This window comes from Poromitra crassiceps, assembly GCF_964638095.1.
Source record: "Poromitra crassiceps genome assembly, chromosome: 10".
In the NCBI taxonomy this organism is placed as follows: domain Eukaryota; kingdom Metazoa; phylum Chordata; class Actinopteri; order Beryciformes; family Melamphaidae; genus Poromitra; species Poromitra crassiceps.
The window spans coordinates 3339384-3483562 of record NC_139631.1 but is presented as its reverse complement, the minus strand read 5'-3'; the positions used below and the strand labels follow the sequence as shown (position 1 = coordinate 3483562).

At 43.5% G+C, this 144179-nt stretch overlaps 6 protein-coding genes and 2 pseudogenes across 9 annotated transcripts; 2 read left to right on the top strand and 6 right to left on the bottom strand.

The window, feature by feature from the left end:
* Positions 1-11766: 11766 nt before the first annotated feature.
* On the bottom strand, positions 11767-13843 carry LOC310783772 (uncharacterized protein; the record flags this gene model as incomplete). The annotated part of the gene is made up of 2 exons (XM_083644677.1): positions 11767-12992; positions 13675-13843. 2 exons carry the CDS (start codon positions 13841-13843, stop codon positions 11935-11937), a joined length of 1227 nt encoding a protein of 408 aa, XP_083500803.1. The 3' UTR covers positions 11767-11934.
* Positions 13844-18854: 5011 nt separating this feature from the next.
* Positions 18855-34312, bottom strand: LOC310783771 (uncharacterized protein). The gene is made up of 6 exons (XM_083644676.1): positions 34102-34312; positions 33446-33850; positions 30326-30499; positions 29221-29454; positions 24636-24797; positions 18855-20080 (listed from the first exon to the last, which is right to left on the bottom strand). Exons 1-6 carry the CDS (start codon positions 34268-34270, stop codon positions 19011-19013), a joined length of 2214 nt encoding a protein of 737 aa, XP_083500802.1. The 5' UTR covers positions 34271-34312; the 3' UTR covers positions 18855-19010.
* A 5779-nt stretch (positions 34313-40091) lies between these two features.
* LOC310783525 (uncharacterized protein) lies at positions 40092-41913 on the bottom strand. Its single transcript, XM_083644408.1, has 2 exons — positions 41682-41913; positions 40092-41465 (listed from the first exon to the last, which is right to left on the bottom strand). Exons 1-2 carry the CDS (start codon positions 41848-41850, stop codon positions 40648-40650), a joined length of 987 nt encoding a protein of 328 aa, XP_083500534.1. The 5' UTR covers positions 41851-41913; the 3' UTR covers positions 40092-40647.
* A 1724-nt stretch (positions 41914-43637) lies between these two features.
* LOC310783770 (ubiquitin-conjugating enzyme E2 L3 pseudogene) lies at positions 43638-44099 on the bottom strand (annotated as a pseudogene). The gene has a single exon. The product of its transcript is annotated as a ubiquitin-conjugating enzyme E2 L3 pseudogene (transcript).
* A 2160-nt stretch (positions 44100-46259) lies between these two features.
* LOC310783533 (E3 ubiquitin-protein ligase MARCHF8 pseudogene) lies at positions 46260-47057 on the top strand (annotated as a pseudogene). Its single transcript has one exon. The product of its transcript is annotated as an E3 ubiquitin-protein ligase MARCHF8 pseudogene (transcript).
* Positions 47058-54938: 7881 nt separating this feature from the next.
* On the top strand, positions 54939-77934 carry adam28 (ADAM metallopeptidase domain 28). Its single transcript, XM_083643835.1, has 22 exons — positions 54939-55063; positions 57426-57514; positions 57617-57693; positions 58064-58139; positions 58397-58473; positions 59149-59335; positions 60974-61036; positions 62049-62120; positions 63738-63907; positions 64291-64372; positions 65755-65888; positions 66596-66773; positions 72410-72499; positions 73675-73870; positions 74623-74728; positions 74919-75075; positions 75252-75332; positions 75606-75693; positions 76334-76439; positions 76540-76627; positions 76717-76812; positions 77064-77934. The coding sequence occupies exons 1-22, from the start codon at positions 54955-54957 to the stop codon at positions 77094-77096; spliced, it is 2355 nt and encodes a 784-aa protein (XP_083499961.1). The 5' UTR covers positions 54939-54954; the 3' UTR covers positions 77097-77934.
* Positions 77935-81375: 3441 nt separating this feature from the next.
* ppp3cca (protein phosphatase 3, catalytic subunit, gamma isozyme, a) lies at positions 81376-119246 on the bottom strand. Of its 2 annotated transcripts, XM_083643813.1 has the most exons (14): positions 119051-119246; positions 110195-110392; positions 106674-106798; positions 98542-98653; positions 93958-94103; positions 93342-93481; positions 91689-91766; positions 91501-91595; positions 91223-91348; positions 89535-89612; positions 88826-88910; positions 87491-87588; positions 83150-83176; positions 81376-81751 (listed from the first exon to the last, which is right to left on the bottom strand). In XM_083643813.1, the coding sequence occupies exons 1-14, from the start codon at positions 119106-119108 to the stop codon at positions 81591-81593; spliced, it is 1527 nt and encodes a 508-aa protein (XP_083499939.1). In that variant the 5' UTR covers positions 119109-119246; the 3' UTR covers positions 81376-81590. The 2 variants fall into 2 exon arrangements, with proteins under 2 accessions (XP_083499939.1, XP_083499940.1); XM_083643814.1 differs by lacking the exon at positions 83150-83176.
* A 3362-nt stretch (positions 119247-122608) lies between these two features.
* vps37ba (VPS37B subunit of ESCRT-I a) lies at positions 122609-140622 on the bottom strand. The gene is made up of 4 exons (XM_083644910.1): positions 140476-140622; positions 133688-133859; positions 126445-126527; positions 122609-125364 (listed from the first exon to the last, which is right to left on the bottom strand). The coding sequence occupies exons 1-4, from the start codon at positions 140578-140580 to the stop codon at positions 124858-124860; spliced, it is 867 nt and encodes a 288-aa protein (XP_083501036.1). The 5' UTR covers positions 140581-140622; the 3' UTR covers positions 122609-124857.
* Positions 140623-144179: the final 3557 nt, after the last annotated feature.

Here is a 144179-nt window from a genome sequence, read left to right as displayed (position 1 = left end):
TTGAGGCAAGATGGGCCGAAAAGGTGTAGGCTGAAGCCGCAGCTTATTTTGCCTACCCTATGTAAATAAAAGAAAATTACAAAAACAAAACATGTTAACGCAGTTTCAATTATGGTATTTAACTGAACTTTAGAAGAAAAAAAGAAAATTTGAAAGAAATTTACAAGTGATCGTGCTCATATATATACATACATATATAGATTTATTTTAACATATATATATACATATACTTCAATATACCATATTTACACCATGTTAGACAAGTCAATGCAGTTGTTTCAGGTTAGTAACAATTACATTGGTCCTTGTTTGTTTAATTTGGTTTTGGTTAATCATTGTACAATCTTATCTTTGGTTTTATTGGTGGTTGGATTGTTTTTCATAATGTTTTATATTTATTGAGTACCTGAGTTTTAAACATCTTTTTAAATTTGGTGACAGAAGTGCAAGTTTTTAATTCTTTGTCGAGGTTGTTCCATAAGTGTACTCCATTTACCGATGTGCACTTGCCTTTAGTGTTGGTCCTTGCCATGGATGTCTTAAAAATACAAGTTCCCCTGAGTGGATATGGCGAGTCTCTGACTGTGAACAGCTCCTGTATGCAAGGTGGAAGTAGGTTGTTATGTGCCTTGTAGATTATTACAGCAGTGTGTAGGTTGACCAGATCTTCTAGTTTAAGTGTATTTGAACTGATGAAGAGTGGATTGGATGGTGCAAGGTAATCACTTCGATTTACAATTCTGATGGCTTTCTTTTGCAGGATGTAGATTGGTTTGACGGTAGTTTTGTATGTGTTCCCCCATACTTCCACACAATATGTTATGTATGGAAGTATGAGGGAGCAGTACAAAAGATACAGCGAGTTATTGTTCACTATATATTTCATTTTGTGTAGTATTGCAATTGTTTTTGAAATTTTTGTTCTTATGTTCTCTATGTGTGGTTTCCAGCTGAGTCTATTGTCTATGATGGTTCCTAAGAATTTGTGTTCGTGGACTTGTTCTATTTCAACACCTAATATGGATAGTTTCTGACACTCTAGAGTGAATGGCTTTAAAAATGTATTAACATTTGGCGTTTTATTGCCAAACCACAAGCCAAAAAGTAAAACATTTTCTTTCCGCACAGGGTAAGGAAGCTCATTTACAATCCCTTGTAATGGTCAAATACCATACAGCGATGATTTGAAAACAGGCACTCCGTCACAGTTGAGTGTTAAGGAGTATCCATGAGGACAATCAAGGGGGCCTCCATTTTTGTTCAGATTATGGTACATTTTACCACTGCATACATCATCATACATTTCAGAATTACACGTGCCATCTCCTGGCTTGAGACAATGTGCAATATCTTCCCTTTGAAGAAGATGTTCTAACTGTGTTTGGATTGGCAAGTATATGAAGAAGTTTCCATTCTTCAGCGAGCTCTTTTTATCCCACGTTGTGTTGCATACAACACATTGCTCTTCACTATCCTGGTCACCGATGTAATACTCACAGTTTGGACAGTATATGTGACATTGTAGGTGACCTTGTACTGGCTTAAGCTCTTTTAAGAACAGATGCTTTGAGGTTGACAGTGTGTTTTCTGGACAGTGAATATTAATCAAATCTAGAAGATCAGAGAGGGCCATGCCTGTGAGTCTGTGTCTCAAAACAAATGAAAGTATAAGTAAAAAATTCTGAGCTTGGGTTAGTCGTGAACCAGTGTAAAGTGGGTCTTCATTTCCCAGAGCAAACTTTTCATGACCGACTTCTCCCAAATGTGATTCCTCATTTACTGACTCATCAGGACTGTCATATACAAGGGGAAGTTGTTCTCCACTGCCAATAATGGATTCAGAGTCAGAGTCCGTAAAAGACTGCCTTGGTTCTAACACACCGATGCCAACACTGTCATCAGGAACGAAGTTACCGGTATTTTGTGACTCTGATGCGGGGCTACAATTAGGTAGATCATTGAAGTGAAGTTCACTCTCTGTGGAAAGTTCATCCTCAAATATGAGTGGGGATGTTGGATATCTGGGTATAGAATCACCACAGTCAGCATCCAGGCTCTGTAATAGGGAGAAAATAAAAAGCAAATTCTGATCAGAAATATTATCATTATTATCATTAACCATCAAGTTGTTTTGTGAGAACAATGATCAACAAATTTTCAAATTAAGCAGTTTCACTTCATCGCACACATTCACACAAGAAAAGGCTTATAGGCTACTTTGTTTTTCATCTACACAAAATAAATACCAGCACATAGTCTACAAATCTGCATGTGACCAAATTTACCAAGATGCAACATTGTTGGTTCTTAAGACAAAACCTTAATAAACATAAAATGTACACTATACTTACAGCAACATGGGTGACATCAGGTCCGTCTTCAGAGCCATTGTCAGAGCCGTGGTGAGAGGAATTATGATTTAGGTTCTTATGTGTAAGAATAAAGTCTTGATTAAATTTTAAGTAGCTTGAGTGAAATAGTCACTGGAGCTGCAACCAGCAGACACAATCTGGACATGACAGTGTTGTACACAATTGAACATATTTATTTATTTAGTTAAACAACTATGAAGACACTTAAGGGGAAATGTAAAGTAAAAACATTTGAGTTTAAGGGCTTAGGCCAGTCAAGCAAAACAGTTAAAAGTTTAAAAGATAAACAAGTTGCATGAGTAAAACAGTTCAGTCAAGGTTAGGGTAACATAAAAAAATCACACCCAGTTGTTAAGTTTTGTGGACCGGTTCTCACCATTTATTTTGAATGATGAACATCCAATCTGAAAATGATCCATCCAATCTGAAAAACTGACAAGGAGGGAAGTCTATGTTACCCATATTGGTGAGAGAGAGGATAATTGTCTCTCTATAATTCTTCCAACCTTCTTATCCCGCCAGGCTTTAATGCCGCCATTTTTTTTTTTTTACTCCTAATGGCCTTAGCGGAGGGTGGGATGTCATAGAGGAGGTCTCCCTGAGCGCGTGCACATATGGTTTGTGGCGACATCTTGGACACGGGGGTGTCCACTGTTCAAAAGCTGTCCAGAAATGTCACCGTAGTGTGTTTGATGGGGTTTGATGGGCCGCCATATTTGTTTTTACTCCTAATGGCCTTAGCGGAGGGTGGGATGTCATAGAGGAGGTCTCCCTGAGCGCGTGCACATATGGTTTGTGGCGACATCTTGGACACGGGGGTGTCCACTGTGTCAAAAGCTGTCCAGAAATGTCACCGTAGTGTGTTTGGGTGGGTTTGATGGGCCGCCATATTTTTTTTTACTCATAATGGCCTTAGCGGAGAGTGGGATCTCATAGAGGAGGTCTTCCTGAGCACGTGCATATGTTTGGCAAGCTCCCACTCTGAACACAAACCTGTCCAGAGTCCAATTTGTAAAGGCTAGCACTCCAGTGAACAGGTTTTAGCCATTTACATACTGAGAAGAGCTTTCTCAATGTTATTAAAACAGTTGGTGTTAAACAGAAACATAATTTGTATTGTATACCTTCGTTTAGATGCTTTGTTTATTGTTTTAATCTGCAAACTAACCATTTTTCTATGCCTTATAAAAACATGAATTACGCCGCTTTTACTCTGAAGGTAACCGGAAGTCTTATATTTGCTAGCTTTGCAAACCGGAAGTAAAGCGGAAGTCTTATATTTGTTCATGGAACACAGCTCAGCTAGCTACAATTTCATTTCGACTTCCGGACAGGATTTTTCTAAATAAAAGCATTCATTCAAATTGAACTGATGTCACACATTGAATATAGGCTACATACCTACATACCATTGGAAAATGTTATATTGCATTTACATACATATCATTTGATATTGTAGTGCTGAAAATTTTACTCAAACTATATTATGCCTGCTCCCATCACTTAGAAATAAATAAGCCAATAAAAAAAGAAAATAAATCCAAACTTTATGCATTTGAGCAAACTCATAGCATTCATGTACACCAATACTTCATCTATCATGGTATCATGTTACTCTCTAACTCAGATATATGTAAAATTTATTGTTGCTGACATTTGCGGGGGGAAGTCCATATCCAAGCCTTCAGGCACACGCAGTCAGTCAGTCAGTCAGTCAGTCAGTCAGTCAGTGGCACTTGTGTTCTGCCAGCAGCTGTGTCTGTAGAAAAACTTTGTACAGATGGTACAGAGTATCTAATTGCATCTTGTTTCTGATTTGTATTATTATTATTAATAATACTAAGAATACTAAGAATACGAATAAGAATATGAATACGAATACGAATACGAATACGAATAATAATAATAGTTATTATAATTATTATGATTATTGTTATTATTATTATTGAGTCTTGTGGCTGTGTCGAAATTACGCTTTTATTCTGAAGAAAACGCACCGGAGGTTTGTCATGTTCCATGTTACTATTCGATCCGGTGGAACACAAGTATCTGACGGAACCCTCCGAGATCCGTTGTTGGTTCCATGTGGCTCCATCCGGAACACAGGTCGAGCGAGTAAGCAAGCTAAGCTATTTTGGTTGTCGTTAGCTGAATGAGTTTGTTTAGACTCAATCTGGGAACCCATCGGTTAAAAAAGTATAGATATATACATTTTTTTGCAAATCGAAAGTCTGTCTTGAGAGAGTTTAGACTTTGCCGCCTGCAAAGTTGAAAGTATATCTCGTCTACTTGAGTGGAAATGTCTACAGTCCAGAGTTTGAGGACGTTCGTCAACGAGCGACTAACTGCGGCTGCTGAGGAAATATTAGGAGTGTTTGTAAAAACTATAGTAGAGTACGAGGACGAGATCGACCGTCAGCGCAGGGTGCTGGATAGCGTTTTGAGGCCTGAGATAAAGCTACACAGAACAACAGGTTGGTAAAATCACTACGTTCTTAGTGAAAGAAAGGGGGGGGGGGGGTCACAAATTTTATTATCATACAAGGGTCCCATTAAAGTAGAAAACAATTGCACGTACTTTATGGGACAGGTGCTGGATCAAAAACTGTTTAACAGAGAGAAAACAAGACTAGGTGGAATCCAGCTGGATGGTTTGTTATTATATGATATACGTGTATAGAAGACGACCTACTGACTGGACAACAACAGAGTGTGTTCAGTCAGAGGCTCCGGCAGCTCCCCTGCACTAAAGAGCGTTACAGGAGCTCTTTTGTGCACACTGCAATTAGCATGTATAATAAGTCACGTACATGCAGGGAGAGCAGACTCCTCCTTTCACTCCCTCTCCCTCTCTCCTCCACAGCCCTCCCATAGATACGCTGGTGAACCCTAATTTCATCATTGCTATTGCACAATCTGTATGTCACTTTATAATGATGTTGCACAGTGTCCATTTTGGCCACATAGAACATGTGTGCTTACATGGTGTAAATTACAGGTGCAATTTCTTATCTTATTTTATTTAACGTTATTGTAGATAGGATAACTTAGACGCTGTGCTTTCTTGACATGTTTCTGACATGGGTTCTGCCTGACATATTTTTGACTAGACTCTTTCTCTTGTGTGTTTTTACTGAGATGTACTGACATTGGCCTCTGCTGTAACACAATAATTTCCCCCAGGGGATTAAAAAAGTAATTATCTATCTATCTATCTATCTATCTAGTTTTCTAACCACGTATGTTGCTCTGCACTGCACAGCATTATTATAAAAACTACTGGGGACTGGCCCACCAAAGGGTGCCCACTGCCCGGTAAGACCCTGATGGTCCAGGAATACTTCATTTGAAGTTGTATGTGGTTCTGAATAAGCAAATAATAAAGAATATGACCTCGCTGCAGTTTTCAGTACTTCCGCAATGCCCCCTTCTGTGAGTGATCTCATCTCTCAGTCCCCATGGTCACCAAATGGTGTCTTTTCTATACCCCCCCCCCCCAAAAAAACTATGAATGAGCATCATGGACTGATGAGCACTCTTAAACATCCCTATGCTATTTTCCTGCCTATTTTTTTTATGTAATGTGCACCAATTGGCTGAATTCACATAAAATAGCTTCATCTGTGTGTGTGAGATTAAAATGAAAGAAAATGTGAATTAATTAGCCTACTATGGCTTTAGATAAAAACAAACATAGTTTACATAGTAACACGGTGACCAACCAACATCTGTTATTGCCCCTTAAAGGAACACTCTGCCCATTTTCAACCAGCTTTGTATCATTAGAACATCAGTAGTATATCAGAAAAGTTTAAACTGTAAACTGTTTTGAAGTCTGTCATTTAATTTGACAGTTATTGAGTGTTAAAGTCCACACTAACTCAAATTAATAACTCATTAACTCAAATCAACTCTCAATAACTGTTAAACATTCTGTCATTCATCTAGTTTGACAGTTATTGAGAGTTGATTTGAGTTAATGAGTTATTCATTTGAGTTAGTGTGGACCAGTGATGTCCACACTTTAACACTCAATAACTGTCAAATTAAATGACAGACTTCAAAACAGTTTACAGTTTTCTGATATACTACTGATGTTCTAATGATACAAAGCTGGTTGAAAATGGCGGAGTGTTCCTTTAATCACCAAAGCAGTCTAACCTTGGGCCAGCTCCATTGGTGCTGAAAGCGCAGAGAGCGCTACATGTATATGCCTCCCAGGACTCACCTGAATACCTAAAATAAAGGTTTATAATTTATATATATATATTGTTATATTGATATATTTTCTCCTCCCTCTTCAGACCCCCCACAGCCATCTGCCATTAAGGAGGAGGTTCTCCTTGACCAGCAGCACTGTAACCAGCAGAGGAACTTCAGTCTGGGTCAAGAGGACCCAGAACCTCCACAGATTAAAGAGGAACAGGATGAACTCTTCACCAGTCAGGAGGGAGAGCAGCCTTTACTGTGGGAGGAGGCTGATATCTTTAAGTTGACTCCAGCTTATGATGGAAGTGACCACAGTGAACATCAGTCTCTGCATTCAGATCCTTACCAAACTCAGACTGTAGCAGAGAAAGAGCCTCTAGCCAACATCTCATCTGAATCTGACCGAGAGGGCTCTGCAGTATCAGAACCAGACAGTGACCGCCAGCTCCTCACTCACAACCTTCACATAGCTGAGAGCCAAGCTTACAACACGTCCAGCTGTGAGAACGCAGGATCAGCTAGGAGTACTGAGCCGACAGCAAACAAGAAACTGTACAAGTGTGGCATCTGTAGTAAAGAGTTTCCTTACATGTCACACTTAACAGCTCATATGAGATTCCACACTGGTGAAAAGCCTTTCAGATGTGACACTTGTGGCAAAACGTTCACCCAGAAGTCCAATTTAACTACACACAAGACAACCCACACAGGTGTCAAGCCGCACGCTTGCAACACCTGTGGGAAAAGATTCCGCCGTGGCGCAGACTTAAAAAGTCACATGAGACTTCACACGGGCGAGAAACCTTACAGCTGTGTCTACTGCGGCAAGGAGTTTGCAGACGGCTCATCTTTCACAGTGCATCTACGCGTGCACACAGGGGAGAAACCTCATAAATGCCTCTTTTGTGGGAAAAGATTTGCTGTCAAACCAGCGTTAACGAAGCACACCAGAATCCACACGGGGGAAAAGCCTTTTAAGTGCAGCATTTGCGGGAAAGCTTTCACCCAACAAACGTCCCTGAAAATGCACACCAGAACTCACACAGGGGAGAAGCCGCATCAGTGCAGCACTTGTGGGAAAGCGTTCATTCAAAAAGCAGACCTGACCGTACACATGAGGAGCCATACAGGGGAGAGGCCGTACAGATGCAGCGTCTGTGGAGAAGGGTTCACCAACAGCTCAAACAGGAGGAAGCACATGAATGTCCACACTAGAGTTCTACAGAGTACCAGTGCTGAAAAAGTCTCGCATTATTGAAATGCACATTTTTGTTCAAGTTTTAATATACTTATGACTGGTAATCAAAGTATCACAAGAATCCCACAGGGACTACTATGACTGAGCTTGGCCAAGCTGACATCTTGTTTTTGTTTGATGAGCAGCAACATTTCTTATCATATTGTGAGCAAAACCTTTTCTTGTCACCTAGCTTAGTGTTTTTTTTTCAATTCTGTGCCATTGTGACTGAAGAGTATGCATGTTTTCATTCCAGCCAAACTCTTCACCGGCTGATTCACCAGGTAGTTCCTCTCTCTGGTTGAAGTTGTGTTGCTTGGTGAAATCAGCTGCTGTACTGTTGAACCTCTTGGGGCTCGTTCGTCTTACGGTGCAAAGTGCAAACGCACTGGAAACGGAACCGTCGCGGAAGTGAGGCGAAGCATCTGGACGCGCAGGCAGTTTAATTTCAGCGTGGCCCTGCAGCGAGAGTTTCGTGTCTGGTCTATTTTGGACGCGAGTGGCGAGCGGCCGTGTGCAGCCAGGCATGAAGTCAGTACAAGTTGTGACCGGCGCAGAGCAAAACAAAGCGCTTCTGGTGTGAATGGTCAGGCTTCTGCTGCTCGAGCTGAATTTACGCGCGGCCCCGCTTGTGAATCCAGTGTGTTTACACCGTTAGAATTCATGTTTCCCTGCCTACCAACACAAGGGTTGCAGGTTCGCGCCCCCGTGTTTCCTCCGGCTTGGTCGGGCGTCCATACAGGCACGATTGGCTGTGTCTGCGAGTGGGAAGCCGGATTAGGGGTATGTGTCCTGGTCGCTGCACTAGCGTCTCCTCTGGTCGGTCGGGGCACCTGTTCGAGGCAGAAGGGAACTGGTGGGATTGGCGTGATCCTCCCACATGCTACCTCCTGCCAGTGAAGCTCACCACTGTCAGGTGAAAAGAAGCGGCTGGCATCTGCGCATGTCTCGGAGGAAGCATGGTGCTAGTCTACGGCTCTCCCCAGATCAGCAGAGGAAGGAGCAGCAGGGGGGAAATTGGCCAAGTACAAGTGGGGAGAAAATGGGGAAAAATCAGAAAGAAAATAAGAACAATGTTTTCCTCACTGTTAAGTGAAGTATACATAAAGTAGGATGCATTTTGCATTATTTTATTTTAATCTTAGTTGTGTCTCTGAAAAAAGGGAGTAATGTAAGAAAGAAAATTTATACTGTGGCTTTTTTATATTAATAATATACTCTGTTCTTGGTTTCCTTTGACCTGATGCTACCAGAGGGTTTGTTTTCACATAACCATCAGGGAACGGGTCGCTTAGGAAACCGTTTTAGATGCAGGCAGTTGATTGGATGAACCATCTATCATGGGCTCGCATCTCTTTGTCGTCACACCTAAATCCCACCCGTAGCTGACTCCGGACACTGATTGGTGCAAATAACTGGTGGTTCGGATTCAAACCAATAGATTGGAGCGTGCCAAGATGGATTTGTCGCGTGATCTCGATCTCATGATCTTGCGCGAATCCAGCTTCCTCGCAAATGTACCTACCCGTCTCTCTTAGCTGTGTATGTATCTGTCTGTCTTTACCTACCCGTCTCTCTTAGCTGTGTATTTATCTGTCTGTCTTTACCTACCCGTCTCTCTTAGCTGTGTATTTATCTGTGTTTTCCTGCTTGGATCTGTCAGTCAGTGGGTCACTCAGTCATTCTGGGCTCGCTGCAGTGGCCCGGTGTCATTTTGAAAGCATGTGACAGCTCAACACAAGTTTATGTATTTTTAAGCTGCTATCATGGTTTGTTTACTTTGACACGGTTTGTAATTGTATCAATTAAAATAAATGGTATTTTTGAATTTCCATCTATCTCAAAAGTTTATTTTCCATAGATTAAAGTTAGAGGAATTGTATGTATGCTGGGAAATGTAGACAGACTGTTTTTCTACAATTACCAGAAGTTACATCTTGGAAGGGATGTGGACAAAAACATTTTTGATAGGAGGTTTAAGAAAATGTGTCAAGCTTTCTGTCTTAAAGAGACAAATCAATGGTATGACAAACTGCTGGAACTTTGTGAACCAGTGGTGTATAGTTACATTAGTTGTAAATGAGAGACTAGGTTGTGTTCAGGAGAGGGCTCCACAGCGTTGGCTTGGCTGATATGAAAGGTGAAGGTTAGGACCTCCAGCATTGGTCAGTGGCATTACAAAGGAAAGTATTAGTCTAGAACAGGGGTTCCCAACCTTTTTTGTGCCAAGGACCGGTAGATAGATGGAAAAAAAAGTTGCGGACAGGTTGTCAATTTTAATAATAATATACCGTAGCCTATATATATATATATATATATACTGTATATATTTTAAATAAACATAGGCTATAATATTATAGGCTGTGTGGTAGTTAAAACATAGTTTCAAGTTGACGTTTATTTATGTTTGTAGTTTGTAAAAAAAAATGTTTGTAAAAAATATATATATATTTGGACCGGGCTCGCGGCCCGGTAACAAATGCGTTGCGGCCCGGTACCGGTCCGCGGCCCGGTGGTTGGGAACCACTGGTCTAGTAGAAGATCCATGTTCTAGACGCCTAGAACATGTGTCTAACCATGGAGGCCCAAGGCTATGCATGCACCTTTTCAGTCGGGCCATGTCAAACAGCAATATCAGGCTATCTTGGCTTGTTGTCTCTATGGCATCAAATAACATAATCATGATCCCATGGGCATCCAGATATTGAGTGAGGGGGGGCTCCTTTTTCCAAGCTTTGTCTGGGTGGAGGCCCACAGTTTCAGACTTTGAAAAGCCCTGGACTATAGAATGTTTCCTCATCAGTTAGCTGACAAGCTTTCTTACAATTGCAGCAGTAGGGTGAGGGTCTTGTAATGGGGAGAAAAAAGCCTAATAGTAATAATGCATTTTAACAATGACTTTATTTAAATGGCAATTTTCAAAAGAATAATAAAAGTGAAAATGTTACAAAGAAAACAAGGATAAAATGACAAATGATAACTTGAAACTGCATAGCAGAAAAATTATAGAAAAGTCAATCTAAAAAAAGTGGGTCTGTTTATTATTTCAATGTCCAGACACGCCGACAGGATCGCTCACAAACACCATTCATGTTGAGTTATGTTCTACACATCCAGAAGATCCACTGTTACACACACAGCACACCTAGCGGTAGAAGTGATAAGTGCATCTCCCCATTAAGAGAGATGCCAGACAAATAATCATTTATCTTATACTGTGCAAGAAAAGGGACTGTAGCATGCATAGTACATAAATAAGAAACTGTATTGCAGTTAAATGCACAGTTCACCATGGAAACAATTAATTACTGAAAGCAGTCTCTCAATCTTTAAGAAAACACTCACTCTGAAAACACGCATGCATGCAGGTGTGGGTCTATAAATCATAGAAAATAATTTGTTCGGGTGGGTGGCAGGTGGTTGAGTTATGCCGATCCGCGCATCTCTAATATACACTTAGCTAATCTGAGCTCTTCATCGCTAATATACATTTAGCTAATCTGAGCTCTTCATTGCTAATATACATTTAGCTAATCTGCATTCATTAGTTTTGAGGCCCTGACAGAAAATGCTTGATCCCCTCTTGAAATTAATTTAGATCCAGGAAGTAGGAGAGACTTTCCTGCAGACCTCAGGTGACAAACAGGCAAAAAATGAATTGAAAGATCTGAAATGTAGTATGGGGCCTGTCCAAAGGTCCTAAAGGACAAGCAGAACATTTTCACCTGTAGTTTAGCTAGTTAGTAAATTCAGCTTTGATTTTGCCTTTTTTTATGTTTAGGAGTGTTGCAGATTTGGTAGATGGGTGGCTTTCACTGCTACATATGCCGACAAACTCAATGTAGCTAAACAGGTTAATGTGAACTTGATGACCAGCCTAGCACTAGCTAGCATTTTCACTTCTACTGTTGTGCACTCACAAGTTCTCAATTTTCTGCCTCAATGTTGTTAACATCACAGATCTTTGTCACACTATACCAAGTTGTGCATTATAGCTTTATTATACAATATATATATTTTTTTTACTCCTAAAAGGTGTTGAAACACTACACAGGCATATCTGCTCTGGAAAGGCTCGAGTTAAATAGTTTCTCATATGAAGAACTGTGGCACTTTTTAAGCACTGGTACTCTGTGCAACTCTAGTATGGACAGTCATGTGCCTCTTCAGGTTTGAGCCATTGGCGAACCCTTGTTCACAGAAAATGCATCTGTATGGCCTCTCCCCTGTGTGGCTCCTTGTGTGTATTTTCAGGGATGCTTTTTCAATGAAGGCTTTCCCGCAAATGCCACACTTAAACGGCTTTTCCCCTGTATGAATTCTGGTGTGCTTTGTCAAAGCTGAGTTGACAGCAAATCTTTTTCCACAAAAGAGGCATTTATAAGGTTTCTCCCCTGTGTGCACGCGTAGATGCTTTGTGAAAGATGAGCCGTCTGCAAACTCCTTCCCGCAGTAGACACAGCTGTAAGGTTTCTCACCTGTGTGAACTCTCATGTGATTTTTTAATTGTGTGCGACGGCGGAATCTTTTCCCACAGCTGTTGCAAGCATGTGGCTTCTGGCCTGTGTGGATGATAAAATGCTGGTCATGTTTTGATTGACAGGTGAATCCTTTTGCGCAGATTCTGCATCTGAATGGCTTTTCCACAGTGTGGGTTCTCATGTGAGCTTTTAAATCCATTGAGTTAGGAAACTCTTCACTACAACTGTCACACGTGTACAGTTTCTCATTTGGTTTCGGCTCAGTACTCCTAGTTGGCCCTGCGTTTTCACAGCTGGATGTGTTGTAAGCTTGGCTCTCAGCTACATGAAGGTTGTGAGAGAGGAGCTGGTGGTCACTGTCTGGTTCTGATACTGCAGAGCCCTCTCTGTCAGATTCAGATGAGATGACTAGAGGCTCTTTCTCTGCTACACTCTGAGTTTGGTAAAGATCTGAATACAGAGACTGATGTTCACTGTGGTCACTTCCATCATAAGCAGGAGTCAACTTAAATATATCAGCCTCCTCCCACAGTAAAGGCTGCTCTCCCTCCTGACTGGTGCAGAGTTCCTCCTGTTCCTCTTTAATCTGTGGAGGCTCTGGGTCCTCTTGACACAGACTGAAGTTCCTCTGCTGGTTACAGTGCTGCTGGTCAAGGAGAACCTCCTCCTTAACGACAGATGTCTGTGGGGGGTCTGTAGGGGAAAGGACAAAGGTAATTACTTAACTACTACTACTAATAATTGAACTACTCTTTTTATAGTGGGTCAAGTGGGCGGGGCTGCATAAGGTGAATACAGATGTTTAACTTGACTACTTGAGATCTATGACCTTACTCAATTTCTGTGATTAACATATTTAGACATTGTTACTTTATTGCACAGCATTCACTGACACATTGACACAGGGAAAATGGGGATGACATGCCACAAACATGAGCGGGACTTCGACCTTCAACTGTGGCCTGTAGGCTACTTTAGGCCAGGTCCTTAGACCACTGAGCCACATAGTGACCTTTAACAATCTCCACTTGTAGGCTAAATAATTATGGTTATCTTAGAGTTAATTTTGTCATGTATAACATTTTACGTCACTACTTCTGTACATTTGTGAATGAGTGGTAGTTCACAGTCACACACGTGACATGATGTCATATCTAATGATGCTCAAAGGCTCGTATATTGTATTCGTAGATTCTGTCTTTAGGATGTACTACAAACTAATCACACGCAGTCTACTCTGCAAAGATGTTTGGTGATGGTGAGAGAAGACAAGTGAAGGGATATGAAAATCAGTTTGGTAAATAAAAAAAGACGAGAATAATATAACACTAAGAAGAACAACGTAGGAGAACATTGTAGTTCTGCTTTTGCAAACCTGTTATGTGTGGCTTTATCTCAGGCCTAAAGACATCCAGCAGTCTGCGCTGACGGTCGATCTCTTCCTCGTACACTACTATAGTTTTTACAAACACTCCTAATATTTCCTCAGCAGCCGCAGTTAGTCGCTCGTTGACGAACGTCCTCAAACTCTGAACTGTAGACATTTCCACGGAAGTAGACGAGACCCTCTGCAAGCATCCAGGAGACGACCAAATTCTTTCACCTAACAGAACGTTTTTAATCAATATTTTAGTGTTGTGGATTTATAGACAAATTTGCCTGGTTCCGGACCTTCGAATCCGCCAAATCCAAGGAGTTGAGTCTGGTTTGAGTGTAAAGAGCTGAGATCAAGAACTTTCGCTTTTATCCTGAAAATCGGACCGGAAGTATGTCATGTTGCATGTTACTATTCGATCCGGGGGGAAACAAATATCTTGCGGAACCATCCGAGATGCGCGGACGGTTCCGTTGGTTCTCTTGGAACAAACACAGGTCGAGCGGGCAAGCTAGTTCGGTTAGCTCGATGAGATTCTGCCTGCGCTACTTGGAAAGTTAAAATATCTCGTCTACTTCAGTAAAAATGTCTACAGTTCAGAGTTTGAGGACATTCGTCAACAAGCGACTAAGTGCGGCAGCTGAGGAAATATTAGGAGTGTTTGTGAAAACTATAGTAGAGTACGAGGAAGAGATCGACCGTCAACGCAGGCTGCTGGATGTCGTTTTGAAGCCTGAGATAAAGCTACACAGAGCAGGTTGGTAAAATTACAGTGCTCTTTGTTATCCTTAAAATAATGGTAACACTTTTCAATACAATACTGTAACGTTACACACAATCTTGAGTGGTTAATAGGGTACGAATGGGGATTAAACGTTAGCAGTAGTAGCCAATAGGGAACGAATGAGGATCAAACGTTAGCAGTAGTAGCCTACTCAAGTACATTACTCAGTTACACACACACACACACACACACACACACACACACACACACACACACACACACACACACACACACACACACACACACACACACACACACACACTCACACTCGCTGTGAATACCTAATTACCCTTTTTCCATTCTAATTTATTTGGGAAGGTGGTCCTCTGATTTTTATTTGACCAATCAGAAGTAGAAGAAATCTGAAAATAGGTATCTATTTGTTTCATCAAGTGTCTCCACTATAAAAAAGAGTAATTACTTTTGTCCTTCCCCCCACAGACCCCCCACAGCCATCTCTCATTAAGGAGGAGGTTCTCCTTGACCAGCAGCACTGTAACCAGCAGAGGAACTTCAGTCTGGGTCAAGAGGACCCAGAACCTCCACAGATTAAAGAGGAACAGGAGGAATTCTGCACCAGTCAGGAGGGAGAGCAGCCTTTACTGTGGGATATCTTTAAGTTGACTCCAGCTTATGATGGAAGTGACCACAGTGAACATCAGTCTCTGCATTCAGATCCTTACCAATCTCAGAGTGTAGCAGATGAGATGAGAGGTTGGTTAAAGCCTCTAGCATCTGAATTTGACGGAGAGAGCTCTGCAGTATCAGAACCAGACAGTGCCCGCCAGCTCCTCTCTCACAACTGTCATGTAGCTGAGAGCCAAGCTTACAACACATCCAGCTGTGAGAACGCAGGATCAACCAGGAGTACTGAGTCAAAACCAAACAGGAAACTGCACAAGTGTGGCAGTTGCGGTAAAGGTTTCCCTACCTCGGCATACTTAAAGATTCACATGAGATCCCACACTGGTGAAAAGCCATTTGGATGCGACACTTGTGGGAAAACCTTCACCCAGAAGGCCCATTTAACTACACACAAGACAACTCACACAGGTGTGAAGCCACATGCTTGCAACACCTGTGGGAAAAGATTCCACCGTGGTGCAGACTTACAAAAACATATAAGAGTTCACACAGGCGAGAAACCTTACAGCTGTGTCTACTGTGTGAAGAAGTTTGCAGACGGCTCATCTTTCATAAAGCATCTCCGCGTGCACACAGGGGAGAAACCTTATAAATGCCTCTTTTGTGCAAAAAGATTTGCTGTCAACTCAGCTTTGACAAAGCACACCAGAATCCACACAGGGGAAAAGCCGTTTACGTGCAGCATTTGCGGGAGTGCTTTCACTGAACGAACAACCTTGAAAATACACACAAGGAGACACACAGGGGAGAGGCCATTCACATGCATTTTCTGTGGACAAGGCTTCACCAATGGCTCAAACCTGAAGAGGCACATGACTGTCCATACTAGAGTTGAACAGAGTACCAGTGCTTAAAAAGTGTCACAGTTCTTCTTAAGAGAAAGTATTAAGTATTTAACTAGACTAGAGCCTTTCCAGAGTACGCATGTTTTCATTCCAGCCAACCTCTTCACCAGATAGTTCCTCTCTCTGGTTGAAGTTGTGTTGTGTTGTGTTGCTTGGTGAAATCAGCTGCTGTACCCCAGTGAGCATTTTTCAGTTGAAAAGACGTTTAAAAAAACCAAATTTAAAAATAACTAACTGAAATCAAACATGAACAATCGCCTCATTCAATATTATTGAACTTTAATTAAACTGGAACAAAGCGCTCTGTGCAGAGGCAAGTCACAGTGACACGAACAATGGGGAAAACATAAAAATAGAAATTAAAATACAAAATTCATTCATTTAAATCTTTCTCAAAGCCACCAACACCGGACCTCCCAGGAGCCTGCTTCAAATGGTCAGCCATGGCGATGTGGATTTCTGACTCTGTGGCGCTGGCGTAGGACCTCATGACCGCATCTGTAATAATAGGGGAATAGCATAATCTTTTAGATTTGATCATGAAATGAGAGGCTCTGAATGTACAACCACTCATTAAACATAGGTCATTTTGCACAACAAATATATTAAGCTTTAGCCACAGAGAACACAGCAGTTTCCTTGAAGTTTCCTTTTTTTCAGACCACCCCCCTTCATGTTGAACATGGCCATGATTTTGTTTGTGAAAAGTCTGTAAATGAGAAATTGTAATGTCAGTTAAGACGTTTCAAACTACTTCAATAATGCTTGCATTGTTCTATAATGAGATCATGTCATGTACTTTTTCTTAGAACTTGTTTATTTGACAACATTATGTGGGTATGATGTCCATACCAGTCCATGGTTTTATACGTGGTGTCCTTAACGTTCTTTCCACCAATGTTGGCCAGCTGCTGAACCTGTTTAAAAAAACAAGCCGCACAATGTCATGCTTTGTAGTAGTCCATTTATTTCAGAACACTAATTGTGTTGTTTTCAATTACTTATAAATGCATATATATGTGAAATTGCTTACAATAAAAAGATAAAAAATAATAACAAAAATGCTTTTGATTATTTTATTTTTAATCATACCAATGATGCCCTCTGTTCGGCATGAATCAGTCTGGCCTCCAGCTCGTCCAGCTCCTTGGGGGTCTTTATTTGGCTCCACCCCTCCCGATTTGTCCGATTTGTCTCTCTTCATTTGTCTGATCTCATCAGCGAGGTCCACAAACTTCCCGAAAGACCACTTTCTGGAATTCTTTCTGGAATTCTTAAAAAATAAAAGTCCTCATCTAACACCTGTTGGTGTGTGCATAATACTACATTGTTGTACAAACTCACCAACTGCAAGCACAATTGGGTCAAAGAAAGCAAAGGATGCAAGGCCAAATATTGGACAAATGAACAATAAGGGCAAGCAATCTTTCCTTGTTTTATGTTCACTCTGGGTCAGACCAACAACAACAGATGTGTTCCAGCAAGAGCCTTCCTCAGCGTTGTAAACGACATCGCTGTGTACACATTACAGACCAAACAGTACAAAAATTATTACTTACTTGCTCTGGACATCAGGAAGGCCCTTTTCGATCTTGAGGGACAAATGGATCATAAATGTATGATAGTGTGTGGAACCTGTCAGTCAAATAGTTGGCAATTGTTAAAAAGTGCAAGACTATTTTGCACTATTTTTTATGTTTTATTAGTGTGGGTTGGCTCCCTTTGAGCAACATCCTGTGGAGAAACTGCCAAATATTGCCCCAGTGGCAATTGTTAAAAAGATATCTGTCACTTCACTTAAAGCTCCGAAAGTCAAGCTATAACGCATTATTGGTGTTTATAAGATATTATTCCATTTCAGAACTGCTCATAAGTCCTCATAATTGTGTTATAGCATCATACAATTGCTAATAACCTTATACAGTTTTGTCACTTTTACTTAAAGCTCCTAAAGTCAAGCTATAACGCATTGTTGGTGTTTATAAGCTATTATTCCACTCCAGAAACTTAGAATTTATGTTCTGTTATGATACAGTATTGCAGTTCTCTGTGCGTCTTTATAACTGAATAAAGTTATGGTATTATAACGTGCTATGCAATGCAGGACTGAGATTCTCCTTTCAAACACTTGTGCTTGGAGATATAAAGCTTTACGAATGCTGAACTTATAAGACATTATATCCACCAATTATTATACTTTATAAACCTTGTTATAAGGTGTTATGCATGATTATAAACGGGCATGGTGACCCCCCCCCCGAGCAGAATTAATCTGAATTTATTGTAGTTTGAGGTATTCATGTGTAACCTGATGCTGCCAGATGGTTTGCTACACAGAAGCATCTGGGAACTTGCCTTTGGAAACTTTCAGAAAGGGCAGGCACGTTCATAAATTAGTGGCAGGTGATTGGATGAACCACCTGTCTATCAAAGGTATGCTTCTCGATATTGTCACACCTAAATCCCGCGTGTAGCTGCCTCTGTTTCATACTGACCCCTGGACCCCCCACGCAGCACAAAAATGACCGTTATTTCTCAAACCCTGGCTACGGCCATGTATAGTCTGGACAAACCAGTCTGGAACAAAGTTAGGAGAGATCAAATCACAGATGGAATCAGTCTGTATGGAGTCTAGAAAACAGAATGCAAACTGGCAATTGAGGGTCTAACTTTACTTAATTCAATTAATAATTCAGTCTAGTCAGCAGCCTCAGTTGGCAAGTGAACTTACGGGATCTTTATCCGTGCTCCATTGTTTTGGAATCATGCTTCAGACTTTAGTTTGATATTACATGATTGTACATTCCACTGTACAATAATATTTCTGTCTTTGGGGAACAAATATCCAGTGTTGGAACTTCAGTCCAGTCGCAAAATCACAGATCTTTGTCACTCGGTACCAGGTTGTGCAACATAGTTTTATTACAATAAGTAGTTTTGTTTTTTCAATGAAAAAAAAGGGTGTCCCCTTAAAAACGGTCAAAACAATACACAAGCGTACCAGCTCTGGAAAGGCTCTAGTTACATGTAATACTTTCTCATATGAGGAACTGTGACACTTTCTAAGCACTGGTACTCTGTGCAACTCTAGTATGGACAGTCATGTGCCTCTTCAGGTTTGAGCCACTGGCGAAGCCTTGTCCGCAGACACTGCATCTGTATGGCCTCTCCCCTGTGTGGCTCCTTGTGTGAACCTTCAAGGTTGTTTGTTCAGCGAAAGCTTTCCCGCAAAAGCCGCACTTAAACGGCTTTTCCCCCGTGTGGATTCTGATGTGCTTTGTCAAATCTGGTTTGACAGCAAATTGTTTCCCACAAAAGAGGCATTTAAAAGGTTTCTCCCCTGTGTGCACGCGTAGATGCTTTGTGAAAGATGAGCCGTCTGCAAACTTCTTCCCACAGTAGACACAGCTGTAAGGTTTCTCACCTGTGTGAACTCTCATGTGATTTTTTAATTCTGTGCCACGGCGGAATCTTTTCCCACAGCTGTTGCAAGCATGCGGCTTCTGGCCTGTGTGGATGATAAAATGCTGGTCATGATTTGACTGACAGGTGAATCCTTTTCCGCAAATTCTGCATTTTAAAGGCTTTTCCCCTGTGTGAGTTCTCATGTGAGCTGTTAAGAGTGACATGTAAGGAAACTCTTTACTACAAACGCCACACACGTACAGTTTCATGTGTGGTGTTGCCTCAGTACTCCTAGTTGATCCTGCGTTCTCACAGCTGGATGTGTTGTAAGCTTGGCTCTCAGCTACATGATAGTTGTGAGAGAGGTGCTTGCGGTCACTGTCTGGTTCTAATACTGCAGTTCTAATACTGTCAGATCCAGATGCTAGAGGCTCTAACCAACCTCTCATCTCATCTGCTACCCTCTGAGTTTGGTAAGGATCTGCATGCAGAGACTGATGTTGTTCACTGTGGTCACTTCCATCACAAGCAGGACCCAACTTAAAGATATCAGCCTCCTCCCACAGTAAAGGCTGCTCTCCCTCCTGACTGGTGCAGAGTTCCTCCTGTTCCTCTTTAATCTTTAGAGGCTCTGGTTCATCTGGACCCAGCCTGAAGTTCCTCTGCTGGTTACAGTGCTGCTGGTCCAGGAGAACCTCCTCCTGAATGACAGGTGGCTGTGGGGGGTCTGAAGGGGGAGGAGGAGACAGGAAGGGACACTTGATCAATACAACCTCTTGTGGCTCCTGCGATCAGAAATGGAATCAAAGCCCTCTTTGTTTGAGGGGGAGCTTGATCACAGTGATCATAGAAATCCTGCTGATTTGATATTAAGTATATATCTTTTTTATTTGTTCCATAGTTTTTTCTTTTTCTTGCCTCTATTTTCACATTTTCTGCAAAGCCAATTCTGGTCAGTTTCAGGGAAAAGGGGCCGATTTGTCAGTGAGAATATCACTTGTAATGGTTCAGTAACATTTAAGCTGTTGGACCGGGTTTATATTTACCAGTCGTAATTATGAGCCCTCAAAAACAGATTAAACTGACAAGAGGAACCACAGAGTGACTAGCAGTGGATTGTATTTTTTCTCCGACTTATTGCTGGTATCCGATTTGCATATTAGATATTCTCAATTCCGCACTATAGTTTTATATCGTTTTTCTCAAACACTCCTAATATTTCCTCAGCAGTTAATCACTCGTTGACGATTATATATACAATATACTTATATTACTATTTTATACAGAAGAGTTCGTAATATCGTGGTTATTTTATTGTTAACGTTATGCACATGAGGGATGTATCATCATCATTGGCTAAGACAGTGGTTCTTGAACCTTTTTGGCTTCAATACCCCCTTTCCCTGATTTCTGAATCCAAGTACTCCCTTTAACCGACTACACCATTTTGCTTAGAAAACTGCAGGAGAAAACTAAGCATATGATGCCATGAATGAAAACCCAGTTTGAAGAAAATAACAAAAATGTTGTAAAGGACAATTAGTGCCTCCTGAGCAGATTAATTTTAACATTTCATTAATTTTCATGATTTATTCTTACATTTTTCCATTTCCCCATTTCTCTCAAGTACCCCCTGTAGTACCTCCAGGTACCCCCTAGGTGTATGTGTACCCCCATTTGCAAAACGTGGGGCCTATATGACAGAGTAAAAATTACAAAAACACATTAGACATGGAAAACTGAGCTAGACGGTACCATTTTCTTTAGCAGATTATCAGTTGGCCAACATCAACCTGCTTTCTACTGCAGCAGTAGGGTGTTGTGACAGGAGGTGTCAAAAAGAAGACCCACACCACATGACTATAATATTTATTTATTTATTGTACTTTAGCTAGTTAGCAAAACCCCTGCTCCATGTACAGCAGGATGCCGACTTTTGTCAGCTGGCTGGAGTGAGATTTTCATGTCATGAGCTGTAACTTTTGCGCTTACATGTTTTCACCATAAATCATCATTTATGTATTTATTTAGCCTAAACATGCACAAAGAACAACTGATAATTTGCCATCACTTGTCACTAACAGGTGCATGTGGACACTTGTCAGAAATGCGTGGACAGACATGATCAGTTTTGCGCGAGCACTTTTCACTGTTGTGCATTCACAGGCTCTCAACAGTCTTCTGCCTCCGTTAGCTAAAGCTAAAACCACAGTCGCTAAATCACAGTACTATGTCACACAGTGCCATGTTGTGCATTATACCTTTAATAAACCATAAGTAGGTGAAAACATTTACTCTGTTTCACATTCAAATTTTTCCATACTTTCACAATGGCTACTAGGAAGCGCAAGCATCAAGGAAATCTACCGTAATCTTCAATGAGCATTTATTGGCATCGACTGACAAGTGGCATGATGTAATTGTTAACAATGGTTGTCCTTGTTGGCGGAGAAGTGACAAAACAGAAGTTGTCTCCATTTGTTTAAATGGTTTGGGATGAGATATGATAGTGATCTATATGTATACATGAGCTCTTACATTATTATATACATGACCCCTGTGTGACTATTGATTATTGTGATATTGATTCCAACCATATCGCCCAGCTCTAACATACCCTGTTTTGTTCTGCTCTCTGTCCTCTCCTCTCCTCTCATCTCCCCCTCCCTCCACCCTGCTCTCTCGCCCTCCTCCCCCATTCTCTTCCCCTCTAATAAGATTGTTCAATCATGTTTATTATTACAGTATTATTGTTAGTGCTTAGCTAGACATTCTCTGTAAAGCACTCCGAGGGATGCTTGTGAATTAGGACCATACAAATAAACTTGGCGAGCTTAAAAGGCGCATTTAGTAAATATGTAATCTACCTCACATTTAGCAAATATGTAATCTATCTCGCATTTAGCAAATATGTAATCTATCTCTGGACCTAGATCACATCTGAGTCTCATTGATAATTAGCCTAAGCACACACAATCAAAAAGGCAGAGTGTTTGATCCTTTCCAGGGTCCTGAAAATACACTGGGTAAAGGAAGGGCTCTACTGGGATTTTCTGTTAATTGTAATGGTAGCTACTGGTTTCTATTGATAGCTCCATTCATTGGTAAAAACCAACAATGCCATGGAGAGCATTATGATTTTCGATCAGTTAGGATCATGGCTTCTGAGGAAAGCAATTGGATTTTTATAGACATTTGTTTTGCTTTTTCAGTTAGGATAGTAAAGTATGGGATGAAAAGCTAAGATCGTCAGAGTGAGAAACTCACCAAACTCCTCAGTACATTGATGGTAATGCAGACACGTTGACAAGGTTGAGCCAATCTACAGTGTTAAATGGTTTTCAGGAAGTCCATGATTTGATTGTGGACCCGCTGTGTGGGTTCTGATGTGCACTTTCAAATTGCTGCTGACAGAAAACCTTTTCCCACACAAAAGGCATTCGTAAGGTTTCTCCCCTGTATGCACTCGGAGATGCTTTGTGAGATATGAGCGGTCAGCAAACTCCTTCCCGCAGTAGACACAGCTGTAAGGTTTCTCACCTGTGTGAACTCTCGTGTGCCTTTTCAAATCCTCAAAACAAACAAATCTTTTACCACAGGTGTTGCAAGCATGTGGCTTCTCACCTGTGTGAATTCTCTTATGATTTTTTAAATTGTTCTTCTGGGTGAAAGTTTTCCCACACGTGTCACATCCAAATGGCTTTTCACCAGTGTGGGATCTCATGTGAGATTTTAAGTTGCTCAACTTGGTAAATTCTTTACTACAACTGCCACACTTGTACAGTTTCTTGATTGGTTTCGGCTCAGTACTCCTAGTTGATCCTGGATTCTCACAGCTGGATGTGTTGTAAGCTTGGCTCTCAGCTACATGAAGGCTGTGAGCGAGGAGCTGGCGCTCACTGTCTCGTTCTGATACTGCAGAGCCCTCTCTGTCAGATTCAGATGAGATGATGACTAGAGGCTCTTTCTCTTCTACACTCTGAGTTTGGTAAGGACCTGAATGCAGAGTCTGATGTTCACTGTGGTCACTTCCATCATAAGCTGGAGTCAACTTAAAGATATCAGCTTCCTCCCACAGTAAAGGCTGCTCTCCCTCCTGACTGGTGCAGAGTTCCTCCTGTTCCTCTTTAATCTGTGGAGGTTCTGGGTCCTCTTGACCCAGACTGAAGTTCCTCTGCTGGTTACAGTGCTGCTGGTGAAGGAGAACCTCCTCCTTAATGACAGATGGCTGTGGGGTGTCTGAAGGGCGGAGGAGAAAGGAAGGGATCCTTGATCAAACAAATACATTCTGTTGTGGCTCCTGCGATCAGACATGGAATCAAAGCCCTCTTGGTTTGAGTAGGGGGAGCTTGCTCAGAATGCTAATAGAAGCTCTGCTGATTTGACACCAAATATATTTTTTAAGGCTAAAGCTATACTATAATTTCAGGACTGTCTGTCTCGAGAACCGTTTGTCCGATCGACTTCAAATTTGGCGGGTGGGCTGCTGGGAACCCCAGAGAATGCAGTGTCAAATTTTGTGCAATTCGACCAATCAGAACATGACTTTCACGTATCTCCAGAACCGTTCGTCCAATCGACTTCGAACTGGGGAACGGGCACTGCACTAGTTTTCTTAATCCAATTAATCTCTGAATTTAAATAGTTAATTGTGAGTGATTAGTCTATGGATTCTTTGTGTTATTAATCACATGTTTACAATTCCATTTTGCATTTCAAGACAGTTTTAAGTCCATATTAATTATGTAAACCAATTCTTACCAGAGTGTCTTGATTGGGAATTAAATTAACACAAAGGAAAAAAGCATTTTATCTTTTGCATTATCTCATTAAAAACAAAAGACGTGCAATTTAGACACCATTAATAGAATGTCTACTTCAAAATACAGCTTAAGCTAAATGCTGCAACAGTGGGTCTTAAACCATGAAGAGGTAGGAGATAACTTCGGTGTTTTGCATACTGTAAACCATTCTGTTAGCAGAAATATAGGCTAGTAACTTAGTGCTTATTCTGTAAGCAATATTTGTTCGACACTGATAACAAACATTGGCGATTCCTCTGTAATCCGACCCGACGGGAGGGAACGTCCGTTGCACACAGTTTCGACGAAATATGACGTTCAACCCGGAAACCGTAGCAAAACTGTGCACACCGTTTTCAGATTCATTGAACACACCCCAGCTGCTCAAAATATGACTGTTTGTAAAATGCAGCCTTTAATAATACCAAGTACAAGATTTTCCCTTCTTTGTTTCACTAAGAACATTGTGATTTTACCAACCTGTTCTGTGTAGCTTTATCTCAGGCCTCAAAACGCTATCCAGCACCCTGCGCTGACGGTCGATCTCTTCCTCGTATTCTACTATAGTTTTAACAAACACTCCTAATATTTCCTCAGCAGCCGCAGTTAGTCGCTCGTTGACGAACGTCCTCAAACTCTGGACTGTAGACATTTCCACTCAAGTAGACGAGAGATACTTGACGAGAAACGCAGATGATCCTCAGCTACCCGGGCTAGCTTTTGCGTCTGAGCAGCAGCTTGTTGTTGTCTGTGTAGGCTACTTCCGCCGGACTCTATATAACGTTACCCTATTATAAGACCCATAGAAGCGTGATTTCTAACCCCACATAGGATAAGCAATAACCACGCCCTGTGGCGCCGGGATTGGCCAGGAGCATTGAAGCTTGGGACTAAAGCACCTGGGGTTTTTCATCTTTTAAAATAAAGATGTTTAAAAAACTATTGCTTGTTACATTTTCAGTGCTGTACCTTTTCTCTGGGTAAGAATTGAGCTTGAAATTAATGATATGATACATTATATTATATGAGCTATGAACGTGAACACAACACCGTTTATATTATTGCATGTTTTTGTAGATTGTGTACATTGTGTAGATTACAATTATTATGCTTATTATTATTATTACTATGCTAAGGAAGGTAGGTGACCATAATTCATCTCAATACTCTCAATGTCCGCTCTCGAAATCGCTGTCCGTTCTCAAGAGCTATTCAGTTGGTTCATGAAATCGCTGGGCTGCGTGCCCTCGTGTTGCTCCTGGCCAATCCCGGCGCCACAGGGCGTGGTTATTGCTTATCCTATGTGGGGTTAGAAATCACGCCCCATGCGTGATCCTATGTGGGGTTAGAAATCACGCCCCATAGAAGAGTTTTAATATGGTGGTTGTTAAATTGTTAAAGCTAAACTCACGTGGTGGGGGCTGTATCACTACTACAGCAACGCCTGATACACGATTAGTCCTATATCACACAGTAACTATCACAAAAACGCATTAGACATGACGTAGGCTACAGCTCGGAACAGTCAATTGCTCGGAACTAAAAACTGGAGTTCCTGTCTGTTCCTGAGGAAACTGAGCTAGACGGTACTGTTTCCTCTAGCTTGACACGACAGAGATGAGATGAGATGGATGGATGGATGGATGGATGGATGGGGTGGGGGAGCGGGTTGGTTGGTTGGTTTACAACACAAAACCCATTAAAATGCTAAAACTCAAAACTGTACCATTCAAGTACCATAGTCAGAAAACAAAACACTAGAGCTGCAACGATTAGTCAATTAATAGATTAGTCGATTGACAGAAAATTAATCTCAACTATTTTCATAATCGGTAAATTGACTAATTTTTAAGAAAAAGCAAATGCTCTCGTTTCAGTTTATGTGAATATTTTCTGGTTTCTTTATTCTTCTATGGCAGTAAACTGATTATCTTTGGGTTGTGGTCAGAACAAAAGAAGACATTTGAGGATGTCCCCTTGGGCTTTGGGGAAAAGGTGATCAACATTTTTCACCATATTGTGACATTTTATTGACCAAACGACTAATCAATTCACAGAGAAAATAATCCACAGATTAATCGATAATGAAAGTAATCATTTGTTGCAGCCCTAAACAACACCGATATCGATATGATCAGTTAGCCGCTGACACCAGAGCCATGTCTCTCTATGGCTTAGGTTCTACTACTGCAGCAGTAGGGTGTTGTAACAGGCAGGGTAGAAAAGAAGACCCAGATGACTTGATTTTTATTTTATTATTATTATTATTAGTCTCAGAGTGTTGGGGCTGGAGTGAGATTTTCATGTCATGGGCTGTAACTTTTGTGATGAACATGTTTTCAATCATCCTGTAGCCTACTGTATTTATTTAGCCTAGACTTTCCCAAACAATAACTGATAATTTGCCATGACTTGTCACATGGACATTTGTCTGAAATGTGTGGACATGATGATCAGTCTAAAAACTGCCATAATCAGAGGGGACTTTTTAGTGTGTTAAACTCTTTCACCTCCTCCACCCCACCCCCTGCTAAATGTAGAGGACGTCTCTGTCTGTTTCTAAATGAATCAGAATCAGCTTTATTGGCAAAGTATGTAGACATACAAGGAATTTGACTCCGGTATACGTTGCTCTCAAATACTAACATGGGGGAAAGGTATGCATACAAGCTCAAACAAACAAGAGTTGACAGAGGTACATAGAACAAGTTAACTATTTACAACATATACAATAAGTGTGATGTACAGTGACCGTTAAAAATATGTATGTAAGATTTTTTTTATACCTATGTACAGTATAAACCACACTGGATTGTAAACAAGGCTATACATTAGATATTGCACAGTTGTTTATCAATCTATAATAAGTAAAGCTTTGAGACAGTTAGTGCACAGGTATTGTTTCACCTTAGAAGGTGTGTGTGTGTGTGTGTGTGTGTGTGTGTGTGTGTGTGTGTGTGTGTGTGTGTGTGTGTGTGTGTTGGGGGATTGTGTGCATGAGGTAGGTGCAACAGTTGATTCAAGGTAAAGCGTTTCAAGTGTGCAGTGAAGTGTTCAAGTGAAGTGATCAAGTCTTTCTCCAATCTTTGAAACATGCAGTGGTCCAGCCGCTTTAAAAAAAAAAGCGTTCTAAAATCCTTGTGAAAGTATTTTTAATCAACTGTTGTCCCACCTGGCCCAAAATGGCATCTTTGAAAAACTAGGATAGATTCGTAGGCTCGCCCACTACGCGGCCTCGCCCGCAGCTCGGCTGCTACAGCGCACACTTGCTCAACTTCGCATCTCTGATGACATCACTCACTGATGACATCACAATTGCTCGAGTGACCATCACTGATGACATTGAGTGCTCGAGTGACATCACAGTGACATCATTCCTGACCAAAATCATCACAAATCTCACAATGTGGGACAAAATCGCAGACAGACAGAACCCACTTACTACATTTTATTCCAACAATCATCTGGTTTCAGAGCTCTTCACACGACTAAATCTGCATTACTGAGAATAAATAAGTAATGAGCTCCTTCTAGCTGCTGACTCAGGTAACTGCTCTGTCCTCTTGCTCCTACATCTAACTGAAGCCTTTGACACAGTCAAGGGTGTCAAACTCATTTCCATCCCGGGCCACATCAGCAGCATGGTTGCCCTCAAAGGGACGGTTGTAAATATACTAGGACTATATAAATGATTACTTGTTATTATCATATTACATAATTACCTACACCACAGGGTTGGCGGGAGGTTATGTTGACCATGTTGATTCTGATTCTGATGTTTTCGCCCGTTGTCAGCAGGATATCTCAAAATGTTATGCACGAACCGTGACAGAACAGCAGGTCATGGGCCAACTTAAGTGATTAAATTTCCATGCCCACTGGCCGAAAGGGGGTGTGGCAATGGGCCTGTTCAATCACAAAAAGGTGACTAAGTTCCAAACGGATTCGCAAAACACCACGCTGTGGAGGAGGTATGCATTCTGACTACCGAGTGCCCTCTTTGCCTCTGCATTCAATAATTATTGGATTTAGTAACTTAAGAATCAATAACTAGCTCGGAAAGCAGAATTCTAGGAAAAATAATGGCAAATAGACATTCAAGTGTACAGCTATTATACAATTTATATATATGTATAAAAAATACAAAGTAGTACAAGTTAGTAATACAAATACAAATAACAATATGGGTTGTTTCCGTTTGTGTAGCCTGCAAGGGTTCAAATCTGAACTGTATATTATTGGTTGGTGAAAGGACTGGCAAAGATAAGGTTGTTTGCTGTGCATTGAAGTGAGAGGAGCGCCGATCAAATTCATTCATCGACAGGTGCACTTTGGTAGCTGATCGAGCGCGCTATGAAGCACCCGGGACTGAGGTTGAGATAAGTTGTAAGGTGGGCAGACTGAGTGTCCTGTTGGAGTTGAGACTTCCATAGGCACAGTTTCAGCTGGAAAACTGTGATCGCTTTGTACACCCGTTATAATGCTGAGGAAGGCTCCACGCCGAAACGTACATTGTCAACTTGCTTGAAGGTAAATAAAACAACCCAAAAGGAATTATTTTGAGTGCTGGTTTTTTGCCCCTCTCACCCGTTATAATAACATGGTCCTGCAGCCTCCGCTTCAGTTGGGCGAGATGCTCTCTTACAGTATGTTGCTCAACATGGCTAAAATCACACGGTCAGTTTGGATCCGACAGTTCAGGCAAGTGTTTTCCTTTAGTTTGCATGAAACGTGCATTTTCTTCACAATGCACCATTTATGTGCTGGGTTCTGGTGTGCACGTTCAAATTGCTGCTGACCGCAAATCTTTTGCCACACGAAATACATTTATAAGGCTTCTCCCCTGTATGCACTCGGAGATGCTTTATGAGAGCTGATCTGTCGGCAAATGCCTTCCAACAGTGGACACAGCTGTAAGGTTTCTCACCTGTGTGAACTCTCATGTGCGTTTTCAAATCCTGACGACGGGTGAATCTTTTCCCACAAATGCCACATCTGAAAGGCTTTTCACCTGTGTGGATTCTCATGTGAAGTTCTAACTTTGATAAATAAAGAAACTCTTTACTACAGATGCCACACTTGTGCAGTTTCTTGTTTGCTTTCGGCTCAGTACTCCTTGTTGATCCTGCGTTCTCACAGCTGGATGTGTTGTAAGCTTGGCTCTCAGCTACATGGTAGTTGTGAGAGAGGAGCTGGCGGTCACTGTCTGGTTCTGATACTGCAGAGGCGTCTCTGTCAGATTCAGATGAGATGTTGGCTAGAGGGTCTTTCTGTGCTACACTCTGAGTTTGGTAAGGATCTGAATGCAGAGACTGATGTTCACTGTGGTCACTTCCATCATAAACAGGAGTCAACTTAAAGATATCAGCCTCCTCCCACAGTAAAGGCTGCTCTCCCTCCTGACTGGTGCAGAGTTCCTCCTGTTCCTCCTTAATCTGTGGAGGCTCTGGGTCCTCTTGACTTAGACTGAAGTTCCTCTGCTGGTTACAGTGCTGCTGGTCAAGGAGAACCTCCTTCTTAACGACAGATGGCTGTGGGGGGTCTGGGGGTCAAAAGTAAATATTTTTAGTGTTAGGAACAAGGGACAGACAAATACAACCTGTTGTGTCTCCTGCAATCAGAGATGGAATCAACGCCCACTCTATAGCCCTGCTATAAAAAGGTGGGGTTGAAGCCCAGCCCTGCAGCGGGACTTATCCTTTAACTCTGATAGGTTCACTCGAGTAACTCTGAATACTATAATTGGAGAGCCGATGGCACACAGTTGCTCAACTGTGATGTAATTGGAGAGCTCGCACAGTTGCTCATGGGCACACAGTAGCCCAACTGTGATGTCACTCGAGCAGTTGTGATGTCATCAGTGATATGATGTCACTCGAGCAACTGTGATTGAAGGACCGGAGCGTGCATAATGCTCAACGCACATTTGCCCAACTGTGATGTCACTCTCAGGCAGTTGTGATGTCATCATCATCAGTGATGTGACACATGAGCAACTGTGATTGAAGTGCCAATGCACACAATTGCTCAACTGTGATGCCACGAGCACTCTCCAATGGAGCCCGCAAAATACGGCGTCCTAATCTGAGATCAGCAGCAGACGTTGAGGCCAACAAATAGGTGACTGACAGATGTCCCACTTTGTTTCAGATCATTGTGATTTCACCAACCTGTTCTGTGTAGCTTTATCTCAGGCCTCAAGACATCCAGCAGCCTGCGCTGTCGGTCGATCTCTTCCTCGTACTCTACTATAGTTTTTACAAACACTCCTAATATTTCCTCAGCAGCCGCAGTTAGTCGCTCGTTGACGAACGTCCTCAAACTCTGGACTGTCGACATTTCCACTGAAGTCGACGAGAGATACTTGACGAGAAACGCAGACGATCCAACTCTCAGCTACCGGGCTAGCATTTGCGCTTGTTGTTGCTGTTTGTGTAGGCTACTTCCGCCGGACTCTATATAATGTTACCCTATTTACAGAATAGTTCCTACTGCCAATAATTGCAAAGAAGAAGAAGCACAACATGGATAGAATAGTTCCTATCGCGCGTTGTTATTTTATTGTTAAAAGCTATAGAAAGAATACGAGGAAGAACACACTCACACAAACAGGGCTGTTGTTCAGACTACACTTTAGCAACTCTTTATGCACTGTTATTTTAAAGTGCCCCCAGAATGTTGTAAATGCAAAAAAAAAAAAAAAATCTCTCTCTCTCACTCACACTCACTCACACACACACACACACACACACACACACACACACACACACACACACACACACACACACACACACACACACACACACACACACACACACACACACACACACACACACACACACACACACACACACACACACACACACACACACACACACACACACAGTACAGCAGGTTGCCGACTTGCTGACTTTTGTCAGCTGGCTGGAGTAAGATTTTCATGCCATCATGGACTGTAACTAACTGTAATTTGCCATCACTTGTTGTCACTGAGACACATGTGGACATTCTGAAATGTGGACATGACCAGCCTACACAAGCACTTTGACTATTTAACGTTGGTGTGCATTCACAAGCTCTCAAGTCTTCTGCCTCAAGGTTAGCCGTTAACCAGCCACTAAATCACAGTAGCCTACTTTGTCACACAGTGCCATCATACCTTTATTAAACAATATGTAGGTGAAAACATTTAACTAATTTCACATTCAAGTTTGTATACTTTCACAATGGCTACTAGGAAGCGCAAGCATCAGGGAAGTCTCGTCTTCAACGAGCATCTACTCGCAGGGGTGTCAAACTCATTTTAGTCCACAGGCCACATGGGTCCAATTTGGTCCCAAACCAGACAAAGAAAATCAATGCATAATAACCTATAAATAACCGTCAAGATTAGGCCTAGAGGTTCATTTTAAGAACACATTTTCACATAAGGTTATCTCAGCTACCATATGCCTATCATATATCAAATTTACTGTCTGTAACTCTGTCAATACAAAAGTTAGACTGGTCAAAACACTGATGTTTCCTGTAATGACATATGGCAGTGAAACATGGACTGTGCGGAAAGGCGAAAGGAAAAAGATAGATGCGTTTGAGCTGTGGTGTTGGTAACGGGTCCTGAAAATATCATGGACAGCAAGACGGACCAACAAGTCAGTGATTGAACAAATACAACTAGAAATGTCTCTGGAAGCGAGCATCCAGAAGCAGAAACTTTGATATTTTGGACATATTATGAGATCAGGAGGTAGGATGGAGAAAGATAGGAAAGACTGAAGGAAGTCGATTCTCAGACCCAAATGAGATATATATATATATATATATAGATAGAAGCAGAATTCCATTGTGGATGAAGTGATAATAGTGAAACTTGTATATGATCAAACCAGTCATTCTTTCTTCTTACATTCTCTAATTGTGTTAACTTCTTTTCTAATGGGACAATGCTGATGTTTAACAATTCATCAATATTCTGGGGTACCCCAGGAACCCCCTCAAGGACCCCTGGTGGTCCCCGGACTCCACAACACTGATAAGTCCACTAACCACTGAGAAGTCAAGTGACAGAAGTTGCCTCCATTTGTTTAAATTGTTTGGGATCAGATGTGATAATGATCTATATAATTTACATGAGTTTAAAAGCCACATTTAGCTGCTATGTAATATATATTATGTGAAAATAGCACATAGCTCCTGCATTGTCGATTAATCAGTTAATATATGTTTGATCGATTCAATTATTAACGGTGATTAACCAATTGTGGATGAATCATTAACATCCCTAGTAGGTTGATTAATGGTAAAAACCATTAATCAACAATGCCAACCAATAACCAACAATGCGATGGAGAGCATTATGATGTTTGATCAGTTAAGATGATGGCTTCTGGGGAAAGCAATTTGATTTTTATAGTCTGGCCTCCAGCCCGCCCCCAGCGATTTCCAGAAATTACAAAGTGCACAGGCCAATCAGAGACCTGCCTCGTAGTTGACAACCTAACGGCAAGGATGCCAAAATACAAAAAATAGTATGGCACTTCCCGAAGCAACGAGCTGTAACGTTAACATTAGTAGAGCAAACAGCCATAAGTGCAGTTATTGCAGAAATAGACTCAATAACAACAATTAAACAAGAACAAGAGTATCCCCCGGTGGAGTTTCTCGGCGGAGAAGACATTTGCACACTTCTGCAGATGGATTTGGCGACGCTGATTGGCTGAAGGAGTTGTCTGTCAAGACAAGTACTGTACTCCCACCCACTGAAATCGATGTGGACGGCTTGGAGACCAGACTGATACGTAGAGAGCAAAACAGAATGTGAGATCACATGATCAGGATGGTCAAGTATGGGCTATAAAGCTCAGTTCTTCACAGTGGAAAAAGTGGAAGTCCATTTTTTGAGTGCGAACCCTCTGTGTGGATTTTGGTGTGCGCTTTCAAACTGCTGCTGACAGTAAATCTTTTGCCACATAAAAGACATTTATAAGGTTTCTCCCCTGTATGCACTCGGAGATGCTTTGTGAGAGCTGAGCCGTCGGCGAATGCCTTCCCGCAGTAGACACAGCTGTAAGGTTTCTCACCTGTGTGAACTCTCATGTGCGTTTTCAAATGCTCAGCACGGCTTAATCTTTTCCCACAGGTGTCACATCTGAAAGGCTTTTCGCCAGTGTGGGCTCTCATGTGAAGCTTTAAGTATGACAAGTAAGGAAACTCTTTACTACAATTGCCACACTTATACAGTTTCTTGTTTGGTTTTGGCTCGGTACTCCTAGTTGATGCTGTGTTCTCACAGGTGGAAGTTTTGTAAGCTTCACTCTCAGCTACATGATAGCTGTGAGAGAGGAGCTGGCGGTCACTGTCTGGTTCTGGTACAGCAGAGCCCTCTCTGTCAGATTCAGATGAGATGATGTCTAGAGGCTCTTTCTCTGCTACACTCTGAGTTTGGTAAGGATCTGAATGCAGAGACTGATGTTCACTGTGGTCACTTCCATCATAAGCTGGAGTCAATTTAAAGATATCAGCCTCCTCCCACAGTAAAGGCGGCTCTTCCTCCTGACTGGTGCAGAGTTCCTCCTGTTCCTCTTTAATCTGTGGAGGCTCTGGGTTCTCTTGACTCAGACTGAAGTTCCTCTGCTGGTTACAGTGCTGCTGGTCCAGGAGAACCTCCTCCTTAATGACAGATGGCTGTGGAGGATCTGAAGGGGGGAGATCAAAAGTAAATATTTTTAGTGTGTGTGTGTGTGTGTGTCATGGCAAAACGTGGTCCTGGAGACCCCTATTGTAGCAGGAAGGAACTACCACAGAAGCGGTTTTGACTACTTTACCAGGCGTTTAGTAGGTGGACTGATTTTTTTGAAGGCGAGAAAATGTGTGTGATGCTCCCACGAGCCTGCAGTAGATAAGGTGAATTTTCCACTTTGTTTCAGAGCATTGTGGTTTCACCAACCTGTTCTGTGTAGCTTTATCTCAGGCCTCAAGATATCCAGCAGCCTGCGCTGACGGTCGATCTCTTCCTCGTACACTACTATAGTTTTTACAAACACTCCTAATATTTCCTCAGCAGCCGCAGTTAGTCGCTCGTTGACGAACGTCCTCAAACCCTGGACTGTAGACATTTCCACTAGACGAGAGATACTTGACGAGAAACGCAGATAATCCAACCCTCAGCTACCGGGCTGTTGTTGTTGTCTAGGCCACTTCCGCCGGACTTTATATAATGTTACCCTATTTACGGAAGAATTCCTAATATCGTGGTTATTTTATTGTTCAAGCTTAACTCACATGTGGGATGTATCATAACTACAGCAACGCCATAAGAAGCACGCTTATATATATCACACAGTAAACAATACAAAAACGCATTCACGTACAGCTCGGAACTAAAAACTGGAGTCTGTTCCTGTGAGGAAACTGAGCTAGACGGTACTGCTTCCGCTTAATCCGCTATCTTTTTTTTCGCAGACACACCAGCCTCCTGCTTTCTACTGCAGCGCTGTGTGTGTGTGTGTGTGTGTGTGTGTGTGTGTGTGTGTGTGTGTGTGTGTGTGTGTGTGTGTGTGTCTTTCTACTGCAGCGCTGTGTGTGTGTGTGTGTGTGTGTGTGTGTGTGTGTGTGTGTGTGTGTGTGTGGTTTAGCTAGTTAGAAGAATTAGAAAATCGTATATTTTGTGTGTCTCGTAGTAGATCGGGTAGATGGTGCACTTCACTGCTCCATATATACAGCAGGTTTTTGTCAGCTGGCTGGAGTGAGATTGTCATGTCATGGGCTGCCTGTAACTTTTGCACTTAGGCTACATGTTTCCTAGACTCAGCCCTCAGTCTTAATCCGTTTCACTACTGTGGCGCAGCTCACCAAACGTCTGGGAGCCGAGACTACATGTTTCCACAATAAATCATGTATTTAGCGTAGACATTCACAAACAACAGTGTTGATAATTAAATTGCCATCACTTGTCTAAATGTGTGGCACATGACCAGCCTATTATAGCACTAACAGCACTTGGACTATTTACTGTTGTGCATTCACAAGCTCTCAACAGTCTTCTGCCTCAATGTTAGCTAAACAGACGCTAAATCACAGTACTTTGCCACACAGTGCAATGTTGTACATTATACCTTTATTAAACAATAAGTAGGTGAAAACATTTACTCCATTTCATATTCAAGTTTGTCCATACTTTAACAATACTTTCACAATAGCCACGAGTCTAGGAAGCACAAGCATCAAGGAAATCTCGTCTTCAACAAGCATCTGGCACAGGCTGAAAAGCGGCATCATGTAAACCAGTGATTCTCATCCCTTTTCATATATGGAGCCAGACCCACAATTTAGTCCACATAGAGCTATGGGCCCCCGTTTGAAGACATTTTGTCTCTCAGACCCAAATGCGAGATATTTTTTTTCTCCAGATGTGATTTTGTCCAGAACTCCATGACTATCTGCTGTCGATTGAGATAATATGGAAACTATGATCAAAGCAGTCATTCTCTAATTGTGGTAACTTCTATTAAATGCAATAATGCTGAAGTTTAACAATTAATCAATTTTCTGGATACCTCATCATGGACCACTGGTGGTCCCCGGAGGTGACCCCGTTGAGAACTACTGGTGTAAACTGGGGGTACGGTGGCGCAGTCGGTAGCGCTGTCGCCTCACAGCTAGAAGGTCCTGAGTTCGATTCTTGCCTGGGACGCTGGAGTTGTGACCCCCCCATATCTTCAGTGCCTACTGCCCAGGTGGGCTATCTCGTCGAAAGGGCCTATCTGTGTGGAGTTTGCATGTTCTCCCCGTACCCCCCAGGGGGTTCCTCCGTACATAACCCCCCACTAAAAACATGCAGAAGATCGTCATCCGACCAGTGACGACATCATCTGAAGTTGGTCCAATGATGGTCCCGGGCGCTGGAAAGAAATAGCGACCACTGCTCCTGGCCTGCCCCCTGGAGGAAAGGACAAGCCTGGATGGGTCAAATGCAGAGGACATATTCACCGGCCACCATCAGCATGAGTGTGTGTTGTGGCCGCATGCATGTGTTGTAGTGTGTTCGTGTGACAATAAAGACGGGCTTCCGTCTGAAATCGTTTAAATAAGTCGTTTGCTTTGGCAGAGAAGTCAAGTGACAGAATCCGCCCCCAATTGTTTAAATGGTTTGGGATCAGATGTGATAGTGATCTATGTGCATGAGCTTAAAAGCCACATTTAGCTGATATGTCATCTATCTGTCGACCTATATCACCCCTGAGGCTCATTTTACACGGAACAAAAACACAGACAACATAATTGAAGTTTGATCAGTCAAGTAAATGGATTCTGGGATTTTTTAAATATATATATATATATAGTCATTTCTTTTGCTTTTTCAGTCAGGATAGTGAAGTATGGGATATAAAACCTGAGTTCATCACAGTGTGTGTGTGTGGGGGGGGGGGGGGGGGGGGGGCACCAAACTCCTTTGTACATTGATGGTAATGCAGCCACTTTGACAAGGTTAAGCCAGAGACCTATTAGAGACACCCCACTGCAGGCTTCGCCAATAATAAGAAATGGTACTCTGCCGGTCTCCTAAAATTTAGGAGACCGGCAGAGTACCATTTCTTATTATATTTAGGGCCTAAATGACCACGTGGTCACCTCTTTCCTTGAAGTGTTATGGTAAGAGAGCCTGGTGACGCAGGGTTAGTGCTGAACTAGCAAGCTAACTTGAGCTAGAGATCATGAGTTCCCAACCTCCACACACACCACACATACTGTATAATCAAAAAGCTGCCCTTTGTTGGCTCACTCTAGTTGTAACTAAGATATTCAATATAAAAATAAAAATAAAGACAGACTTAGCTACTACATCAACAAACCTCACCTGTAGCTTTAGCTAATCGCTCCCTGCTAACATGATCTCCTGTTGCCTGAGACAGAGACAGGTCTTGAACAAATTTAATGTTCTCTTGATCTGTCTGTCTGAAAAACGCCATTTTAGTGTCAGAATGTTCAGAAGATATGTGGCTTGCGGAAAATGGGCCCAATATTCACTTTGATGACTATGGGGGCCAAATAATCTGTCATAATCTGTGATCACGTTCACTCCTCCCATTGACTCAGGACCTGCGTGGCACAGATACAGGAAGTGACTGGAAGATGGGGTGTCTCACTCAGATATCCCACCAGCTCAGTGGGCTTGTGGTTTGCGTGTCCGCCCTGAGACTGGGAGGTTGTGAGTTTGATCCCCGGCTGAGTCATACCAAAGACTATAAAAATGGGACCCAATGCCTCCCTGCTTGGCACTCAGCATCAAAGGGTTGGAATTGGGGGGTTAGATCACCAAATGATTCCCGAGCGCGGCACTGCTGCTGCTCACCGCTCCCCCAGGGGATGGGTCAAATGCGGAGAACAAATTTTGCACACTCAGGTGTGTGACAATCGTTGGGACTTTACCTTTTTACCGTCTCTGGTTCAGCCGATCAACAGTGTCAGTTGGTCTTCAGGAAGTCCATGTTTAGTGGACCCTCTGTGTGGTGGGTTCTGGTGTGCACGTTCAAATTGCTGCTGACAGTAAATCTTTTGCCACACAAAAGACATTTATAAGGTTTCTCCCCTGTATGCACTCGGAGATGCCTTGTGTGAGCTGAGCCATCAGCAAATGCCTTCCCACAGTATACACAGCTGTAAGGTTTCTCACCTGTGTGAACTCTCATGTGTGTTTTCAAAGTCTCAGCACGGCTTAATCTTTTCCCACAGGTGTCACATCTGAAAAGCTTTTCGCCAGTGTGGGTTCTCAAGTGAATCTTTAAGATTGACATGCAAGGAAACTCTTTACTACAACTGTTGCACTTGTACAGTTTCTTGTTTGGTGTCAGTTCAGTACTCCTAGTTGATCCTGCATTCCCACAGCTGGATGTGTTGTAAGCTTGGCTCTCAGCTACATACCAGTTGTGAGAGAGGAGCTGGCGGTCACTGTCTGGTTCCGATACTGCAGAGCCCTCTCTGTCAGAATCAGATGAGATATTGACTATAGGCTCTTTCTCTGCTACACTCTGAGTTTGGTAAGTATCTGAATGCAGAGACTGATGTTCACTGTGATCACTTCCATCATAAGCTGGAGTCAACTTAAAGATATCAGCCTCCTCCCACAGTAAAGGCTGATCTCCCTCCTGACTGGTGCAGAGTTCCTCCTGTTCCTCTTTAATCTGTGGAGGCTCTGGGTCCTCTTGATCCAGACTGAAGTTCCTCTGCTGGTTACAGTGCTGCTGGTCAAGGAGAACCTCCTCCTTAATGACAAATGGCTGTGGGGGTTCTGTAGGGGGAAGGACAAGAGTTTAAAAAAAAACACAGCCCTAAAATATGGTGGGGATACAATTCTCGGCGGGGAATATATTTACAGTAATGATGACCTCACCTTTGGGTGACTTTTTTCTCCTGCTTATTGGTGGTATCTGGTTTGCATTTTAAATATTCTCAAACCCACACGACAAAGCTCTCAAAATAATCGGATGGTATCATTGGCCCCACGAGTATGCAGTAGCTAGCTCCGCCAATCAGAAGTAACGTTAGTGTATTATTAACACTACAAGAGACCGGGGTTCAGCCAAACCAAATAGGCCTGCTTTTAAAAATGTAGCCTTTAATAGGCGACTGGTTAGATTCCCCACTTTGTTTCAGATCATTGAAATTTTCACCAACCTGCTCTGTGTAGCTTTATCTCAGGCCTCAAGTTATCCAGCAGTCTGCGCTGTCGGTCGATTTCTTCCTCATACTCTACTATAGTTTTTACAAAGACTCCTAATATTTCCTCAGCAGCCGCAGTTAGTCGCTCGTTGACGAACGTCCTCAAACTCTGAACTGTAGACATTTCCACTAGACGAGAGATACTTGACGAGAAACCGGGCGTTTGCGTAGCTAGCTGAGCTGTTTCTTGTTGTTGTTGTCTGTGTAGGCTACTTCCGCCGGATTCTTCTTCTTCTTCTAGTGTTTTATGGCGGTTGGCAAACGTATTTGTGCATTACCCCCACCTACTGTATTGTAACAGCTTCACACTACTACTACACATACTAGAGTAATTTATACATGTCCATCCAAATTGCTCCCCTTCACTCATTGTCCATTCTGTAATCCCTTTTGTATTCCGCTGCAAACGCCTCCTTCTGCCAGACTCTATATAATGTTACCCTATTTAAGAGTTCCTAATATCGTGGTTATTTTATTGTTAAAGCTAAACTCACCTGGGGGATGTATCATAACTACGATGACAAAAAGGCATTCACATGCAACTCGGAACTAAAAACTAGAGTCTGTTGTTCCTTTGAGGAAACTGAGCTAGACAGTACTGCTTCCCCTGTTCCCTCCCCCCTCTTAATTCACCGACAGACACCCACACATTATGCACACATCCATGCAGACACCAGCCAGCTTTCTACTCCAGTAGGGTGTTGTAACAGGCGGGGTAGAAAAGATGGCAGGGACCCATAGGACTAATTTTTCTTTTATCTGTAGTTTAGCTAGTTAGAAGTCTCAATGTTGGAGATCGAGTAGATTGCACATTTCACCATATGCTCAGCGGTCTGCTCCATATACAGCATGTTTTTGTCAGCTGGCTGGAGTTATGTGCATGTGGCAGATAGTTGTAACTTTTGCATTTGTACCTTTTCACCATACATCATTGTATCTACTATTTAGCCTAAATATTCACAAGCACCAATTGCTAATTTGCCATCACTTGTCACTGACAGATACATCATGGACATTTGTCTTAAATGTGTGGATCACACGAGCACTTAGGTGCATTCACAAACTCTGAGCAGTCTGATGCCTGTTAAACAGTCACTAAATCACAGTACTTTCTCACACAGTGCCATGTTGTGCATTATTATACCTTTATTAAACAAGTAGATGAAAACATTTACCCCTTTCCACATTCAAGTTTTTCCATACTTTCACAGTGGCCACTCAGGAAGCACAAGCAACAAGGAAATATAATCTTCAACAAGCATCTACTGCCAGGCTGAAAAGCGGCATCATGTAAACCAGTGATTCTCAACCTTTTTCATAGATGGAGGAGTCTGACTCGGACGCCCAGTTTAGTCCACATTAGAGCCATGTCCAGAATTCCAGGACTATCTACTGTAGATGAGAGAGAATAGTGAAACTATGATCAAAGCAGTCATTCATATATATATTCTCTAATTGTGCTAACTTATTTTAAATTGAATAAAGTTATAGTTTACAATTAATCAATTGTCTACTGGTTTATAGACTATTGGTAGGTCCATTAATTGGTAAAAATCAACAATTATGATGTTTGATCAGTTCAGATGATGGCTTCTGGGGAAAGCTTTTCTATTATAGTAAATTTATTTTGCTTTTTTCAGTCAGGATAGTAAGTAAAGTATGGGATATAAGCCTGAGTTCTTGGTTCTTCAGAGTGGGGGAATCACCAAACTCCTTAGTTCATTGACGATAATGCAGACACTCTGACAAGCCGATCTACAGTGTCACATGGTTTTCAGGAAGTCCATGTTTTGTGTGGACCCTCTGTGTGGTGGGTTCTGGTGTGCACTTTCAAACTGCTGCTGACAGTAAATCTTTTGCCACACAAAAGACATTTATAAGGTTTCTCCCCTGTATGCACTCGGAGATGCTTTCTGTGAGCTGAGCCGTCAGCGAACGCCTTCCCGCAGTATACACAGCTGTACGGTTTCTCACCTGTGTGAACTCTCATGTGCGTTTTCAAAGTCTCAGCACGGCTTAATCTTTTCCCACAGGTGTCACATCTGAAAGGCTTTTCGCCAGTGTGGGTTCTCAAGTGAATCTTTAAGATTGACATGCAAGGAAACGCTCTACTACAACTGTTGCACTTGTACAGTTTCTTTTTTGGTGTCGGCTCAGTAGGCCTACTCCTAGTTGATCTTGCGTTCACACAGCTAGATGTGTTGTAAGCTTGGCGCTCAGCTACATACCAGTTGTGAGAGAGGAGCTGACGGTCACTGTCTGGTTCTGATATTGCAGAGCCCTCTCTGTCAGATTGAGATGAGTTGGCTAGAGGCTCTTTCTCTCCTACACTCGGAGTTTGGTAAGGATCTGAATGCAGAGACTGATGTTCACTGTGGTCACTTCCATCATAAGCTGGAGTCAACTTAAAGATATCAGCCTCCTCCCACAGTAAAGGCTGCTCTCCCTCCTGACTGGTGCAGAGTTCCTCCTGTTCCACTTTAATCTGTGGAGGCTCTGGGTCCTCTCGACCCAGACTGAAGTTCCTCTGCTGGTTACAGTGCTGCTGGTCAAGGAGAACCTCCTCCTTAACGACAGATGGCTGTGGGGGGTCTGTAGGGGAAAGGACAAGAGTAAATGGTGGTGGTGGTGGTAGTGTTACAGTTTGTGTGTGTTTGTGTGTATGTGTGTGTGTGTAACACTACAAGAGACAAGGGTTCGGCTAATCAAAATACGGTAGGTCTGATTTTAAAAACGGAGTCTTAATAATACAAATAGGTGACTGATTAGATTTCCTACTTTGTTTCATATCATTGTGATGTTACCAACCTGTTCTGTGTAGCTTTATCTCAGGCCTCAAGTTATCCAGCAGCCTGCGCTGACGGTCGATCTCTTCCTCGTACTCTACTATAGTTTTTACAAACACTCCTAATATTTCCTCAGCAGCCGCAGTTAGTCGCTCGTTGACGAACGTCCTCAAACTCTGAACTGTAGACATTTCCACTAGACGAGAGATACTTGACGAGAAACCGGCGTTTGCGTAGCTAGCTAGCTGAGCTGTTTTTTTGCTGTTGTTGTCTCTGTAGGCTACTTCCGCCGGATTCTTCTTCTAGTATTTTATGGCGGTTGGCAAACGTATTTGTGTATTACCGCCACCTACTGTATTGTAACTAACCTCGCGTCACCAGGCTCTTCTCGGCGAGAAAGAGCCTGGCTCCCGCCCACAATTGATTTTGTCACCCTACTGGTTCCCGCCTAGAGCCCGCCCTAGACCGGATGGCAGCGTTTCTAGCTCGTCAACTTTCACGTTAACTTGACAATTTGACCCAAGTATCAGAATCCTCTTTCACCGTTTTGACCGGTGTGTCAGGCGGTGGTGGCGGAGATGCCATATTGCATAAACGTTTTGTTTTATGTAACGCTAGCTTTGTTTTGATCAGACTCTAGTTTAGGTAACATCACCGCGTCAAGCTAACGGCAACAAAGACGTTGTTAGGCGCATTGCCATCCGGTGTTAATTCTGGGTCCGGGGTTTACGCCCCCATGACAAAAAGCGGGGTGGAAGGTGCCCAGACTAATTGTAACAGCGTCACACTTTAACATACTATAACGCTAGAGTAATGTATCCAAATTTCTCCCCTTCCCTCACGGGGACTGCCCCCTAGTCCGACACCTCACGAGACCGGCTGCCACTCCGACGTGCTGCCACTCCGAAATATCGGCACTCAGAAAGGGGGTCTATATTCCCCGTTTTTCACTAACCTCTCCCAGCCCCCACGCCAAACCTAACCTCCCCCCATGCCTAAACCTAACCTCCCCCAGACCGTAACCCAAAACCTAACCTCTCCCACCCCCACGCCTAAACCTAAGGTCGGCATTGCGGCTTCTAAGGTGAACGACCGCCAGTCCGAATAATGGAAGTTAACGTTCGGAGTGGCAGCATGTCGGAAAGGCAGAGGAACCCCGGTTAGGTTTAGGGTTAGTGAAAAACGGGGAATATAGAACGCGGGGAACATAGACATGATCCCCTGTCCAATGCCTCTTTTTTCGGACTCGTGAGGTGTCGGACTCGTGAGGTATCGGATTTTCTATTCCGCTGCAAACGCCTCCTTCCGCCGGACTCGTTTGCGTTAACAAGCTTCGTTTAAATGCTTAGTTTATGGTTTTAATGTGAAAATGTATTATTTTCCAATGGCTTATGTGTGCTCTAGGCTTGTGCAAAAAGGTTATTTTACTCTGAAAAATGTCACCAGAAGTGCTTATTGTTGCTCGTCTTATTGTTGCTCATGGAACAGAGGTTAGCCGGACATGGTCCAGACTTCATGTTTAGAAGTGGCTCTACTACACTTCAGATGTAGTCTACTTTTACATTTTTGAACAGAAACATGGCGGACCACGACAAAAATTTTTTGTTTGCAAATAGCAAGACAGCTTAACAACGAGCAGAGCACCCTCCTTGCATATTTAAACGAAAATGAGGAGCAGCAATGACACATAATGTAACAGACTCTATTATACATTTTATTTAGGCACTTGATACTTTGGACTACAACTACATTGTTGTGTGACGTCAGACAACTGATTCCCAGCCTAGTGGGGGAAGATTTTTTCCTCCCAGTTTTCAAGTCAGAGCTCCCACTTTGAGTGCCATTCCAGCGCACTTTTCCTAATAGGAGGCCAGAAAATCCGAAGGTCCCAGTTGTCTGGAAGGCAGCATAATAAGAGCAGAAAGAGAGAGTCAGGGACGGGCGGCGGGCCTAGAGGCCAGACAGAAGCAAGTCGTGCTCAGTCCACGGGTCGCTTCTCGCCGTGTGTCTTTGTAAACGCCTCCGCATTCTTCAGGAATTTTTTACGGTCCTTGGAGTATTCCTCTGCGAGGTCGGCCCTCAGCGGATGCTCGGGCTGAGGACTGTTCACCAGATCGATGAGAGACTGAATCACTTGGGTAGTTTTCGTGCCAGGTTTCCAGTTCTCCTGGGTGATCAAGGACAGGCACACCTGGCCCTTCTCATTAATGTTGGGGTGGTAGATTTTTGTCTTGAAAGTGATCTTGGGCGGCTTGAAGGGATACTCCCGAGGGAATCTGATCTCAATGCGGAAGGCGCCTTTGTCATATGGAGGATTGTCAGGAACAATGAGCCCTTCCCATTTACAAATATTTGAGTCATCCACTTGAATGTTGCAGAAAAGTTTCATCCCAGATTGGCGGAATTCCTCCAGTTCTTTGAGCAGCCTCCGGTTTGCCATTCTGAAAAAAGTCTTCTTTGTCTTCGTCAGAGCCCTCATCAGCACTCGATGATGTCATCAGTGATGTCATCAGTGATGTCACTTGAGGAATTGTGATGTCCTCAGTGATGTCAACTTTCATTGTGACATAATAATCAGTGATGTCATAAATCTCTCTGCATAAATCAAATAGTGACATCATCAGTGATGTCATGATAGCACACAATTGCTTCCAATGTGACATCATCAGTGATGTCATAAATTCCTCTCTACTCATGCATTGTGACATCATCTGTGATGTATGAAATAGTGACATCATCAGTGATGTCATAACTTTGTGACAGCATCTGTGATGTCAGCCATTGTGACATCATCAGCATTCGATGATGATACGACCCTATTACCCGGCCCTGTTTATAATAATTTCATAACATCCAAATAAACGCCTGGTGATCAGTCTGAAAACATGGCTGTTTGTTTGTTTGTTTGTTTGTTTGTTTGTGTGTGTGTGTGTGTGTGTGTGTGTGTGTGTGTGTGTGTGTGTGTGTGTGTGTGTGTGTGTGTGTGTGTGTGTGTGTGTGTGTGTGTGTGTGTGTGTGTGTGTGACTGAGTAAACAAAAGGAAAATCTGTAAGATTGCTGACATTTTGGTTTGAGTGCAGTGAACCAGACTCACAATAAAGCAATTGTCCGATTAGGTCATGTCCTCAGTGAATGATTTCATGAGCTGAACGAGCAAAGCTTTTATTACCAGCATTGTATATGTATGAACCAGGAGTTTATTTGACATAAAACATAGTATGTATGTATGCTACTGTAACCAAGGTGAATCAGCGCGGATTCCTCGTGAGTCCCGAGTGGTAGCGAGTGGATTGGTTAAACTCACTCCCCAGTAAAGGCATGTTAATCAGCTCCGCCAAGGGAGCTAGCTCTCTTGGTGGAGTGGTTAGTGACTCCCAAGCCGAAGGTACCCACCCCTGGACAAGCCCTTAACATGGGTTGCTGCAAATACCACCTACACAACGCCGTTACACTATGCGGTAATTTCCTGCTTTCTCCCTGTACCCATGGCCTGTACCAGTGCTGCGAAAAATATGAATGGCGGTGGACGGAGAATAAGGTTACTTTTTTGATCCCGTTTGATTTGTGCCACGGGGTGCCAGCGCTAATTTTGTCAATTTAAAACGTAACTTTGCATGTCAAGAAAGTCGCAGTTTGTCGTCAAACTGAAACGTAGGGGTTAGTTTCGTATAAAAACTACACTAGCTTGTGGAAGCTCGTGTCATGTCGCCAGTCTTCAGCTTTGCCGGTAGAGAAAGTGACGTCACTTAGGCGACAGTGTATGTAGTCTTTCTGATTTATAACTTCTAGTGCAACAGTTTGGCGACAAACTGCGACTTTCTTGACATGCAAAGTTACGTTTTAAATTGACAAAATTAGCGTTGGCACCCCGTGGCACAATTCAAACGGGATAAAAAAGTAACCTTATTTCTCTGTCCACCGCCATTCATATTTTTCGCAGCGCTGGTACAGGGTGGGAGAAAGCAGGAAGTGATGTTTCACTTTGGCTCTCTATTCCTAGTTTCGCCTGCTGTGCGGGCTAGCTAGCTGGGCTGCATGGCCTCGCCCGCCCTCCAGCTCACCCTCTGCTCGGCCTCGCCCACAGCTCTGCTGCTGCGTGGCCTCGCCTGCTCTATGGGCGCATGCGGGTGTGTTGCTCACAAAATGTTATTGTCCTTAAAGGAACACTGCCCATTTTCAACCAGCTTTGTATCATTAGAACATTAGTAGTATATCAGAAAACTGTAAACAGTTTTGAAGTCTGTCATTTAATTTGAAAATGGGCGGAGTGTTCCTTTAAGTTTACATGCACGGGTGCGTGTGTGCGCCCCTCAGTCTTATGAGATCACTGATGAAATCATCAGTGCCTTAGGACATCACTGATGACATCATCAGTAACTTATGACATAAATGATGACATCATCAGTGATGTCACAATGCCTCTACGACAAACATTTAAACAGAGAACAGAGAGTGACCCCCGAGAACACAAAGTTCAAACAGTTGATGAATAAATCCAGAAGGAGGCGGTAATGCAACATAAAGGATGCCAACTTTATTATTATTTTTCATTAGTAACTTCAGGACGTCTGTGTGAGCACCCCCGGTGGGCTCTGCTGGGATGAACATGCCACTGCACCAAATCTCTGTCATCCCCCGGGTGTCAGGCGGGAAGGCCAAGGACAAAGACGAGCAGAATGAAAAGCCTCTGGGTCATTCGGCAAGCAATGCTGGGAGCCCGACTTCTGTAAACACCCCATGCAGCTTCTCCACGACGTCCGTCACTCCCTCCAACCAGGACATCTGCAGGATCTGTCACTGTGAGGGTGATGACGAGAGTCCTCTGATCACACCGTGTCACTGCACAGGGAGCATGTGCTTCGTCCACCAGGCCTGTCTGCAGCAGTGGATCAAGAGCAGGGACACGCGCTGCTGTGAAGTCTGCAAATATGAGTTCATCATGGAGACCAAGCTCAAGCCACTGTGCAAGTGGGAGAAGCTACAGATGACAGCCACCGAGAGGGGGAAGATCATGTGTTCGGTCTCCTTCCATGTCATTGCCATCACCTGTGTGGTTTGGTCCCTCTATGTGCTCATCGACAGGACGGCAGAGGAAATCAAACAAGGGATCCTGGGTTGGCCTTTTTGGACCAAGCTGGTGGTGGTGGCCATCGGCTTCACGGGTGCCCTGGTGTTCATGTATGTGCAGTGTAAAGTCTACATCCAGCTGTGGAAGAGACTCAAGGCTTACAACCGGATCATCTACGTGCAGAACCGGCCAGAGACGTGTAAAAAGCCGACACTGGAGAAGCCCCCGCTCATGGAGCCCAGTCTGGAGAACAAGGAGGCTCTGGACCCCACCCAGTGCTCCCAGTACACAGAGACAAGGACTAACAGTATGGAGGTGTTGCATGTCTGACCACCAACCGCTCTCAGTCCAGACACACACACGGTCGACGTAACAGTAGTAGTCGTGTAAATGCTTGACCCGTACCCGCTCCTGTGATCCCAGACGGACTGTCTGTTCCCTGAGCTGACTTTGACTACCTACAGTATGGAGAACGTCCACTAGACTGGCCGTCTGTTCCCTGAGCTGACTTTGACTACCTACAGTATGGAGAACGTCCACTAGACTGGCCGTCTGTTCCCTGAGCTGACTTTGACTACCTACAGTATGGAGAACGTCCACTAGACTGGCCGTCTGTTCCCTGAGTTGACTGACTACCTACAGTATGGAGAACGTCCACTAGACTGGCCGTCTGTTCCCTGAGTTGACTGACTACCTACAGTATGGAGAACGTCCACTAGACTGGCCGTCTGTTCCCTGAGTTGACTGACTACCTACAGTATGGAGAACGTCCACTAGACTGGCCGTCTGTTCCCTGAGTTGACTTTGACTACCTACAGTATGGAGAACGTCCACTAGACCTGCCGTCTGTTCCCCTAGTTGACTTTGACTACCTACATTATGGGAACTAAATTGAAACTAATAAACAGTTGTGAAACATGGACTCTGCACAAAGACGATCTAGAAGACTGGATGCTTTCGAGATTAGATGCTACTGGAGTATGTTAAAGGGTTGGCTTTTTCCACAGGGTGACAAACACAGAAGTGATAAACAGAGTGAAAGCTGAAAGTAGACTGTGGCAAATCTTAATGAGGAGGAAGATGGGTCTCTTTGGGCACATTTGTCACATGGACGACCATCTCCTCATAAACACAGCAACATTTAGCATGACTGGAGGAACAAGAAGAAGGGCCTGCCCTCGAAGATGCTGGATTGATGACACCAAGGAGTGGTCTGGCATGAGAATGGAGGAGCTGATCAGGGCTGCGAGCAACAGGCACGAGTGGAGGAGACGTGTTGACACCAATGGGCAGTAGCCATGGAGATTAAGTAGTAGTAAGTAGGCTAGTAGTAACTTCAGCCTTAATCATAGGTACCAACATTTCATTCCTACTCAGAATTCTAACCCCTCAAATGTCATTTTGCTTACATCCTGGCACTGTTTTTTATAGTGTAAAAAACACAAGGCCAGTGGGGGGGAAATCTGTCCCCCCCCCCCCCCCCCCCCCCCCCCCACACACACACACACACACACACACACACACACACACACACCCCACCCGAGCCTGGGATATGTCAACGATTGGCTGCAACAGTTTTTTGCAATGTTAGATTGGGGAGAAAAAATTGAAAGCATGTAAAAAGGCCTTGTAATAGCAAAAAAAAAACAACATAAAACAGCAAACATTTGCCTTTTTTGGATTTCCAGCCATTTTCCCAATAAAACATTAATTAGCCTACCTGATGTTAAGCATTAATCCTGGAGGTAAGGCTTCAAACTGGATTTGAGGTAGGTACAGGTTTATTGTGATTAATCATGTGTGAAGCCATTGGAGCCGACCTCCCAGTGGATATAGGACCCCATCCAAGACTCTGAAGGAAGAATGACTGATGAGTCTCTCGCCTTGGGGCTACATAAACTTGTGTGTTCATCTGGTATGGCATGGCACGAAAACATGTTGAAGCTGGCGCATAATAGCTCATGCTAATTTAGCTCTAACATGCTAGCTAAAATGAAAGGTAATTTAACATTCAAATGTGTAAGTTACACCTAAACTAAAGGTCTAGCATTTACTATAGGCCTATTTGGAGATGTAGTTACTTGTTAATTAGTACCTAGGTTGCCTAATTTAACACTGGTCAGGGTTTGTAGCAAATGAAATAGTTAATTAACGTTACCATGTGCCCATTTCTTTTTCAGCACATGGTGACGAGGAGTTGTCTGTGAGCGTAAGCTTTCAAGAATTTCAAGATATAAAGGTAAGAACTAAATGTATTTACTTATAATGGCTATCAACCTTTAAACTTGTGCAATAACTAACTGTCAGGTGTAACGCGATATGTTGAAGCTGGTGCATACTGTTAATAACTCTACGCTAATTTAGCTCCATTATAGCCAGTCGGTTGTTGTCAGGCTCTCCCAGTTAAAGGTAAGCCACGAGACGATTTTCCAAAGTCAGTGCTTGCTTGAGACTTGTTGCAGTTGCAACAACTTATTCCTCCTATCAAGAAACATGCTAAAATGATGACACTATCCTACTGTAGGCTACATGCAAATTTAGCCAGCTTAGCTTGTCAAAATCCCTATAAATGGGTTGAAGAAGATGTAATAGAGATCAACAGTCACATGCCATTTGTGACATAGCTTTGATTCTGTTTCCGGAAGAGTATTTCCCCATTCCATTTCTCCATCACCTTTTGAAAAATCCTTAGAAAGAGTACCAACCAATCCAACCAGCCAGCTACAAAATTGTGACAATAAAACGTTTGATTCAGAGCAACAACAAAAAACACCATTTGATTCAGAGCACACAGACACACACACACACACACACACACACACACACACACACACACACACACACACACACACACACACACACACACACACACACACACACACACACACACACACACACACACACGCGAGACTCATCAGTGATTCTTCCTTCTGAGTCTCGGATGCGCGGCCCCTATATCCACTGCAACGTCGGCTAAATACACGTTATCAATCACAATAAAACTAGGCTACCCACCTCCGAGACAATGTTATTATCCAAGATGTGGCATATGTGCGCACGCCGCAGCTAGTTCCCCCCGACAGGTGTCAACTGTTACATTACTGATAAATGGCTCAAAAACGTCTAGTTGCTGTCACTCCAGATTCAGGTTTAGGAGAGCCTGGTTACAAAAGGAAGCCATCCCCACACACTGGCAGTTCAGTGAAAAATATATTTTGTATGGATTTACTTGTACGTCTGCATATTACACTGAAGGTTATATAACTAATTTAGGAGCAGCATCAACAGCCATGAGTGAGGGGGTACTATTGCATGGCAAAACAGCTCAAGGGGTACATAAGACAAAAAAGGTTGAGAACCACTGGCTTACACCACTGATGGTATTCAAAATAGTTGTCTAGATGAGGATAAAAAGCCACATAATTGTCTCCATACTTTGTATCTCTCTTCCACTCTTTTCCTCATTATCTCTCTCATGATTAAAGTCCTAAATTCCCAAATCACCCTGCTGTAAATTACCCATGTTTAATACATTTTTGAAACCTGTGGTGCAAAAATTGCTGTAAATTACCCATGTTTAATACATTTTTGAAAAAACAAGGAATGCCAGCATGCTAAGAATGTCCTTTCAGGGTTTTTAATCCGTCATCGAAGCATACAACGAACGTTTCAGCCAACAGGCCTTCTTCAGCGTTAATAATTTTTTTAAACCTGTGGTGCAAAAGATAATGGTAATGGTGAGATGAAGGAGGAGCGCGGCCTGGATTAACCCACAGAGCCTTAGCCCTCCATGCACCGAAGGGTCTTTCAATGCTGCGGTGTCGCACTAGCTCTATTGCAGCGGATTGGGCATGATCAACCCTTCCGCGGGCAACGCTGCAGACAGAGTAGGAAGGCTGATCCGTGAGCGGCTGCTTCCGGGTCTACTGGGCGAGGGTGTATGATGTTGGATAGACCCGAAACACCTTACGACCCCAGTTAACATCACTGATGACGCGTCCCAGCGCATGCTGTAGCATTGTATTTTGAATCGTTGAGAGGAGGTAGGAAGGAGAGAGGGTGGTAGCAAAGGCAAGTATGAACGGACAGGGACGAGTTTCAAGCAGGAGAGTTAAATTTAAAAAGAGGAAGTGGATTAGAAGAAGTAACAAAGAAAGGAGATCGTTTGATAAATCAGTTGTGACACTTTGTGGCCTCTTCTCCTTCCTCTATCTGCTTCTCATCATCCTCAGGATATTATGAACACACTGCCTGCCTGCACGCACAGATACCACATGGACACACACCCACACACTCAGTCTCAAGAGTCTCCATATCAGTTTCAGTTGGCTAGGTCTCACCCTGGCACACAACCAGGCAGTAAGACAAATCAACCCAGAAACTGCATCGGATTGTGTCTTAATAGTCACCTTGTATACAGTAGTGACAAGGCATTACACAGGAAGCAGAATAGTTAAATAAGAATTGCTTTATGTAGGGGAGAGCAGGGCATGTGGTCACACTTTTCACTCATTGGTGTATTTCTCACTAGTGCCTTACTACTGAGAAACAATATTTTTCAGGAACACGTTATAATTGTACGCTACGAAACACTAAATAGGCTACTTAATTATTCAATATACTGATGCGGACATTCCTTTCTTTACTTTGAGTCTCTTTTAGTCCAGCACCAGTTTTTTCAACTGGTGGGGGATGTGTGGGGATGTTACAGTGGCTTAGGGCCCCAACCCTATATTTTTGACAAAATGTTCCATAAGTTTACACAATGAGAGGGTTATTGTCCTTTTGTCTTTAATTGAGTGTACATGCACTGTAAATCCTGTGTTAGGTGAGTTTATTTCTTGTTATTGTGCTGTTGTGCTTTGAGTGTTCAGGTGGCTGTGCTGTAAATTAGGGATGGGCATCGAATTTCGAATTTTCGAATAATCGTTGTTATTATCAAGGTCGACTTTTATTATTGAAATTCGAAATTCGAAAAAAAAAATTTTTTTTTTTTTTTTTTTTTTTTTGAGTGAAATGTTGCATTGTCTCCCCTGATTCTAAGTACCGGTATAGTCAAATCGCTATAAGCATTTTAAGCAAGGTTTATGGAAAAATGAATGGCGGATGAAATCCCATGAAGAGGGAGAGGGGGTGACTTTGGCACCCCTTTGGCACTCAGACCTGAGCCTACTAAATATTTAATGAACCACAACCACTCATGATTGTCAAAACTGTTTTTTATTTTCGAAAATGTCAATGTAAAAAAAATTAAAAATGTAATTTTTTTTTTTTTTTTTTTTTTTTTTTTTTTTCGAAATTCGAATTAAATTCGAATTTGGCCAGCGAATTTCGAATAGTGTTTTTGCTAGAAATGCCCATCCCTACTGTAAATCCTGTTGAGATGCAGGCGAGTGTATGTCTTATAGTATATATATATGTGGTATATATATGTGGTTCATGTGGTATATATATCCTGTTGAGATGCAGGCGAGTGTATGTCTTATACATTGGTAAAAATATATGTAAACAAGACAATTAATTAGTTAACTCAACCACATGAACAGAGTGCAATTATTAAGAGAGCTAAATGAGTTGGCATTTCCTACAGTTAGTTTAAACCTCTGACAGTCCCTTGTTGCAAACCGAATTAAATAAATAGATAAATAATACACACAATATACGATGATGATATAATAGCCTATCTCTTTATTCCATTAACCATAAGTATCGTAAAGCGCGTGGGATATTTTTTTTATTGATGCTGTAATAATATTGACAAAGAATGTCAATCAGGATTATTATTTCATCAACAATTAAAAATACATTACACCCACTATGAATTCACAAGTTATTACTACAGTATTATTAAAAACTAAATCAAACAAGTGTTCCTAACCTTCCCCCAGGACTTTTCCCAGGAAAGAGCTGTCCGGATATAGGTTGACTCACTATTGTGTCATCAGTAAGAGATAGAAATCAGTAAACGCATATATTTGCACGAAACTGCCATCGATTATTTATGACTTGAATCCCGGCGGCGGTATGTGCCATGCTGTCCTCAAGGAGCCACACAGCAGCACCATTGAACTGTTAGCTCACTGAACGGGGTGGGGTCACGCCGGGTTACAGGCACATATTTCAGCCCATGTCCTGAGTTGCCCCGCGCTCTAGCTGCTGAGGGAGCGTATACATTGGCCTTATTGTCTTCTCACACTTTGTCCCCGGTTTGGGCCGCGGTCCAAGCATGCGTCGCAGTGGCGTGGGTGAGGGTAAGGGCCGGAGGAGAGACGAGCATCACAACAACCTCAATCTCGCTCTCTCTCTCTCCCTCTCTTGATTTGGCAGCGATTGTGAAACTCTGTGACGCCGTTTGACGCTTGGTGATGAAGAACGAAGCGAGATGCGGTGTGAAATTCCTGAATGGGCCAAGGAAGCGAGCCGAGTCGGGCCGTTACCGCAGACGCAGACGCAGACTGAGGCGCAGAGTGCTGCTGACTGCTGACTCATGGCTTTCCCACGGAAAAGGAGAAGCAAGTCAAACTCTATCCGGCCAGGAGGTAGGAGAAACCCAAAAGTTCTCTCTGTGATGATGTGTGCACTTTGCTGTCCTCCTCTCTCTGTCTAAAAAAACAACAACATGTAATTTGGGGAGACCGGGGAAATTGTAACAATGTATTTGTAACATCTCAAATTAAGTCAGAAACGAGACAGAACCATGATGAAACTCTGCATGTGCTCTGTGAAAACAAGACATTGTTTTTATATTTGTATAAGTATAATTATTTATTATTTTATCTGCCAGGCCTGGGAGCAAAGGCAGAACATTTTGTTTAGAAAGTGATGTAATGATCTAGTGAAACAAAAGGATCTGGAGCACACGGTCAAAGACTGACGTTTCGACACACACAGGTGTCTTCTTCAGACTCTGAAGAAGACACCTGTGTGTGTCGAAACGTCAGTCTTTGTTTGCACCTTTTAAATTGCCTAACTTTGACCGTGTGCTCCAGATCTTTTTGTTTCAATAGTTTAACTCAGTCCCCTTGTCTGAGAGGCACCGGTTTGGCATTATCAGCTGAAGCGTGTTTTTTCTCTCTTTGATGTAATGATCTGTTTTGTTGTTTTGGGAATATGTTGCCTTGTGACTTAGTTGTACCACACTATAGCGCTGGTTTATGTTGTATTGTGTACTTTGTATTTTGTGTGTCTTCTAAGCCCATGGGGGCTGGGCACCGTAGGGCGCATGACACAAAAAGAAAAACAAATCAAATCAATCAACTCATAATTATATGATTGATAGGACTGTTTTAATTAATCTGGAATGAATTGTCCAGTGGATATTAGGGTGGCTTTATCTCAGGAGGCAGAGCGGGTCGGCCAATGACGCAAGGGTTGGCGGTTCGATCCCCGCTCCCTCCCAGCTGCTGTCGTTGTGTCCTTGGGCAAGACACTTAACCCTCCTTGCCTCGTATGATTGGTATGATTGGTATGAATGTAGACATGAATGGTATGATTGGTATGAATGTAGACATGAATGATGGTGGTTCGGAGGGGCCGTTGAGCGCCAATGTGTGGCTGCCACGCTTCTGAACCACCGGTACGAATGGTGTGAACGAATAATGATTCTGTGAAGCGCTTTGAGCCTTAGAAAGGCGCTATATAAATCCAATCATTATTATTATTATTATTATTATTATTATTATTACATTGTTTTAACTATATATATATTCTTTTGAGTTTATTGTGGTCCTTGGTATTTGATACAATCGCCCCTGCACATGAGGGCAGGGTGCAGATGTAACATTTGACTTCTAGTGTTGCAGTTAATATTGTGACTCTTAACATTGCTTGTGAAAACATTTGATGAACACAGATACAAGTTACCATAACAATTGTATCCAAATAGTTGAAAGGATTTGTAAGTAATGACACCAAAGCCAATTTCTTTTACAATTGCCCCCGGTCTCCCCTACTGCTGATGCTGAGGAAACCTGACATGAACAACATTGACAAGTTTACAACAAGTACTGCAGGCAAAGCTTTTGCCTACAACATTGTTTTCTTTAAGTGGCAATTCTTCCTGCATTCCTCGGGGGAAGCGGGGGCGTGTTCAGGCCCGTTGTGACACACTTTAGTGTCAATGAGGAAGTGGCTGTGACAGGTCGAGAGGGGGCCGGGCGAGGGAGGGTGTGGCCAGGCGGACACAGGCAACACATGCAGGTAAAAAAGAGAAAGCAGCAGCAGCATTATGATCAGACCTGCTATGTGCTCTGTCACAGTGGCCGTCTGCGCTCGGATGATGACGTACACGCTCCCCCTGTACCTGCTGCTCCTCGCCGCCGGGCTCCAGCCCTCAGGTAAGTCACTGACTGACACTGGATCCTGTGCCGCCTGCTCAGTCAGCACAATGACTAATTAGTAACTAAAGCCTAGGGTGCCATGCGTCTCCCATGGCTCTTCATTCACGGACGCTTTCTTTCACCAGCGTGGTCAGGGTTCCGTGTGGGTTTCCTTCTCAATTGAGGTTTCAAAGAAGTGTTTTAAAAGAGCAGACGAATATGATATATACTGTGTCTTAAAGCAACACCCCACAATGAAAAGTTGTACTGTACTGAAGCCACTGGTGAGTCGGTGTGACTGGTTTTCTCTTGAGTTGTGCTGGCAACCTCCCTGTGTGTTAGTATGGACAAACTTCACCTGTGTTTCCACTGGCATGAGGGTGAGTATGATGACGACACAATTTTCATTTTTGGGTGACCTGTTCCTTTAATCCTGAGCGATGTCCTGGTAGATGATGTGTGTGAAGTATGATGACTATGACAGTCAGTGATCATCATGAGGCAAACAACCACCAGTATAAACAAAATGAATTCATGCAAAAATAATGAAATGAAAACGATACTGTAATATAAAGAGCAGTCTATTGACGCACTGACAGTGTTGGGCAGTAATATATTATTCAGTAATGTAAGGGATTGCAATTTCCAAAATGGTAATAATATCACAGCTACTAATCCAAGTAACTTCAGGTTACTGCATTACTTTCTCCAGTGCTGGGCTGGAGATAGGTCTGTGTCTGCGAGACTATTGCATTGCCAGAACATGATTCGTTGTTTGGTCTAGGTAGGCCAATAAATAGAAAGTAGGCTATTGGCTGATTGTTCTAATGTAATAAAATGGATTCAGTGCTAAAAGGAGCTGACCAAACAGTCACTTTTTCGGAAGGGGGGTAGCGAAAGTAATATATTAAAATAATTAGTATATAATTACTTTTGATACCAAGTAATAACTAATTTGATGACTTTTTAAATGAGTAATAAGGAATGAGTAACTTATTACATTTCCTGATTAGTTTGCCCAACACTAATGCAGAAAACATCTCAGACCAAATGTATTATGGCCTAAGACTTTTGCACAGTACTGTAACTTACATCACTTTGATTCCATTAGCTGTGAGGTTTATTATTACAAATTTACATCATAAAGATTTGCCAGAATCAAAACATGGGCCATTATTTGCATTATGTAGTACCGTCCTCTCCCTGACATCACTGATACTGATCATTTACTAGCATAAGACGCACGTCAGACAATAAATGTGTCTGCTTGTGTGATACATACTAAGGAAGGAAATGTCTTCTGTGGCTTCACACCAGAGTTGATGCAGTAGTCTTCCCACCCAGCACTCTGAAATAGGCCACAACCGGCCACAACACTTCCAAAGAACAGATTCTGCTTCGACTGACTGCATATCCTGTCAGCTGATCTATAAGGACAGGTCTCTGTAAATGCATTGGTCGAAGGTGGACTTTGGTATCACAACAAAGCCACGCCCCTCTCAGGTGCCACTGCGTACCTGGCCCACAGAGAGCAGTGACTCGGGCATGATCATGAGACCAATCATCCCCTGGTCAATACTGTCCACCGCCGGCTTTTGCAACAGTTTCCTGTGACCATATGACTCAGACGCATAGGGGTTATATGAGTGTCTTGAATATGTTTTGTGATGTGTCATTAGCGGATCACATCACATGCCAAATCAAGCAAATGTGAAACTGTGAACAATGTAAATTTCCATCAAATTTGCATCACCTGTATGACTGTGTTCCTCAGTGACTAATACTGTGAAAGACCACTCACAACATATCAACTACAGTAGATACTACTGTATTATACAGTACAACCATAATACAGCACTTATAATTGGATGAATGAAAGCATTACAATGCCACACAAAGCCTTCTGTTCTCTACTGATAGGGCTTATCAATGGCTCCTTTGACCGATAAACCGTTTCCATGACTGGGCCACAGGTACCGTGTTGTTAGTGAACACACTTCATATCAATGGGCCATGGATCAGCAGGCATAGACAGCACAGCCCATAATCACTGTACAGGTTGGTTGCCCACGGGCTGAGAGGAGCACAGTCCAAACGAGCTGAGGGCGGACGGTTCAGTAGGAATTCCTCCCTAATCTGCCCTGAAGAATGTCAGCTACATAATGTAGTGTTATTATTATGATGTTAAAATGCAATACATACTGGAGCCAACGTTGAAGGTCATCTTTCAGTTCCTCTAAAATGGGGAGGATCCGGTCTCTTGAGGACCTTAATTTGTCTACTTTACAGTGTTTCCCAAACTGTGGAAACATATATATATATATATATATACATATATTATATTATATTGTAATGTGTCATGTGTTTTCTCTCTCCACAGTCAGTGCTGGCCCTAATCTTGACGGGGTGACAGACTATGAGGTGATTCGACCCATCAGACTTCACACAATAAGAAGGAGAGATGCAGAGGTACATTTGTCTACTGTGTCTTCTTCCATATCTAACATATAATAAACTGCGTACTGATGCACAACAAACTATGATGTCATCTCATGTGTTTTCCCTCCACAGCACTTGAGGCCAGAAACGATGAAGTATGCCATGACGGTGGGAGGGAAAGACATTGAAATGCATCTAGAGAAAAATAAGTAAGTCCTCACTTCCTCCAAGGAATTGGAAACCTTCATGAAAAACTGACAAATAATGAATATTAAAATAACCAAAAACAAACAGTTTACACGCGTTTATAAAGAATTACTAAATGATTTAGCCTTTGTTTGACACTTTGCACGTGTTAATTTTGACTATAGGTCACACATTCTTGAGAACGGAGACAAACTTCTTCATTTTGAAGTACTGTATATCAGCATACTTCAGATGACGTAAAGCACAGTTCCTGTTAAAACCACAGCTCCTTTTTTAAGAGTCCATTTTCCAAATGTGTGATTGTGTGAAAATCTATGAGACATTGAGGTGACATGGCCTAACACTTCTATTTGGGTATCTTTCCATCATCAGTGAATTACTTTCCAAAGACTACAGTGAAACGTACTACCTAGAAGATGGTACACCCGTCACCACGACGCCTGACATTGTAAGTTGTCTGCAACCATTATAGTCACATTGTACATTTTACATGAAATACATGTATATTGTAGTGTAGTAGTAGGTTGCTTCATGTGTGATCGGATAGATCCTCAAACAGCTCGAAAGCGGTTCCGTTAGGCTTACAGCATTCCTGTGACAAGATAACCATCATGTAACAACAAGATGCTAGGAGAAGATTTAGAAGAAGAACTAAGGAGAGAGACTGATGGCATTTTTTCATCATCTCATCACTGTCTTCCCCAGGATCACTGCTACTATCACGGCAGGATTGTGAACGATAATGAATCGACGGCCAGCATCAGCACTTGTGATGGACTCAGGTGAGTTGTCCCCCTGGCCGGATCACAACTGTCTCTATGTCATCCAAACCATATCAGACAGTCAATCACACACACAGTACTGTACAATAACACATGAGATGTAGATTGGGGTTTTAGTTTGAGTGAAATCTCAGTGGGCGGAACCTAACAACCACAGTTTTTCTGGCTAAAGGCCCAATTATACATTAAAGACGGAGATGGACAGAGCCTTCTGTCCGTACTCTGCGTTCATTTTGTGCGTTTTCTGTCTGTCCTCTGAAAGCTTATGGATACGCATGAAACCCAGCAGAACCACACACGCACTCACACATTTGACTCTCTACTGCCCACTGTTGGATGTATTGCTTAACATGATACCAACGTGAAAGACGCATGGAAGTATGTGGGCAGTGATGATTACACCGTTTGAAACAGACGCATTTATTTTCGTATGAAAATGGAGTATAATTGGACCTTAAGTAGGCTAACATCATAGTTGAAACAAGAGAGGAGGTGCTCGCAATTTGAGCACAAAGGATCAAAATGTTTCACAGTGCAAGTTAGCTCACCGCGCAAGTTTCACCGCGCAAGTTAGCTAACTTGCGTGGTGAAAATCAAGGCGTTTTACTGCCTCCAGAGCAGCTCTCCCTCTGTGTGAAGTGTTTGTTAAAACAACAACCAATGCTGTTGGTTTAGGGGATATTTCAGGACGTCTGCCCAGAGGTACCTGATCGAGCCCCTGTCCGCTGAGGACGAGGGGGACCATGCAGTGATGAAGTACGATGACGCCAAGCAGAACAAGCCCATGGTGTGTGGTGTCACCAACACCACCTGGAGCGACGACTTCGAACCCCCAACCGGCCGCAGCCGCTCCAGATCCTTGGTAACAACATGGAACCCTCCACCTTTTTGCTTACTTCATACTTTATGATGGTGAAATGTAACATTAACAAACATGCTGCAAAAATATAAAATTTCATGTCATTTAGTAGCAGTGTTGGGCAAGTTACTCAGGAAGTGTAATTAGTTACTTATTACTGATTACTCCTTAAAAAAGTAATACAATTACTTTAGCCTACTTATTACTGGGTTTCAAAAGTATTTTGTTACATTACTTCGCCAGTTCCGAAAAAGTGCCATACAACCTGTTTAACCAGCTCCTTTTACAACTGAATCCACTTTACACAATAACAATAATTAACCTTACAGCAGGAGTCAACATTAAGCCAAACTGCAGACGTTTTATTGATTTGCCTACCTAGTACAAAAAAATGTATTACCTTCTGGCAACGCAGAAGCCTCACATAGCCAGACCTATATATCTCCACACTGCGTTTTAGCGCTGTGACAGTGCTGGAGAATGTAATGCAGTAACTTGAAGTTACTTGGCATTTTCTTATTTCTATAGACAGTTTTAACTTTTTACTGCTAGTACTGTACAATAGTGTATCGCAGGGATCATGATGTATTTGTGTAGTCGGAAGGCGGGCATGTTGGAGCTTCAGGGGAAACGTGAATGGGGATTTTGCTTAATGCGTAAAATAAGGTCTGTCATTAACAAAAGTGTATGGGTGTGGTCATTTGTGTTCAGCAGGATAATCTTAACAAATGTGAATTACTTTTATAACTTTTGAAGCATTTTCTGAAAATCGCGTTAAAAAAACGCATATATGTTTCAAAAGTCATAAAAGTGATTCACGTTTGTGAAGATTATTATCCTGCTGAACACAAATATGACTCCCATACACTTTTGTTAACCACAGACCTTATTTTATGCATTTAAGTGAAATCCCCATTCTAAAACCCCATTCACTTTTCCCCTGAAGATCCAACATGCTACTTCTCTACTACTCATTCCTGCGGTGCTCTATAGGACAGGACTGACAATTCCGTGAAAACCGTCTATAGTGATCGGCCTCGTTCTGCCTTGTTTTAATATGTAGGTCACTTTGACTACTACAAACAAACAAGTTCAGCTGCATCTCACCTGAAACAAGTTGAACTGCATCTCACCTTGTTGGCACCATTTAGATTAGATCAGGGGTTTTCAAAGTCTGAGGCTGTGGGCCTATAGTGCTATTCAAATGTATTTTTTAACGATTGCATATGCGGGCTCGCATAGGCAGCTCGGCCGCTGCGTGACCTTGCCCGCAGCTCGGCTGCTGCGTGGCCTCGCCTGCTCTATTGGCATGCACAGCGCACAATTGCTCAACTTTGCATCACTTGACATTACTAACTGATGACATCACAATTGCTCAAGTGACCATCACTGATCACATCATGGAGTGCTCGAGTGACAGTGAGAGAAAAGTAGAGTCTGATAATAACATAGACACTGTGACATCATCAGGGACATCATAATTGCTCGAGTGACCATCACTAATGACATCATCGAATGATCAAGTGACATCACTCAGCGCACAATTGCTCAACTTCACATCACTGAGAGATTGCCCACTTGCCCCTTTTATATAGATAGAAGATAGACAAATCTTTGTCTGATTTATGTTTTGTCTTCTAGGGCCCAACGCTTTTCCAGCAGCAGAAATACCTTGAGCTCTACCTTGTGGCTGATAACCGTGAGGTAAGATATGCTTATGAATATATTTCCTAAAGAAAACTTCTTTTAGTCTACTAATTTGCACAAATGGGAGGGGATTTACTACCAGATGCTATGTCAAATTGCAGACACCCGACATGATCAAAATTGCCCTCCTGGGGCCGTATCCACAACCATTCAGTCTTCTCAGAGAGCTCACTTTAGCATAAAAGTCCTTAGCAAGGACTCCTAGCTTAGGAATGATTTAGGAAAGTTCTCTCAACAACTCTGATCAGTAGAACAAGAACCTTTATTTTATTGAGGAGATGTGGTTGACACCGTTGCTGTGATGCTCTCTTTGAACGCTGTCATTGGTTGATCAAGAAAAACCAACACGTCTCTTTTTGTCATCCAGAATGACATAATTACATGAGAGTCGCATCACCCTAAATTGCCACTGCTGCACTGTTTGCCTGTTGCTAAATATCTTAACATTGTTGTGATCACTTTCATAATAATTGTACTCAATGCATCTTTTCTGCATCTTTCAACCATTTTGTCCTCTCGTTAAGAAACTCCTAAGCTCCTTTTCCACCTTAGGACTTCTCTTTAAGGGCTAAGGTGCTGTGTGAATAATAGATTATCTTTACTAGTCTTACTTTGAAGGGGAAATTCTTAGAAAACGTCATCACTCTCACAAACGTCATCACTCTCAGAGGTTTTTTCTCTTCCTTTTTGTTATTTTTTCTCACCACTAGAACCAATACATAAATACCTAGTACTAGGAAGCTTTGTGGATATGGCCCCTGATGTGGCCCGCCCATCTGTGGCTGCCAGCAGATCGAAACAAACGCTATCATGCATTATTTAGCACCCATTTGGCCCAGGTCTGATCACAGTCACACACTGTTATCGTACCCAAAGTCACTCCATACATCTCATATCAGCATAAATCACCATGATAAGTCATGATTCACGAGGAATCAAGTGGGCGGCTGTTAGTTATAGCTGTGAAACAGGATGTGACCTCATCTGATGTGACGACATGATGTTTCAGTACGTGAAGTGGAAAAGGGATCGGACGGAGCTGAGGAAGCGGATCTTTGAAGTCGTCAACTTTGTCAACATGGTGAGTCACTGCTGCAACTTGCCTTGACTATGTAGGAGCATACGGCCACAGCTGGTGCAACTATTTTGGGGGAAATTCCTAGCCAGGCCAGTACAGACATATCCCCCCCACCACTCACTTCTTTTGGCACATCTATTTCTGACATAGTTGTGTCATTGTTCTCTCTTGTTAATGTCACGACTTGGACTTGAGTCAGACTTCAATCACATTTGAATTGCCTGTGACTTGGCTTTTCTGGTGATTTGGGACTTGAATTTGCCTTGTACTTTGATGACTTTGCGGTTTCTAAAGTGACTTGAAAGTGATGATATTTGTTCCACTATGTTCTAGTGAAAACAGAATTTAGACTAGACGACTGAATGACTGAATTCTGTTTTCTGAAGTTGTATGGAACAATTACATTTATTGACGTTGAAACTGATTCTAGAAATCAAACTCATGATGCTCTTACTATATTGCTTTGAAAAGTCCTAGATTTTAGTTTTTTTTTAAAGATATTAACTTGATACGGGACTATTGATTTAATCTGACTTGCTGTTCTACCTAAAGCTTAGACTTGAGACTTGACATGAATGACATGGACTTGACTTGGTAATCTATATTTAGACTTGGGCCTTGACTTGAAACCTGTGCCTCAAGAGATTGATTGAGATTGATTTGAGACTTGAGCAGAGTTGACTTATGCAATAGCGTAAACATTTCCAGACTGATTTCAGAGTTGTTGCTTAAGATTGTGGAGGAAAAACACCTCAACTGTCAACTGTCTCAACTGTTGTCACCCACAACATTTTCAGGCTGACATTAAGGCAAGGCAAGTTTATTTGTAGCACATTTCATACACAGAGGCAACTCAAAGTGCTTTACATAAAATGTATTAAAAAAAAAGAGCATACAGAAATAAGAAAGATTGCAAAGTGAAAAAGATAAGACAGTGTGTATGTAAAGGAAGCAAATTGTATTACATAAAATTAAATTAAAACGTAAAATAGAAAGATATTTTACACCCTTAAAGGAAAAACTATAACTGTTGTCTGCATTCAGAAATCACTTTTGCCAGATGAAGGTCTTGTGACCGAAACGTTGCCAATAAAAGTCTGAAGTGAAGTCAGTGTGCGGGATTTTTCCTCTCTCAACTTACCTGATGCTCCGATGCACCTGACGCACACGGTTTGTGCAGAGATCACCCCTCTTCTACGTACACCCTTAAAGGAAACATATAATTCTAGAATAAAGACGTTACCTTTCTTTTTACAGTATTTCCAGTCACACTAATGACATGCACCATTATTATGTAAATTACTCATCTATATATTTTTAAGGTACAACAAACTGATGTAGGTTATGTTAAGATTCTTTTAAAGGCACAAAAGCATAAATTCATGTTTTCTCCTGAGAATATAATTGGGTTTTTGCTTATATTGGTGGTTGTTTATCTCGTGATGCTCGCTGACTGGAGGTACAGCCACATTACTATTTACAACTACAGGTGGGCAGGAGAGAAATGTTTGTGAAATGAATATTCCTGTGTGAAACTGCGTGTCAGCCCAGTGTAGATGTACTTGTAACTTTTCTCACCACTGCTTGAGCTGGAGAACTCCTCTTGGTTTTGGCCTGCAGGTGTACAAGCCACTGAGGACCTTCATAGCCCTGGTGGGGCTGGACGTGTGGTCCAGCGGAGACCTGATCTCGGTGACCCCGCCGGCCGGGGCCACGCTGGGGGCCTTCAGGGACTGGAGGAACACTGTGCTGCAAAAGCGGCAAAAGCACGACAACGCCCATCTCATCAGGTCAGAAAAGGCTCTGCACCTGCAGAGCAATGCGCTACTACAGGCTATATAGCAGCTCCTTACATAGCCTGAAGAAGTCATACATTTTCTCAATTTAAGACCTTAAAATGTCAGTTACTTATTTTCTCCACTATGTAGAGTAATGCAGGACAGGGTTAATACTAGAGAGTTTATCTTCTTATCTTTTATTTTGGCTTTTTAAATTGTCCTCAAATTCATTTCCAGGCGGTTTTAAAAAGGTCTTCGAAAGCATATAAATTCTCAAGAATTTTAGAAAGAAGTCTAACAAATAGGGAGATGGATGGATGGATGTGACATGGTTTCTCAATTTATATTTCCATGTTGTATGCTATTTTTCACATTTTTGGTCCCATGTGTTTCAGTGGTATTGACTTTGAAGGAGCAACAGTGGGACTGGCTTACATTGGGACTGCCTGCTCACCTCACTCTGTCGGAGTCATACAGGTAAGCTGGGAAGACTTGTTCCATCTCTAATTTGGACGCGACGCCTCTTCTACACCATACTACTTTTGATTGCTTGTAATGTCGGCACCCTGTAAGTGTGTGTCCCTGTCCCTGTCCTTGTCCCTGTCCCTGTCCCTGTCCCTGACCCACTTCCCCATTTCTGCAAAAAGAAAGGAAAAAAACAGTTCTCTGTCTTATTTGTCTTGCTAAATATTAGGTGAATTGTGAAATTGGGTTGCAAAAGTGTAAGGAGTATCAGACTTCTTGCATGCAATTATATGACAATCTAATGTCAACTTAGGTTTGTAAACCATAAACTGTTTTTACACAGTTTCATCTGTCTATTTGAAAAAGTGGTATGGTTTCAATTGAAGTGTTCATTGGAAAATATACATTGAAAGTACTATCTGAAGTTTTCCATTCAATATCTGTGCAATGGTGGGAATCGCTTCTGTAGTAAAAAAAAGTCCCTTGCTATCTATCGCTCAATGAGGAAACAAAAGTTAAATTTTATGCTCATTTTACGGAACGTCTAGATGATGTTGTACGAATATAGAGGAAACTGTCAGTGAATACACAAAGCATCAGTGATAAGAACTGTTGGTTCTTATTACTGATGACTACTGAAAATCAGGAAACAAAATGTATGGTGTAAATAGATCTTTTTAATTTGCTCCTAATGAAACATTAAAGGAGTATTATGGATTTTTTTATGTGGGGTTGTATGAGCTACTTTTATGAGGTACTTCCCAGTTTGCAGAAATGGAGACTGGCCGCATCAGGCAAGTAGAGCTGTCTGCTGAGTGTGAAGGGGGCCATGAGCAAAAAATAAAAAAATAAAAGAAAGCTTCCATACTGCTCACCTGGCGTAATCCAAGTCTCCACAAGCCCTGAGATACCAAGTTGACTTTAAAAGATGTCATTTACATCATGTTTTTATCTGAGATCTGAGCCAGGTGCTATAAGAAGAAATAGAAGTGAGCTTCCAGCTGCATATCGCTATATTTAAGATAAAAACCGGGTGTAACTTTTTCTTTTCATGTCAACTTGGCATCTCGGCTTGTGGAGACTTGGATTACGCCAGGAGAGCAGTATAGAAAAATGTTATGTATTGTTTTTATTTACGTTTTTGCACATGGCCCCTTCACACTCAGCAGACAGCTCTACTTGCCTGACGCAGCCGGTCTCCATTTCTCCAAACTGGGACCGCGCCGGCTGCATTCTACTGCATGTAGTACACTGACTGTATGCAAGTACCTCATACAACCCCACATGAGAAAATCGGAACTATCCCTTAAGCTAAGGCATGCTTGCTTTAAAATAAAAATAAAATAAATCAAAAGGAATCCACACACATTGACTGATGTTTGGCTGCTTCTCAGGATCACAACACCAGGGCCATTGCAGTAGGAGCCACACTGGCTCATGAGATGGGCCATAACCTGGGCATGGACCATGATGACTCCAGTGCCTGTGCTTGTGCTGGCGACAGCTGCATCATGGCTCCAGCCCTCAGGTGAGAACAAAGTCAAAGATCATGGTTGAAGAGATATTAATACTGTAGGACTCAGGAGGGCTACGGCCTTCAAAGGCAGGTACAACAAAGCTGTGAGAAGAGGTGATCTTTGGTGGAAAAATGGGGAAATGCAAAAATAAACTTGTGGGGGGCTAGTTCAGTGAAATAGCCTTTGATAAAAGCTTTTTAATCATATGAAGAGTGCCTTGGATATGCTTTTTTTTCTTCATTATCACGGTTGCAGGTAGGTCATACAGTGACCGACAAGAATACAGTGTTTTAGAAGGACATTTATGAGATCTCGGAATGTAACACTATGGAACATTTGTTGATATATGAGGCCGATATTGGCTTTTCATTGTGACAGTTTCCTGTCTCTACTGGCACATTCTTTTGTTGTTTTCCTTTTGTCTGTTTCTGTTTTTAGATATGTGCAAAGGAATAAATAAATAAATACAAATTCAAAAGATTGCACAACACCTTAATACAAATCTATCTATCTATCTATCTATCTATCTATCTATCTATCTATCTATCTATCTATCTATCTATCTATCTATCTATCTATCTATCTATCTGCAAAGATATGAATGTCTATCAGCGACTTAAGATTATAAAAGTATTGTTATCAGTATCAGCCTTCAAAAATCCATATCAGTTCAAAGAGTGTGGTGACCTTGGAGTTGAAATTGTGTTGTTTTTCTCAGCTATGACATTCCTAGGTCTTTCAGTAGCTGCAGCAGTAACAACTATGAGCGCTACCTGACGTCTCGCAGCCCCGGCTGCCTGCTGAACAAACCCGACTACAAAACTCTGGTGACTCTTCCGGTCTGTGGGAATGGCTTTGTGGAGACAGGAGAGACGTGCGACTGCGGCACTCTGCAGGTAAATTAACCAAAGAGGCATTCCCAAGATTCCATTGACTTCAGTTTTCATATTACTAGTGGACACGTGGGAGTTAGACCCCCCTTAAGACCCCCCCCTGGTCTGGAACACAGTGGTCTCCAAAGCCTCCGGGACACACTCAAATTCACTTACAGTATGAGTATGTAAAGAATTGGTGATTTCACCAGTCTCTTCTTCTTCTTCTGTGGTGTTTTATGGAAGTTGGCATCCTTTATGTTGCACTACCGGATCCATCCACTGTTTCTCTACATTCTGTAAAACCCGATCACTTGGTCTCTCCTCTCCTCTCCCTCCTCTCCCAGTGTCGAGCACTCAATGATGATATCAGTGAGTGATGTCATCAGTGATGATGTCACCACATGATGTCATTGCTCGAGTGACATCACATCATTAGGTAATTAGGGCAATCATTAGGGAATTAGGGCAAATAATCGGCCCTAATTACCTAATTAAAAAATCCGCCTCCGTTAGTCACCCGCAGGGGTGCTCTTTACACTTCCTGAAAGATTCAGCAGCCCGGCACACGTACAGTAAAATGGCATAGCTGAGGCCGAACACTCTCACACACAGACAGACACTGCATTCTTATTATAGGAATTCAGTTGTATTCTTCACTAAGAAATGTAAGAGTTTCAAGAACAAATATATCCCTCTTGTTATGAAGTGCAAGTTGTGTGCTGCCTCGGCTGTAAGACTAATCCAGCAGTGCTTCACGCTTGCAAGCACCCTTCGTAACTGGAGTGTTCTCTCATCTGATGTGAGAATATACAGTAGGATGGAAACCCTCTTCCTTCTTATCTGACTTGCCTGGCCACCATGCATGAGATTCAGCATCATTGTTAGTGTTGTGATAGCCTCGACCAGACTCAGCCTGCTTCTCATGCTGAGTCTCAGAGTAGGACGCCGTGTTTTCACTGCGGGCTCCATTTGCAACGTCCCTACTTTTTCATACTGTACATGTAGCAATCACAATAAAACAATACTTGCACCTTAAATACAAGGTTGTTGTCCGTCGAGTCAGGCTATTCGTGTTTCTGCTTCTCAGGCTGAGTCTCACTTTGAGGCTAGTGTTGTGAAATATTAGTAAATTGGGTAAAAATCTTTTCATTGCCTCGCCTAACCTACAAATATATATTACGTTGGCAAAACGTCGGGACTCGAGTGGTAGCATAACACGGTTACATCGCTGATCTGCTCAGTGCAGTCGTCCGTGGTCTCGGAGATCAGAGTCCAAGACCTGCTGTGAGAACCCTCCTTTGTGAACTAGTTTATTGAATGACACTTATTTTAAAACTGCGTAATAGAAAGGATTGTTATGCCTATTTCCATTTATTTGAATACAAAAATACAAATGCAAATAACTTGCTGCCTCAAAACATACAGATACACATGCAAATACTGGGCTCTCTGCACATCCCGAATAGGGAATAAATCCCAGGATGATCAGTTAGACTCTTAGACTTAGACTTAGACTTTTAGAGCGAGGGTTATCCATGTGTCGAGTTTTAAACTGGAACTCTGTGTTCCGTTCTGACACGTCTGCGTCTAGGTTAGTACTTCTTGGTAGTAGACTGAATGGTTCTTCTGCCTCGTCCTGACTAGTTTCTCTGCCCAGAGGAAACCTGTGAAGAAATCTGCAGAATACCTCTGACGTGCACCAACACATACCCAGGACCATTTGTCTCTCTTATGCTCCAACAAAACATGGATGTCAAGTAACGCAATCAACCGCAAATGACAGTTTAAAACTCTTGTTTACTACACCACGGGATGGCTTATATTGTTACAGTGGACATGAAAAGTTTACACACCCTCATTTCAGGCCATAAGGAGATAAAGAAAACTAGGCAGCGTGAAAGGGTGTGTGGAATTTTGATGTATTTTGTACACTTCAGCTTGACAGCACAGCACAATAAGTCAAAATTATCAGTCACGAGATGCGTTCATTTCAGTGAGTTCTGCAGAATCTGTGAATCTGTTCAGACCTGTTAGTGGGATAAGACAAAAAAAAATTAGAAGATGAAACTGCAAGCTTCTTGCAATATTGAAATTGTAGTCAAAATTATTTTAATTTGTTTGTTTTGTTAAATTGTGTAGCCCTCTGCTCTCGCACAACTACTACTCCTGTTCATAAAACCTTTGTTTTTTTATAGTCACTGCAGGACTTAAAAGTTAATATAGTTTTATGATCATCTGCGGGATGCATTGATGGATGCATTTAATATCAATGCAGAGTTTTTAAACGAACCAAGTTATCACCAATATTCCCTATGGAATGTTCTCGTGGTACTTGAATGAAGTATCACAGGACAAGCACATGCTGTGGTGACCATATACAGAAGACGTGATGTACAGACAGTACCACAGACTCACGTTGTTTTATGGTTGTGTAGTCATATAGACAGGAAGTGAGACTCAAGTAAGAAAGAGGCAGTCTGGAGCACACGCGGTCAAAGTTGAGCAATTTAATAAGGTGCATGCAGACTAACGTTTCGACACAACACACTGTGTCTTCCTCAGAGTCAAACAGAGACATGGCATAGATCAGAGGTTCTCAAATGTTTTTCAGCCAAGGACCCCTTACAAGATAGAAAATATACCGGGGACCCCCTCATTCTGATTTGTGATTTTGGGCTAAGCTTAATTGTTTCCACGGTAACGTGCTTGACTTTTAATTTGATAGGTTTGTTATTAGAATGTAATCCATGAACCATTTTAGATTGAAAGCATAAACTATTTTCATTGAACTATGAAGATTTTGCAAAAAAAAAATATATATATATTTTTTTTTTATTACATTACATTTACATTACGTCATTTGGCAGACACTTTTGTTTTGTCCAAAGCGACTTACAATATCACAATTTGTCAACAGTACAGAAAACCACTATGCAACACAATCAATGACAGCCAAGATATTTTGATAGACTAGCACCATGTAGGAAGTAGTTTGAGAAGGAATAATTAACATGTAGCATTTTATTTTTTAATTACATTTTTTTTTTTTTTTTTTTTTTTACTTGAAAACTTTTCGCGGACCCCCTGGCAAAGTGCCACGGACCCCTGGGGGTCCGCGGACCCCCATTTGAGAACCACTGGCATAGATGACAGGTTTAAATACTCCCACCATGAAATAAACCAAGTCTTGGTGGGGCAAGGTTAATACATCATCAACACACAGCCAATGAAAAGTTACCACACAGCCTACTCAAAGAACAAAAAAAGGTAAATACATAAGCAATACATTGGTGCAAAATACAATGAGTGCAAGGCAATAAAAGCATCAATAAACACAACACAGAATCATCACAAGAAACAGGATAAACTGTTGTCTTCATTAAGACCAAAGGGCTCGATAGTGTTCAAGGTGAAAATCCAAAAGGCTTCTCTACGGAGGAGTTTATTCACAATAGCGATGTTGTGATTGCTTCTTTCTGACTTGTTCACTCAGTCCCACTTCTGAGAGGCAGCGGCTGTTCCCTCTTTGTTTTATGGTTGTGTACCACCACAGCCATTATGGTCCGTTACCACAGCTTTATTGTCCTGTGATGCCTGAATCATAGGGAGACCGCATGAATATTTGTCAAAGGGAAATCTACACGAGCTGAAGTAAACGCTGTCACTGAAAGGCATTTTAGAAAAAGAGTAGAGTCCGCACACTGCTGAACAAGATGTCTCCCAGACGGATAGATTTATTTCTTGACGTTTCGGTCTCACACGACCTTCTTCAGACCTTCACGACCTTTCTGAAGAAGGTCGTGTGAGACCGAAACGTCAAGAAATAAATCTATCCGTCTGGGAGACATCTTGTTCAGCAGTGTGCGGACTCTACTCTTTTTCTACATTGTTTGACCCCTTGTCCTGCACCTGCAATTTTGACTGGATGTGCGCACTCTACGCTCTTTTGTACTGAAAGGCATTTTGAATTGGAAATCAAAAGTAAACCCCCGAGTTACTCCACTGTTGTGACAACTGATTCAAGGACAGCAGTTGCAGACGTACATTTGGGTCGACCCACATAATCTCGAACCAGCAAAAACTTTGACATGTTTCAAATCAGTATCACCTAACAAAAATGAATTTGCTGAAATCATGGAACATATTGATTCAACACTACCTTCCACTATCTTAACTCTCAGTGTACAATGTGAAAGTTGCTATTGTACAGGCGTGGTGGCCAAGTGGTAAGGCGTTGGTCTTGTAAACCAAAGATCATGGGTTCGAACCCCATCCATGCCTCTCTGACAAGCTGTGTTCTTTAAGCAGTGATGAGTCCAGAGTTGGACTCACGTTGCAGTTTGAATCACAAAGAAAAGCTGAGTTCTGGTAGCTGGACTTTTACTTGAAAATGTTTTCAAAGCCTTGACTTGAGTTTGTGTAAATCACTTAGATAGTGGTGAGATTTGTTCCAGCGGACGACTGAATTTAAATGATGTTTTCTGAATTTGAATGGAATGATCAAATTTATTGAAGTTGAAACTGAAGAAATCAAAATCTATATACCGGTAGATATATATTGATATATAGAACTCAAACTCATGTTCGAACCACCAAAAACGTCGACATGTTTTGAATCTCTGAAATCACCAAACGCATTGTTTCAACACTACCTTCCACTATCCTGTGATTTTGTAACTCAGTGTACAATCTGAATCAACTGGTGATACAGGCGTGGTGGCCAAGTGGTAAGGCGTTGGTCTCGTAAACCAAAGATCATGGGTTCGATCCCCGTCCATGCCTCAGCAACAAGCAGGCACTGAGATTTGGGTTTGGACAGATGAAGCCTGTGATAGCATTTCTAGTTTATTGAATGGCCACTAGAGGCTGGCTCCAAAAGGGAGGCATTCCTGTTCACCCCATGTTGAAATGCCTGACTTTACAACAGGATTAAACATGTTTACAGCCTGCTTCAAAAAATGATTTTGGTCTATAGCTAATTTCAGCTTTCATGACAACTGTACGCAGGGTGAATTTTTATATAACTCACCAGTTTAGAATAAAATAGACGATAGAAAAGACTGTTTTGGGCGTGATTGACAGGTTACCTGTCCAGTGATCGCGGACAGGCGGAGCTGCGGCTCTGGGAAACCCCTGATCTCGTGCCGTCTCACTCGAGCTGCGCAAGAACCAAGATGGCAGCAGCCAAAAGGCCAAACTAGAGGCTTCAAAATGTGAGTCCAAAAACCAATGGATGACGTCACGGTGGTCTCTATGGTAACAAGCCGTTGTCCAGATGTTGTCGCAGTTTGCACACAGTGAGACTTACCTTCCATTACCTCGTCATATACTGTGTTGTCATGTAGCCTGAGATTTTGTAACTCGGTGTACAATCTGAATCAAGTGCTGGTACAGGCGTGGTGGCCAAGTGGTAAGGCGTTGGTCTCGTAAACCAAAGATCACGGGTTCGATCCCCGTCCATGCCTCGGTAACAAGCGGGCACCGAAATTTGGGTTTGGACAGATGAAGCCTGTGATAATGTTTCTAGTTCCTTGGATGGCCACTTCAGGCTGGCTCCAAAAGGGAGGCATTCCTCTTTGTTCACCTTCCATTACCTCGTCATATACTGTGTTGTCATGTGAATAATGAGCTTAGGAATTGACTCTGTGTTCATGCAGGACTGCACCAACCCATGCTGCAATGCCACAACCTGTGAGCTGACCCACGGCTCGCAGTGTGCTACAGGAGATTGCTGTGAGCGTTGTAAGGTGAGTCAAATTATTATAGAGGGCCAAAGTGAACGTCACTTCCTGCTTCAGCATGCGTACCAGAGATTTTCATCCGCCATTTATTTTCCCATAGACATTTCGTAAAATGCTTATAAAAAATAGTTTTACTTGTTCAAACCAAAGCTCTCTATAGGCTTCTATTGGATCTGCTGACATAATTCTTGTGATTTTTTTCTCTCGATTTCATTATTTATATCATGCATGCTGCTGTGATGATTTTATGTGCTCCAACTTCCTCAATGCTACAGCCCTCTAGTGGGCATTTGACACACTACAAGCATTAACATATTTCTGTGTTGCTCAAACGAAAATACCAGTAGCTCATACATGAATAAATCACATGTGAGTGAATCACATCTTCACACAAAATTCATCCTGCAGTTTATTGTCACATTTTATCTTTGAAATAATGTAAGCTGTTTAAAACATAATCATGTTATGATATAATCATTCAGAGTTCCCACACCTTCTTAAGCATCACATTCAAGAACCTTTCAAGGACTTTCTAGGCCCAACTCCCAAATGTAAGGACCCAACACGACATAGTTTGAGACACAGACCGATGTTACAGCGGGTTACTGATACAACACTGAGAATTTGAGAACTAGCAGACTTTACACAAGCTCACAAACAACTATTAAAGAGAGAGAGGCTTGAATGTGTGAACACTTCAACTGTGCTCTGTGTGTGATGACAGGCTGTGTGGTCTTACAGCCAGCGGAACATAGCCTATTACTAACGTTAAGTAAAACAAACATCAAAATAACCTAAATTTCTATTCTTGTACAATTACTGTATATCATTTCAAGCACTTTCAGCTCATGCCTATTTATCTCTACTTTCAAAAACTTTCAAGGCCTGGAGTTGTTTTTCTCAAATTCACAAACTTTCAACCATTTCAAGGACCCATGGGAACCCTGAATCATTAATACTTTATGGAAACAATTACATAACACAAACAACCACCAATAGAAACAAAACATAATGTATTGATTTGCCCTTAAAAAACTATTTTCATATAAATTGGACACCACTTGTTATGATGTATACGTCTATACTTATACCATCCTAAAAAGCTGGTTGAACTTCACTCTGCAAACAAAGCAGTGAGTAAAGTCAGTTCAGGTCTTACCTAAAATCCTGGATCTCCACAGATCCTGCCTTGGACCAGGGAGTGTCGCAGGAAGCAGGACGAGTGCGACCTGGCAGAGTACTGCGATGGAAAGAGTGACACCTGTCCACAGGATGTCTTCACCGTGAACGGCCTCCCCTGTGATGGAGGACTGGGCTACTGCTACAACGGCCAGTGTCCACAGAGGGCAGACCAGTGCTTGAGGATGTTTGGGACTAGTAAGTATCCTAGAGCAGAGGTTCTCAAATGTTTTTCAGCCAAGGACCCCTTACAAGATAGAAAATATACCGGGGACCCCCTCATTCTGATTTGTGATTTTGGGCTAAGCTTAATTGTTTCCACGGTAACGTGCTTGACTTTTAATTTGATAGGTTTGTTATTAGAATGTAATCCATGAACCATTTTAGATTTAAAGCATAAACTATTTTCGTTGAACTATGAAGATTTTGCAAAAAAAAAAAATTTTTTTTTTTTTTATTACATTACATTTACATTACGTCATTTAGCAGACACTTTTGTTTTATCCAAAGCGACTTACAATATCACAATTTGTCAACAGTACAGAAAACCACTATGCAACACAATCAATGACAGCCAATATATTTTGATAGACTAGCACCATGTAGGAAGTAGTTTGAGAAGGAATAAGTAACATGTAGCATTTTATTAAAAAAAAAAAAAAAAATGTACCGTACTTGAAAACTTTTCGCGGACCCCCTGGCAAAGTGCCACTGTCCTAGAGGCTGAACCCCCGTCCCTGTAGTAGCAGCAGCAGTAGTACTAGTAATTAGGGATGCACAATATGGATTTCTTCCCCCCCAGCCGATACCGATAACCGATAATTACCTGCTTCTCACATCTCAAGTAAAGTGCATCACTTCATACAAAAATAAAGGCTTTTATAGAAGCAAAAGCCTGCCAAACAGATCCAGCTTGTACTGTATTGACATGTAATCCTCCCTGTCACCAGCTGCTGTAGTGGGCAGTGAGTACTGCTACGACCAGAACAAGAGAGGCCTCTACTATGCCTTCTGTAGAAGGCCCGCCAAGGAGCAGTTCATCCCATGCCAAAAGGAGTGAGTCCCAGCAAATCACAGCATCGTGTTTTTGGTCACATGGTTATCTCCATCTGGATGAGCAGTGTCCGTGAAGTCAAGTATCTAAGCCTTTACTTATGGTTTGTCATCCAGCAGAGTTAGGGTTCTTCATTGATAAAAGAAGAGTATCAATATACTAACACCCCGGTGACCCCTCTTTTCCCTGTAGAGACGTGATGTGTGGCAAGCTCTTTTGCAACGGAGGTCAAAAAAGCGCAAACTATGGCCGTGTGCTCACCTTCGGGAAATGCAAGGCGACTTTCTACGACGACCCGAACAAGGACTACGGCCAGGTGGAGACTGGGACTAAATGTGGGAACGGAACGGTAAACGGGACCTATTTGCTCCTGTCAGGCTTTCTCCACTGTTATTTCTAGCCTTTGTGTCTTTGTAGGTCAAAACCCACCTGTTATGAAATTAGTAGCGGGCAAACGGCACTATGCTTTAAAGTGAGATTAACCAAGCAACCTCTATGAATGTCATTTACTGTCTCCGTTTCTAGGTGTGTCACCAGAATCAGTGTGTGGATCTTCAGACAGCTTACAGAGCAACGAACTGTTCTGCAAAATGCACAGGCCATGCTGTAAGTACAGGCTGCGCTGTCCAGGCTGGCAGCAATCAGAATCACAAGCACACATACTTTAGCCCACATACTTTAGCCCACTGCAGTAAATGCATCTGGGTGAACATTACAAGAGCTTCACAGTGCATGGTGGTACTACTACTACTACTACTACTACTACTACTACTACTACTACTTCTACTACTACTACTACTTCTACTACTAGAAAGCATGTTTGTAGTATTGAAAAATCAGGATGTCAAAATAAAGCATTGTCTGCTTTGTATTCTTCAGGTGTGTAATCACAAAACTCAGTGTCAGTGTGAACCTGGGTGGCTTCCTCCTAACTGTGATTCGAAGGATCCAAGTGTCCTTTCTGATGGTAAGACCTGCCTGGAGTTCTTTTAACAAATATAAGAAATGCGTGCCCGGGTAGTGCCAACATTAGGGTCACAGGTTCGAGCCCCCATGTTCCCTCTGGCTTGGTCGGGTCTGGTCGGTCGGGGTGCCTGTTTGTGGGGAGGGGAACTGGGCTGTTAGATGACCAGAAGCGGCTGGCAAATGCACATGTATCAAAGCTAGAGACGAAACGATATGAAAATTTCATATCACGATTATAGTGACCAAAGTTATCAGTAATATTATCACTATATTGTTAAAATGTCCTGGAAATGTTCGAAAAGTACTGATACATTCATTTAAATCATTTCACCAAGGCTGCACGCCTGCGTCTGAGAGACTGCTGCTAACTTTGGTTGATGATGAACAGTATTTACTGTTTTTCAAAGCGCTGTAATCACAGTAACAACTGTAATCATGGTCACACAGTTTTAATGATAATGAACATTTGAAACGGTATGGTTACGGTAATGGGATTTTATCACGGTTTATCAACGACCGGGGCAGCAGGTGGAATTGGCCAAGTACAATTGGGGAGAAAATGTGAGGGGGCGAACTTGATAAAAAAATATGACATGGGAATCAAATGCATCACTGTGTTTCTTATCGCTTTATTTCTGCAGGGGTCATCACTGCCATCTCAGTGGTCTCTGCGCTGGTGCTACTGGGTGCCATTGCTGGGGCGATAGGTTTCGTCTGGAAAAAACGACAAAGTCCCACGTTGCCGACGTAAGTACAGTAGTAAACCCAACCTGTTGTAGTTCTGGGGGTGTGTCGTTTTGGGAAAGGCTTGAGAACCTGCAGTTGAAGTCTCTCTCCCTTCCAACAGTGCACACACACCACGGAAGCCGACTGTGCTGGATAACCCGACGTACCACCAAAAGCCAGTTCCCCAACAACACACTCCAGTGCCACAGGTGATGCGTTGGAAGTGATCATAATGCATTGAGTTGCAATGTGTCATATCTTAGATTTCAGGCACTGATCAAATCCCCCATGATTTTAGATGGGAAGACCAAAGCCGAAAGGAGCTCCGCCTCCGCCACCTCCTGCAGGGAACAGACCCAAACCCCCCAGCCAGAACTACTTAGCTGCACGTCAGGTAAGTCTCATTACATTACACGCACGTACGCACAGACGCACACACACACACACACACACACACACACACACACACACACACACACACACACAGCCTACTACAGTAGCCCCAATATGACCAAAGTACATGGGAATCTGGAAGCAGGATTATGCGGAGTAGATAGGGGTCCAATGTCCTTAAGTTCTGTTGAATTAAGTTCTCAAGTTACAACTCACAATCAATTAATTCATCCCCCCCCCCCCCCCCCCCAGGGTCTGAGACCAGTACCACCACCCAAGGTCTGATATCTTCCACAGTGCCACCTACTGGAAAACCAAGAGAGTACAAGACTCATCTCTGTCCAATTCCCCCAACGTGGGTCTGCTGGCAACCCGGAACACTAACTTTACATTCCAGGGATCCACTCAAGACCATTGTTGTCCTTTCACAGCAGCGCCGCAGCGCCTAAGCCAAGGCATCAAGGAGCATATTTACACAACTCAGAGGCAAACTGCAGGATGGGCAAACTAAAGACGTTGGGGTTTAAAATGTGTTTATATGTTTCAAGCAAGCCAAGCACAGAGGACTTTTCATCTGTAAAAGGAAGAAGTCTGGAGCAACTCAGGCCATAGGATGCCCTTTATTTAAGGTGCAGAGTAAAAAGACAACGTTTCGACGTCAATGCGTCTTCATCAGTGATTTTGCGTCCCTCCTGTGATGCACCGGACCTGCCTGTCTCTACAGCTGAAGCGCGGTGGGATTCTCTCTTTTTGACTTTTCACCTGTCTTTTAAAATCACACTTTTTTTTTGTCACTGAAGGGTCAAGAGTTGAGCTGGACAAAACTCTGGCCCCAAATATGAGCCATATGTCATTTTGTAATACGCTTTATTTATGTGTCGCAGTCACATGGTACAGAAAACGGCACATATCTGCATTAAGAATCAAACAGTGTTTGACTGGTTTAGTTGATCTGTGTAGGACTGCACATAATGTGGGTGTTGATCATCGCTCATTTCCACCATGTAAATAGATTCCTGCTAAACACATATCGCTGCTTGTCCCTGCTGAGTAGGCCTGTAGGACACACTGTACTGTAATATTTTCTACATGTTGCACTGCATAAAATAATATACATCTGAAACAAAATAAATGCTTTTTTAAATTATTGTGTGAATGTTTTTTTTACCAGGATTTTAGAAAATGCTATACAAATGAATTATTGAGTGTATAAAAGAGTTAATTTGAAACTTCAAAAGATGCAATATGTAAAAAAAATACACCCATCTTAAAGTCTAAATCCCATGTAATGGAGACACCTTATCTGCCCAAATTCAATTCAGATAATACTTCCAACAGATGGTGACATCATCACCTAGCACCAAAGATCAGCCAATAGCAGATGTCGATTTCAGCAGCATGCTTTACAATTAAATGTCAGACTTTTACGGAGATCTGGGTTTGGGGTTAAGTGAAATAAGAAATAACACACAAGTCAAGGCAAATAAAACACTATTTGACTTTTATTGTTTGTTTTTCAAATGATACAGCTATGTAGATAAAGACTTCATGGCCTCGCATGACAAGTATGGTATTTGATGAAAAGATTTCTCTCCTCCCCCTTTTTACACCTATGGAAAGATTCTTTAACAAAGTTTTTACATTCTGCAAGATGTATACGACCTATCAGGATCAGTATACTGTATGTATGGCTCAAGCAAATAAAGCCTTCAAACAATCTTCAACGTCACACTTCAGTTGAATGTAAACCCAAATACTTCAGCTTTAGGAACATTTCCTAGAAGTCTAATGAACATAACGGCAAACAACAATATTTTGGAAACAGTAATGATAGCTTAGATAAATTTGACTGACAGTTAATCCCATTATGCCTGAAATGGGGCACTGTGCTGGCTTCACTCCCTTTACACAGATCTTGACATGTGTGGCCAAGGTGGCATGGCACATGAGCGCAAGTGCCTTGTAAAAAAAAAAGAAGGGTAAATTCACAAGAGAATAGCAAATATTAAAGCTTATTTATTCGTCTTTATTGTACAGAAGTACAGTCGGGAGTGTCGAAGCACCAGGTAAGTTGGTCTTATGTCGTAGAAAGAAAGAAAACAAGTCTTAAAGGGTCGGCGGGTGTGAAGACAAGTGCTCAAACCAGAACAGAGCGGAATACTTCAGAAAGGAGCGACACCGACACCAACAATCTCAACGCTATTAGTGTTAATGGTCCCCAGCCTGGTATGACCACATGTGGTAAAGGGGAAAAAATCAGCCATGGTTGAGATGATTACAGTAGCCTACTGGTAGGCCTTGATCACAGTAGCCTACTGTTAGGCCTTGATTACAGTAGCTTAGCCTACCGTTAGGCTTTGATCACAGTAGCCTAGCCTACTGGTAGGCCTTGATCACAGTAGCCTAGCCTACTGTTAGGCTTTGATGATTGCAGTAGCCTACTGTTAGGCCTTGATCACAGTAGCCTACTGTTAGGCCTTGATCACAGAAGCCTACTGTTAGGCCTTGATCACAGTAGCCTACTGTTAGGCCTTGATCACAGTAGCCTACTGTTAGGCCTTGATCACAGTAGCCTACTGTTAGGCCTTGATCACACTAGCCTACTGTTAGGCCTTGATCACAGTAGCCTACTGTTAGGCCTTGATCACACTAGCCTACTGTTAGGCCTTAGTGTTTACAGTAGCCTACTGTTAGGCCTTAGTGTTTACAGTAGCCTACCGTTAGGCCTTGATCACAGTAGCCTACCGTTAGGCCTTGATCACAGTAGCCTACTGTTAGGCCTTAGTGTTTACAGTAGCCTACTGTTAGGCCTTGATCACAGTAGCCTACCGTTAGGCCTTGATCACAGTAGCCTACTGTTAGGCCTTGATGATTACAGTAGCCTACTGGTAGGCCTTAGTGATCACAGTAGTCTACTCTTAGGCCTTGATAGACAGGTGCTAGTGAGGTGGCGATACCTTTAATAGTCACTCAGTCCACTGTGTATGGGAACAGCATTGTCATTTCACTGAAAGTTTCCCTTATTTTATGCGCGTACAGTATTATCACTATAAAAAAAACACCTGCATATAATCAACAATAGATGGAGACACTGATACAGCTTCAGTCAAGAAACAAAGAAAAGCCCCACAAAACACACCCCAGTTTCTTTTTTTGTGCTCAACAAGAAAACACCAAATCAAACTAAGTGCCATACTTCTGTTAAATACATGGAAAGTTCCTAAACAATAATTAACAATCAGTCTGGTTTTTCCCACGGCGCAGCCGAGGATATCGCAAGCCAAATTCAGGTCATGCAGGCAGTCAGTCAGTCAGTCAGTCAGTCAGTCAGTCAGGTAAATGCTTAGTAAGGTAATGCGTTCGTCAGATGGCCTCTAGAGGGCGAAACACGCCGTGGGCCAGTATACATCTGTGCTTGGTTCTTCCGAAGACGGCACTGCCAGCAGTTCCTCTGCTTCCAGGGCAAATGTGTCGTCCTCTCTCCTAACCCTAATCCTTCTGTAGTTGTGTGTGGGTTGGTTTCTCGTGCCATAATCTTCAAGGCAGCTTAGCTTCCAATGTTAAAGAGAAAGCGTGTCCGCAGGCCGGGCCCTGGTTCTGCTGACAGAGCAAGACGTCGAGCGTGTCCGCGGCCCGGGCCCTGGTTCTGCTGACAGAGCAAGACGTCGCTGTGATTCCTTTTTGGTTTTAGCAGAGCGAGAGCCTTCCTAGCTGCCGTCGAGTGAACACAGGTAGTAACAGCAACGGCAACAATGGCGCAAAGCATCAATCCTTCAGTTTGTGGCGTTGGTTCAGGAATCGATGGAAATCCAGGAGGAAATAGAACTCCAGAAGTGGCAATGGCTGCAAAATAAAATCGATAAAAGTCTTTTCTGTCCCCTATTGATCAAAACACTGAACAAAAGCAGTTGCGATGACCGTTCAGTGGTTTTGGGGGGTTTTCATCAAAGTGTTTTGGACGACTTATTAAAAGTCTTCATGAAACGTCCGCTTAAAGTATGAAATATTCATTTGCGGTAACTTTTCTGATACAAGTTACTTCCCTTACTCATTTCCCCCCTTTAAATACATATCCTGTATCTTTCGTCTTACAGATGCGATGCATTCAGAACCGCACAAGCCTGTCGTCCTGACCAGACCCAAATGATGTTCCCTTCTCAAACACACAGAAGACAATAGAAACACTTAAAGTGACTAGAGGAACTCCCAGATGAGGGCTCAAACTACCTGTATCAATAATCAACTCAAATTTACAAAAGTTCTCTTTCATTTTCTTTTCTCTTTTTTTTATACCTTTGACATTTATCTATAAGTTATAACTTCATTGTACAGTGTACATTTGAACAATTGCGAAATGTCTTCATTCAATGATTTGTCACTATTACACAGAATATATCTAATATAACTCCTTTAATAAATAAAATAATGTTCTATTTTGCCCCCCGTCCCCCCCCCCCCCGCATCATCACATCGTGTTTGTATTTTCTGGGCAGCCGAAAACGGTTTTCCCGTCGCTGTTGCCTCCTTTCGCTTTTCCTCCACAGACGTTGTCCAGTTCCTTTGCCTGTGCGACGGAGCGAGCAGCTGATGGGACAGGCAGTCTCAGTGGAAGAGAGATAGACAGACAGAGAGAGAGACTGATTGGGTGATTGAGGGTGTATGAGTCAGAGTTCTGGCCTCGGATGGGTGAAGATGTGTGTGTGTGTGTGTGTGTGTGTGTGTGTGTGTGTGTGTGTGTGTGTGTGTAGGGGGGGGGGTCTGTGTCTCTGTCACTGTGGGCTATCCGTCAGTGCCGTTCTTGTTGGGGGCGTTGGCCTTGACCATGGTGCCATCTGGCTGCTTGCCATCTTTGCGAGGCGGCATCCGCTCGTTGATCCTGTCCAGACCGCGCGCCTCCTCGAAGTTGCGGATCTTCCTCGTGGGAGAGAAGCCTTGAATGGCTGCAGGGCACAAAAGACACCAAAGGGGACAATGAGGAGTTGCTGAAGAGGGCGTTTTGTCATTTGACTGAAGAATATCGGCTCGTAAGCCTCAAACTGGATTCCTTGTGGAATTTCAGCATTGGTGGTACAAACGACAAGTCACTTGATACACACACAAAAACACAATATTGGCCTAGCTAGCACAGTACAGACGACCAGTGAGTACAACGCATGCACGGGTAAACGAGGACCCCTAGTGTCCAAACACCAGTGGGGACAAGCTACAGCAAAAAACACCTCACACTTAATAGACTTACGGTAAGGTCCCAACAGCCAGGGGAAACCAGACAGAAAACATGTGCAAATAAAAAAGAAAACAGACTTGTAAGGGCTTATTCAGATATACAGTGCAGTCATTTAGGTTATCGACAGGTTGAACAGAGGATGAACACCCTGAGGTGAAGGTTTTAGAAGGTGGATTCACGACTGGTGCAAACAAAGGGATTCAAGGCTGCTCTTGCACAACCAGATATGTGACCATGAAGCAGCTACGCTCCCCTGAATTGAGATTGTAAATCACGGTGCCTGAATGCACTGCCCAAGGGTTGCATTGTCCTAGTTGATGGACAAACTCCTTTGCGTTGACTATTATTCTAACAAGTGATTCTCATGGCCGGGGGCTTTGTTGAACTGCTAACTGCTTAAGTGCCAAGAGCAGCATATCAACGGGGAGGGGCGTACGTACGTTGGAGCCAAATAGTGTAACAGGATTAGCTGCTGAAAATATCCTGGGGAGGGAGGTCCCTTAGTCTTATCTGAGCCAGGTCTTTAGCAGGCTTTTCTCTGGGTGGGCAGCCACACTTGGGCTAGGAACCTCCAGCCCATGTGACCATGGCCGGCAGCTGCTTGTCAACAAGTGACTAGCAGCATGCCCCTAAAAGGCCTTTTTTAGTCCCACAATGACTGGACTTTTGTACCTTTGCTCTAGCAGGGCTGCTGAAGCTGACTCATCCTCTGAATCACAATTTTTTTTTACAGACTGTATTTCTTCAGAGTTTTTGTCATTCTTCTGCGGCGGTGTTGTGTTATTGCCTGAAAGCCGCATTGTAACGCCGCTTGGACAAGTGCCATATAAATGTGTATTATAATGAGTGGGTTAATGCAGGAAGGAGTGTCCAACAGGCACTGATAATGCAAGAGCAACCACTGACAAAGTAAGATAGAGCAATACATTAATCTGTGACATAACAAACACGTGGTGAAACATAACAAAAGGAAATAAAAAGAAAACGGTAAAAACAAGAATAATTTAGAGGGAAAAGTTAAAGTGGGGGTGGGGGGGGGTGCTTTTTAAAAGGGTGAACAACACACACAAAACCAAACACACGAGGGGCTGAGCCACACAGCCATGCGTACCTTTTGCCTCAACTGCCTCAATGGTGGCTAGGTTAACATGAGTCGAGGAAGGGGGAGAAAATGGAGGTCGTCAAAGGCAGCCAGAGACAGCAAAATTAAAACAGTGATATCAAACCGTAAAACCCCCGGCATGGTTTCTGTGATTTCTAAACAGATGGCAGAATATACTGTACAGTCGTAAACATTACAGTCGTAAACGTAATGCAAACATCATAGCGGCCGGTACGAGTTCCAGCAGAGCAAAGCCGTGGGGGCGAAGAGAGGAGCCTGTTGGAGATGTAAGATGGAGTCGGTGTTAAAGGGTCATGGGGGCTTAGGTGTGGCGAGCTGAGGGGGGATTTGGCTGAGCGCTAAGACCGCGGGGCGAGATGCTCCCGGGCACGACTCAGCCGCCCCACACAAGTCAAGCCACAACCACAATGTGCGCTCCTTCAGTCTCAAACACACACACACGCACACACACGCACACGCACGCACACACACACACACACACACACACACACACACACACACACACACACACACACACACACACACACACACACACACAGAGTAGGGAGGGATGCACGATGGTATCTGCACGTCATCGGTATCGGCCAACGAACAAACATTTCTTCCGATATGACAGGCCAATAAAATAATAAATAATACCGTAATAAAAACGCCTTAATTATGCTCAAATGCTCGATGCATGACTAAATGCGTTATTAACGTTATTTACAATAACCTAAGTTGAAGTCGTTTTCTCATTTTGCCCGGTGAATCTGCACATTTTGATAAGCATTTATGTCTGCATCTACCTGTGGGCTAGCCTGGGTAAACCCAGCCTCCACGTTACCTACCTGTAGATAGAGGTCACGTGGAGGCTGGGTTTACCCAGGCTACCTGTGGGCCACCATGATAAGAGTAGGCATAATAATAATGTGTTAATTCCACTACAGGAGAGACTTGATGTTCTCTGTAATTAGGTGTGGGGGGGGGGGGGGGGGGAGGTGCGCGCATATATCTGGATACTGGATCTTTATACATTAGAAATGTTGAGTGATTAACTTCAGATAATGAGAAGTGTTTACCCCCTAAATGGATGTATAACATTTTGGACATTGACACTTTTGCTCTGATGACCAAAAAAAGAAGAAGAATGAAAAACCTATTCCTAAAAAACCTACTAACCTAAAAAAAACATCTATTCTCACGTATTATAGGATGCGCTGGTCACAATATTTGAGTGTTGAACCCCTAAATAGAATGAACAGTCATCTGAAACATCAAGTGCTCATTTCTGTGAGAAGTGTTCAGGATGAATGAGAGCTGCGCTGAGAGAACGGCCTGCGGGTGTGGCTGGCGGCCATCTTGCTAATGCAGCGCTGCTTTATGAGGTGCTTTGTTATAGGTGACACTTGGGCGGGGGCAATGTGTCGTGCGGGGGGACCTTACTGAATGTCGTGCGGGGGGACAACGTGTCGTGCGGGGGGACCTTACTGAATGTTTAATGCCCTCAGAAGGGCTTAATTCAAGTGTTGCCGTTTCTTCTTCTCATTTCAGATAGTCCAAAGTCAGCGAGCAGCATGGCCCCAAAAATGTCACTGTGATGGTGCAGGAGCAGTTGCTTCAAAAACTACAGCCGGGGGGGAGGAGGAGGAGGGGGACAGAGTAAAATGCACGTAAAATTTTCTTTTTCAAGCCGGCTTAGCTGCTCTGGGAGCTGTGGCCGGGACATAGACGATGGCATTCTCTCAAAGGTCACATCGTGCGGCTTCTCCTCCGATCGCTCGGCGGGCCCCTGTGTGGCCTCCGGCGCGGCGGAGTCCGTCTCCCGGCGTGTGTCCTCTGGGGGGGCGCTGACCTTTAGATCACAGGGTCAGCGGACGCTCCCGCGTGACTCGCCCACCTTGCCGGGCCCCGGCCGCAGTCTGGCCCAGGCTTCCCCGCTGCGGCTGTGTCACCATTCATCTAGTCCCCCTCAAACCGACTGCTGGGTCAGGGAACGTCTGACGCGCTCTAAAAATGCGACGCTGGGACAGACTGCTTTGGCCACGCCATTGTTGAAAGCCAATGATGTCGAGCGGCCATTGAAGGAAAAAGTCATCATCGCCAATCAGTTATATTCAGCGCTAGTCTGGTAAAACCATCCTGATCACGTGACCTCACATTCTGTGTCGCTCCACAGGTCAGTCTGGACTTCCACTCGCCCACAGCGATTTCCAGAAATTTGAATGTAACGGGGCCAATCAGGGACTGCGTGCCATAGTTGACAATGTAACCGGCCAATCAGGGATGCTGCTGGCAAAACAGTAATGGCGTCTCCTGAAGCAACGAGTGGTAACGTTAGTAGAGTAGGTGCAGTTAATGCAGAAATAGACTGATTACACAATTAAACAAGAACAAGAGTATGCACCAGCGGACGTTTCTCGGCAGAAAAGATGTTTTCGCCGTTCTTCCGAGTGGATTTGTATTTGACTGGATTCCGACGCCGATTGGCTGAAGGAGTTGTCTGTCAAGGAAAGTACTCCCGCCCACTGAAATCAATGTGAGTGGCTGGAAGTCCAGACTGATGCATACTGTAGAGCAGTGGTTCTCAAACTTTTTGGGCTTCAGTACCACCTTTCCCTGATTTCTGAATCCAGGTACCCCCTTTACCCAACTACAACATTTTGCTTAGAAAACTGCAAGAGAAAACTATAGCATAAGATGCAATGAATGAATGATAACCCACCCTTTGAAGGATATAACATTACAAAATAAGAAATGGAGTGAAAGAGTTACAATTATTGCCTCCTGTGCATATATATTTTAATCTTTCATTTATTTTCAAGAATTATTCTTTCATTTTTCCATTTCCCCTCCTCTCTCAAGTACCCCCTGTAGTACCACCACGTACCCCTAGAGGTACGTGTACCCCAGTTTGGGAACCCCTGCTGTAGAGTGAAACAGAACGTGAGGTCACATGATCAGGATGGGTTTACCAGACTCATTCAGTTATTCTGTGTGTCAGTGTTGTCATTGACTCTTCTGCTGCACCCAGTGGGAGTGGAGAGAGAGACAATGGCCAGCTGTTCATAATACAAAAAAGCTGTTGGATTTGACATGCTACTGATGACAGGGCTGCAGTGGCAGCATTGTATTCTTAGCCTACTGTCGGTGGAGAATCCAGTCTGCCTCTTCTAGGCTGGATTTCGTATTGATGTTTTAGACAGCTGAAGCATTTTGACGTCATCTACATTAGGACAGATATTCGCAGGTTGTGTGAGTTTTGGGATGGATCCGCCCTTCAACAGACGCACCACCTCTTGGCCTCTACACCTCTACCACAAGTCATCATTATTCATGCCAGGCTTCAGAGGAACAGCGCTTTCCGTATCTGCACCACGCCTTCACTTCTGCATACTGGGATTGTGGGAAGTGGAAAGTGGACGTCCTCCCCCCTCTTAACGACTCTATTCAATTTGCACAATGCGTTGTGAACCATGTATCCTTGTTGACAGGGTTCAGAGTGGAGGCAGTGCGGTGAATGCAGGAAGCTTTGTAAACAAACAGATTGGCTATAATTCCGGGTGGATAACTCAGCGGTAAATCATTTGTTTTATGGGGCGGTAATAAATACGAGTCAACTGAACAAAACATTCGCGATTCAGCCGAAATCTGGTTGTGTTTGGGGATGTAATGCCAAGTATAGCTAGTTGGTACTTAATGGATTAGGTTTAGGCTTTTGTGGTTTTAAAGCAACCTAACAGAATGCGTGGACACAGTAGTTTTATGGGGTTTGCATCTAAAGGACTTGGGGACAGACTGGCAGCAGCAACCACTCACTGTTGCGTAGTATAACATGCAAGCTTGCTAGAGTGACAGTATTATTAGCCTCTTGGTTTTGCGAGTCTCGTTCGGGTCTAGCAAAGCAGTAGCTCCATTATGACTGGCACTGCCAGTCCAAAGGCATTCCATTAAAAACCGTTCGGGTGGTCGGGGCCGCCTGTTCGAGGCTCCCCGCTGTCAGGTGAAAAGAAGCGGCTGGCAACTGCGCATGTGTCGGAGGAAGCATGGTGCTAGTCTACGGCTCTCCCCAGATTGGCAGAGGGTGGAGCAGCGACCGGGGCAGCAGGGGGAAAATTGGTAGTAAAAAAGTATCTAAAACTGTACTTTTAGACGATGTGACACCACTGAAATTAAACAGAAATGACATTCTTTGATACAGGTTGGACCACAGCATGTATTCTGAGGGGAACCAGATCAGGTAGGACGGGGTGGAGGTAGGTCCCTGGGGGTTTGGTCTAAAGTCTGTTTGCATGGTGGCTAGCAAGGAAGAATCAAGGAAAAGGGTGGCGCAGGATAAAAGACACTTACCGCTCTCTAAGGTCTGCTTGCCCCCTGACAACACTCCCATAGGAAGGGTTCCAGTCGGGGTCAGCCCTTTGAGTTGTAACACACTCTCGCTTTCCTCCCTGGACAAAGAACAAGACAAACAAACACACAAACAAATACACAATGAGCCTTTTCAGCTGGCGGGGACACCTAGTGGCTGCAAGACTGTCCCGCCACCAAAGGGTCACAAGTTGGATCCTCACACGACCCTTAACCCAGAACTGCTCACTATCTGCTAGATGAGTGTGTCCATACTCGTTGCCATTTTCTAGCATGTGTCCCCATTCTGCATGTGGGTCAGCGACAATTTGGGTCAACTTTAGCATCTGAAGGGAATATTTTTAAGGGATCAGTAACGAGTGATAATATTTTGTGTCAACACACGGTTATTGATATCCATCTTTTTCTACCAAGTCCAAATAAAAGAGGTTGGGGTGAAATACTGCAACAAGGTGCTCCACAAATTTGTGCTTTAAAATTGGACAATTACGGTTTTACAAAAATGCTAAAATAATTAGCAAGGCATAACTGTGACAAAGGTACTAAAACGTTTCACCACACCCTCCAACAATTACATGTAAGGTCATTTTTCATCTTGCAAGCAGATAAGTGGCTTACAATTATTAGAAATGTGTTGCCTTTGCGAAATGTCTGAGGAACAGTCAGTAATTCATAGAAATAAAACAACGGACAGTCGGACACCTTGAATAGTTGACATGTGAGACCACTTAAATGTCCATAATATTACTCGGATATCCTTTTGATCACCTCCACAAGTTCACACAACAGATCGTTCTGATCACCTTCACAAGTTCACACAACAGATTTTGGGGCTGGACTGCGACTCTCAAAAATTTGACCATTTCATCGTTTTTAGACATCCTTTCATGTCATTGACCCACATGTGGGGCGGCCTGGACGACAGGCTGCTCTACATCTTGGCCCCTCGCTGCAGCGTGACACGCCTGCCTGCGGGGGCAGCATTCATCTGGAATAATGTCTCCTGTCATTATACAGTCTGGCAGCATCGTGACTCATCTCGTAGCAGCTCGTTAATTCAGGCAGGGCAACAGTGTGTTGTCAAACACAACTTCATTGTGTACTCTGCTGACTCTATTCATTTCACTAACACTCCAATGTTCCTCCCGCCCCCTAAGCCCCCCGGGACTCCATTCGGTTATTCTGACCCCATGCTCCCCCCCGCTCCCTGTGATCCATTTATACATGTAATCAGGCCTGTCTGGCTTGAATGTTATCATGGGAGAGGAATAGGAACATGAAAGGGAGAGTGTGGAGGAGAGGAGAGGCGAGCCAGACCTGAGGACTGAGAAGACACGGGCCATTTTCCCCACGGCGCGAATCTTGTTCCGTATGACCTCCTTACGCATCGCCGTGGCGCCACCTGGAACCAGTCCACAGTGTAAAGGTTAAGAGATACAGCGCGGGGGCGCCGGTCCTGTGGGCACGCACAGTCACCGCTGCACGTTTACTTTCTTTGCTACTGCTTCACGGAAGTGTTTTACTGTCAAACATTTCTGTCAACGTGCAAAAAAAAAAAAAACACACTTTGTGATTTGTGAGAAGAGGGGAGGAGGATGAGCAGGAGGAGCGGGGGGGGAGGGGTGACAGATGGAACGGGGAGGCGGGGAGTGGAGCGGTGTGTGTCGGAGCGCGCCGGGCGGCTGATCTCCAGGGAGCTCTGACATCTCCTTCATGGACACCAGACACGTCTGACAGCGGCTACGCTGAAGCATTGCTTATAAATCAGAAAGCTCGCAGCTTTCCATGCTGTCCATCACCGAGGTGTGTGTGTTAAAAGCCATTATTCAAAGCCAGGGCTGGGAATTTAAAATGTACACTGAAACTTCAATTCACGTAGAATCCACACATTAGAACCAAAAGACGACACATTTTTTAATTGAGAAGAAAATCGTCTATCGTGCATCGGTCGTCTAACTCAAATCAAAAAGGATGAACACTGCAGGCTTCTTCTACTACAACTCCCTTGTTGCTCTTTCAGACTCACCTTCACATAGGTCATCTCCCTCAGACATGAGCTCGTCGTCGGAGCAAATGTTCAGTACGTTCACCAGCATCTCCGTCACTATGGGGGAGAGAAGCCACGTTACAACTCAGTCTGGTGCTCATGGTTAAGGCAGGGTTTGTGTGAACTTTCATATCTGGAGCAGCAGAGTGTTCCCATGGTCGTGGCATATTGGAAGCTGGTTTTCGGCTCAGCGATATCTAAAGGGATACCCCAACAACTGTTGGCCATAAATTGCGTTGAATGAGCAGGAAAACACACTTGCATTCAAGAGATATGCGTTTTGGAAGGCACTGATTAAAACAATAGCAAAAAGCACCTTAAGTTAAAGATTTTCCTTAAGAGTCCAAGTTAAGGTGTCCATAAAATAAAATCGGTTGCACAAAACACCCTTAAAACTTCTCCTTAAGGTTAAACATTTTACGGAAAACGTGAGCACAAGATTCAAGTGTGTTTTGTGCAGCCGATTCTATTTTATGGACACCTTAACACATTGAGTGCCAGCTGTTTTTTCAATGCTGTAGGTAAGTTGTGCCAGGTTTTTTTTTGAGGATTCTGGCTCATTTTACAAGAGCCAAGGATTCTTTTCTGTTAAGACTTCGTGAACACCAATCATCCAAAAAGAACTAATAGAATGTGTGCTTTCTCTGTCTAAAAGAGTTAGTTTGTAGAGTTAGTAGTTATGTAGATATTAGCCGTTGAGTACAGCATGGTTTCAGAGATTTTCAGAGAGTTTTGAGATAAATGGATTTTTAGAACCACCTCACGTGCCTGTGATTATGGGTGCCCTTGGGCAAGTCTGTATACTGTATTGTGTGTGTGTGTGTGTGTGTGTGTGTGTGTGTGTGTGTGTGTGTGTGTGTGTGTGTGTGTGTCCCCAAACTCCTCCCTCCGTCTGTGCTGCTGGCTCCTGCTGGCGCTCTCGGGCAGTTTGGATTACTGTAAAACGGGCTCGTTCGTTTCTTGAGGTGTCGGCTGAGAGCTTTGAAGAAGCTTTTGCGATTCTGGTCTTATTTATGCGCAAAGGTACTCGAGGGTGTGTGTGTGCGCGCGCGCGTGTGTGTGTGTGTGTGTGTGTGTGTGTGTGTGTGTGTGTGTGTGTGTGAAATCGAAAGAGTTTTCGCCCAGCTATTTCCTTGAAAATTAGAATGGCTTTCTCCCGCGGACCCGTGGCTGTTTTTTGCTCGGCTTTCTCTCTGTCTGGAGGGCACTGTCGCCACTTAGTGGTCGGTAAAATAGATTATACACATTCTCTTCCTCCAATAGTGGTATAGGAGACGTAAAAGGGGTTGATCGATGTCGCACCGTCAAAAAAAAAAAATGTTTATGTAAGCCGAGATATCTCGTCCTTGGCACTCAACGGTTGGATTATGTAAGCCGAGATATCTCGTCCATGGCACTCAACGTGTTAACTCGGACCCTAAGGAAATCTTTAACTTACGGTGCTTTGTGCACCCGGCCCCATAATGGGGCATTAGTTAAAATTCCCAGGTATTCCATGACTTAAAAGAGAACAGCTCCACCAACAGGTCTGGAGGAGAGCTCACAAAAATGTAAAAAAAAAAGGGGGGGGGGGGGGGGGGGGGGGGACCCATGGGCGGGCACCGCAATAAAAGGCTTACTTCTGGCTTCAGCGTTGTCACATTTTCCTAACTGGACAACAGACATACCTTTCTCTCCAACAAAAGGCAGGGACCAGGTGAAGACGTCCATAAAGTTGGGCAGCCAGTACGGGTGGGGCGAGCAGTTGAACTGCCGAATGTTCATCACGTTGTTCTCGTACTTTAGTACAGCGGCTAGCATGAGAAGAGAGGAGAGGGGAAGAGAAGAAGAGAAGAGAAGAGAATGACTGATGGCTGCTATTGGCTCAGACAAAGTACAAGCACGATGACGAGGGTAGAAACAAGCACGATGACGAGGGGGGAGAGAAAAAAACAGCGAGACAAACCTTTGTTGTTGTAGACGTCGAGGTAATTTGGAGCGGAAAAGATTGTGATTAATGAAGGGAAGCCTGTGGTCTGGCTTTTTCTGTACATCCGATACCTATGAGGCCACAAACCAACACTCATTAGACCTCCGTTATAATGCAGAGGAAAGGAGAGGAGGAAAAACAAAACACATCATAGCCTGGCTTACCCTGCATCCTGTGCTTCGTGCGCTCTTATTACTGACAACAAGTTATTATTGACCAAAAAGTCGCACACCGCCGAGTAACTGCAAACAGAGAGAGAGAGAGAGAGAGAGAGAGAGAGAGAGAGAGAGAGCGAGGCAGACATGTTAAAACACTCCTCCCTCCGCGGAGGTCAAAGCTTATTACAAAACTGAAACACGCCACACGACTGAAGTCTGGCAGACGAGGAGTATTGAGATACCACCGCAGCCCTTTTGAGGAACAGCGTGCGGCCGCTTACGAGCCGCTCACTGGCTGCCGTTCGCTTATGGAAATACATTTTTAATCAGCGCGCCGTGCCCTCTGGCCTGCTGAGCCAGGAGGGTTTCATGATGCCGCGCGCTCAGAGCCAGGGCTCTGGTATTTATGGGCTCTGTTGGCTGCTCCAGAGGCTGGAGACTGCAGCCAGACAAGAGGGAAGGAGGCGAGAGAGGGGCACACTAAGCTGAGCTTGATGAGGCTACTGGTGGGTTGTTGTAGTTTTTTTTTTACGGCCTTTCCCTCTTTCCCCCACCCCACCTCGCTCCTTCCCCCCCCCCCCCCCACCTCGCTCCTTCCCCCCCCCCCACCTCGCTCCTTCCCCCCCCCCACCTCGCTCCTTCCCCCACCCCACCTCGCTCTTTCCCCCACCCCACCTCCCTCTTTCCCCCACCCCACCTCGCTCCTTCCCCCACCCCACCTCGCTCCTTCCCCCACCCCACCTCCCTCTTTCCCCCACCCCACCTCGCTCCTTCCCCCACCCCACCTCGCTCCTTCCCCCACCCCACCTCCCTCTTTCCCCCACCCCACCTCGCTCCTTCCCCCACCCCACCTCGCTCCTTCCCCCACCCCACCTCGCTCCTTCCCCCACCCCACCTCGCTGGAGAGAATGCTCAGGACAAAAATGAGCGGGGCCATCTGCGTTTGATTAGATCAACACTAGACTCAGATCAACGCTTTCCTACAATCAGCACTTCAATAGATTCCAGTCCTGTGCCGGAGATTTGATCAAGTCCATCTCAATCACGTCAGCTGAAGGGGCACCGATAGTATCTGCGCTATGGCGGATCGGAGCCGATCCAGCTCCCAGGCGGTCATACTTTGATGGGCAAACGAGGCCGTTCCTGATATTGATACATGAATGACACACGCTTTGGCGCAGTATAAAACTTTTACGGCGGGAAGGAAAATGTTTCATGATGTGAAAATGCTGAAACGCTGCTATTTGCAAAGTTCACAGGCAGAGCAACTATTGTTTGGCAGAGAAGCCTTGGCTGGATGCATAGGCAGGCTAAATGACGTCGTTTTATTACGCATACTGTAGCGAAACTATTGCACCGTTTATGTTCACCTATTCTGAATAAAGTTTTGAGAGTCCCTGTTTTCTATTTCCTTATCATCAAATTAATAAAATAACTGCACTATATTATCTTGTTCCTGTAACCGTTTTATAATTGGCACATACTAGGTGGCATGAGCAAGTAGTACTTGGATTGGTATTCCCATCAGCCAATCTACTTAACAAAAGTACTGTGTATTCATATGGGTTGATAAAATGGGTTGTGAGTGCACCTCTATGTGGACGAAGCTGCAGTTGAAATACCTGCCAAGTGACAGGAGGCAGCGGTTTCATGCAGTACCTGAAAAAGTACGAGCAGCCTCTGACGGAGTTATGGTTGAAGTGTTCCGACGTCTTCTCACTGCCGTAGTCCTCGCCAGGGTCGGCCCAGATCAGGTCACACATAGGCCCGAACGCTGGAGGCTCTTTAAACCTGTCTAACTGTCGAGCACAACACATGCACACGCACGCGCGCGCGCGCACACACACACACACACACACACACACACACACACACACACACACACACACACACACACACACACACACACACACACACACACACACACACTTAATTGAGATAAGCTGCTACTGATTGGCTGCCTAAACTACTGCAGCACGAGAATCTGTTGTGGAAACAGACTTCAATCAAGACTTTGAGTGCTGGTAGGGGAGGCTCAATATCATTGATACACCAGTTCTGATATGGTAATATTGCAATTATTTGTTCTGTGATGCCTATTCAACTCATGTATTATTTCTTTGACTACAATCAAAAGATGAAATATCTTGCATGCATTTAAAATACATAAGGCATCTAAGACTTTAAATGCAATTTCTTAAGGTGATGCATTCCAACATTATAACTATTTAAATATTGCAGGTTCAACTGTAGGTGCTAGAGGTCAGTCACTCACTTTCCTAATGTCATCTAGGCAGTTGATTTCTGGCGAGAGGCCGCCGTGCACACACAGGAACTGTTGGTTGAGGAGGGCAGCAAGGGGCAGGCAGTCAAAGGCCTCCATGCAGGCATCATACACCCGTTCAGAGTATTTTATTTTACCTGCAACAAACACAAACACTCACGTTTTTTCATTCGCTGCTGGCAAATGAGTTCATTCTTTTGTAGCCCGTTAATATCCACTGCATCGGCTGGGAGAAACAGATGTCAAATATTCAGTCTGTTGGCTTAATTAGATCAACTAAATCATGGGGATAATCTGTAAAAAAATGATAGTGAAGAAGTCTGTCAATAATAATCATGTTCATTGAATTATAGGCACAATTTGCAACGTTTCGATTGTGCTCTCTCAGGTGTCATCGGGAAATGTTTGCTGGAGGTTGTGTTGCGAACTATAGAGAGCCAAAGTGAACATCACTTCCTGCTTCAGCACTGTACCAGAGATTTCCATCCGCCATTTATTTTCCCCATACACATTTCATAAAATGCTTATAAAAATAGTTTTACTTGGTCAAACCAAACGCTTCAGCTATATTTAGAATCGGGAGAGACCATAGAACATTTCGCTCGGACCAAAACAGCATTTTTTCTCTCTTTTAATCCGCGATTTTCTTTACGCGTTGGTCCGAGCGAAATGTTATGCCGTCTCTCATGTTTCTAAATATAGCTGAACCGTTCGGTTTGAACAAGTAAAACTATTTTTATAAGCATTTGACGAAATGTCTATGGGAAAATAAATGGCGGATGAAAATCTCTGGTACAGTGCTGAAGCAGAGAGTGACGTTTACTTTGGCTCTGTATTAGCAAAGCTGCTTTGCTCGGGGTTGGACTGTTGATAGAACCTGGAGGATCTGCAGTGCCACTTGCACAACACTGCAGATCAGATTATGGCAGGAGGAAGTCGACTCCTTATAAGGAGGGAGCAGCCGGGGCTCTTATTGGGCCGGCATAGAAACAGCACAACGTGGGAGGTAGCGAGCGACAAGATGACGCTCGAGTACCGATTAGTGTTGCATTCAAATCAGGGCATATGGGAAAGACAGTTCGTTACGAGCCTCCTACTTGAAAATACTGTTCACCTCGTCATTCAGTTGGTAAATACTACTTGAGAACTCTGGGCTTTGGTGACAAGGTCTCAAATGGATTTGTACGATGGTTTGCTGTAGAACATGAACTCAAATGTATAACTCACTAATGCCGTGTTTGTGTGTGAAACAGCTGATCAGGATCAAGCGCAATCTAAAGAAATCTTCAAACAACGCTTTTGCCGGCTTCAAAAAGTTTGAATGCACAAACACTTCCACGTCAATGCTTTTAAATGTAAAGTTGTTGTTGTGACAGTCATTCCCGTGGTATTTCCGTGGACTTGGGCTTGGCTTTCAGGGTGTTATTAGCTAATGAAATCCACCATTCTGTGACATGGTCAGAAATGAAAATATTGTTTCTACCTTTGACATGAAAAAACAACATCATCCCATACCATTTATATATGTTGCTCTTGGTTAAATCCATAATGTGTGAAGTTACATAGAAGAACCCAGTGAATAAATAAGATGGGTGCAACAAAATCAATGATCAAAGATTCCTCCAGAAGCAGGGCAACCAAATAATTATATAGTCTACAACACTGCTGGAGAAAAATGCACTGCAAAAAAAAAATACATTCATAGGAAGTTGTCTTTCATCCTTCACCATATATCAACTGTTAGCTCTTAACAGCTTTTCTCTGCCCAATTAATTAAAGCACATGCATGGAGTGCTTTTCTGCTTTCATTAGAAACTAGAAGTGCAGTTGGAGAGCACAGACCTCCAACAAGGACAATAGTCCAGTCTGTTATGATATGCAAATGTTATGAGTCGGATCAGATCCGCTCCAAAATGTAATGGGTTCTTCCTTGGCCCATGCTACACCCTTCCACAATGTTTCCTGAAAACTGGCCCAGTAATTATTCCGTAATCCTGCCAACAGACAGACAGCACCAAAAACATAAGCTCCTTGGCCAGTACACTTATCTCTGTTCAAACTTTTTCTTTGACTTACGTTTCCCATGATTCTCAGCGGTAGCCGGTTGTCAACTTCCTGTTTATATTTTTTTCACTAGCAAGGAGGTGCGCGCCGCTGTCAAAGAGTGGGGAACGTATGGCTTATTTTATCCGAAATGGCTAAAAAATAGTAGCGTTGTGTGGTTGCATAGCGGCGATATTTTACAAAAACGAAATTGCTAAAAATAGTATGTGGTTGCATAGCGGCTACTTTTATTTTGAAGGCTAAATGTCCAAACCGGAACTCCTATATTTGGTCATTGAACGGAGCTTTAGCGGTCTCTCTCTTTCAAGATTCAAGATATTGTCACTCCGTTGTACAATTATGCACGTGTGAAATTATTGTGCTTGGGTGCTGCTCCATTACAAGACATAGGTAGGTACAAAGTCACAACAATTATTATGATTATTTTCAGTCTCTTTCGCTATGAATGGTCCTGGGCGGAAACAGGCAACTGGGCAGCTGGAAACAGGGAGGGTCACCCCATTACTTCCCCTTAGTGATGGAGATCTATTGCCAACTGGTGAGCTTGTCTCTGCAGAGTGCCAAAGTGGCTTAGCTTCTCTGAGTCTGCATACCAATGTGTCCACACCTGTGCAACTGCTTGACACACGATGCACACAAACACACACTCTTCTCAACTGTCAGCCATTCAAATCACTGAGTGCGTGTAAGTGTGTGAAACACGTCAGCAGCACGCCTGGCTGCTCTCCGTGCTCCAGCACCTCACCGTCGGCTACATTGGAAAGCAGAAGGCTTCGTTTCTCTGCGCAGTCTCTGATGCCGATTGTTGAAGCATTTATTGTAAAGCTAAATGACATTGAGAATAAAAGATGTGTTTTATTCTCAAATGTCTGTGGTGAGCATGTTTTATGAGTCCAGCTGGGGAATAGAGACGAAGCTACAGTAGATTAGCCTAATTGCATTGTGGCCCCGGCCTTCAAGGCCTCCGAGAGATAAAAGCTGGATGCACCGTGGCCAGCGGCCTTGAAGGTGGTTTGGTTTTGATTCCTTGGGAAATAACCTGGGATGACATCATCTTTTCAAAGAATAACATTACACAGGTCTCTCTTTTCAAATGGGCCTTTCTGTGTGGAGTTTGCATGTTCTCCCGTGCGACTGAAATTTTGGCCGTTTGAAGCCAGATTTGGATCATATTAACATTAGGATTAGACTGTGATGTCGCTATTCAGTCATATTAGTCATTTATGTTATTAGTTTAAAAAAATCAGGCCTGGTGGGCTGCCGAAGCTGGTCGAAACCTGTCTAGTGAACGCCTGTGTCCACCAGACGCGTCCCCGAAGCGGCTCTCCACTCTGCTCCACTAAACATATGTGCCCACAGAGCAGATCGTGCTGGGCAGGAATTCATGAGAATAATAAAATAAAACATCCTGTCGATTTTCAAAATAAAACCTGTTACTCTATGCCAAGAGAGAACCAGCCACACATTGAGAGGCGGGGGGGCAATTTAGGCTGCTTTCTATACAATGCATCCCTCAATTACTTTGAATGCTTCCATTATTTTGGCAGCTACTTAGGTTCAAATTAACTTAGTGAGTTAACTTAGTTTGTTTGAAATGTTTGTATCAATGAACTAAATTCAATAATATTCTGGTTATGATAGCTTAATTGTTTCAATTGTTACATTTAGCCTATAATTCAATCACTCATGTTTTTGTTTTTGTAGACACCAATAATGACTCGCCAGCAAAAGTAGTTGAGAAGTAAGTGATCCAAAGCTTCCCAGTTCTCTACAACTTTGATTTGAATGACTGACTACAGGTATAAACTTTTCAAATTGACGTTTGGAGAACGGCTGCATCTATCGTTTTGATAAATGCTACCTAATTAGCACTCACTAGCTAGCTACATTAACTCATCAATATAGGGTGTAACGTTATGGAACGTTATACAGACAATATAAAAACAACAAAAGAAATACATGTTTGCCTGTTCCAAACGTTGTAGCTACACCACTACAGACATGCAATCAGGCAGTGTTTGATAACTTACCAGCCACAGCTAAAGTGTAGCAGCATGTGGCTGCTGGTAATCTGAGATTTCCCACCCTACGATCAATTAATTGATTAATCATTATATAAAATAAAATAAAACTTTTGACATACAAAATACAAAAATGTAGGTTTTTACACGTGTATTTAGGCCTAGCCAACAAGTTGATCAACCAACAAAACTTCCTGCATTAGCTGTCGTTATGCTTGTAGACGTGCTGCAATTAATTTGGGGTGTAATTCTCCCACGCTGGACTTTTTGCCTGCTTGCTTGGCTTTCTTCTTCCTCTGTATAAGCAGCCAAAGTTAAATTTAGCTTTTGCGCTGTTAAATCATTTCAGCTAAAAAGAAAAGAAAAAAGAAAATAACACAGAGCCTACATTGCAGATTAATATATTTTTGATCGATCAAATTCTTATCGATTAATCATTAAGATCCCTCCTCTGAAGTGGTAGAGAGGGTAGCAGAGACATTGCACTTACATTCCTGTTTAAAGGTGAAGTACTCCGTTAGGTGCCGGCACTCGTGGTTCCCTCGCAGGAGGAAGAGTGTGGAGGGGTGGTTGATCTTGAGCGACCAGAGGTAGAGAACACACTGGGAGGAGACACAGAAGGTGGGAAGAAGAGAGGGGAGAGAGTCAGCCATGTGTGCTTACAAATGTCCAAACCTCGAAAGCCTCGAAAGCACCATGTTGAACTTCAGATGCACAAGGTTTGCTTTCCCTTCCCACTTCCCACCGAGGTGCCCTTGAGCAAGGCCCTCAACCCCAACTGCTCCAGTGGAGCTGCTCAGTGGCCAGCAGATCAGACTGTGGTTGTACTGGTCAGCTTCCAGGTATGAATGTGTGTGTGTGAATGTGAACAGGGCACTCCTGAAAAAGAGAGCATTGTTCTCAGTGAGACTCCCCCTGTATAAATAAAGGGTTAAAAAAAATATATACATGTATATGTATGTATGTACACAGTACACACACACTGGCACTAAAAAGAAAGTGCATACTGAGACTCATCTCATCCAAAAACGACAGGACGTTTTCCCCGGGCCATGTTAGAGGCTCTAATTAAACAACCACACACACACAAATCAACGCCAGATTCAATCCAAACTCATTTATCCCCAAAATGCTTTGAAGCCAAAGCTAAAGGGAATCTGCGGTCGTATTTAATGTGTGGCGCGATCACACTGTGAAAAGCGGGCCGGCATTTACAATCCAAATGAAATGGCTTCCTCTTCGTGGCTCAGAGACAAAGGCACTGCTCATTAGTCGCCACTTGCCAGCCTCAGCCCACTCTTTCACATTAACATGCACCAACTGTGCTCTGCAATTAAGCCCTGAGATACAGGAGGCCGAGGTAACCGCAGCCAGCAGGTGTGCATTCATGTCAAAGACAATGAAATAAATAAATAAATAAATAAATAAATACCGGTAAATAAATAAATAAATAAATAAATAAATGTGGGGGCGCCAGGACTACCTTGTCTGATTCCCCTCCCTAGCTGGGAGGGATAGTGAGGTATGAAGTGCAGCACAGGTGAGTGTGTGTGGAGGAGCTGTCGGCGTGACTGCCTCTCTTCTGTGTGGAGGCGGTGAATGGGGACGGGGATGGGAGGGGCTGGGAGCTGACATGGGTTTTAATGAGGAGAGTGGAGAGTGCTCTGCTCTCTTTTAACCTGCCTCTCTTCTGCCTTACAGCCTGGAGTGGGGGAGGCAGACAATGGCAAATGGCACGTTGCTTTGTGTGGCAGAGCTTTGTTTAGCTTCACCTCAACCCCAGACAGACAGACAGACAGACAGACAGACAGACAGGCAGACAGGTAAACAGACAGGCAGCCAGGCAGGCAGACAGACAGACAGACAGGCAGACAGGCAGGCAGGTAAACAGGCAGGCAGGTAAACAGGCAGGCAGACAGACAGGCAGACCGGCAGGTAGGCTGACAGACAGGTAGACAGACAGACAGACAGACAGGCAGGCAGACAGACAGACAGGCAGACAGGCAGAGAGACAGACTGACAGGCAGGCAGGCAGGCAGACAGACAGACAGACAGGCAGGCAGGCAGGCAGACAGGCAGACAGACAGACAGAGACAGGCAGGCAGAGAGACAGACAGGCAGGCAGACAGACAGGCAGACAGGCAGAGAGACAGACACCTCAGCCTCTTCAGGCTCCCGATGGCTGTGGCTGTGCCAGCGTGGCAGCTTGCAGCCTTCGGTGTGTGAATGGGTGAATGTAGGCACATTGTAAAGCGCTTTGGATAAAAGCGCTATATAAATGCAGTCCATTTACCATTTACCGTTAAGTTAGTTAGGTTACGTACATACATAAGTGCCTGGGTAGTGCGCAGAGGGCGGTATTTGACAATTTAGTTGGAGCTCAGTCAAACTTTATTTCACATTCTTTTTTATTCTAATTCACAATGAAAACTAACGTGGGCCGCATCTGGCCCCCGGGGTGCAAGTTGAGTATCACTGGGCTAGACCATGGGGGCTAGACGGGGGTTATGAGGGTTAGTCCACAGGAGCACTCTCCTGGATCCAAGGGAGGTGGCTAAGTAGACGGAGAGGAGCTTAGAGAATGCTCACATGCACTGATTTTACACAATGGCAAATTGCTGGCCTGCAAAGGGAATGCACTACCTTTGAGACGCTAAAGTCCATCTTTTACATTGCCAGAGTAACCACATCCCAAGATCCATTTCTTGATCTGTTGATTGTGTTATTGAAGCGAGCTCTGTGGCCTTCACATGAGATGCATGATGTTGTTGTTGTGTTTTGTTCCTGACTTCTTCAGGTACAAAACACATAACGGACGGTTGAATGGCCTTTCATCTGTGCACAGACCTCCCTGATCTGTCATCAAGAGCACTAAACGCACAGAGAGAGAGAGAACGCTTTGAAAGGGAATAAGTAAGCATCACTCAGCATACATCCTTCCTCATGCTGTTTCACTCCCCCTTTTCATCTGTGACATTTCACCCACCTCAATGTACTGACTGCCATGACAGCTGTGACACTTCACCCCCCTCAATGTACTGCCAGCAAAATCCCCACAACCCACAGACTGATCAATGTGTCATTAGGTCTGAGTATCTCTTCAGAAATTACAATACCAGTATGCATGACTGATTAATAAGATTACTATGTAGCTTCCCACATGCTCATCGTTTTCTTTCATTCGACTTGTGTTTCTGAGTACCGGTAGTTCTCTTCATCTATCATTTTATTGCTTCTAGGTAGGGGTGCACCGATCATGTTTTTTGCCACCGATCACCGATTGCCGATCGCCTATGGGAAATATCTCCCCAACCGATCGCCGATTACCGATCACCGATATATAAACTCCTCAAAGAAAGTTTGGAAACGTTATTTTAGGTCGATTATCTCTCCCCTTTAATAATACCAATTGGCATTGTATTTTATATCGTTGGAAAGCCTGATTAGTGATAGGGCTTTTTTTGTATTTTATTTTTTTATTTTATATTATTTTTAATTAAAAAAATGGCCGATCGCCGATCGCATATTTGAGGTCAAAATCGGCCGATACAGATTGCTTGCCGATCGATCGGTGCACCCCTACTTCTAGGCCTTGCGTTGAATATGTCAATTGTTTCTTTTACACTTGATTGATCTGTATTGTTTTTATGATGCATGTCCTTGTATGTCTTGTTTTATGAGACCAGGGACCATGTTGGAAATAAGTGTTTACACTTTCACATGTTTTATCCCTTGGATTGTGTTGTCTTTTATAATCCACAATAAATCAAATCAAATCAAACCAGCACCAGTACTAGTTTATTTGTTTATTTAAAAGGATCCCCATTAGCTGACACCTAGATGACCGCTAGTCTTCCTGGGATCCAAGACAATAATACACATTACATGACATGACAAAGTATAATACAAAATGACAAAACAGAAAAAAAAGAAAAAAAAAGCAAATAAAAGCAAATAAGAAAAACAAATCTAAAAACTAAGACAAAACAATATTGCAATCATAAGAAACAGACTAAAAGATATATAAGTATCATAATAGTGTATTTGCGTGTAAGAAGGATCTGAGTTTCCATCAAGTTACATGATGCGATTGCCCAGTATATGACAGCTTTTTTAATATAGTTGGTTCTAGGTCAGGGTAAAGTCATCCGACCGCCACTAGCCCCTCTAGTGGAGTGTGTGTATGAATATTTGAACTGTAAATTATGCTATTGAAAAGAAACTTAGGAGTCTTGAGTTTGAATCACTCTATGAGTTTTTAATATAGTAAGTTAGCAGATAGTCTATCCTCAACACTAAGCCATGTGAGACGTGCATGCATATCGGCTACGCTAGACCTAGGTGAGCACCCCAGGACCAGCCTAGCTGCCTTGTTTGTGCTACTTGTAACTTTCTGAGTAGACATTTAGAAGCAGGTGACCACACAAGTGAGCAATAATCCAGGTGACACAGAACCAATGAACACACAAATTGGCAAAACAATAAGAAACGGTGCACACTTTCTAGTCATTGCAAAGTGATAGCGACACCAATAGAGTAGTGACAGAGTACAGGTCCTCCTTACATTCAATAAAAAAAAAATCAGCTGCCCACCCTGATGTTTTCTCCATGCTTGATGATGTGCTTTATCATGTTACTCATATTCCCAGTTGTTTCTGGGATAATCCTTACGCTGATTTGTATCAGATGCCACAGGCGTGTAGTATAGCTATACTACACAGGTGTGTAGTATAGCTATACTACACAGGCGTGTAGTATAGCTATACTACACTGGTGTGTAGTATAGCTATACTACACAGGCGTGTAGTATAGCTATACTTTTGAATGTTTTGGTGGAATCTCGGCACGCTGAACTGCCAACTTGTAGCTGCTGCGGTAGTGGGCCAATCACACGTCGCATTAAATTGAAGGACGCTTGTGGTGAATGGCTGGCAACAAAACCATACAAATAGTCTAGAATAGTTTTTCTAGATCTGTGTAAAATGGATGGAATTCAGGTATCATTTGACTGGAGAAATTTCAATACTACTTGGTTCTGGGTTATTCCGGTAGAATACTGATAACCAGCCTGTTTTAGCATATTGACTCGATGACTCTTACACACACTCCCACTCCACATTTGTCAGTGTCTGCACCGGCATGGTGGTGAATAAAACCCTCCTTAGTTTGTGCCATCTACCTGAAAGCGTTCACACTGGTTTAGGCCTCTCTCTTCAGGTTGTTCCACAAAATATCATTAACTACTCTACAATAGATGAATCAGGCCTGCCTGCATAACGAGGCCAATGAAAACACAGGGACATGTTTGAAGTTACTGCCTGTTGCATTGCATCACAGTGTTTTAAAATGTTATGTGCAACCATAACAACCAATCACAGGAGGACAACAGTCAAATGCCTCGTGCTCCACGCAGTGATGTGATGTTGAAATCAGATGAGGAAACAGAAACTATTTGAGTTTGATGTGCAGCTTTTGGCCAAGAGGGCACCAAAGCCAAATGGGAGCACACTGATGCTGAGCCTGACTCTCATATCCATACAAAGGCAGACACTGTGTAGGATCATTGCGAGTCAGAGTGAATGATAGCGAGAGTCCTTACCGGCAGGGTACCCAATCATTTGACCCATCCAGAACCATGGCTATTCCATGGCATCTGGCACAATTGTCTGTCAGCATTGATGCTGAAGTAAAAGTTAAATAACATTATCTCACAATGAGTTATGGAGCATTGATTTTTCAATTGGCTACCTGACTTGAATGACCCGTCTTGTTTTTGATACAGTAGAGCCATCAGCTGAGACTTATGTAATGGCAAGTTTGTTGTTTGTGTTTTTATTTTCCTCCAGGGTACATAGATCTACTGTAGCACAAGTCAAGTTTGATGTGTAACACTTGATTGGTTCCTAAGGTGAGTGAGTAAGAATAAATTGCGTCTGCATGACATTTCAAAAACTCTCAACTTGCATCCTTTTCTTTTCACATGCTTTTGAAGCCTGAGGGGGGGGGGGAAGAAGAAAAATAGAAAAAGAAAAAAAGAATTCCATGACATTTCCTGTTTTTGTCTTAGCTGTGGGAGCCTTGTTATCAGCTGGACTACTCTGAATCGAGCACCAGGCCAGAGAGGGTCAAACAACAGAGAATCATCATTCCAGAACCTCCGTAGTCTTGGTCGAGGACTTGGGTTTGATAGCAGCGATGGCTGCAGAGGTACTATCAGTAAAATGCTGGGGATTGCTCTGTGGCTGGCACTGTAGAAGCAGGGGTTTGGAGGTTTTGGAGAAGTAATGGTTAGGGATGCACCGATATGAAAATTTTGGCCGATGCCGATAACCGATACTAACATTGCTGTTATGGCCGATAACCGATATTTACCGATGTCGATATGATCTGTATAAAACCACATTTTTATGATCATCACATTTTGTACATACTGAAAAACACATGTTAACACTGAATTTGAAAAAGTTATGCATTTCTTTATTTGCAAAGCCTTTGGAAAAGCCCATAAATCATAGATTTACTGCATTATTTCATATCAATGTGAAGAATTTGGCTGATAATGATAACCGATATTAACATTGCAACATCTGACCGATACCGATATGACCGATATGTTAAAAAATGACCAACATCGGCCGATACCGATATGATTGCCGATATATCGTGCATCCCTAGTAATGGTGGTGTGTTTGGCCAGGTTGTCAATTCAAGTAAAACTGCAGATGGCAGGGCCCTTGAAGAAGAAAACCCATAGAGGCAGATGTCTTAGGCCACGTTTAGACGACAACGGGCTCTGTATAAAACGGCAAACTGTCGTTGCGTTCTGGGCTTTGATTCCGCATTTATACACAGTGTCAGAAACCAAGGGCGAGCATGGGCACGGTACCTGAGTTTTGATTTCGATATACCAATACTAACTTTAGGCTAATGTCTAATAAAAGGCAATACTACGATACCACAGAGAAGATAAATACTCTGTGGACTGATGGTGTTGAAGGTTTTCAGCTGTTTGACATCAACTGCTGCAGTTCACCGTCAAGAGGCAGACTGCTTGCTGCTCTCTATTCTGATCCTTCTTGTATTCTTAAGCACTGCAATCCACAAGTGTGCACCATCTGCAGGTGTCACATGTGGGATTTCTTGCAGGACACATTGGGTGAAAGTGGACTGATCTCAAACTTTCACAACAGTGTTGAGGTAGTATTAAGATTCCAGTTATAACATTACACAGAAACAATCAGCATGAGACACGCCACTATCCCAATTTAGTAGTGTTTAGTCTACATCACACCAACTCCTTTTAATTCAAGATGGAAATATGGGCCCCAATCCACCGCATACACACTGCTCTGAGACACATACGCTGCTCTGAGACACATACATACGCTGCTCTGAGACACATCCACTGCTCTGAGACACATACACTGCTCTGAGACACATACACTGCTCTGAGACAAATCCACTGCTCTGAGACACATCCACTGCTCTGAGACACATCCACTGCTCTGAGACACATCCACTGCTCTGAGACACATACACTGCTCTGAGACACATCCACTGCTCTGAGACACATCCACTGCTCTGAGACACATACACTGCTCCGAGACACATACACTGCTCTGAGACACATCCACTGCTCTGAGACACATATGCTGCTCTGAGACACATCCACTGCTCTGAGACACATACACTGCTCTGAGACACATCCACTGCTCTGAGACACATATGCTGCTCTGAGACACATACACTGCACTGAGACACATACACTGCACTGAGACACAAGCAGGAAGTCATCCGACTCATATCAAGATGGCTTATGGTCTGACCAGATGATGCAAGAGCAGTTTTCAAGAGCTAGAGATAAAGACAGTGACGGCAAATCAACGCAACCCACACCAATACAGCAAGACAATGACAATACCAGTCTGAATATGGACCTCGATCATGCCAAACAGTGAAACCCCACTCTGAGAAAAATGTTCCTATAGACGGTTTTCACTTGACAACGTAAACATTCTAAAAGGCCCCTAGCTAACTTCTTGTTGCAGTGCATACGTCTATGATGCTAATACAATAGCTGACAGGTTTCAAACTGTTCCCTAGCAACACAATTCTGTGAAAACCGTCTGTGGAGGAAAGACTGGAAAAAGAAAAGAAACTCCAGCAGGGACACACTCAAACTGTACATTCTCATCCAACCCACCTAGTTTTAGATGACCTGTGAACCATATCTTGTTGTGTAACATATTTAGCTGTCTTCACTGTGGACAGAGTGCAAAATGATGAATGAAAATAACTCAGAACTTCACTATAGCACACACAGGGATTTTATGTGACTACTTATGTAGAAGAGACCGTCCGGCTTGAGAGACTAACAGGAAGTGTAAACACAATCAGAAGTTCTGGTTGTGTTTACACTTCCTGTGACTCATAAACCTAGTCTGACTCATATGTGAGTCAAACTAGGTTTGACCAGGTGAGTCAGACTAGTTTGAGCAGGTAGAACAGCCGGCGTTTTGAACAGGAAGTCGTGACACAATGGGTCAAGTGGGTGGGGCTACATAAGGTGAACAGGACAAATCTGAATATCATCAAATGAAAGAGAAACCTTGGCTCTCTCACCTCAATACTGAAGTATCCTCGATCTACGTAGTCACCGAGGAAGAGATACCGAGTGTTACTGGGTGACCCTCCCACTTCGAACAGCTTCATAAGGTCAAAGAATTGTCCATGGACATCACCGCATACTGAGGAAAGACAGATACAGTGCTGCTCAACAACAACAACAACACACCATAATGACATTTAAAATGACATTTAAAAATCATCACAGTACTTGCATCATAATTTTTACAGGCAACATTTTTGAACTAATTTGTGTGCATCTTGATTGACAAAATGTGACTTGATGCAAATAACAAAACTTAAAAGGAAAAGGAAAACATCAAGCCAGCCTGTTGTTTTACAGTCCTTAGAGAGGTGCCTTTAAATTTCACACCTCCCACCATCTTTTCTTTTTATGCCAAATGACCGAAGGGTTGAGGCAAACATTTTAAATGGTATTGAAACCAAGGGGCAACCTCCGGGGCTGGAAAATGAAGTCAATGCGGAAGTGCCTTAAAGCTGCACTCTTTCTAATGGCCAGCAGGGGATGGCTCCACTGGCTGCAAAAAGAAGTCTGATTGTATGGAAGTTGATGGGAAAATGAGTTCGACCCTACTTCTCACTAGTGTTGCACGATATACCGGTGCCAACGGTCTACTGCAGTAGCCTAGGTAAACCCAGCCCCCACGTGACCTGCTCTCTCAGTTCCCAGTCACTAGTGGGTTAGGGTTAGTGACTGAGAACAGGTCTGAGAGCAGGTCACGTGGGGGATGGGTTTACCCAGGCTACTACTGCAGTGCCAAAACATCACGATGCTTACTATACCAGCTGCTTTATACGACACTACTACCATCAGATACTATACTACCGTGGAATGACGGTAGCAGCGGCACAATGTTTTACATCTCTTCTAGGGTTGGTGCAATGGATCAACGATGACGGGCACAGCCAATGGTCAATGCGGCGCGCATTGAATAAATGTCTGGCGCGCCGCAGGGGAAAAGCAAGCAACGCATGCATTTACCAACCTGTGCTGAAGCATCATTATCTATGCTGTGCTTTATTAACTAGGGGTGCACTGCCAAGCGATCGGAATCTGCAGATTTTCAGCCTAAATATGAGATCAGAGGATTCCCCCGGTCTGGTATAGTATCGCAGGGTCAAATATTGCTATCGTGACAACACTACTCACTTGATTTATTAACCTCAGTAAACACTTTCCTAATGGTCTCAATTAGGGATGGGCATGATTAATCGATGATCGATAATTGATCGTTAAGAATCTGTTCGATCTTTAAGAATTTTGTCATTCACGTGTGTGACGGCCCCAGAGCCTGTTGCCTTGGCCTGTGTACTGTCTGCATGTCTGTGCCTGCAGATCTTTGGCTGGTTGGAGCCGAGGTGCCTCTGAGTGGAGAATGGGAGCACCTGGCCAGTGTTCCTCTATGCCTACTTAGGCCTGTCTGCCCTGCTTCCAGTCCTGGCTGCTTCACCACTCACCAACATTGCTTTACTTCTGGTTTTGCACTGACAACAACACGCATCACACATTACTCATCGTCATCGCATCCATACACTTCCAGACTTCACTGATACTGACTTCCACACTCCATATTTTTTGTAGTATTATCATTTGTATTGGTATTGGTTTTGTTAATAATATCAGTTTATTGATGTGTGCATCTCCTTCCTTTGTTGTGGCCTACGAGCCGGTCATAACGTGGAATGGGTGACATCATGGTGGCTACGTCCATTATTTTTATACAGCCTGTGATTGAAACCAGAGGAGCCGAGTGAATTGACAATCACCAGCTATGAGTGAGGTGAAACCCAGGAGTGGAAGATTATAGTTTGCTGAGGAACGGTTTGATCGGAGACTGTGATGTTAGATTGTGAGAGTGTGATGGACTGAAGTGCCCCCACGCCATGTGCAGGACAGTTAAGAGGAAGTAGATGGCTTTCAAGAGCGTTGAGTGGACTTGGACGGCCTGCGACATCCTTGTATCTGGCATTTGAGTGGGTGGACACCAGCTGTCAACATACAGCAACACTGCTGCTATGGAATAATGCACAGGCCAGTGCTGTGTTTACTCTGTCCAAGACACCGTCTATGCCTTCAGATTCAAATATTCATTACTGCAACCAATAGTCACTGTGCTGATGTAATCTACTTTATTAACTCAATGTCATGGATTTAATTGATCCTATACTGCTTTGCTAGTCAGCATTTACAATAATAATAATAATAATAATACTACATGCGACTTACTGTATATAGCGCTTTTCAAGGACTCAAAGACGCTTTACCCTATAGAGACACTGCAGAGCGCATCATCATTCAGAAATCACACCCAAAACGGGGGATAACAGAAACCCCCCTCCCAATTCTGCCGTTCTCCTATGTCGCGTGCATGGTCGACGTTGAACACTCCAACTTACTTCCTTGACAACTAGATCCACATTTTCTTCTCGCCAATTCTCAATGGCTTCCTTGTTTTGCTCAGGACTCAGGAGTGCAAAAAAACTTTTAACGTGATTTTTTACATTTGTTGTCTGCGCAGCCCACCACACAACAGCTTTTAGCTATGTTTAATTCAAGGAAAATGACGCTGGTGTGTGGGAGTGAACGGAGCGATTTCCCCCGTGATGGGCGTGGCCTATTTCATGCAGTGTCTCTCTATACACTAACACTAAGGCGACGACAATAGTGCAACAGACAATGGACAGACATGACATAGACACACAGGGATAGGCGGGGGTGACGAGATGGGTCTTGAGGCAGGATTGAAAAACTGTGAGGAACTCTGATTCTCTGATGTCAGGTGGGAGGGAGTTCCAGAGCCTGGGAGCTGCCCTGGAGAAGGCTCTGTCACCGAAACTACGGAGTTTGGACTCGGGGGTGGAGTTTACAGTGGAAGCACTGCACTGATTCTCTGTTGAGCTTTTGTAAGCAGCAGTCACCCTGCGGGGATATATTCTTTTCCAGACTAAAGTTTCTTGACTTGATTTGAAGACGTTTTCTTTAGATGTTCCAATGTACGTGACAACTAGGCTTATATCACTCCATAGCTGAGGATCATTCCACAACACAAATATCACTATATGAGTGCGTTTACATGCACACAATAATCGGATCACTGAGAATAATCAGGTAAATGGCAATAATCTGATTTCCATATTTGCATGCACTTTAGTAAATATCAGAAACTCACCTCAAAGTGTGTGAATAGACATTGATTGTAACAAATAAAACTGGTGATTCAGCAGAAAGCTAGGTGTGTTTATGGGTTTCTCATAAAGTGCTATCCTTTATCTGATAAAGGATATTGGTTTATGCGGTTCACACTTACAGACATTTATACTTCCAAAAGATTATTTCTTGTCTGATACTCTATTACTCTAAGACACTTCGGCAGGTTCAGGGCAGGACTTCCAGTTGGATGGCCTCCCTAGTCCCTACATCACCTTGCTGCAAGAACTGAAAACTCTGTCTGGACGTGTGTGTGCACAATATTACAGCGTCTGCATGCGATGCCTACCCGTTATGGGCGCCTCCACCTCCAGCATGCACTTCTCCTGTCGGAGGATGTTGGCCCCGTCGTTGATGATCTTGAGGGCCACGTCCTCCTCCACCCGGCCCTCCTTGACGAGGTGGTTGCGGAGCAGCTCTGCGTTGGGCTTCCCATTTTCAAAAAGCTCTTTGATGGTGAGCTTCTGCTGCGGAGGGTACGGCACGGCTGTCGGAGGGAGAGATCAACAACACCTATTAGGCTAACCCAATTATGGCTAATTATGATTCCTGAAGTGCAAAAAAAAATGTATTAGCATTTCCTCTCCTGACTGGCGGGGTGGGGTCAATTGGCATGACAATCTGTAAACAGCTTGTTCAACTGGAAAACATCTGCATAATGCAAGAAGAATTGAGATAACTAGAACGACCGCACCGCAGATATATGCCTCCGCCGAACAAGTGAGCAGCCGACATGCATGTCTGTCCAGATTTTGACGTTTGAGCCAAATGTGAATACATTTCGGCAAGGTGTTACTGAGATATGGCGTTACCGACCTTGAAAATGACGTTTGTGAGGTCACAGTTACCTTGACCGTTGACCACCAAAATATAATCAGTTCATCCTTGAGTCCAAGTGGACGTTTGAGGCAAATTAGATGAAACTCCATCAAGGTGTTCCTGAGATATCACGTTAACGGGCATGAAACGAGCGGTCATGATGTCAAAGTAACCTTGAACTTTGACCAACAAAATCTAATCAGTTCATCCTTGAGTCCAAGTGGACGTTCGAGGCAAATTGGAAGAACTTTCGTCAAGGCGTTCTTGAGATATCGCATTAATAAGCTTGAAAATGGCGTTAGCGAGGTCACAGTGACCTTAACCTTTGTCCACTGAAGTGAAGCACTTTGGTCGGCTACTTGTCGTTGTAAATGTGCTCTATAAATAAAGTTGACTTGACCAAAATCTAATTAGTTCATCCTTTAGTCAAAGTCGACATTTGAGCCAAATTGGAAGAAATTCCGTCAAGGCGTTCCTGAGATATCGCATTAAACAGGTTGGAAATGTGGTTCGTGAGGTCACCGTGACCTTGAACTTTGACCTTTAACCACCAAAATCTAATCAGTTCATCCTTGAGTCAAAGTGGACATTTAAGGCAAATTCGAAGAAATTCCATCAAGGCATTTCTGAGATATCGCGTTAACGAGCTTGAAAATGGCGTTCGAGAGGTCACAGCGGACTTGAACTTTGATCACCAAAATAAATCGAATCAGTTCATCCTTGCATCCAAGTCGACGTTTGAGCCAAATTGGAAGAAATTCATGTCGCTGCCTCGCCTGCCCTATGACATCGTAATTAGGGCAATCACCTAATTAAGAAATCCGGCTCCTCAGGTCACCCGCACAGCCCAGGGGCGGAAGCCATCATCTCCATCTGGTTCCTCCCGATTCTACCTGCTTATACTCCCATCACTTATATAGCCTAACACTGATGACATCACCGATGATGACATTATCACTCATGACATCATTATTGAACTCACATTATGATATCAATGATGACATCATCAGTGTGTGTGTGTGTGGCCCCCCTATGACATCACTGATCAGTCATGTCACAATGCCTCCTTGTGTGTGTGTGTGACATCACTGACCAGTCTTGTCCAATGCCTCCTGTGTGTGTGTGTGTGTGTGCGTGCGTGCCCTTATGACATCACTTTTGACATCATCAACTGATGACATCACATCATTAGCTAATTAGCTTAATTAAAAAATCCAGGTGCCCTTTGTTTACACCCCCTGAAAGTTTCAGCCCGATCGCATTTGAAACGCCGTAGCTGTGGCTGGACACAGAATTGAAAAATACAAACATAAATATCGCCCACATACTCAATTTTATATCGATTTTGTCAAGACGTTCCTCAGATATCGCGTTAACGAACATCGGACGGACAGACAACCCGAATCCATCATGCGTCCAGCCTGGCTATCGCCAGCGGAGGCATAGAAATGCACAATAAAGATCAAAAACACGGCATCAAATTTCAGACCAGTATTAAAAATATGTGAGGAAATATGCCAGCAGAATGAGGAAGTGGAGTAATGTGTGGGAGTAATAACGAGCTGCATCTCAAACCGCATTTCCCTCAAGTCGTAATCACGAGAGGTGACATTTGCTTTGGCTGAGCCCAGATGAAGTTATGGGCACAGGAGGAAGGACGTCTAACTACACCATAATGCCATCAGCAAGGAATACATAGGACAGTCGGTCCCTGAGCAGCCGCCCCCCCCCCCCCCCCCCGCCCCGCCTCCTCCCCCGTAATAATCTCATGCACACCGCCTCCACAATCCTTTTACCATCGCCGCAAAAGGTCAATGCTTTCAAGGCTGTGAACAATGCGCTCCATGTTCAAAACGTAGTCAAGCACAACAGCCACTGCCAGTGTAAAATTGCATAAGTTATCGCTACACTGTCTAAGAGGGGATGCATTACACCCAACAGTGGGATAGTAGAGCATGCAGCACCTTAGCTTACTGTGTGAATAAAGCACGCAAACTGATCATCCCTACTCATAAAAGAGGAAGATTTAAAAGGATACTCCACTTTTTTGCCAAAACACATCTCACGGCGCCAAAATACATGTTGTGCTTCGGGTACTCACCACACGATGAAATATTAATCCAAAATGCACATAACCTGTCTTTTTGGAAGGAAAAGAGGTCGGCGGCCATGTTTGGAAAGTAGTGCCGTCTACTTCTTTTCCCGAAGCACAACATGTATTTTGGCGCCGTGAGATGTGTTTTGGCAGATTTTTAACAGCTGTACCATTAGCCTCCATTCTATGGCGATAATTACTAACTTCACAACTGTAGCTCACTGTAAACTGAGCGGAGCGGACAGTGCCGGTAAGGCATGGTGTATCTTGGTTATGTGGGGGGGTGTGGCAAATGAGCTAAACTTCCCAAAAAGTGGAGTATCCCTTTAAGGAGGAAAAGATTATTTAATGCACGTCCCCAATTAGGTTGATCAGGAGCGGTCAGACAGCCAAAAGTAGCAGTAACCTAACGAGCCAACAATACAGGGTCAACTGCAAAAAAAACATAGGCTAGATTCCAGCGTTGCGGCAGGCTGTTTGCTGTGCTGATTAGCGGGGGCAGCGCTGCATCGCTGGCAGCAGCTTTGCGAGTTCATAAAACTCCAGGAGGAGATAGTTGGGGACTAAAGCTGCAGTTGTTCAAAACAATAGTGGAATCTGGTCCAAGGCAAGCCCCTCTCACTTCCAGGGATTACTGCTAGTCTGCCTAATAACAGGCCAGGCGTTTGTAGTGGCAGTCAAATAAAACGCACAACAAAGTGGGACAGATTATGGCACCAATGTTGTAATGCATGTTGTAAAGCTAATCCAGGTCTCTTTTTTTTCTTAATGCTGTTTGCACGTTGAAGCACTATAGAGAAATGCAGAATAATGTGAGTAGTTAATGAGTGCAACTGTGCAGCATACAAACAGCGAGTGTGAAAATCCTTGCAACAGATTGTGTCGTATCTACTGGTGGAGCTCTGCAGCACTTGAGTGATAAGCGACGCTAGTGGCAATGAACATAAAATGAGAGAGTGGCATTCTGAGAAAGCTGTCAAACCCACACAGGCCAAATCAAAGTGCACTATACTATAGTATAGGGCTGTGCATCGAATTTGAATGGCAATTACAATTTTGGCTTCCCGCAATTATGTTATTTATTTATATATTTTTTTACCTTTATTTTCAGGTATTTCTTTGTTTTTCAGTTCAATTATATTTAAAGTTCAACAAAATCCAGTGCTGTATTAAAAAGACAAGTTTTTTCAAGTTCAATAAATGCATGATGTTGCCAGTCATGTTGCAAAAAAAAAAATAGTAATCACATTAAATAATCGTGATCTCAATATCAGTCAAAATAATGTGATTATCATTTTTGTCATAAGCATTTGTCAAGCAGCCCTACTTAGTATGCTTTAGGGTGGGGTGTCTTTGCTAATCAGTGAGTGGTGGTGCCTGAGTGCAGAGGAAACCTAATGTATTTCTTACTCGGCATTGCAGCCAACACAGAGTTTGGACTTAAGGCACATTTCAAAACGATTGATTGATGTTATCTGTTATTATATTTTACAAATGAGTATTTATTCATTATTTCAGATCCCCATAATCACCGCCTCAACTGCGACTATTCTTCCTGGGGTCTAACAACAGTTATAATATAAAAGCCAACAATAAAAATAACAAAAATCTATAAAACAACAAGAGGACGAATCAGCGCGACGTCACTGTCTGCCACCCAGAAATGCGTAACCCCATGGCAGTTAACTAGTATGAGTTGTGCCAAACAAACGTTAATATCTCAAAAACGATACATCACATCGCTTATATTTTGACATTCTGAGTGAGAGCAGAATTAGCTCAAGAGTTTGATGTATATATATGCATGTCGTGTTAAAGTTGTGTGAACTGTCGCAGTTTTTAAAATGTAAACACAGTCAGCCGGCTAGAGTCAGACTCTCAAACTCAGGCTCCATAGGGTTCCATTGCCGTTGCCACCCAGTGACGCGGTTTGTTTACCAAAATGCTGCTCAGCTGATCCCTCGTATAACCAGAAGCCTCACACAAAAACGAAACTTGTCAAAACAGCTTTGAGAAATTCCAATTAGACAAGACAATTATCATAAATGGGGGGGGGGGGGGGGGGGTAATTCAAAACAAACAAAACAAAACAATTATCTACTGGAGTGCTCGTGGTTTTGTTGGAAAATACTTTGATCCACTCTCTCTGGTAAATGATGAGGCTGTGTGTATCTCTGCTGCTAGTACAATAAAGCCAAGGTATCAGACTATTGGACTGCAGCTGCTGTTTGACTTGGTGTGATGAGATGCTGCTGACAGATGTGGGTGAGGCCACAGACTGTAGCCTGGCCCTGCAGTGGGAAAGCTGGAGTACACAAGTTGGCCAGGCCAGCCTATGATCAGGACAAGCTGTCATGCGTTGACTAACTGCGGTATAAATAAACAGCAAATGCTCCCGGGCCTGTGAGGCACGGCCGCCGAGCAAACTGTAAGCTGAGGTACGAGCCTTAAGAACAGATTAGCTAAAGCCTCTATTAGCTGGAGCTTCCACATTCTGGGGCTGTTTATTTAAAAGCCTCATCATCACAGCCAAGGCAGAAGCTCCGTGAAAACACGCTGGCACAAGGGCTGGGTCGGTACCGCAAGGGAGGAGGGTACCAGAGAGGAGGGTACCAGGCAGGAGACGTTCTCATGCAACACCCTTGATGGTGGATTGGATTCCAATGTTCAACACAGTAATGTTTGCCGTTTTACCTGACAAACTGCTTTTCCCAACACAAAACACCTGAAAGACACAAACCAAAATCTACCAGCTTTTGTCTGCCTGGTGGTCATTTCCCACACAATGGACAAAATTGGGGGGTTGAAAAGCTATTCTCACTGGCCAGTGCCACTCAGGGCAGATCCAGATCCACACAAGAAAATGTTTAATTCTGGGGCCACAGGGCTGTATCAGTGGTCTGTTCAAATATAGACAATGCAGAAAACAGATGGAATCACAGAATTTGGTAATAAAAATTGAATCAACTGTCAACATGGAATGTTGCAGAACTTTCAATAATTTGGCTGAAATTGGTTTAAAAAATTCAAAATTAAGCCTAATTATTGTAGTAACCTACATTAGCCCTGGAGAATTTATTCCGTTTTCGATTAATCACTCAATTCAAATCCAAATGTAAAAAACTGAATTTGGGAGGAAATAAAACGTAATTAGGAAACAAAATAAAACTGATTTCATATGGCCTAAATAGCTTTACACTGTTTAAACAGCATGCACCGTGAACTCACTGATGGACAACATTGTTGTCTTGACTCCAGACAAGGTGAGGTGAGGCCGCCAGCAGACATTTTTCCAATAGATAACCCAACAACGAAAAATGTCTTGTTGAAAACAACAGGCTGCTACCGCCCTAGAATGGGCTCTTCTTTAAGACCGCCCTAGACCGGGCTCTTAGGCTACGTTCACACACAGCACCCAAGCCTTGCCTACGCCTTGCCTTTACACACGCTTTTAAATAGGCGTCCTTTTTAGTCAATGAGGCTGTGTACACAGGGCGCCTCAACGTGAACCTTGCGTGTACCCACGCCTCGCCTGAGCTGCGCCGATTTTATCGTTTAGGCGTGCGTTCTATTTTCAAGTCGACTAGGCGCGTGAAGGCAGACTTTTTCTGTCAAGCCATGAAGGAAAAACGCGACAATATCTGTGGGAAATGGCAAAGTCAACTGAATTTCAAAATAAAATGGTGTTACTACAACAGTGTTGAGCAGAGAGAGAGAGAGAGAGAGAGAGTGATTGACGGGTGGCTATCAGTGGGGCTTTCTCCCCGTCGGTAAGGTAAACAAATCTTCAAGAGAAGAGAGAATAGCGACCGAAGAAGCAAGATGGACAATGAAAAGTTAATCCACTTAGTACAACAGCATCCAGTAGTTCTCTATGACAACAGTGACCCAAGAAGGAGACCTGGTTATACATATCCAGCATCAATAGCACATTAAATATATCAGATTTATTTTACCTACCCATGATAATTCTGGACCACACGTGACAAAAAAAAACACTCTGGAGAGAGGAGAGGCGCTTGTGACTCGGCTCAGGTTCAGCGTGGAATAGGCGTCCAGTGTGATCGCAAAAGCGTGTGATAGGTTCATGAACTTCACGCCCAGCTCAAGGTATGTAGGTGTAGGCGTGGGTTGAGGCAAGGCAAGGTGTAGGTGCCCCTGTGTGAACGTAGCAAGCGACCGCCCCTAGACCGGGCTCTCATTTGAGATTGGCCTAATTAACATGAATGTTTGATGGACTCTATGTAACGACAGACACGCATCGGGCCAATACTGCACTGCACTGCAGTGCACCAACACCCACACTGTCTGGCATGACATCAAACAAGCCAAAGAAACAAAGACGGTGCCATCTACCATCCTGCCCACTGAGGATAATGTTTTGGACGGCGATACGAGCCAGCCAGCATCGAGAATCTCTTCTCTATTGTATCAAAATGGACACAATGGGGCGGCATTGAATGACAAAAGATGTGGCTGGGCGAAGATGAATGGGGAGCGGACTGTGGCTGGATGAATCATGACGTCCACTTCAGATTGCCCTAATTATCAGCGAATGTATTAGCCCAACTAAATGGCCAGGCCCTGGCTCATTGCTCGTCGTCTCTGTCAGTCAGTCATGTGTAACAGCGGCGTACATTCCCCACTGGCCTCTGCCTGTTTTTTTTTATTGCAGACACGCAGGCTCAGCATGCACACAGAGCAGCCAGCGATCCAGTTCAGTTAAGAAGAGCAAAGCTGACATCAACTCTGGTTGCAACAGAAATATGATTTTTTTTTTTACACGTGAAAATGTAACTTTGTTTTCAGTAAGTACACTATACACATTACACACAGTATTCTAGCCCAAGGAGAGAACTTCAGATCAAATGACCAAGTGATTGAGCTACCAGGTCATCCACAATAGTCAGCAGTGCATGAGCTTAACTGTTGAAGGACTTGCATAACCGGAGCAGCATTGGCCTAAGGTAGTCTACCAGTTAAGCCCTCTGCAACACTGGAACCAACACTGTTGCTTCCTGGCTAAACCCAATAAGGTTAACTGATATAGATAGATTCTGAAGACCAATTTGATAGCCATGTTTTTTTTTTTTTACTGAAGATGCTTTTAGTGATATTTTATGCTGATATTCAGTGTTGTTAAATCGGACAAGTTTTGTTTTATGCATGGGACACTAAATCTCTCCATTTTAAACCCAAATAAAGTGCATTTTGCACGCACAATAAACTTTGTTTTAACTTCGTTCGAGTGACATCACTTGAGCAACTTGGGCAGTGTGTGTCACAGTGTGTGTGTGTCTGTGTGTGTGTCTGTCATCGGGCCGAGCATGCTCAGTTGACACAGATCTCTCGCTCACTCTCTCCTCGCCTGTCACTTTCCTACTATTTTCTCTCTCCATCATGTGGCTGGCCGTGTTGGGAACATCACTGGGGAGATTCTTTCCACAATTAACTCACCCTCTGCTCACTGGCTCACACTTTAGCATTCCAGTCCCCTGGCAGGACACACTCCTAAGTGCCCTCGCAGACAGGGGCGTGGGTGGGGAGGAGTACTGTGTTGGCATAAAGTGGTGGTAGGTGGTGGGGGCTGAGGGTATCCCTTGGGAATGGGAGCTGCCTCAGACTTGGCAAGGGCTGTCGAGTGCAGTGACAACAACTAATGATGTCCTGTCTGTCCAATGAGCCACAACATCCCCCAGTGGGCAGGACATAATCCACCTCACCGCACACCAATACAGGAGCATTTTTCACTTGTGATCTCTCTGATGTAGTTTATAGTGGCATTCTGTGAGTCTGTGGATATCAGGCTAGCTAGATCACCCTGGGGAATCGCAGTGGTACTTCCCCGACTCACCTCTATTCACAGAAGCAAGAGTGGATAATGTGGGAGCTGGCAGCTGCTTAAGTTTTTGTCTGTGCTATACTGTAACACACACTGATTCCTCAAGAACTGACACTACATCTTTCATCACACATGGCCAATGGCCACATTTCCATAAAGACACAATAGTAACACCATAAATCAAATAGTGGATTACATACATACATACAGACATAAATAAATAAATAAATAAATAAATAAATAAATAAATAAATAAATACATACATACATACATACATTTGATAAGTGACAAGGAGATGAGCCAAAGTTAAGCTACAGGTGGTTTCCAATCCATACATTAACACTGTCTAAGTGGAAATAACTCGGGTAACATTGAAGAAAACACTCACCTTTTATCAGCCGCTCTGTTGTGGACTGTTTATCTTTGTCTTTATCCTTCCCTGACATGTTCGCTTCGCCTGAAGGCTAATTTCGGGGATTCAAATCTTGTACAGCTGTCTTGCTGGCTAGCCCGATGACAAGCTAGCACATAAATTTAGCCCACAGCTCCGTCTTGCCGTTTTAATCTTGGTCTGTGTGGAGGTACGATTGTCTTCCCCTCTCTCTCTTTCCAACTAAAATACAGTCGGGATAGCTAGCGAGAGAGCTAGCTGCTGCTGTGGTTTGAGACGTTCACGCTAGCGTGCAGCAACATTGACGCTGAATATTGATTAACGTTAAGATCGAATCAAAGTAGTAAAAAAAAACTCTAATAACAATCCCAAGAGGCAATAGCTTGCTAGGTAGTGGTTGCCAGGTGCAACAAAAACCTGGATATTACCCAGTGGGAGGCTAACGTTAGCAGCTAATCCGCTTTCCTTACTCTTTTTTAGCTAGTTAACGCTAGTAGCTGGCTAACATGTTAACATTGGGAAGTCAGCATACTGGCAAACAGCAACTACAAGCAGATGTCTCATCTTCTATTTGCAGCCCGCTTCCATGTGAAAATCTACAACAGCACGTAAAGTCGCGTTTTTAATTAGTTTGTGTAACGTTAACAGTTAGATACCGGGGAGTGTTTCCAAGCTGCAGACAGCGTCTTTCTTGACCGTATCCTCCTCCTCGGATTAAAATCTGAGGCGCAGCAGCGGCGATTTCCTACAACATGGTGGAGCCAATGACGTGACTATGGAAACGTAACACGTGTAGAGTGACTGGGGTGCGTTCATAACAACCTATGACAACAAGAGGTGGTTCGTTGTCGAATGCTGCTGCCTTCAAGTCCTGTGGGAAATACCGAAGTAATTACGAGGTGAGCGCATGCTGTATGAACGAGGCATTCAAGTAACTTCGTCAAGTCTGGTGGACTCATGGGTCAAAAACAAATCAACAACTTTGAAGTGTTGACGTATTTTAGCGTGGTGTTTTTGTTGTAACAGTAGCGCTTTTTGGCTTTTTTTTTAGGCCTACATGTATCCCAATGTGTTTTCCTTGTTGATCCAATGAAAGCACAATTCATCTTTATCCCCCATCTCTGACATCCATCTATGAGTAGACTACTTGGTGATATGCATCAATGTCACACACACACACACACACACACACACACACACACACACACACACACACACACACACACACACACACACACACACACACACACACACACACACACACACACACAAGGGAGCCTACTGCAGCTGTACATTGGAAACAAAGCAAATTAGTAACAACTGTAGGGCAAGGGACAGGGTCCAAGCTGGTATGGAGCATATGGACAGCAATATTGCACTTGCCCTTAAGTAGGCCTAAGGTTAATATAGGCTAATAATAAATTACTGTATTGCCACAAACTTAAATGAAGCAGGTGGTCTCCCATCCATGGCTTAACCACAGTATGCTGGTCTGCTGTTTAGTTCACTGTAGATGATGCGGTTAATGTCTCCATCTAGTGGACACACAGTAGAACTACATCACTGGATCTGTGGAAGCAGGAACCAGGAAGCAGTGTTGCGGGTAACAAGTTATGATGCATTACGAAGCCTAATATTATTACTTACCTGACTAACTAAGTAGTGTAACGCAGTGGTTCATGTTTGTTTTTCATGTCAAGGACCCTTATTGACACAAATTAGACCATGGACCCCCATTTGATAAGATTTTGTCCCAGCCTGGGTAAACCCCCTTCAACGTGACGTCACAGGCTATGCCTGTAGCGAGGGCTCATTAGCTCTCGTTCCCTCCATGACCTCCTGCGCACCCTTTCCCCAGAGCAGAAACGAAAATGGACTCATTATTTGCCCCAGCTCACATTTGCTTACAACACGAGCTGTCATCAGTCTACTGGTGAGTGCCCCTATTTTAATGAGTGATATAGCTTAATGTAACCAGAAGATGGTGCCATAATATATACAGCAATTTAATGTAACCAGAAGAGGGTGCCTTTACATGTAAAGCAAACCTAGATAGTAGTCATGCAGGTGACGCAGATTATGGCTTCATTGCAATTGGTCTGATTGTCCTTTAGGGTGCTCTGTTGTTTGAGGATGTTTAGATGTATTTTGCTACCCAATATTCTTGTTTGGCCCCGGATTAAAATGCAAATTGAAACATTTCAGTCAACTATGCTGTTGAATTAAAGACATTGAGAAAGAAATAAGTCTGTGCTTCTCCTTCTACTTGATGTCAGAATTCAGGCCAAGTCATACTTGCCAGGTGCCGATGAATGGTATTTTCTAGCAGGAAGCTCTGTCCTTCCCATGGGACTTGAATGCAGCATTACATTAAAGTACCGGGGTGCATTCAGAACCACAAGTCATTTTAAGCGTTGCTCATAATAAAGCCTCCTTGTACAGTCAAATTTCACTGTGAAGCAGTTAATAAATCGTTTAATTAATCCCCCCCCCCCCCCCCATGAGAAACAGAACAAAATCATAGATGAAAAAAGAAAATAGAATTTAGTCACACATTCCAGCAGTCTGCAACATAGGCCTATAAAAGGAACACCAATTATCATGCAAGAAAATCATGAAAATGTGGGATTTTGCTTTAAAATCGCTGAGGGGGGACATGAAATTCTAATTATATTCTTAAAGTATCTAAACAAATAACTGCTTTGGAGTCTACATTCATAAAGAGCATATTATACCAGATTCAGAATTTAGTAGGCTATTTAAAGCAGTTCTCCGGTTATCTGGTGACTGTATTGAACACAGGAAGTATCAAGGTCCCCTTATCCTTATCTGTGTTCCTGGTGTATGTGTATGTATACATGTGTGTCTGTATCTATATTAGGGATGTCACAATACTAGAATTTCTACTTCGATACCGATACCCAGTAAAATATCGATACTCGATACCATTTTCGATACCACACAGCGGGATGACAACACATCAACAGGCATAAAAAAATAAAGACAGATGGACAGACGCACACTTCTCCATAATCTAGGCCCGATAAAACTCATTACAAACTTTGACCTGACACAGATTACACCTGCTCTAGTCATCAGCCTATCAGAACACAGCAGATTACACCTGCTCTAGTCATCAGCCTATCATAACACAGCAGATTACCCCTGCTCTAGTCATCGGAATGCTTTGAACTTGTTGAAGCAAAATATACCCACCAATGACAGGGAAGGAGAAATCAGTGGTATGTTTGATTTTTCATTAAGTGAAAGCACTGCTGAATCTGATATTGATACAGTTGCAAATGAGTATTGTATCCGGCTCAAATTTGTAGTATTGATACTTATTGATACTTTCGATACCTGTTGCAAATGAGTATTGTATCCATTTCAAATTTTTAGTATTGACTTTTATCGATACTTTTGACAATCCTAATCTATAAGGAGAAAACTGAGTGAGGAGGAAGATGGAAGGTGGTGTGTGTGTGGGGGAGAGCAACAGGAAAAAAACATACAAAAACTTGATTTATTTAACTTGAAAATAGGCTTAAACTCCACTTAAACATTCATTATAATAAGTAAATACCTACGTTACACTGAAAATATCACCAACCACATATAAAACCATGGGTACAGAGGATGAGTTCAAACAATAAAAAGCAGCTCAACAGCTAAAAGAAAAGTATTAAAGAGGAACCTTCCGACTTGACATAAAGAGCAAAGCCCATGCACACGAGAAGTACTCATTGTTAGTGGTTAGAAATGCTGGTTTATCGAGACATTGACGCTTTAGCTTCTGCAGCTTTGCTTGCCGACGAGTATGCTTTGCATTCGGTGGTCCTCTTCTTTGCCGTGGGGAGGTGGCAAATTATCACTGATATGAAACGAGAACATCTCAGAGCCCTGTTATTTCACCATTATTAAAAAAAAAAAAAAATCAAAAACAAACATGCAGAGATTTTCAAAGCCACCCCCGAGCAAACCTCCATACGATGTAGAAAGGATGGAAGAGCAGTAGCACAAGCACCAGGAAGGCACACAGCCTGAGATGTCTCTTGTCTCTCTGGCACACCACGTTCAACAGCGCTCCGTTCTGGCCTTTCGACTCCTACTGACCAAACGGACAAGGAGGAGTCTTCTCCCTTCTGGCGTTGCATCCAATCAGTCGCAGGAGAAGAAGACCTTTTGAAAAGGGGGGGGGGGGGGTGACGGCATCCACAGCCGTCAGGCCAAGTCACACGGAGAAACACAGAGTAGTCAGCAGGATGGGATCAAACGTCAGTTCAAGTGTAGGCACTCGCGGCTCTTCAACAGTGCACAGCGACAGCAGTCAGGAGGGGGAGTGAATCGGTATCGCACCAGAAAAGAGACTTTCCTCCCACAGCCAGGTTGACCTTGGCCGAGATCCTCTTTTGTCAGTTTGGTGAGATCTGGCTTGCATGTTTACAAAAAGAGTAGTAGTTTCAGCTCCAACATTGCTAACGTGAACGCCCGTCATCTGCACGACCGCAAGCAGATATGATGGGGAAATGCGGCCGATTATCTCACTAAATGTTGCGTTGACATAAAAGAAAGAAGAGACCGTAGCAAAAGACGTTGGACAGGGTGTGACATGGGGAGTCTTTGGTGCTCAATGTTAATCACTGACAGGAAAAAGGAGAACAGATCCAAATGTATGACATCCGAACAGTCGTTCATATAATCATTTTCAATCCCAAATGAGGATGTGAAAGACAATAGACATCGAAAGGAGGAGAATTGCATTATAACATGAACACGTGGAGAACAACACAGACGAAATGTACTGTATGGCTATACATAAATCCTTCATTTGAGGCAAGGCCTAGCTTAGCCTTTAGAATAACTTAGGAGTGTTTAACACCTCTAGCGCTCTCCTTCGACACCTCTTACACTTAACCATCTACCCTGAGGGGGGACCGGATAGAACCATCGGCCATCTTGACCTAGGCAGGTCTCTGCACACTCTTTAGACACATCCACACGTTGAACAAGAGATACACTAACCAAAGCCCTTCTGTACACAGAACAATGTTAATCAGTCTATCCTGGCAATTATTATTATTAACATAACTTCATTAGTACTCTATCGTAAAAATGTTGCTGAAGTTCAGATATTTCGATGTACCTACCTTGTGGATTTTCTTTTAATCAAAAACAGCAGAGATGCAGTTTTGCCTGAACATGATGTGGAAAAATATTTCCATCAAAACTGCACAGTAATTAAGGTCTCTCTTTTGCTTGCATAATAGTTTAGCAGTCAATTACTAAGCTGCAGCAGGAAAATAGAAAATAACGAATTCAACCCCTTTTTGGAATGACTCTAATCTTCCTTACAAATGACAGCATAGTGGGATAAACAAGATTGGAGGGGAGTGAGAGACTGAAAACGAATGGGCATGCAGAGCTGAAGACCAAAAGTGCAGATAAATGGCCGGTCCCAGGCCGCTGGCCCGTCCACTGACCCTTGTTTCACTACAGCCTGCTGTAAGCCCTTCCAAAAAGGGCGTCAAGACCAGTCTGGTCACGTCCATTTTGTGTAGAGTGTTGACAGGAGTGTTGTAGGGAGGCGAGCACACAAATCCACAGAGATGATTGTAGATCCGTTGCAGCTGAACGTGACCAGACCAGCCGGTGCGGCTCCGCCTTCTTGTACTGCTGATTGGTCAAATTCCAAGAAGGCATGGACGACACGGAAGATAGTTCCCAGAGGAGCTCCAGTAGTGAAAAGTCCGCAAACACAAACTGCGTCCTCTGAGTGGCAACGGATTGATTATTATTATTGTGTTTTACTGCATGATGAAGCCAGGCTGCGGGGTCATACGAGGCGGGGGCCTCTGGGGCAGAGCGGGGGGATACTGAGACAGGAAGGGGTTGGAGTAGCTCGCGGTGACGTTGGGGAAGTGTTGGCCCGCCCTGGGAGGGATGGGAGGGTAGGGAGCTGCGGCGTAGAAGACGGGAGGCTGGGAGGGGACAGGTGGAGCCGGGGTTAGAGGGGGCAGCGGTTGGGACGGAGGCGGCGGGGGTTTCCTGCGGGGCTGAGCGAGGGGGGAGGAGCCTGCGCCCGCCTCGCTGAGGAGGGAGGACGGAGGCCTGGCCGCCACCGCCACCGCCGCCACGTCCTGAGAGCGCGAGGTGGACGGGGGCATCTGGGGCAGCCGCTGGCCCCTCATCACCATCTCCTGCAGCTTCTCGATCTTCACCCTCCTCAGGTGGGCCAGCTTCCTCTGGCTGTGGTAGGCGTCGATGAATGTATCCAGGGGCACGTCGCCGTCCAGGAACGAGTCAGCCATGTTCTGTGGACAGAGGTCGAGAGAGAATTGGAGGCACGTTTAGGGAAAGCGCAGAGAAGCCCCTTCTGATTTAAAGCTGGGAGCCCAGCATGTGGCATGAAGGTGGAAATAATAACAGACTGGCGTCCAGGGAAGATCACAGAAAAGCATGAAGCCATCAAACAAATGCAACAGAGTCAAAGGAACACAAAACACAAGGATGTGACGTCTATGGAAAGAGTTTACATTTAAAACCCCCAAAGTTTTAAACTCAAGCTCTAATGCTGCATTCACACCATATGGAATAAGCCTTGGATACGGCTGGATATCGTTTAAAAAAAAAATTACGATACCAGTACTAGTACCAATAGCAGTACCCTTAAAGTGATACTGCTCCCAATACAGTACTTAACTAGATACTTTTTTGTGTAGTATAGCCATACGTTTTAACGTTTTGGTGACATCTCGGCACGCTGAACAGCCAACTCCGTCACATACATACACCGCGCTCGACTTCACCACCACAGACTGTATGGTTTGTAGCTGCTGTGGTAGTGGGCCAATCACACGTAGCATTAAATCGAAGAAGGTGTGTGGTGATTGGCTGCGAGCAAAACCATACAAATAGGATCAAATGCAGGTATTGTTTGACTGGAGAAGTTTCAATACTACTTGGTACTGGGTTATTTTGGTCGATACCTATCGAGTACCGATACCCGGCCCTAGCGTTAGAGCAACAGGTTGATTATTGTCAAACCAGATAGTTTCTATGCAGCATTTCCCATTTGATTGTGAATACAGCATTATCCAAAGCCACTTATATGAATGACCAACTTGGGCTCAGTGTCTTGCTCAAGAGCACTTTGACAGGACGTGGAGGAGCTGTTGCGGGGATCAAACCTATGACCTTGAAGTTATACGATCATGATATGTCTAAGCACTATTCCACCCTGCCGCCCCTATGTCATCCAACAAGAGAGTCTAACATTGAAACCACAAAGCATCTGTTGAGATAACAGGAAAGGCAGCTATATGAATTACTGGCTCGTGTCACTAGGGGGATACATGAGGTCATCCATGGAAAGACAGCAGGAAAATGTTTACCTCGGTCTCCTCTTCTATCTTGGCTCCCTCTGCCTGCAGTAGGGCCAGCAAGGTGTCCAGGGAGCTGTTTCCTGAGTTGTGGTCTGTGAGCGAACATGAAAGAAGAAGAACAACAACACAAATGCTATTATTCTGGGACGAGCCACACCTCAATCAAGTAAAGCAGTGTAAAGTGTTTTTGGCAATTCGGCTGATCAACATTGTCCCAGGGATTTGGGAGCAGACACACTCCTGTATGCTCAGTAGTCAGTGTGCCCCCCCTAGGGATGGGGCCGATCCATCGGTATCGGGTGCCGATATGGCACTAATTCACGGATCGGATCTGGATTTTTTTTTTTTTTGCAATTCCAGCGCACAGCTGGCCGTAATTTGTATAATAATGTATAATAGTATCCTTCTTTGCCTTGTATATTTTCTTAATTTTGTTTGCTTTTTGCAAGGTATATTAAAAAAAAAAAAAACTTTAATTGGCCAAATCTTTGCCTATACTGTATATTCAAGGAAAATATTGGTATCGGCATAATATCGGTATCGGCAGATATCCAAATTCAGGTATCGGAATCGGATCGGAAGTGAAAAAAGTGGATCGGTGCATCCCTAGCCCCCCCCTCCCTCCAATACATGTGCAGTCGCCAACCGCTTCTTCACCTGACAGCGAGGGATCGCCAACAAACACTGGGCAGAACATGCCCTACGCAGCATTCAGCTAAACTATATGCAACCAAAGAGAGACCCTAATTACTGTGCCATTTTGATGGAAATATTTTCCACATCACGGGGCTGCATACAGCATACAAAAAAAAAAAAAAAACGGCCGGGGTCGCCAGTTGAAAAATCCACAAGGGTTAAGCTGAAATTAAGTGTGTGGTGTTGGCAATAATGGGTTTAATAAATCTGCCGTCATAATGTGGCTGTTTGCTGTGAGCTAACAAGGCCTCCATGAGTCAACTGAAACTGACTGGTCCTCTCTAAGGAGGAGGGCTGTTCTGTTTGTGTTCCTGAGCCGCAGGGCTGAAAGTCTACACCAGCTGGAGCTGGGAATACACACACACACACACACACACACACACACACACACACACACACAGTGCATAAGGTGCGTTGTGTGCCATGATTGTCCATTCACCTACATTCCACCAGGGCCTACACACAATACAGCAAGTCCTAAATTATAGGAGAGACACCTAATCTAGTCTAACCTGATGTGCTATTCTAGGCGTCCTCCTTTGCATGGCAACGGTGTGTACAAAAGTGTACAGACTCATTTCTGCGTGAGAGTGTAATCTGGGTTAGGGCTGAACCGGCATCCAGACATGTCTACACAGATGCTACCGCTAATTTACAAGGATTCAGTGTTTCCTCTCTAGAAAAGCCTCTGAGACAGCATCTAGAGTCCCATGATGGGACACTAGAAGTAGAACACCTAGAACACTAGTAGGTGTGTTAGCAGCTCCATAAGCCAGGGCGAGGCAGCTTTCACTCTAGATTTGACAGACTGTTGAGTAAAACCTTCCCACACTGGAATGATTGCTCCAACCTCAAATAATAACAGAAGCAGATTCACTAGCGTTCTTCATAATTAGAAAGTGGAGAACTCACATGTGTAATGGTATCAGCCCTTCCCTCAAATACGTCAGCACTTAACTGCCTGTTGTCCTCCTCACAGACTTTAGTTCTTGGCAGTTCTCTGGTGTCAAATGTTTGGTTATGTAAGTGACTTTCTCTCCCTACTGCTGTGACTGTAAACACCACTGCTGTTACAACTTGCCTGCTTCAATAAGGGGTAAAAAAGGGGATTGTGAAAAGGCAAGAAGGCAAGAAAAAACGGGGTCACAAAAAAAAGGCTGGCGAGGCTAGCTTGTGGCTAGCTTGTGGCTAGCTTGTCCTCCACCCTCCTCCCAGGCTGGGTGGGGATAAATTAACGGGCTTCATTTAACCAGCTTTTGACCCAGCATGACTCCAGGCATTTCACAGCTGTTTGAACTTGTGCACCCGCTCCATAGGGAATTGCCACTACACTGTGACTGAATGGCAAAGATCTACTGCTGGCCATTACTGGCTGTTTACTAGCCACCAGCAGACCTCTCACAACCACATCACATCAGAGGAAATCGTTCAGGGCTTTTCCTGCATAGAGAATTCGCAGCTGGCCACCTCCGTTAAATTTCCTGCCATGTCCAGCTCTTGACAAAACTGACGCACGTATTTACAAGTGTCACAGAAACATTTCAACGTGCGTATCGCTGATTTAGACAGCTTGGGCGTGAGAGTGGCGTGGAAGTCTCTGGACTGAGGGTATTATTAATTATTATACCCGGAAGGTCGTGAAAGGGGCTAGGCCAGGGGTGGGAATTTTCTTTTTCCAGAGGGCCATACTAACTTACATCAAGTAAGCGAAGGGCCACACATTGGACATCATGCCTGTCAACATGCCTGGATTTTCGCGGGAGTCTCCCTATTTCTCCCTCTCTCCGTCTGTGATTGATCTCCTGTTAATCCCCTGATATAATATAATATATACTGTGATACAAATCCAATGGCTGTAGCAGATTAGATTTATTAACATAATTCTGCATTTTATTTCGTTTTTGGAGGTTGTTGTTTTTTCTTTTGAGGAAGTTGAGGGCCGGATTGAGATGGTCCAGGCCAGGGCCCGGGTCTGGCCCTGGGGCCGCAGGCTATGTGTCTGGCTGTACAACAACACATGACATGAGGAGGACAAGTGCAGCGGCCAGTCTGCACACAGCTGTCAGTGTTAATCAATTCATAGCTTTCAAGGGGACTGAACCACGTTGCACAAATCCACAACCTTCTCCTTTCTTTCTCCGACGGGATTCTGTAAAACACAAGCCAGGCGTGTCTCCTCGTCGGTTTAGTGCAACCGATAGCACAACAGGTAGGCTATCCGGCACTTTGGCTGAACAAACAGCGTGGGGTCGACTCGCAGGCAACGGAATGAACAAGTTTTTTTTTGACCGCCAGGTGGGCGTTCCCGGCAGCACGTAACGCCCCTTGAAAGCTATGAATAGCCTACAAACAATCCGTCTCTCGTGAAACAATTCCTCCGAACTGCCATGTGTTGGACAGTAAAGAGTAACGTTAATTGATACTTTTCAATCGTCAATTAGCCCGCTTCATGCCTGCATCTTTGGAACACGGTAACTAAAAACTACTGTAAATTGTTTCGGTGAATGTTGAAACGGTCGATTATCGGTTAAACGGTTATCGGTCGACATCCCTATTTTCAATCCAACTCAGAAGAATCATATAGGCCATCTATCGGTAAGCAGTGAATTTGTCTCCACTAAAATCGGTATCAGTCTCAAAAATGCCATATGGGGTTTGGGCTCTAGTAGCACCTCCGCCTCATTTTGAGCGGGGGAAAAACCCTGCGTGTTGAACAGAACTTTCAGGCTGCTTGTGTGACCAACAATTCAAGGAGCGCAGTGGAAATGCCATGTGACTTGATGGTGCTGGTGCACCCATTCTTAATTTAGCAATGAACTCTAACCACTCAGTCATCAGGAGGAAGTGGGTGGGGGAACGATCGGGTGGATTCGCATTGTGCTCGATTTTACTGACAAGAGTGTAAATTGAATAAACCTTCAGACAGACAGGGGGCTCCACTCTTGGCTCCACAAAGCCTTTTTTTTCCGGGGGTTAATTCCCACTCCCTTTCTGTTGTCCAGCTCTCCTCTCTCCCATAACGAGGCAGACTCTCAGGCATATCAGCAGCACTCCTCCGCACAAAGCTGTGCTTCTCTGGCTCAGCGGACAGAACACACAAGTCTGAGCCTGGGGATCATGAGACAGCCATTTACAGTCTGTGTGAATCCACACCGGCCTCTGCTGTGAATCTGAGGGGGAGTTTTGGCCTGCCTGCCTGCTGCTGGCCTCTCTCTCTCTCTCTCTCTCTCTCTCTCTCTCCCCCGCCTGCCCGTCCTCCCTGCCAGTTCCATCATACACCACTCCCACCCACCCACCCACCGTGCTGTTTCACCCTGGCCGGGCCCAGCAGCACAATGGCCCACTGTGGACTGCCCTTCTCGGGGTGGGAGTGGTGCTGGTGTGGTGGTGTGTGTGTGTGTGTGTGTGTGTGTGTGTGTGTGTGTGTGTGTGAGGAGGGGGGGGTCTAACTGTATGCAGACGGAACACAGCACACACACTATGTGGAGTCGGCGCGGACCGGGCCTTTCATCTGGGTCAAACGGCTGAGTTGCTCTCAGCTCGGAGCATCCCTGTCCTTCCCCCTGTTGCACTACAGCAAATCCACAACTAGGACAGCTAGCGTGGTGGTGGTGGTGCAGGTGGTGCTGGTGGGGGGTGGGGGGGGGGGGGGGGTTTGTACTGGGTAACCTACATTTGACAAAAGCCATCTCTCGGTGTCAACAAACAAAACCACTGGCTGCTGCATCGCTTTAGCTCCGCCTCCAGCATGAGGATATGGACCAAGGCGGTGGGAGGGATGCATATTCCTACAGTGAAGGAGGCAAATATACACATTCAACACCCTTCTATTTTTTTTGTCGTTATCACGTCGTGGGGTGAAATGAACAGGCTATATACCTAGACTGACTTAGTTTGAGATATACTGTAGTAACCAGCTGACTGACTCAGTTTGGAATACAGCAAAATCAAAACAAGGCTGATCGTGTCTAAAAAATGGATTCCAAATGGAAAAGCAAATCACTGTGGTTGCATAAGTGTGTACACCACACCTTTAGTTAATATTTCATCGAAACTACTTGTGCTTTAATAACAGCTGTAAGACTATTTAGATAAGCCTCTGCAAACACTGTTTTGAATCCAGGCCTCAAGGCAATACAAACTAGAAGAACGTGTGAAAGGGTGTATAGACTTTGACAGCCATTGCATGCATATATACTGTACAGCACATAGCTTTTAAACACAGACTAGATGCCTTGCAGGGAGGAGGGCAGAGTCAAACTTTTTTATCAGCGTAGCAGCAGCCAGGACAATGCAGAGGGAATTGTTGGCATGCTATTTTGAGTGGGCTGCTTGGCAACCGTTGCGTCAACGAAGGCCACAATTATCGTCACTCTGTCTTGCTCACAGACTGCAAAGTGCCGTGTGAAGGTGTGTCAGTGAGGAGGAACACAGGCCCCCTCAGACCTTATAAGATACAGCAGAGGCCGGGGATCTGATTCAGTCCTGGAACCTGCTCGACACTGCCACGGATGAGTTATGATGAGTCCTGAAGCAACATGATAGGGGTTTGTAATATGGATATGGCTGCTGGCTATGGCTACTGCTGGGAAATCTGGAAACTGGTGAAACTGGTCTGATCTGTGAGTCATTTCAAAGAAGGACAGACAATGGGGTTAAAAAAATACATGATGTAACATCCTAACTTCCCATAATGGTAAACTGACTCTATTCACCTTATGTAGAAGAGACAGTCTGGCTTGAGAGACTAAAGCTGTGTTCACACCAGATATTTATTTTTCGCTCTCTCGCTTGATTCAATCCTTTGGAATCGCTCTGTCGCTCTGTTTAAATCGCTCATCAACAGGCACACGAATTGACGGACATGTGGGGGCTATAACGTTACGCAATGTCATGATGTTTGTCCACTACGAGCCACCGTAGATGTTTACAAGCTAAGCCTATCAGCGTGCTCCTAACGCGAGGTCCATACCGGTAGTACAGACATCATGTCAGCTGTCAGCCTGTCAATGCGGTTTGTTGCCACACAATAAACCAGCGGTTTGTTCCAAGCCAGTGTGATCCTTGACTCGCTCTCACGCGGCAGCCAATCAGCGTTGAACAACGAGCGACTGATGCCAGCGTATTTTCGCTCGAGTTGGGATATTTCAACTGGGGCGACGAGCGTATTTTCTCCCTATCGCTCTGTCTCTGTCACTCGGACGCCCAGCGATTTTTCTCCCGGGCGAATATACGCTCAATCGCTCGTTTGCATTGACTTTGTATGTAAACTCGATGCCAGCGAAAAACTTTAATAGGTCGGTGTGAACGCAGCTTTACAGGAAGTGCAAACACAATCGGAAGTTCTGATTGCGTTTACACTTCCTGTGAGTGATTGATTGATTGGTTGATATAGTTGATAGTGGACGATATAATATTTACAATAGCAAGGATGGCCACACGACAAATCATAATATTCCTTTGTACAGAATCAAGAAAAGAAAATGCATTTCAACTTATACCGGGTACAATGTTCCCTGTCTTAGTCGCCACGCATTTTCTATGAATCTGGCTAAAACAAAAATGTTCTTATCAAAAAGCCAACTCAACATATGACCTTCAGACAACAACCAAAACAGACCAGGATTCTTCAACTGGATTTTCTCAAATAAAGGATTCCTCAAATCGTTGTACATGGGACAATGACACACAAAGTGGAATTCATCCTGCACAACACCAAGATCAGAAAAACTCATAAACCTACTCATGTGACTTATAAACCTAGTCTGACTCATATGTGAGTCAAGCTAGGTTTGACCAGGTGAGTCAGACTAGTTTGAGCAGGTAAAACAGCCGGCGTTTTGAACAGGAAGTCGTGACACGATGGGTCAAGTGGGCGGGGCTACATAAGGTGAATAGAAAGGTTCAAAGTGTGCACAGTCTTGTTATGTTTTAAGGAAGGATAATCAAAGGATATTCAGAATCTCTACTTGTAGTATTAACCGCTATCTGATTATAACAAGCCAGGAAAGTAGACTAGCCATAGAGAGGCAAAGTGAACGTCACTTCCTGCTTCAGCACTGTACCTGAGATTTTCTTCCGCAATTTATTTTCCCATAGACATTTCGTAAAATGCTTATAAAAAATGGTTTTACTTGGTCAAACCAAGCGGTTCAGCTATATTTAGAATCGGGAGAGACCATAGAACATTTCAATCTGAGCAAAAACTTTAAAAAACAACATAGAAAAAATATTTTCTTTAAACCTGCATTTTTTTTGTGTGTGAAATGAGTGAAATGTTATGCGGTCTCTCCTGTTTCTAGATATAGCTGAACCGTTTGGTTTGAACAAGTACAACTATTTTTATAAGCATTTTAGGAAATGTCTATGGGAAGATTAATGGCGGATGAAAATCTCTGGGTACAGTGCTGAAGCAGGAAGTGACGTTCCACTTTGGCTCTCTATAGACTAGCTGTCATACAAAAGGTAATTGGAGCTTCAAAACCCCTCTTTGAGCAGAGGCAGGGATTCCCTCGTGTTATAGCCCCATTGTTATTTGCAACAGTGATATTGATACCTAGGGTGGTCTTGCGGAGCTGGTACGCCTCGAAGCTCTCCTGAAGGCAGCTGTAGCGCTTGGTGAGCTGGTCCTTCTTGTGCTCCAGTCTGGGCTGGAGGTCCAGGTTCAGCTCCGCCAGGTTCCGGTTACTGGCCAGCGTCGTCTCCTTGCTCTGCTGCACCTCCTGCATCTACAACACAGAACACAGGCGAGATGCTAATGCTAAGGTTTCACTCTGGCTATAACAAAAAGGCTTTCTGCATGATGCAACTTGATATGTAGGCCAGGGGCTCTGAACAGCACCACCGGACATTATTTAGGAAGGCTTTTGATACAACTTGTTGCCTCGTAAAATAAACAAATTAATTAATAAAATAATAAATATACATAAATAAATTCTTATCAATTTAAGTTCTTTGGCACAAATGATGACGTGCCTTAATACAGCGATCAATATAAAACCGTTTGGCAGAGTAATACAGTGCTGTGGTCACAGGTGTGTGGTTATAGAGTATTTTACAACGGCTCACAGCCAATCACGATCAAGAACTGGCACTATTTGTTTTATAATGTCCATTCTATAACGTTACGCCGTAAAACAGGTTCAGGTCAGTGTGAGGGTTTGATATCACTCCACAATATCTGGACACGATCAAACTTCATTGTACAGAAAATAATTTTCTACAAACCAACCATGCATGTTCTTTATTGAAAGAACCCGGCAACCTCCTGTTAACCTATTTATATTGAAAGAACTAGAATACGTATACCATGGGACTGTCTGCATTTGTTCTTTAAAACAAGTGAAGAAAATCTACCGGTGGAGTGAGATACCTTCTTGAGATACCTTCTTGCTCTCAATACGGTTTAACTTGCCTTACCTGCCTTATTAGAAGATGCTGTCACTACTAGACAATTCTGCCAACAAGTACAACCCCATTTGAATGAAGGGAAACCAGATTGGCAGATTTTTTTTTTTATAATATGCTCAATACAAGGTTAAACCAGATGAACCGGCTAAACCAGGTTAAACCAGCTGTACAGCAGTACTGTACTGCTGCATCTTATTTCATTTTTGTTTGAATCTAACCTAATCCCCTGCCATTGAAGACAATTAACCTATTGCTTGCTAGGTCATAACTGGGAATATGAATTTGTTCTTTATTGAGCGAAATAAATAAAATGTAAAATGTCACTTAAAAGTGTGAATATTGAAAATATGATGGCATGTGGAACACAGTGTCAGGAAAACATGGTAAGAACGAAGAACAACAAGCTACAATGTCAATAAAATAAAATGTCATATATATGATGAGAAAATATCTCCTTCCTCTTGACTCACACCCAGCTAAAATGTTCTTAATGTCACTGTCAATATAGCAGGGATGTGTAAGAAAGCTCTAAAAATACACTGGTGTAGCGTAGCTCTTTACAATTTCTAAAAGTAGGTCTGGTCTGTGGGTTGGGTTGAATGTGGAAAACAACATACAGGAAAAGCAGCTAAACACGCCTGCTATCACCACTGTGCTTTGCACCATCATATCCTGAAGTTACCAGCCTCCCATTTGCCAATTTAAGCGCCAATTCTCTGACCTTTAAATAGCATGTATATAATGTAACTGCAGGCTTGTTCTGTCAAAGCAAACGCATCATTGTTTGCTGGGGGAAATGCTGTCCGACGCTCTGCTCTCTCTCTCTCTGCACCAACTACACAGTAACAGACAGGAGAACATTGAATTCACAGGAAATGTAGGTTAAGAGGCACTCTGGGTGGACAGCAGAGCTGAATTTAGGAGGTTGGTGTAATGCAGGTCACAAACATAAACCATGTCAAGTTGGCTACAGATTTCACAAGTTCTTCTGCTCAAAACCGCTGGGTTTCCGCCTCCCTTCCCTTGGTGTTGTAACCGCAGTCGCATCTGATTTTCGAAAATGTATTCTCTGCTAAATCTGAACGAACTTGAAAGCATTATGGGAAGCTTAAACTTATTGGAGGGTTGTCCTGGAGTAATTCCATTCCATTCCATTTTTCTGAGGATTCAGCACGCACAGAAACTACTGAGGGTTGATTGAGCACATTTTCTCTGGTGTTTTGATCAGCAAAATGAGCCAAAACATCCATCGTATGGTCAAACTACAGTAGGTCACCTCCGAATCAAGATCACCCCTGGTTTTAGCTCAGCGGAAATCGTAGCTGGGTGTGTGTTAGGGTTGAAGATGAAGGCCTGTTAAACTGTTGAAATGTATCATAACTGAGTGTGTTATGGTTGAAGAACTCTACGAGTTACGGTTGCAGAGATACGTCCGCCCTGCATGCAGGACTACAGGAGAGAGATAGAGGACAGCGGGGGGTTGGGGGTTTCAAGTCACTGACCAAACACTTTATTTCAGTGATTGCTCTAAGAATATAGAGCCATTTAACACTTATTTTAACACAAAAACATGGTTGAATGTACCTTTAAACTGATGAAATGTTTACGTTTATCGCACCAAGACCTGTCTGGCAGCCCGGGCTTGCCTCATAAAAAACACAAGCCACAAACACGAACGGAGATAAGTGCCATACAGCAGCGTGAGCAGCGATGTGATATACAGCTGAACAGAGATAAGTGCCATACAGCAGCGTGAGCAGCGACGTGATACAGCTGAACGGAGATAAGTGCCATACAGCAGCGTGAGCAGCAATGTGATATACAGCTGAACAGAGATAAGTGCCATACAGCAGCGTGAGCAGCGACGTGATACAGCTGAACGGAGATAAGTGCCATACAGCAGCGTGAGCAGCAATGTGATATTCAGCTGAACAGAGATAAGTGCCATACAGCAGCGTGAGCAGCAATGTGATATACAGCTGAACGGAGATAAGTGCCATACAGCAGCGTGAGCAGCAATGTGATATACAGCTGAACGGAGATAAGTGCCATACAGCAGCGTGAGCAGCGACGTGATACAGCTGAACACAGATAAGTGCCATACAGCAGCATGAGCAGCGACGTGATACAGCTGAACACAGATAAGTGCCATACAGCAGCGACGTGATACAGCTGCACGCACGCCACACGTTTGAGCTAAAGCCTTGCGGTAATAGAGGATCTATATGAATCTAAACAAGTTCTGTGACATTTTCAGGATCTTCTCCAAAAGGAAATAGGCTGTCGTTTGCATTATTTAAGGCAACATGTGTGTGTGTGTGTGTGTGTGTGTGTGTGTGTGTGTGTGTGTCTGTGTGTGTGTGTGTGTGTGTTTTGTGCGCGCGCACGTGCATGCGTGCGTGCGTGTGTGTCTGTGACAGGGTTACATTTTGCAAAATGAGAAGACGATCGCCTACAGCAAACCATGTGTCTGGAATGGAGGCGAGGGTTTGTGCTCATACTACAGCTGTACTATGAGCTGTACAGTCAAGTGCTTCTCGTCACTCTCGGGTTTCAGCCAATGAGTTATGACAGCCATGTCTTTTGTTACGTCCAGTGCATTACGATCAGAGAATTCAACAGTTCCAACTAACAGCTGAGGCATGTCTGCATTACGATCAGAGAATTCAACAGTTCCAACTAACAGCTGAGGCATGTCTGCAAGATGATCAGAGAATTCAACAGTTCCAACTGACATGATCAGAGAATTCAACAGTTCCAACTAACAGCTGAGGCATGTCTGCATGATGATCAGAGAATTCAACAGTTTCAACTAACAGCTGAGGCATGTCTGCATTACGATCAGAGAATTCAACAGTTTCAACTAACAGCTGAGGCATGTCTGCATGATGATCAGAGAATTCAACAGTTCCACCTACAGCTGAGGCATGTCTGCATTACGATCAGAGAATTCAACAGTTCCAACTAACAGCTGAGGCATGTCTGCAAGATGATCAGAGAATTCAACAGTTCCAACTGACCTGATCAGAGAATTCAACAGTTCCAACTAACAGCTGAGGCATGTCTGCATGATGATCAGAGAATTCAACAGTTTCAACTAACAGCTGAGGCATGTCTGCATTACGATCAGAGAATTCAACAGTTTCAACTAACAGCTGAGGCATGTCTGCATTACGATCAGAGAATTCAACAGTTCCACCTACAGCTGAGGCATGTCTGCATTACGATCAGAGAATTCAACAGTTCCACCTACAGCTGAGGCATGTCTGCATTACGATCAGAGAATTCAACAGTTCCACCTACAGCTGAGGCATGTCTGTGCTTGGCTGATTCCTGTCTTAATCTCATGACTAACTAAAGTCAACAACTGCAGTGTCATTGCAGTACCAAACAAGTCCCGCCCCCTCTGTAACCTAAGGGAAGAGGAAAACGAAACCATGGAGATAATCAGACAGGGTGTGTGTGTGTGTCTGTGCGGGCTAAAACAGAACAGACAGCCGCACAAAACAGGCGCTGATAGCACAACAACGTCCATGCAAATCACTAATAATACCATGTTGTTTCCTTCATACTTTGCAAGCTTGAAATGGATCCAATACTCTGGTTGTCCTGCCGGCTCCCCATGTCTTGGAACAGAGGCTCACACTGTAGGCTATTTTACATTTGAGGCATTCAGCCAGCACTCTCTCTCACACAGAACAACCTTAAACACTGCCTAAAGTCATGTTTTAAGATGTATACCATACTCTACTTTGAATAATAATTTGTCTGATATGGTTTTCCCTCACACACAAAAATTAAATTATCTTGTTAAAATCCTTACAATGACTACTACTCCTCCTCCCTCATGAAAAAAAATCCAGACTCTATGAATTATGCAAATATATTTCATCTCAAAAGTTTTTCTGCTGGGCACAAGATGTCTCCTACTTCACTGTAAAGTCTGCAGACACTGCAGACTTCAAGTTTCCACAATCACACTTTTCAGGGATGCAAAGTCATGGATAGTGAAAAAGGTGACAGATACCAAGGCATACAGTACATAAATAAAACTACTCAGAAATCCCTGACTTTTGTAAGGTGAATATTGGACAGGGATTGGCTTCAAAACTATTTTTTTGCATAGATTTTTTCTGATTCCCCCCACCATTTTCTCCCCAATTGTACTTGGCCAACACCCCCCCCCCCCCCCCCCCCTCCCTCCCTGCTGCCCACGTCGCTACCCCCTCTGCCGATCTGGGTAGAGCCGTAGACACACATACCCTCTCCGATACATGTGCAGTTGCCAGCCGCTTCTTTTCATCGGACGGCGCGGAGCTTCACCGGCAGGACGTAGGACATGGGACGATCACGCTATTCCCACCAGTTCCCTTCCGCGCCGAACAGGCGCCCCCGACTGACCAGAGGAGGCCGAGGCGCTAGTGCTTCCCACCCGCAGACACAGCCAATCGTGCCATACGGATGCCCGACCAAGCCGGAGGTAACACGGGGGTGCCAACCTGCGACGCTCGTGTTGGTAGGCAGGGAATCTTTCCAAACTATTTGTGATGTCACAAATCATGATCATAGGCCCTAAGGCCCACCCCCTAAAATGGGATTTTCAATTAGCTTTAAACATTGTTCTAATCTGTCAATATTCCCTCTGTATGCCAAACTTGTGTGTTAAAAGTATTCCAGGGACCATGGCTTGTAATCTCCGACTCCATGCTTGTGGTGTACAAACTGAAGCTTATCAGCTGCTTATCAGAAGAAAGGTCAGACCTATCCTTGCAGGTACAAAGTAATTGGAAGCACTGAGCACCTGCTATTGAATTCAAGGGTTTTTTGAATAGGGCCTCTTATCTGACTGCACAGTGAGTAGGCTAGGAGCAAGGCCAACGAGCCCCTATATGATTCATTGACTTAACGTTGCTTGACTCCATTCAAAATATGGCAATGTTACCCGGCATATCGGCATATATAGCTACACACCTCGTATATGTTGCTGCTTATTAATGTCGTTATCTTTTCTGAATAGTCATGGTCTTCTGGTAAATTCGTCATATACACAATCGACGAAGAAGCACAACAATTCCAATAAAATCTAGTTGTTCACATCAGCCACTACCCACGGTTTTTGGCCTTAACGTTAATTTGGTGGAGGGGAGTTGTGGGAAAGAGGCTAACCGACCCATAAAAGTTTAACGGTAAATGTCATTCAGTACAGCTTAAGCCAAAGGCACACCAATCAAACATTATCATAACAACTGCCAACAACAATGTTTGGCAAACACTGGCAAACACTAACAAACAAGGATTGAACGTGTTGAATCTGACCAAACATCTCCCAACAAGGACAGCCAAGGCACACCAACCAAACATCTGTTTGTTGTAGATTCTACAACAAACACAGATGTTTGATCGGTGTGCCATGGGCGTTAAGTGACGTTTTGGCGACAAAGGAGGCAGCATTAAAATGATCGATTTTTAAATTGTGTTTGGCGTGGTGGTCTATTCCTACAAGACTATCGAGGCTAGGCCGTTGCACGAGTTAATCTATTTTCTGAAAATGACCTAGCTCTATTTATTGTACAGGTCGTATTCTATTATTGAAAAGGTGAGCTTCTGTCTGCCGAGGTGAACTTCGTTGGAGCAACAATATGTCGCAAAGTGGGAAGCCGCATGTGGTAAAACTTGATACAATGTTGCTATGTCCCAGCTCCGTCCAAAGGTTAACGTTGCTTGTAAACTTTTGGGGGTTCTGTCTAGAAAACCGTTTCAGGTCCAAGAGATTTTAACTAAATGAGCAGTGACGGTGTGCTGCGAATCAGCCATTTCCCTACATGTAGAAAGAGAGGCTGTCAGGAAAGCACAACAAAGGGTTGGCAGAAAAAACAGTGACTGGGGAAAAGGAGTCAGTTGCTAACGTTAGACTACAAAAGCGAAGGGACGTACCTCTTCCATTTCCTGGACGATTTGAGTGAGTTTTTCATCATCCTCCAGCAATTCGTTGAGCTGTGTCATCGTGTAAGCGCTAAACGTGTCGGAAAAACTCGACATTTTAGCTGGTTTTGTGTTTCTCCTCGTCTGCGATCCTCTCTACTCGCCTTTCAGATTGTGACAGCTGACTGAGCTTCCTTTACCGGAAGCTGAGAGGACACAGGCCCAATGCTGCCTTCAAGTGATGTCGGGAATATCAGGATTACGAGCAGAGCTCACCTCATGGTAAAGATCGTAGTGCGTGGTGTAGTTCAGCTGAAGTGGGTCCAAATTTGATCCTGTAATGAATGCATTTTCAATTGGCTAAGTGGGTGGTGTCTGTCTGTCTGATTTGTGAAGGAAGTGATGTCACTCGGGCAGTTTAATATAAAATTGGCTACTGTAATGGGCTCTGTCTGCCCAATTTGTGACAGGAGTGACGTCACTCGGGCAGGTGTGTGTGTGTGTGTGTGTGTGTGTGTGTGTGTGTGTGTGTGTGTGTGTGTGTGTGTGTGTGTGTGTGTGTGTGTGTGTGTGTGTGTGTGTGTTTGCTGTCTGTCTGTCTGTCTGTCAATCACAATTTGCTCAACTGTGATTACTTCCTCCAGATCCAGATCCTGCACTCTTAGCACCGGCGTCCCCCAGGGCTCAGTCCTGGGCCCCTTGCTATTCCTTCTCTATATCAGATCTCTTGGTCATGTGATCTCATCTCATGGCTTATCTTATCACTGCTATGCCGATGACACTCAGCTCTACCTCTCCTTCCGTTCCTCAGACACCCAAATCAAGGCACGCATCGTTGCATGCCTCAAAGACATGGGATGTCTGCCCACCAAGTAAGTTGGTAAGACAGATTGTATTGGAGGGATAAGGTTCAATGCTTGAAGCTGAGTGTCACCATGAATGTCCAGAAAACCGCTTTCAACAAAATGAACAATATTTATTTGCAGCAAGCATCAGCAAGCAATCATTTGAGCATGGGAGAAAAACACACATGGGCTGCCTTTAATCAGTGGTGCCAGCGATACTGCCGCCCCATGCATCGGTGTGAATGAATGAGACTGAGGAGTGCAAACTTTAAATAAGGAGTGAGGAGGTGTGCCACAGGCCTGACAGTGTAATGGACTTTAGCGGTCCTGATGCAGCCATCTTTACTTAGAGGGAGGCAGGTCAATTTTCCGACAGGCCAAAGGGCTCTTGGGAGCTGGGAGTCGACAATCATCATCACGATTGAGTTCAACTGGAGGTCTGTATTGTCCCTTTGTCATTTGTTCCTTGTTTGCAAGTAGGATTTGGTGGAATGTTTTCAACGTCTTCAAAGGATATCAGAGTCGGGTAGGACACTAGAGGGAGCGACACATCATGTCGTCCCACGATGAGAAGGTTTGGGGTGACATGGATCAAGAAGATTTTGAAAAGTCTGGAAACTCTTGGCATTTGGAACATTAGGGATGGCAAGTGGAACTGTCCATAGTGGCTGGGAAGGAGTAGATGACTGAAGGAGCAGCTGGAACAAGTGCTAGAGCTGGGCCTGACACAGTTGACAGTGAGGCTAGGTTAGGATCAGAGACTGAGGTGGAACTTTTTGCTGGGAGAAGGAATGGTGAGGGCACTTGGATTGGCCTGGCTCGTAGGTGGCACTGGAGCTGGCAATGGAGGAGACACTACAGCTGGAGCAGGGAGAGGAGTTGAAACTTTGGGAGTTTCAGTGTCATGCAGCTGTGACATCAATGCTGACCGAGGAATGTCCAAGAGTGTCTCCTATGCCTCTAACCCTGGCTTACACCCAAGCCATCAAGGCTCTTGATGAACGTTACGGACTACCATGACAACTAGCATTGAAGGAGCTCAGGAACATCATGGCAGAGATGGTCACAAGTCAATTTTTGCAAGTCCAAGCGAAGTCTCAAGTCTTTGATCACAAGTCCAATTCAAGTCTAAATCATCTTATGGAAGAGTGTTCTATCATTTGCTGCATGCCATCCGGTCTGCTTAGAACACTGCAGAGCTAAAACGAAGGAATTCAAAGCAAGTAACCTAGTGTCTTATCCTCACGCATTTATCTAGGCTATTGGCATACAGTATCAGCATTGATTAGATGACTTTAGTACACATTTCCTGTTAATGCACCAAAAATAAAATAAAAATAAAGATTGTTCACAAGTCCCAAACCTCAAGTCCAAGTCAAGTCCGAAGTCTTTGAGGATGAGTCTCAAGTCACTGTGTGTGCAACTTAAGTCTGACTCAAGTCCAAGTCTCAAGTCCCCATCTCTGCCTCATGGATCTTCCTCCTATCAGAGTAAGAGATGGACACGCTCTTGATAACTTTGCCCTTCGTGTCCAAGCACGACAATTGACTTTGTCGGGATAAAACTGAGTTTGACACCCCTGATTTACAACCAAAAGCACTTGCATGCTCGTGTTTACCCCTGCTCAACTCGGAAATAGAAATTACGATTCGACATGAAGGCAGCATAAGACATCATACTAATCCAACATGGATCTTTGTCATTCATCAGCATCTATTACGGGCCTACATGTTTTCACTGTAAGCAGTAAGTATTGACTATATCTTTCCATTCACTGTGCATTATGCAAATGTTACTTAAGCCAAAACATTACAGCTCATTATAGCACATTTACAATACTTCAACTTAAGCTTCATCACCTGCCATCACCTTGTATAGTATATCAATATTTCCCATTATGCAACACTTGTATTGATCATTGACATTTTGATCGGATTGTGGCCTTCAAAAGGATAGATAGATGGAGTTTACTCGTCGTTGCATAATAAAACACAATCCACTCCAATTTGCAGCATACAGGGATGTATTACCGAACGGGCCTACCAGGCCCCAAGAGCTCAGGGGGCCCATAACCCAGGGCCTCTTCACAGGGACAAACTGATCCCTCACCACTGATATGGTATTCAAAATAGTTGTCCAAGTCTAAATGAGGATAAAAACCACCTATCTTGTCTCCATACTTTGTATCTCTCTTCCACTCTTTTCCTCGTTATCTCTCTCATGATTTAAGTCCTAAATTCCCACATCGCCCTGCTGTAAATTACCCATGTTTAATACATTTTTGAAACGTGTGGTGCAAAAGAAAAGGTGACAGGAGATAAGAAGGAGAGGGTGGTAGCAAAGGCAAGTATGAAATGGATGGGGGAGAGTTTCAAGCAGAAGAGTTGAATTTAAAAAGAGGAAGGGTGGATGAGAAGAAGTAAGAAAGAAAGGAGATCAATTGGTAAATGAGTTGTGACACTTTGGGACCTCTTCTCCTTCCTCTATCTGCTTCTCATCATCCCCAGGATATTATGACACACACTGCCTGCCTGCGCGCACAGATGGCACATCGACACACATTAGTCTCAAGAGTCTCCATATTGTATTTTCAGTTGGCTAGGTCTCACCCTGGCACACAACCAGGCAATAAGACAAGTCAACCCAGAAAATGTCTGGCTGTGTCTTAATGGTTACCTTGTATTCACCTTATGTAGCCCCGCCCACTTGACCCATTGTATCACAACTTCCTGTTCAAAACGCCAGCTGTTTTACCTGCTCAAACTAGTCTGATTCACCTGGTGATTCACCAAACCTAGTTTGACTCACATTATGAGTCAGACTAGGTTTATGTCACAGGAAGTGTTAATACAATCGGACCTTCCGGTTGTA

Coding starts and splice junctions, on each gene's coding strand:
- LOC310783525 (XM_083644408.1), bottom strand. CDS start 41,850: ATGTCTACAGTTCAGAGTTTGAGGACGTTCGTCAACGAGCGACTAACT. Junction 41,466..41,681: donor GATAAAGCTACACAGAACAG/GTTGGTAACATC, acceptor TTTCCCCTACAG/ACCCCCCACAGCCATCTGTC.
- ppp3cca (XM_083643813.1), bottom strand. CDS start 119,108: ATGTCAGGGAAGGATAAAGACAAAGATAAACAGTCCACAACAGAGCGG. Junction 110,393..119,050: donor AACAGAGCGGCTGATAAAAG/GTGAGTGTTTTC, acceptor TCCCTCCGACAG/CCGTGCCGTACCCTCCGCAG. Junction 83,177..87,490: donor CAAGCAGACCTTAGAGAGCG/GTAAGTGTCTTT, acceptor ATGTTAACCTAG/CCACCATTGAGGCAGTTGAG.
- adam28 (XM_083643835.1), top strand. CDS start 54,955: ATGATCAGACCTGCTATGTGCTCTGTCACAGTGGCCGTCTGCGCTCGG. Junction 65,889..66,595: donor ATCATGGCTCCAGCCCTCAG/GTGAGAACAAAG, acceptor TGTTTTTCTCAG/CTATGACATTCCTAGGTCTT. Junction 74,729..74,918: donor TTCATCCCATGCCAAAAGGA/GTGAGTCCCAGC, acceptor TTTTCCCTGTAG/AGACGTGATGTGTGGCAAGC.
- LOC310783771 (XM_083644676.1), bottom strand. CDS start 34,270: ATGTCTACAGTCCAGGGTTTGAGGACGTTCGTCAACGAGCGACTAACT. Junction 33,851..34,101: donor GATAAAGCTACACAGAACAG/GTTGGTGAAACC, acceptor TCCCCCCTTCAG/ATCCTCCACAGCCATCTGTC. Junction 29,455..30,325: donor GATAAAGCTACACAGAACAG/GTTGGTGAAATC, acceptor CTCTGCATTCAG/ATCCTTACCAAACTCAGAGT.
- vps37ba (XM_083644910.1), bottom strand. CDS start 140,580: ATGTCGAGTTTTTCCGACACGTTTAGCGCTTACACGATGACACAGCTC. Junction 133,860..140,475: donor TCGTCCAGGAAATGGAAGAG/GTACGTCCCTTC, acceptor TCTGTGTTGTAG/ATGCAGGAGGTGCAGCAGAG. Junction 125,365..126,444: donor AGATAGAAGAGGAGACCGAG/GTAAACATTTTC, acceptor CTCTGTCCACAG/AACATGGCTGACTCGTTCCT.